This window comes from Lygodium microphyllum, chromosome 16 (assembly GCF_053477565.2).
Source record: "Lygodium microphyllum isolate KBCC chromosome 16, Lygodium_microphyllum_v1.1.10, whole genome shotgun sequence".
Taxonomy (NCBI): Eukaryota; Viridiplantae; Streptophyta; class Polypodiopsida; order Schizaeales; family Lygodiaceae; genus Lygodium; species Lygodium microphyllum.
The window spans coordinates 83,411,507-83,555,685 of NC_141150.1; the positions used below are offsets into that span (position 1 = coordinate 83,411,507).

A 144,179-nucleotide genomic window follows, 5' to 3' on the forward strand; every position below is an offset into this window, starting at 1 on the left:
TTTGCTCGTATGGCTTCTTTGAAGACCCTAGCTAGCAAATCACTTTGAAGGGTTGAGTTGCTCACTAAGGCCTTGTAAAGCTCTTGGCTTTGGATTCCTCTTATGAACATAGTGGAGATTGCTCGTTTGCTAGGTCACTCTATAACTGGGATTCTCTTAAACAATCTTCACACATGGGTGACATAGTCTCAGATATCATCCTAGTCCTTTTGACTGACACTCATCAATCTAACAATGATGTTGTCAAACTATCCTATCTTAGAGAATCTCTTCATGAAGAGACTCTTCAGGTTATTGAACTCATTACGCTCGGCATTGTCTAGGCTAGTGTACCATGTCTGTCGTTTGTCTCCTAGGAAAAGTTTGAAAGCTTGTGTGCATTGAGCAAGATCCAAAAGGCCATTAGCCTCACATACTTGCTCAAAATGATCCACAAAGCTATATGGATCATTGTCAAGCTGATACGTATCGAGTTACTTGGCAACCACATGTATCTTGATTTGGCTCCTAGAATTTGGGGGTGATTCCTAGTCGTGCTAGCAATAAACTTGCCAAAGCTACTCCACTCTACTCTATAGTCGTGTTGTTGAAGAGTCACATCATAAGAAGCTCGCTCAGTGTAAGGCTGTCTTCTAGTGCTCTCTCCCTCTCAGTGTTTGATCCTATGTTATTTTCATTGGCAAGGCTAAGACGTGTTGGACCTTATATATTTCTATGTCTTGGCTCATCTTTTGAGCTCATTACTCTTGATTGTAGGCAGCTATGCCTTGTAATGCTCTACTTGCCAACTTCTACTCTTCCTCGAGATCGTCGACTATGATGTCTTCAACTGGTCTATCGTGATGCTCCATTTTAGTTTTCAGGTCATACTAGGTTATCATTTGCTGGATATCGACTTGGAATTCTCCCAAGTCAAGCTCATCATTTTTAGGGTTGGTGTTGGCCCCTGACATGTTGCTGGTTTCTTGAGCAACTAGAGTGTTGATCAGATTGATCAAGTTGGGTAGAGCTGTATCCCTAATCATTCTTGTTGCTGTTGCTCTTGGAGCGGCTTGACGATTCAAGTCTCTCAATGTTCGACGATTGGTGTCCTTAGTCTTGGGTCTCCTCCTACTAGTGGGTTCATTCAGCTTATCTTATTTTGCATGAATTTCTTGTTATTTAAAACAATCCTCAATGTTACCGACACTTATATACTAGTGATGTGCTCCTCAATGTACTCGTAACTCATTCTTCGGTAAGGAGTCAGGGTGAATCCACAATTTCTAAAATGTTTTGACGATATTGATTGGCCACACTTTAGTTCTACAATGATACTATTTGTGGATGATAGCATAAAGAAAATGCAATGTAACCCACCTAACTTCTTTACATATCCATTTACATTTCAAGAAATCCCATGGATACCATCCTCTTCAAATAGATGCTTTTGTATTTGACTCAGGAAAATTCCTTGAATACCATCCTCTTGAAATACATACTTCCATGTTTGAGTGAGCTAGTAAGTTTTTATGAGGGAGTCTAGGAGTTTGTTAGAGAACACCCATTTCACCCTCCTGCAATGGAGCTGGATTGATATTTAATGTTTGCAATAAATACGTTCATTTTCTTTGTATATAGTAGTTCACTAACTTGCAAATGCATTTATGGATTTAGAATTTTTTTTAGTTTTTATAGTAAGTTCATGCAGTATAATGTGAAATATATCAGTATATTAAAATATTTGATTGTTGAAGTTTGGAGTTTAAATGAAGAATTTTTTAAAGAAATAACAACTACAAGTAACGAAGTAATACATAGCTATATTTTACTGAGATTGTGAAGCAATTGTTTGCAAGGGTCTATTGTAAACGAATGCATAACTTCAATCTATATGTAAGCCTAATCAAATGAGGAAGAGAAAGAGCAATGTGCAAGTATAAGTGGATGTGTCTATAGTTTGCTCGTATGTGCATAACTAAAGTACTCACACATCAAGATGTAATTATAAAATATGTGCAAAGAAGACAGGGGGGATGTGAATGTATATGTAGTGTGATACCTCATATGCATGTGTAATTGAACTATTAACATTGTGATAATATTATCAAAGATAAGCACATAAGATTAATCTAGTGATGTAAATAAGTTGAGATAGAACTACTAATTCATTGTTAGAGAGAGAAAGAGAGAGAGAGAGAGAGAGAGAGAGAGAGAGAGAGAGATGATAAATGAAAGAGTTGGGGGTGAAAAAGACAGAGAGAGAGAGAGAGAGAGAAAGAGGTTGTTATTCAGAAAGGAGAGGGAAATGGATCTCATGGATCCCCAACATATGAGAGAGAGAGAGAGAGAGAGAGAGAGAGAGAGATGTTTTTTAGGGGAGTGACATGTCGAGGGTTGGTCCCTAACATGTGAGAGAGAGAGCGAGTGAGCGAGTGAGAGAAAGAGAGAGAAATGTGTAAGTGTATCTGGTTTTTCTTATGTGTGCACAATAGAAGTACTAATACATCATGATGTAATTATAACATATATACAAATAATTGAGAGAGGGGAGATGTGAATGTATATGGAGTGTGATATCGCTTGTATATGTGTAATTCAACCACTAACATTGTGATAATATTGTAAAAAATAATCACACAAGGTTGACATAGTGATGTAAAGCAATGAAGGAGAGAGAACTACTAATGTGTTGTTAGAGAGAGAGTGTAAACGCCCCGAACAACGTAGTATGCTTAACAATTATGATATTTGCTTGTTTTCGAGATTTAATATAAAAGAGAATGAACACTTAAAGTTGAAAATGAAAATTACTCACAAAATTACAGCCATGAAAATGTAAAAGTAATGGAGACAAGATTGAGGGTTGAAGATGGGCAACCCCCCCCCCCCCCGAAGGAATGTATTTCTGCTCAACCCAAGTCCCTTAGGGAAGAGCTCAGTTACAATCAACCTGAGAGTGAGAAGAAGTAATTCTCACTCTCACAAGATCATGCAAAGATGTACAAACACACATGCATTATCTATTATGCAATGATAAGAATTGATTTCTTTACAGTATGAGAGAAGAAAAAGGGGAATTCAGCCTTTCTCCATCGTTGATCAGCAGTACATGGATAGAGCTTGCTTCTTGTAGCTAAAATGGAAAAAAGAGCTCAAGAAGGAGGTGCTGTAATGAATTTACAGGCTTGCTGTCTTGTAAAACAGCAGTGATAGAAGAGGGAATATGGAGGAATTTGATAATGGAGAAGTGGGGGATGATGATGGGGATGGATGGGGCCAGTTTCTGGCTATCTGTGGGTGCTGTACATGAGTTTACAGCAAAGAAAAATGATGCTCAATGAAGAAAAACGAGCTCTTATTTATAGGAGAGGGGAGAGCTAGTACAAAAGGGGAAAGTGGAGTAGCACAAGACAAGTGTCCAGCCACATGTCATGAGATGTGACAAGTGGTGGAAAACTTGGAAACTTGTGTGACAAGTGTCTTGACACTTGTCTCTTCTCTATGGCCTTCCTTTTTGGGTTGAATACTGTCAAGAATAGAAACAACCAAATTTAGTAAGCACAGTCAGAGTACAGAACTTACTATTTTTAGAATGACATCCCTATTTTTTAGGACTAGCATTTTTAGGCTAATTCGAGGCTCCTAAAATTTAGGGATCTCCTAGAATTTAGGGACCCCCCCAATATGGGTATCATATGAAAGCTTTTTCCGTGTACATCGCAAAAATGGTATCCGAATCTTCATGTGACTCCCCTATGCAAAGAAATGTGCATTTCAAGCTTTCAGCCCACACATGCACATTATACAAGCATTTCATGATCATGCCATCTTGTTGATTGTAACTGTCTGTTCTGGTGGATCTAGCCCACACTTCAAGGCATCAATCCTTTCTGTGTGCGAGTCTAACCCTGATATGCGTGAGTTCTAGTCACAGGCGCCCAATCGGGTCATATAGGTGGAAGTGTGAACTATCTTTTCTCTAACCCACCGTGTGGGTCCACCATAACCTGTGACCACTCATCAGTGGCCAGCTCCAATGCACTTTTCTTTATATCTAATTAGTGCAAAGAAAATAAATTTAATAAATCATTATATAGACAAATTAATGAAAAAGGATACAAATTCTGTTTCTATAGAGTTGTGACAGCCCTCTGGCTTTTATTCAGCTGTCCTCAGCTGAAAATCTTCTTGATATTGTTGTAGAATATTTGGGTAATCCTTCATGAATTTTTCATCTGCCCACTGTGCATCTGTGGTGGGTAGATTCTTGAATTTTAGCAAGAATTTTCGTGTCACAAGGCCACTTCTCGTGGTTCGATCCTTGAGAAACAAAATCTTTTCAGGTTCCAAGAGTTGCTCTGTTTCTTCAACTTCTGGGGGATCTTCAGTAATGGGTTCCTTTGGTTCTGGTCCTATGTAAGGTTTTAGCAAACTTACATGAAAAGCATTGTGTATTTTCCAATGAGTAGGAAGCTCAAGTCGATAAGAAACTTCATTTATTTTCTCAATCACTTTGAAGGGTCCAAAGTATCTACTGGAGAGCTTTGGAAAAGATGAATTTTGACCAAAACCTTGTTTGAGCTTGCTTTTATCAAACTTTAGCAAGACATATTAACCTTTTTCAAAAGCCAAAGGTCTTCTTCGTTTATCTGCTTGCTTCTTTTGTCGCTCTTGCGCAACTTTGATAGTGGCTCGAACTTGATCCATTGTTGTTTTTAAATCTGAAGCAAACTCATCAGCAGCAAAAATCTTATCTTTAGTGCGAATAATTGGAGGAGGAATCACTTTACCCTGTACTATTTCATTTGGAGCTTTCCCTGTGGATGAGTGCACTGTATTGTTGTAAGCAAACTCCAATAATGGAAGATATTTCTCCCATTGTGACTTATGTTCACTAACATAAGCTTTCAACATATCCAAAAGAGTGAGATTCATCACCTCTGTTTGGCCGTCAGTTTGAGGATGAAAAGCTGAGGAGAACTTTAAAGTGGTTCCCAAATTCTCAAATAAAGCATGCCAAAAGTTACTTGTGAATTTGGAGTCTCTATCTGAAATGATCTCAGAAGGCATACCATGTAATCGGAAGATATGTTGAATGAAAAGTCTTGCAGCTTGTGCGGATTTCAATGTTTTATGACATGGAATAAAATGTGATTGTTTGCTGAATCTATCAATTATGACCCAAATCATATCATGACCTTGAGGTGTTCTTGGAATACCTGAGATGAAATCCATTGTGATAGATTCCCATGGATCTTTGGGCACTGGAAGAGGTTGCAACAATCCTGGAATCTTCTGCCTATCATATTTGGATTTTTGGCATACTAGACAAGCCTCGATGAAGTTATGTGTATCTTTTCGTAATGTTGGCCAATAAAAGTAGCGCTCAATTGCACTTAGAGTGGCTGCCCTCCCTCTATGCCCTGCATAAGGGGGTTCATGACTTTCTTTAAGCACCTTTTGTCGAACAGGAAGAGTGACACAAAGGCGATTGTTCATGAGAAGGTAACTGTCTTTGATGGAATAATCTGGATGAGAACCTCCTTGCTGTAAATTTGACCAAACTGCTGCAAAATCAGTATCTTCATCATAAGTATTCTTCATCGTTTGAAAATCTTCATGATGAGCCACTGTAATAGTTGCAATGCGAGGCACTCTAGAAAGTGCATCAGCAACTACATTTTGTTTCCCTGGAGTGTACATAATTTGAAAATGAAACATAGACAAGAAATTTTCCCATCTTGCATGTTTCTCCTGCAAATGCTTTTGAGTCTTGAAATACTTCAAGCTTTGATGATCGGTTTTAATAAGGAATTCATTGCCTAAAAGATAATGTTTCCATATCTTTAAAGCATGAACCACTGCTAAGAGCTCCTTTTCATAAATGTCATACCTTTTCTCCACATCATTTAGACGGCGGCTTTCAAAGGCTACGGCATGGCCTTCTTGATTTAGCACTGCACCAATACAATCACCGCAAGCATCTGCTTCCACCACAAATGGTTTTACCAAATCTGGAATGATAAGAACAGGTCCAGAAGTAAGAGCTGTTTTCAGCCTTGTGAAGGCTGCCTTCTCTTTTTCCTTCCATTGGAAAGAGATCTTCTTCTTTGTAAGGTCATGAAGTGGAGAAGCCATATATGCAAAATGCTTGATGAAGCAGCGGTAATAAGAACATAAGCCAAGAAACGATCGCACCTCATGTACATCACGAAGATGAGGCCATTCTTGCATTATCCTGATCTTTTCAGGATCCATCTGAATCCCTTCAAAAGAGATGACATGCCCAAGGTAATTTATTTTATGCATGAAAAATTCACTCTTTTTACCATTTACCAAGAGTTGATTTTGTTGTAGTAATTGTAGAACAATTTCCAAGTGTTGATGATGATCCTCTTCATTCTTGCTAAAGACAAGAATATCATCAAAGAAAGTACCGACATATTGTCGATGCTCTCTAAAGATGCGCTCCATCATTCGATTAAAGGTGGCTGGTGCATTGGTTAATCCGAAAGGAACCACCAAGAATTCATAAAGACCGTATGAAGTGCGGAAAGCAGTTTTGTGTACATCTTGTGGTATTACCCTAATTTGATGATAACCACTCTTTAAATCAATGCGGCTGAAAACCTTTGAGCCTCCTAGACGATCCAAAATGTCGTCAATTCTGGGAATAGGAAACCGATTCTTCACAGTGATTTTGTTGAGGGCTCGATAATCAATGCACATCCTGAATGTGCCATCTTTCTTTTGAACAAGAAGAACCGGTGAACAAAATGGTGAGCTACTTGGCCTAATTAGCCCACGGTTGAGTAGGTCTTCGACTTGCTTTCTGATTTCTTCTTGTTGAGGACGGCTCACACGGTATGGTGCTATATTAGGAGGAGAACTGCCCGGGATAATATCAATATGATGGTCTTCTGGCCTTTCTGGGGGAAGCTGATAAGGAAGATCTTCCAAAAAACAATCTTTATACTTTTCCAAGAGCTGAAGTTGCTCTTGGTTTTCAGCATTCATATTATCTTTTACATCAGTGACATAAAGCAGACAACATTGAACACAATCCTTAATTGCTCTAGAGACTTGCATATGGCTTACCATAGGTATGGTGTCTCCAGAAACTCCAGCTTGGATCTCGTACTTCTTGCCTTTGTTGGTGAGTTCTACCTTCTTTTTCTGAGAGAAGATGGTTGAATCTACTCTATGATTCCAGGGCATGCCAAGAATCACATCGCAACCATCAAGGTCTCCGATACAGAAGGTATCTTCGTCACTGTAGCCTTGAATTTGAAACTTGAGCTTGCCAATGTAGGGTATCACAGTCTTCATTGTGTCACCTTCATCAACATTTAAAGCTTGGCGAACTTCTACCGGAGTGTCCATCTCTTCATTTTTTAATCCAAGCTCTTTAGCTAATTGCAAGGAAATAATATTTTCATTCTCCCCAAGATCTATCAAGAATAGTGCTTGCTTACCTTGCAACTGTCCCCAAGCTTTTAATAATTTGCGCGTCTCTGGAGTGTGAGTTGTGTTTGCAACTACATCACTGATAGCATTGATTTTCACTGGCGACTTTGGCTTGTTGTCAGAAACCTTGCTTTGTCCCTTGTTTGGACATTGCTTCGCTATGTGGCCTGTTTGTCCACATTTAAAGCACTTCCCTTCTTTCATGAAGCGTTGCTTTTCTTCTTCGGAAAATTGCTTTGCTTGTGGGTATAGATTGGAGCGAAATTGAGGAGCATTAGGAGGTGCATAGAGCTTCATCTTCTTTTGATTTGATGGTTGCTTTTGCCACTGTTTTTGTCCTTCATTTGGCGTTGAATACTCTTCATCATCAGCTACTCTCTTCTTATCATTCTTTTGGAATGATTTGTTGCCATTGTGCTCCGTTTCCCATGTCTCAGCATGGTCAATGAGTTCCCTGAGACTAGAACAACGATAATGATTAAGAGCAGTACGAAGTTTAAAATGCAAACCTCCTTGAAACTTCCTAAGCTTTTCCGAACTGCTGATCTTCTTGAAATGTTGGACCTTCAAAAGTAGCTCCCAAAATCTCTTGGTATAGTCACCAAGTGACTCATTTTTCCTTTGCCAAAGCCGATCCCATTCCATTTTTACATCTCTTTTGAAATGAACGGGAAGAAATTGGCTTTGTATCAGGCAAACAAAGGACCGCCATGATTTTGGGGCAGCATGATCATATTCCAACCCCGTCCACCAAGTATGGGCTAAGTCGGTTAAATGTAAAGCTGCAAACTTAATCTTTTCTTTTTCTTTATACTTGTCACAACCATACAAAATTTGAAATTACGAATAAACTTCAAAAGAAGATCAGGATTTCGGGAACCATCATACATACTGAACTTGATCTTCTTTTCAAGTTGAGATAGTGACTTAGTCTTCTTCTTCTTCTTATGCCTTCGTCCATGCTCGGATATTGAGGTTGAAGATGATGAAGTGCTTGATGGGGATGAAGATGGAGATGAGGGTGAAGAATGTCGATGCCTTTGACGATGATGAGGTCTTCCACGAGAAGGGTGTGACTCTTCATTACTAGAAGAGGATCCATCAGAATAGGCGCCAGATGACTTTGAAGAAGAGGATGAGCTTCGACGTGATCTCTTTCTTTGTCTTGAAGTAGAATGGGACTGCCTCTTAGAAGTAGTTGGACTTCTTGATCGGCTCCTTTCATTGGTATGGCTTTGTCTCCTTGAAGTAGATGGGCTTCTTTCCTTGAATTCTTTGGGATTCTCAACTTTTTCTAGTTTGAGAAGTTGCTCACGAATTTGCTGATTCTCCTCTCTAAGACTTTGAATGGCTTGAAGGATAGCACTCGAATGATCCATTGAGAAAAAGAAAAAAAATATGCTCAAGCACTCAATGCAAGGGCTGAAAACAAACAAACTTATAGTTGTAAGCACTACCAGTGTTGGGGGTGAGGACCGAGCCAAAGCTCTGATACCACTGTAAACACCCCGAACAACGTAGTATGCTTAAGAATTATGATATTTGCTTGTTTTCGAGATTTAATATAAAAGAGAATGAACACTTAAAGTTGAAAATGAAAATTACTCACAAAATTACAGCCATGAAAATGTAAAAGTAATGGAGACAAGATTGAGGGTTGAAGATGGGCAACCCCCCCCGAAGGAATGTATTTCTGCTCAACCCAAGTCCCTTAGGGAAGAGCTCAGTTACAATCAACCTGAGAGTGAGAAGAAGTAATTCTCACTCTCACAAGATCATGCAAAGATGTACAAACACACATGCATTATCTATTATGCAATGATAAGAATTGATTTCTTTACAGTATGAGAGAAGAAAAAGGGGAATTCAGCCTTTCTCCATCGTTGATCAGCAGTACATGGATAGAGCTTGCTTCTTGTAGCTAAAATGGAAAAAAGAGCTCAAGAAGGAGGTGCTGTAATGAATTTACAGGCTTGCTATCTTGTAAAACAGCAGTGATAGAAGAGGGAATATGGAGGAATTTGATAATGGAGAAGTGGGGGATGATGATGGGGATGGATGGGGCCAGTTTCTGGCTATCTGTGGGTGCTGTACATGAGTTTACAGCAAAGAAAAATGATGCTCAATGAAGAAAAACGAGCTCTTATTTATAGGAGAGGGGAGAGCTAGTACAAAAGGGGAAAGTGGAGTAGCACAAGACAAGTGTCCAGCCACATGTCATGAGATGTGACAAGTGGTGGGAAACTTGGAAACTTGTGTGACAAGTGTCTTGACACTTGTCTCTTCTCTATGGCCTTCCTTTTTGGGTTGAATACTGTCAAGAATAGAAACAACCAAATTTAGTAAGCACAGTCAGAGTACAGAACTTACTATTTTTAGAATGACATCCCTATTTTTTAGGACTAGCATTTTTAGGCTAATTCGAGGCTCCTAAAATTTAGGGATCTCCTAGAATTTAGGGACCCCCCCAATATGGGTATCATATGAAAGCTTTTTCCGTGTACATCGCAAAAATGGTATCCGAATCTTCATGTGACTCCCCTATGCAAAGAAATGTGCATTTCAAGCTTTCAGCCCACACATGCACATTATACAAGCATTTCATGATCATGCCATCTTGTTGATTGTAACTGTCTGTTCTGGTGGATCTAGCCCACACTTCAAGGCATCAATCCTTTCTGTGTGCGAGTCTAACCCTGATATGCGTGAGTTCTAGTCACAGGCGCCCAATCGGGTCATATAGGTGGAAGTGTGAACTATCTTTTCTCTAACCCACCGTGTGGGTCCACCATAACCTGTGACCACTCATCAGTGGCCAGCTCCAATGCACTTTTCTTTATATCTAATTAGTGCAAAGAAAATAAATTTAATAAATCATTATATAGACAAATTAATGAAAAAGGATACAAATTCTGTTTCTATAGAGTTGTGACAAAGAGAGAGAGAGAGAGAGAGAGAGAGAGAAGAATGAATTATGGTTATGATGAGAAGGGGAGGCTATATAAACAGCCTATGAATCACTATCATGTGTGGGAGAGCGTACCCAAGTTGTACTTGTAAGCAACTTAGTAAACAAGATATTGTTCTTGTACTTTTGAGCTCTCTTCTCCCTCTTGTGCACACATTCCAATGTTGCAACTCTGCTTTTTCACATGGTATCAGAGCCTTCTCTGATCTCCTCAACTTCCTCAAATCTTAGCTCCACTAAGTGCACAAAAAGAACTCCATCTTCTTCACCTCCATAGCCTGTTTTTTGAACCCCTAACCTTGGTGGACTTGCTACAAGCAAAGAAGGGTATTTCAGCTCCTATCATCTTCTACAAACCTTCTCTCCACCTCAGGGCATAGTTTCATGGCACATCAAAATGTGACATTGGGCATCAACAAGCACGGTATTGCGTTCTGTGTCAAAACGACACAATTCTGGGCAGGCGAGCAGTTCGTACTAAAGCGCGAGCTATGGGAGATGCAATGATGGCGGCCACCATAGGGCTTTTATAGTCCCCCTAGTGGGCCATCTCCCCCTAAGAGGGCTCTGGGAAATTTTTGGCTGTTAGAAGCCAAACCCTAACTGACAGTTTCCTAATAGCCATAGCCAGGAAGCTTCAAGCTTCTTCAACTTTCAAATTTCTCAATATCTGGTCATTAACAGTGATTTTAATCACTGAGTTAACTCCTTCTGAGTCAGTTACTAATCTGGGAACCTAATCTCAGAGGTTAATACACTTGAAAAGTCATCATCAAGCTTATCAAGACTGACATTTACCATCTCTAGCAACATGAGCTACAGATGAGTGCTTGTAAGCACTAAGGCACATTTCTTAATCATCATTGCTGCTAATACTTACATAATTTGAATGTCTTCATCAGGAAATTAAAACAACTAAGTACCTTTCTTCAAGTTGTAAGGCTATGTGTACAACTGTAAACACATAGACCATCATACACTAGAAGTGTATTGCATATCTTTCGTGATTTTTTCTTAAGTACATTGGTCAATGAAATTAGAGGGATGAGTGTCATTGTACTCTCCTAGGAATCATCAGCAACAAGCATTGAAATCATAGACCATCCTTGTCCAACACAAGGGTCATCCACTGAGCCATACCACAAGGAGGAGCCAAATCATTGAAGCCTAAAAATACCATTAAACCTCGGAAGAAGATTGCTCATAAGAAAGGACCACCAAAGTCATATTTTGAAATATTACATATGTATGATTTTCAGTCTTTCTCCTCATTATAATTTTGATTTGCTTCCGCATTTAGTGGCAAACTTGTAAGGGACTAGACACTGCCCTTGTTCTAGCAAGTGTAAGACCTTCCCGATGGCCACAACATATGCTGTTGTCCATCCCCAAATTCAAAAATTTGATGGCAAAGATTTACACCCATGGCAGGTACTTATCAAGTACAAGATGATGGAGAGAGGATATTGGCCTCTCATTCAAGGCACTAGAGCTGTAAACTCTGCAAATCTAGTTGATATAGAGGATGACCAACGTGCCCAGGCAATCATCATGTTACACTTAGATGAGTCATTGATTCATCATGTTGATCAACTAAATATTGCTAAAGAAAGATGGGATGAGCTTGAAAAGCTCTATGGAGCTACTGGTAAAAATACTAAAATCTTTCTTAAAAATGAATTCTTTAGCTTGGAATATCGATCAGGAGAAGACTTGGGAAAATTCATCTCTCACATGAAGGGACTTATAGCACAACTTGCCTCAGTACAAGCTCCAATACATGAAGAAGAAGCAGCACAAAGGATACACTTGACACTACCGGGTGTGAGGATAATCATAACCTTTAGCAAGGGTGACCTCATCGCACCTCAAAGGAAAGACAAGGAACATTTTGATGTACAAGGCAAGCCTAGTAACGAGAGCAAGGACTTGTTGAAAGAGTTGATATACAAGCGCATCTTGAACAAAGAGAACCAGTGAGTGAGGCCATGCTTAAAACAAGAAGGTCAAGAGACAATGCCAAGTATAGGCTTTGGACTTACAAATATCGTAGAAGACCACAAAAGAAGCCCAAGCCTTATAGACGAAGGTATTGATGGAGAGCTAGCACAATGCCGCGATGGATATCCAAAGCATTGCTACGTACTCAAGGGTATTACGTGGGTAACCGATGGATTTGGGTGCCAAAAACCCCTGCTTAACCACCTCTATCAGCTGAAGGCCAGATCGTATCAAAAGCAAAGAAGCGCAAGAGAAAATCTAAATGAAAATCCAAGTCTTCACTCAACAAGGTTGGAGTGACTGAGCCCCTCACGATTGAAATCAAGAAACCAAACATGACTGTTCGAAAAGTAGATCCTCAGCCTAGCATGCTTAACAAGCGGATATCGGATATAACTGTTGAGTGTGCACAAAGACCACTAGTGCCCAAGGAGCCTTTGACTTCCCAAGAGGATTATGAGTACCACATGCGCAATGTTGCTCATGATAGGGCTGATTGCTCAACAAAGCAAATGGCAGAATTGTCAAACAGCAACGAGCAAATCTTCCGGTCAGTGCCAAGTCCACCTAGGTGTCCCAAATCTCCTACACCCTCTTTCCCTAAACAAACATAGGAGGCACAACAGCAGTCGTCAAGTGCATCTACTTAGTGCCAATCTCTATCTCCATCTGAGCTTCCAAATGTCCAAAGTGCTGGACATGACAGCACCCCTAATTATCAATCTAGGGACATGCCTGTGAAATCCATCATGGCTAGTCAATTGATGCTCGATTTGCACAAGTGAATGCTCAAAGGGCAACAAAAGACACGGCCACTTCTGATCTGCCTAAGAACTTGACATTGCAGTCTATCAATAGTAGCCAATCCACTGAACTAGCCACTACTACTTCCAATCAGGAATCACAGCCTTTGGCCGTGACGATGCCCCTTGCGGAATGTATCCTTAGCAATTCACCTGCAGAAGAGATGTCGCAACCAACATCCTTGACACCTCTAGCACTTTCAAAACACCTAAAGCCTAGGCTTGAGGAGAAAGCTCTTGAAGATTTGGCCAAGGAGATGGCGCACTTAACCAATGAACTAGAGATGAAGTGCATGATGAAGCTTGATCACAAGTTGATAGCCATCACATGTGCATACGTCCATGTGGATATCGGAATTCCAACACCAGAGCACACAAATCTCATTGTCGAATCCCTAACTTGGGATAAGCAACAACATGTTTGCTCCTGCTATGTAGCTGTCATCACTGAAGAAGTCATAAAGGACATCCCAAAAGCCACAGCTAGAGAATTGTGCTTAATACCCTCACTTTATACTGCTCAATGTGTGACAAACAAGGAAAAACTCAAAGCAATAAAATAGAAAGAGAAAGGACAAGGTGACTTTGTGCAGAAGTGGTATTTCAATCAAAGTTTGGTAGCCAAATTTGGCCATCGACTAATGACATTTGCTGAGCAAAGGGTAGCCCTTTGGACATCAATACATGATCCCACGTACATTGCCCCAACCTCATTACAAGTGTTGGCAGTGGTCCATACAAACACATCAACGGTTGATCTAGTTCATGATCCCGAGTCTTCAAAGGATACACCTCCATTGCCCAAGAAAAAGAGGAGAAAACAATGAAAACAACGACACTTACAAGTGGTTGTAGATGCTAAGAAGATTGAGACCAGGAGTGCTGAAGAGCTCAGGAATAAAGCATCAAGTCCACCAACGAATGAACCCATTGCCATCTCTCCTAACAACAGTGAAACCTCAGACACATCCTTGTGTTTTGATAAGTCAAAGCAACAATTACCATCAATGGTTGCTTGCAACACTCAATCCACCGACAACAGAACTTGCATTGACTAATCAAGAGTTGATACAACACTGTCACCACAAGTTGACAAAACTATACCATTCACATATGAGGAGAACCATAACACAATAACAACAAAGCCTCAGGAGAAATATGAAATCCCCGAGGATATAAGCAACCCTTGCATTGACCAATCTTGCTCATCTTGGTGCGCAGATCAGTCGCAGTATGCTCATGTAGTGAATCCCGGAAGGTCCCCAAGAACAATGAACTCTACCTTTTTGCACAAAAAACAATGTAAAAAGCATGAACGACAAGAGCAAGAGACCAATTGGGTTCAATCTCCCCCCATGCCTTGTGTGAGCGCTTCACAAAGCATGTATTTTATGTATATTTCCATCTTCATGCTCAATAATAGCCCAATTTATAAAAATATGACAAGCTTTTAGCTTTTGAGTTTGCTTTCTACAAAAATAGGAAATAAAGCTAATGGACGGTGCCCATGGAGTCTGGCACGCCCAACACAATGTCCCAAATAGAAATAACATATCCGTGCGCATAGGCGCATACAAAATAATAATAAATAATCGATGCCTCAATAGACATGACAAAATATAGGCGTGGCGCCTATCAAAATATAATCCATAGGTCGAATACTCGCTAGACTCCAATGCTTTCCTCTGCCACTGCTGCTATCTCTACACATCAAATGAAGCATTCACAATCGTTAGTAAAATAATACAATTAAACCGACAAAAGTGAATACCTAGCAGTCTTCAGCTACATAAATAAATCAACTGGTTAGAAATAAATCCTAACCTTAATTTATTATGAGTGTGCACTCTAAACTCATAAACGTTTATTAATTTAATATGTATTTTGCGGAATCACCCACTATGGAATCACCCATGTACACACTAAATTAATGAAACGCCCGAAAAGGACAGGCGTCCCCATCAACTTCTCGCACAAAGAATCCACTTTGTGTATGAGCCCCGGTCATCTAAGTTTACGGAATCCACCGTAAAACCTCACGGAATCCACCGTGGAATATACCTCCTGGCATCACATCTAGGCCTGAACCCCCAGCTATGCTAAAGCCTAGGAAAACTCCTAAAACCTTGCATGAGATAGCAACCGAGCAAGCCTTCATAGAACATAGAAGTGTTACAGAGCGCTTGACTGAGTTGGATGCTAAACTCTAATTATTCGCACGTGTCTACGTCCTTGCAAACATGGGCACATTCACTAGGGAGTAGCTTGAGGAATACTTGCCATATCAACTATCCTGGGAAGAGCAATAATATCTTAACAAACACTATGACAAGCTCCTACATGAATGCATGCAATTCATCTCCAACGAGGAGGCCAACGAACTACGCTTGACTGTGACATTCAACGATGTGCTTTGCCAACCAAATCTCTTAAAGATAGAGAAACTAAAGCGACAAAGTAGAGAGTCGAAGTCAATTTGAAAAATATTGGTTCAAAAACCGCGCTACAATGGCTGAACTTGGAGCCCATATTATGACAGTATCAGAGGAGCGATTGGCCAAATGGTGGTCTCAAAGAGACCCAACCTATGTGGAACCAACTTCCTTTCGAGTACTAATTGCTATTCAGGGTATGGACTTAGCCAGAACTAGCCAAGAAAACTCTCTTATTGATAAAATTCTCACTGAGGAGGAGCTACATGTTGCGAATAGACTCAGACATGGTACCATGCTACTCGATGTTGTAAAATATCTATTGTTATTGAGTAGACTGCCATGAGTACTAGATCCATGTGCCACACTCCAATACAATCGTGAGTTCTACAATTGGTTTTTATCCTCACAAAGTGACATGGATTCATAAATGTGTACATAAATAAACAATGACTTTTGTGATTGTATATAGATAATACCAAAAAAGCCAACACACACACAAGCAATGATAATCAAGCGCAGGAAGAAAATTTTGGGCTTGATAGGCTGAGCTCCTCAGGTCCTCTCGGCCACGTGTCTAGAACTCGTGTGACCATTTTCTGCCACCTCAGGGCGGGAACTGACCGTTCCCACCTCTAGGTGGAGAGCATGTAGCCCTCATTGCCGCCATTGGGAGCCCTGGCCAACACTCTAAGGGTGTGGATGTGGCACTGTCCCCTCCTACAAGCTTTCCCCCTTTTTGATCTATTCCTCTGGCGTTCAATCACAGTCCACACAACTTGGCATGAGCGAGGATCTACTACTGGCTAGAATCCATCCCACACTTGAGGCAAGACGGGTATCATCACAGGGGTCGTCCCTTCTACAGCAAATGCTGCATGCCTTGCCTCACCCCTCCTCATCATATGCGCATGTTAACTCACTATTTCATCTCTCTCATGCAAGTAGCTTTGTCCTGCCTCAGGGTCTAACCTTCAGTTCACATTTTGCAGGTTCCTCATCAATGGCCAGTCATGGAATACCCCATGCCGCTGGCTTGCAAGAAAGCTCTCCTCAACAGAAGGGAGCACATGGTGCAAGCTCCACCGCTGGAATGCTATGTGCCCACTTTGAAGAAGTATTTGCCAAGACAAGGCCCAAAGCGAAAACACCCAAGACGCATGCCGAATGTGAGAACTCCTCCCACAACCAAGAAGAGGAAGGTTCAAAGGAATGCTCGGAGGGTAGCGACCCATGACATGCGGATCTTCCACATACACTCGGGAACCAAATGCTCAAAAGAGGAAAAAGCAGCAAAAATCAAGAATGAAATTGCTGAATTATCCTAGAGCATATGGCAACAGCCAGGGACTACACCATTTGGATTCCAACCGATGCCTTCTCTACCTTTCCTGATTGGAACTCACCACCAACAACAACTCTAGTCACTAGCAACCCCTCCACAAGGGTTAACACAACGAGTCAACTAGATAGTAATCCTCATGACATAATCTCCAATAGCTCTCGGGATAGCCCGAATCAAGATGCACAACTCTCCCTGACTGCTCAAACTCTGGTCCCTCACATGATGGATCGAGACGATGGTTCGCATGCAATACCTCAGTCATCTGGTCACCCAAACTGACCCCGCCTCATACAAGTGGAATAGCCCCAATTTTGTATAAGATGCTTACCAAGTGGCTATCTTGCCAACTTTTAGTCTTTAGGTGGTTAAAAGGGGCAGGTTCCCCAACTGTACAAACTTTCCTTACCTATTTCTAATACATTTCACGTCTTTAATGAAAAAGATAATCAAGCGTAGGTGATATGCATCGAAGTCAACATCATGGGATTCAGATAAGTGATGTCTCTTTGAGTTACACATGTTCATTATAGTTGAAGCATATGACTTGCATGTACTCTCACAAGTTATCAAGGGGATATAGGATGACACAAGTCTCTGTACGAAAGCGTTCAATGTCCAAGTTACTACACGACCACCAACCCCGCCAAGAGCCATTACAGAAAAAGTAATAGAAATACCAAGAACAAAGAGCCATGACGGAAGTCCCACTGCTGGAAGAGAAAATCACCCCTGCAAAAAGCACACATTGCATTTGAGCATGGCCCAAAGCATAGTCATTGGCTGCTCTCCCTTTCTTAGCTAGACTCTACATTCGACTCACTGCAGTTGCTACCTCGATAGTTTCAATGTCTCACGAGTTACAAAGAAGTTTGCAAAATCTCAACTGTATTTCTTCATCTCAACAACTGTTCCTCTGGCATCGAAGCTAGTAACACAATCATCCTTGTAATATCCATTTTTCATAGCCTTTGGATCTCGACATTTCTTAGTCCAAATGAAAGGCTAATATAACCTCAATGTGTTGCATTGGTTGTATTCATTTTATCCACACACAAAAACAAAAACAAAAACAAGAGAAATCAACAAAATAGAAACCAAAAAGAAAAGAACGTAAAGGAAAGAAAGAAAGAAAGAAAGAAAGAAATCACTCATGATCATAGCACAGCACCTAGGGGTCCTCAAATTAGGTACATCCAGTGACCTTGGTCGGTTGGCTCCATCCCTAGTTCCCTAGCCCTTTACACATCCCCCACAATGGTTCAGGGCACATCAAGGGTAGGACATACCTAGGGAACTTGTCTCACCTATGGTTAGGACTTATCACCCTAAACTATTTGCATAATTCTTTTTCACTTCATCCTAGAAGTACCATTGCAATCAATAGTGGTAAGCAAGGCACGAAAGACCATGGAAAGTACACCATACTCTTCACACAATGCAAGTAGCCGCCAACTACAAAAAGCTAAGGCATCAATGAGCTCCATTATGCTTCATCATGTTGTCAATATCGCAAATGATATCTCAAGAAGCCTTCGTATATACTTCTCCTCAACATCAACAATTTTTTCCACCGCATCGAACCCTTGCTTCATCCACACATTGCTACGAGGAACCATACTAGCAATCTTCTAGCTATGTAATATCTACATATGCACGTGCACTCACATAATATCTGCACCACCATCTATACACAGTTTGGATCCTCATGTATAGGACATTACTCTCGGCTCGTCGCCTAGAGTTTATCAACATGTCTCCCAAACTAATCAAACTATGTCTTGTGCACGACAAGAAGACTAGCACTACCCCCAGGGAGAGACTGCATATGAGAGGCTTTTCAATTGCAGGTATTAAAGACTCCAACGAAAGTACCATCAACTCTTCATCAACACTCAACTCTGAACTCTTGTCCTTTATCATCATGCAAGCCCACCAAAGAATCATCACCCCCGCAGAATCCCCAGAACATCAACACTTGTGCCAACCCATGAGTGCAACTCTGAACAAAAACCAACCCTATCACCAACTTCAACAACCCTATCACCAACCAATCAGACCAACAAAGTGCCACCAACCACCTTCAAGGCAAACCATAGTCGTCCCTTCCATCCACGTCTTTGGTGCATGCCCAAGCCTGCTACCTACGACGGTGAGTGGCATGGGATTGGCACTCATCTAGGAGGGGGGTAATGTTAACCCTCAAACGAACAAGGTGAAAAATCCAAAAAATATAAAGCAGAAGACAAGGCCAATGCAAAAGTGAAACGGAAGACGAAGGTGGGCCAAGAAGAACTTGAAAACAGAAGAAGTGCAAAAAATTCCTAAATCAAGGAAAAAGATGCACAAGAAAAAGCGCATGTCAACACTCTTGTGAAAGAGCACAAGGCACATCATGATTTATTTTAAGAGCGTCAGGCTTTCATCCATGCAATTTGTAAAGGTAAATGGGTGGTAGGAAGGAAGCTAGAAAGATAGGAGGACAATGGGGAAAATGGCCTAGGCCACGGCTGGCCATGTAAAAAAGAGAATAAGGGGATGACCGCCCAAAAGGGATTTAGGGTTTTGTTTATAAATTTGAAAAGAGAATGAGAAGCTCATTCTTGTGTGTGGCCAAAAGTAGCTCTCTTCTTCTTCTTCTTCTTCTTCTTCTTCTTCTTCTTCTTCTTCTTCTTCTTGCTTGCTTGCTTGAGCTTGTGGTTGAGAGAGGGAGTGTGAGAGTGTGAGTGCGTAAGGGTGAGGGACCGTGGTGCAGAAGCTCTCCATCTTCTCCTCTCTTCTTCTCTTCTTTTCCCTTGCTCATGGCAATGGATCTTGGAGTGTGGAGCTTGAGGATTGAGCTTGCTTGAAGCTTGCACTTGGATCGTGGAGCTATGGGAGTGCTCAGGAGAGGAGGCAACTCGATTGGGCATGGAGGTAAGCTCACTACACTCGGAGATAGATAGCACGTCAGCTATGTGAGAGGTAGCCATTGGCACTCGAATTGGAACGCTTGAAACAATAAGAGGTCCGTGGGTCTTGGTGGTGGTTGATCGCCTCTATACACACACACACACTCTCTCTCTCTCTCTCTCTCTCTCTCTCTCTCTCTCTCTCTCTCTCTCTCTCTCTCTCTCTCTCTCATCCAAAAGTTATTTTTATCTCTCTCTCCTCCCTCTCTTCTCCATTGAGTCCTAAAACCCATACAAAGTATCTAGAATATATTTTTTATTTTAAACCCTAGGCAAACCGTTGATGAATTACTTAGTTAAGGTGGATTAGAGTTTATATTAGTAATAATCTTTAAAGCTATGTCTTTAGTTCTCTAGTATACACTAGACAAACCTACCTTGATTGTTCTCTCTATGTGTATGTGTGTGTGCATACATGCATACGTGTATGTGTGTGTGTCTCATTAAGAACTTGTTTCGATCTCTCTCATTAATATATGCACATATATATGTGTGCATGTATTTATGTGTGTATATTAGAAGTCTTAACACGTGCACACACACATATGATTAGTTCAAAGAAGTATAACTATATTTTATAGTCTATGAATATTAATATTTCAACAACATGATGTCAACTTAGCAAAGACATGCACAATGAGTGACCAAGATTATACTCTCTCTCTCTCTCTCTCTCTCTCTCTCTCTCTCTCTCTCTCTCTCTCTCTCTCTCTCTCTCTCTCTCTCTCTCTCTCTCTCTCTCTCATTGAGCATATTGACTGAGCATCGAATTTATACTTGTTTAATCAATATCCCTTCTTGCCACCATAATAAATCATTCAAAAATGTGCAAGCTTTAATAATGTGTTTTTATTTTTTAACCAACGTTTAATAAGGTTGCTAGAGCCATGTATATAGAAAAATGTTTAGTGAGTATTTGGAATGGATGCAAATGAAGATATGTTTATACATCAACCCATGCTTACCGAAGAGAACTTACATCTCATATTTGGAAAGAGAAGAACTTTTCCAACGTCGCCCATAGTGTGACCAACAAAGCAAAGACTTTGCTAATTATTCGAGTAAATGCATTTTATTTTGTTGAGAAAATACAAGCATATCTCGCTTTGATTAGCTATGATTAAATTTATGATAATCTTTTGCTGTCATTATCTATCAATTTGTGAAACAATAGCATGCTTGCCAGAGATCAACGTAATATGAATCTAGATCCGGATTGCTTTCAGAAATTGTTTTGTAGTGTAAATATGTGATATATATATATATATATATATATATATATATATATCGATAAATAGAGAATTGTTCATTGGAACACATGTCACAATCCAATAATGTAATACAAGTTCTATCGATTTGAAGTGTGCTTGCACAAATGTTTCTATATTGCAAACATGAGAGAGAGAGAGAGAGAGAACTATTTGTTGAGCCACCTTTCATAATATAATATAATATAGATTCTATCCCAGAGTACTAGCACAAATTATTTTTGGGTTGCAAAAGAGAGAGAGAGAGAGAGAGGGAGGGAGGGAGGAAGGGAGGGGTGATGGTGAGATAGATTGCATAATTTTAGAGAGAGAGAGAGAATGTGTGTTGTGTGAGAGGAGAGACAAAGAGAATGAACTACTTGGATGTAGAGAGAGAGGGAGAGATAGAGAGAGAGAGAGAGAGAGTGTGTGTGTGTGTGTGTGTGTGTATGAGTGAGTGAGTGAAGGTGGTGGCAAAGGTAGTGATGGTGATGGTGGTGGTGGTAGTTGAGCTAGCAACGATGGTGATAGTGGTGATGGTGGCAATGGCAGCACCAACAGCGGCGGCGATGGCGGCGGTGGTGGTGGTGGTGGAAGTGGAGGTGGAGGTGGATACATCTAAGGTTGGAATAAGTGAACTATATGGAATAAGAATAGAGGGGTTGCAAAAAAAAACTCGCTTCTTGCCCTTCCCTTTGATTGACATTCACATGAGAATGTAATGGGCAGCCGATAGGCTTACCACCCTGCATATGGAACTCATCGAGGACTTTATGAATATATTCCTTTTGTGACAAGTAGATGGGTCATTAGAGTGATTGTGTGTAATGGATATACAAAGTATATAAGAGGCATACCCCATGTCCTTCATCTAGAAGCTCTTCTTAAGTTGATTCTTCAAAGCATTTAGCTCATCACGAGCGCTCCGAGCAATAGCATGTCATCAACATATAGCACCAAAATGATAAGGCTACAATCATGGGCCTTTTTTATGAAAAGACACATATCACTATAGGAGTAACCCTATGAATACATAAAGACATCGATTTTATGGTACCATTCCATAGGTGCCTACTTAAGATTCTTTCTCAACTTACATACTAGGTATTCCCTGCCCTTTTCCCTAAATCCCTTAGGCTACTACATATAAATGTCCCATGCAAGTTGCTATAAAGGAATGTCATTTTCACATCCATTTGGTACAAGTCTAGATCCATGAGCGCAACCAAGGCCAATGCTACTAGGTAGTCATCTTAACCACAAGAGACAATATATCATCAAAATCAACTCCATTCTCTTAGTTAAAACCCTTAGTAACCAATATGGCCTTATGTGTTGGCTTAGGGCAGCCACTTGCTTGCCAATGTATATTTCCAGTTGGGCAAAGGAATCAAATCCCACGTATAAGCTTTTTATAGTTTATCATACTCACACTACATGGCCCTCTCCCAATAGTCACCATGGCACAATGCATAGAGGGCTCAAAATGATTAAGAGGATGTGAGACTCTAGTGAAGTGTCTCAAGAGTGGGTGTGGGGCCAGTATGACTTGTCCTCTTTATCCAACATTATGATCCTACATAATAGGAAAATCCTAAGCCACTACATCATCATCAGCTATTATTGCAGCCTGTCTAACTAGGACATGCCATAGCGCAATAAGAGGCTCCTCCTAAAAGTTCACCTTATGTGAGACTCTAGTGAAGTGTCTTAAGAGTGGGTGTGGGGACTAGTATGACTTGTCCTCTTTATCCAACATTATAATCCTACATAATAGGCAAATCCTAAGCCACTACATCATAGTCAGCTATTATTGCAGGTTGTCTAACTAGGACAGGCCATACTACAACAAGAGGCTCCTCCTAAAAGTTCACCTTACATATATCAACAACCTACTTTAGTCTTATATACATCTTTTTCTCATGGAATATGACATCGTGGTGGTTGCGAATAACCTTTAGAGCCTACAAATCCCAAAGACGATAACCTATCTTAACAAAAATACCATATCCAAGAAACATGCATTTGATAGAATTTGGATCCAATTTATTACATTTGTCTTTGGGAACATGGTAGAGAGCCTCACATCCAAAGACATACAAGTGTGCATACGAGAGAGGTTTATCATACCATACCTCCTCTACAACTCTAACACCAAGGGTAATGCATGGGGATCTATTAATCAAATGAATTGTAGTAATAACTACCTCAACCAAAAGTAATGTGGTAAGCCTGTCAGGTTTAGCATAATGCAAACTCTTCCCTGAATAGTCCTATTCATGTGCTCTATAATATTATTCTAGGATAGGGTGTACAAGGTGATCAATTGATGTTTAATACCCCTTGCATCACAAAACTACTTAAATCCCTTATAGACATATTCACCCCTATTGTCAAATTGTAAGTATTTTAGCTTGTGCCTAGACTAATTCTCAACCATAGCTAGAAAGCACTAAAATATAACAAAGTTATTACATTTTTGCTTTATGGGATAGGCCCAAATCTTATGCGAATAATCATCAATGAATGTGATAAAATATGTAGCACTACCTAATGATTGATAGGGCATGGAACCACAAACATCTGAATGAATGAGTTAAAGGCTCACCCATACACATAGAGCCAAACTTTTTATGAGTTACGTATCTACCTACCATATAAATAATGATCATAAGAGTATGAGCAGTCAAGAGGTGGCAAATACTATAAATGAGTGAGTACTTTCATTCCTTTACAAGACATATCCCCAAGATGGCGATGCCAAAGAGATACATGAGGAAGATTAGTCACGGCTAAACCATGATCAACGGATCCAAATACAAGCAAGGGGTACAAGTTGCCAACCTTGGCATCTCTAGCAAAAACAAGTCTACCATTAGTAATCTTCCATGCAGAATCACCAAAAGCAACATGGTACCTGTCATCATCTAACTATCCAACAGAGATAAGGCTTATAATCAAAGCCAAGACATGACGTATATCATGAAGCACAAATGGAGCTACAATCTCACATTACCTATACCAATAAAATTCAATGTAGTGTCACCTTCCAATCTAACTGAACCTATAAAAATACAATAGGTCATATAGTAAGAAGATAGAGCATTAGTCAATTGAGTAACATCAAGTGATGAAGTAGTAAGTATGTAATCATTTGAGTTATACTCCAAGGTATTTATCTATTCTATCTTAACATTGGACTTTAAAACAATGCTATGATCAGAAGAAGATTTATCATTATCATGTGCTTTTCCTTTGTCCTTTTTGTGCCTATCATTGAGCATCTTATGGCACTTTGGCCTTATATGACCCTCCTATCTACAATAATGATATGTAAGAGAACTTGGGACCATGGGACTTACTTCGTGATTGCCCACAACACTTAGAGTTGCCCTTGTTGGGCTGTGAGTCTCTACCACGATTATTATTTCCATTTTTACCATTTCTTCATTTCACTGTAACTACATGAGAAGTATATGTTGTATCAATATTCTTACAATTTACATCTTCTCTAAGTAAAGCACCCTCTATATCCTTGAAATGAAAGCCACCTTCAAGAGGGTTTTCACTCATAGCAATGTGAAATGTAACCCAAGACTTAGGTAGTGTGACAAGCAAGAAAAGAGACTTGACATTCTCCTCAAACTTAAAAGCATGTGAAGTAAGCTAATTGAAATTGGAATGAAACTCATTTAAATGAGAAGACATAGACATCCTTTCTTCATGTGAAGATCCATGAGTTTTTTACCTGCCAAATATTGGAAGTTATTGCCATCTAACTTCTCTATGTTGAAGATAGCAATGTCATTGGAAGCATTTGAAGCACTTGTCATTATGTTTGCCAAATAAAGAGTGTACGTGCTACTATAATAATAACAAATCATTCCCAAAACTAGCCAAAAAGAGTGTAACAAGAAAAAGGCTGAGCCAATACATTACTATCCCTGCTAGTAGGAAGCAATAGAGTGCTAAATACAAGTGTTTGATGTCAAAAGAAATGCTCAAAACTGATTTTCAAAATAGTTGTATATAGAATTGTAGTAAATGTACACGTAACTACCAGTAAACTTGCAAAAGAGTAAGCTCCCAGGGTTAGGGAAATTTGGGTAGCAATCAGGATATACAATGCAACTAGTAGTGCAAGTTAGAGCATAAACCATTGAGTACCAAAGGCTGTCAAAATATCCAAGATATTCGATACATAAATGCATGCCAAGCATGTATCCACCATTAAAAACCCATTGACAATAAGAGGTACTAGGTATCCAAATCATAGGCAAATGCGTCCACAATCATAAACCTCTACAATTATAATATCTGTATAAACTAAGAGAAGATAAGAGTTTCTCCTACTAACTCAAATGAGCCAAACTCTGTGAAAAAAAAAACAAGTACTCCCACTGGAGAAAATTTAAAGCATCCAAAGATAGTAGAGGAAACTCAATGCATAGAGCTCATAGCATCCGAGTGCCCAAAATACTTCATGTATACATCCAAGAGCATAAACCTTTAATAAGTCTTCAAGCCCACAAGTGGAAATCACTGAAGCAAATAGCCACTACCCAAAGGCAACCAAGCAAGATCAAATCCAAGATGTAGAGCTCAACATAAGCATGTCCAAGCATAAATTCCACTTCAAGTGCCAAAAGGAATTACCAACCTAGAAATTAAAAAGAGGAAAATAGTAAAATCTAAGATTATAAGGATAGGGTACAATCTATCAAATGATCCACCTAGATACTCGTAGATGATCACTTTCTTTCTACTTTGGATGTTCAAAACTATGTAATGCCAATTCTACCTCATTTGTAGACCACCCATTTTCTTTGTTACAGTGCTTCTTATACTTTAGCCAATTCTTGATTTTTATTATTGGCCTTCGTGGGTGTGAGTTCATCTACCATCCATATGTTAGTTCCTTGCAAGGATCTAGTTTGATTCATTATCTCAATCTTTTGTTGAATTGTTGAATATCTTAACACCAAGTTTGAGAGAGAGATTTGGAGAGAAAAGGAAAAATGAGAGAGAGAGAGAGAGAGAGAGAGAGAGAGAGAGAGAGAGAGAGAGAGAGAAGAGAAACTTGTATCAACATCCTTCTAGATGCACCAAAAGTAACTTAGTGCTTAGGATTTTTGAACTCCTCAACGATAATTTTGCCACCTTGATAAATAGCCTATTTACCCTCCTTTTTAGTTGCCTTAATCTTGGTAAATTTTCCTAGTCACAAATTGAGTTATACTATTGTAAACTCATCTATAATCTATAGTTTGGCTCCCTTGAAACATTTTGATTGCTTTAATGCTTCAAGTTTATCTTCTATGTTTCCAATTTGCAAAGTTTTTTTATTCTCCTTTGCTTAATGACTCATCATGGTATCATCCACTTGAACCTTTTTCTCCTAATATTGGCCAGTCTCGAACAGGTATGACTTTGAGAAGTTTTATTGCTCTTTGTCTATTAGTTCCTCTTGTGTTTAATGACTCATCATGGTACCATCCACTTGAACCTTTTTTTCCTAGTATTGGCTGGTCTCTAGTAGGTATGACTTTGAGTAGTCTTGTTGCTCTTTGTTTGTTAGTTCCTCTCGTGTTTCTTCATGCCATCCCTCAAGGAGGACGCCTATACATGCATAAAATGCAATCTTCTTTTGTAATAGAGCTTTATTAGCTATTGCAAAGATGGTGTTTATCACACCTTTTTGATTTGCTTCCTCCCTTGTTTTGATTTCCTTTTTGTAATCAATCTGCCTCCTCTCTTGTTTCGATTTCCTTCTATACTTCCTTTTGTATTCTTTTTTTAATTTCCTTGAGTTCATCTTCAATCTTTTTATTGGCTATAGCCACTTCTATTGCCATTTTTCCCTCTAGTTTCAACAAACATGTAAGGACTTTGGCAAGCGAGTCTCTTAAAACCACAATCTTTGCTTCCAAGTTGCAAAATTGTCGACGTAAATACTCTTCCCATGAGCTTTGGCTATTTTTTGTCTTGGGTGGTGATGCCAAGACTATTGAAAAATTCATTGGGTTTATCTTGCTATGAGGGTAGGAGTTTAGGCTTAACCCTCACCCCTAGTGCTGCTCTTGCTTAAATTTTTTCCATTGGCTATATGGTTGACTGCACATATACTTGTTGGGGGTAAAGGCACCTCTACCTAGCTACCTGTGTATTACTACACTGACAGTACCCACCATTGCACATTGCAAGTGGCGGGTGCCCGTCACCGTCACTTTATTCTTTATTCTTTTAGTGACAGTTTGAATAAAGGAAGGCCCATTCACACATTGTGACTGTTGGAGTTCCCATTTGTGTCTCTCTCTCTTCTTGCTCTTGCTCTTGCTCTTCGCCATAGCTCACTTCCAAGCAAGCTTCGATCCTTCTCACCTTTCAATTGGTATCAAAACGTGGTTTCTTGAGCATTCGAGCTTGGTCCGTGACTCCTTTAGCTTCCTATTGATTACCTACACTCGTTGGGTCTCCTTCCCGGCAGCCATAGCTGACTTTCTCGAGCTCCCATTACTCCCTGGCTTCCCCAGCACCTACCCGGCCCATTTGGGCACCCTCAGGGCATTCCTTCAGAGGTATTGAAGCATTTGAGTGTTTATTTCAATTTGCACGAAGTTGATGTCTATGGATGCTATAATTGGATGCTACAGAGCCTATATGCTCATGATGTCTTATTGATGCTTGGTCTTGGATCTTTCATTCTTGGCTTAATCCATACGGCTTTTGTGCCAGTGGGAGCATCGTTGGATGCTTGACAGACATTGAGGAGGTGGTTTATGCTATTGAGCTTTGAGTCTTCTGAGATTGGGATCTTCTTCACTTGGATGTTGCATGGTTGATATGCCGTGGTCTGCATACATGTACTTGGGGTGATTTGGGCTTTGCACTCCCTGAGCATACACCTCCTTGTGTCAAGTATTGCCAGTGTTGTGTACACTTTTTCCTATTACACAGGGGGTGTGTCGGCTTACTGAGGATTCATTTGACATGCTTGGGTGTTTGGTTGATGTCCGTATGACTGTCACATGCTGATTTATGCCTGCTTGATGCTGGTTATGCTTTGACAGTTAATGGTTGCCTTGGTGCATTTATTTTGCCGATAGTTTGCTCTCATTGTACTTGGTTGTAATTTATTACATCAAGTAGTTATGCATGGATTGACATGGAATTTTCATGCTAAATCATCCTGATTTTATATACTTTTGATGATACTTGATGGGCAGCATCATTAGCTATTAGTTCATGGCAATTTTGCCTTGGTTTTGGTGGTATTTGGTTGTTTACAGCAGAAAACAACAAGTAGTTTTGAATTGTCTGCACCATTTTGGACTGCAGTATGGCATCTTCTTCCACTGAAAGTGCTATCTTCAACATCACTAAGCTTGATGGTACGAGTTATGCCTACTGGAAGAGCCAAGTTTGGTAGGTATTGGTGCAGAAATCGCAGATAAAGCCACTAAGGATGATTGGTGAGCAGCCTGAAACTAAGACTGATGACGAATGGGATGAGCTTGATGAGTTATGCAAGTCCACCCTCATCTTGTCTCTCACTGAACATGTGCATTACAATGTGGTTGAGGAAGCACATAGTGCTTGGCAGCTTTGGGATAAAATTAAGAACCTCTATGACAAGAAAACTCCAGTAAGTCAGATGTATTGACTGAACAGCTTGCGTATGAAGGAGAATATGATAATGTTTGCTCATTTGAGCTAGTTCCATGCTATTCTCAAGAACTTGACTTCACAGGGTATTACCTTTAATGATGAGGTTACTCCATTGCTTTTTGCTTGGGACTCTAAGTGAGTAATGGGATGTATTCTGCACTGCCTTATGTGCTCTTGCTACTATTTTGAACTTGCCTGATGTAGAGAGTGCTCTTCTGCAGGAAGAGATCCACCGTAAGAACTTGGATGCCTCTCATGTGTCGCATCCTTTGACTGTTAGAGGCAGAGATGGTAATGGCAAGAATGACCATGGAAATGGCCATGGCAGAGACTCACAGAAGTCTAAGTCTAAGTTGCATGGTAAGTCGCGCAGTAAGTCTCATGGGAGAAATGCTAATGTGACATGTCATCATTGTGGCAAGAAGAGTCATATGCACCCAAAGTGTCATGAGTTGCGCAATGAGAAACGCAAAGAGAAGGGGAAAGACAAAGTACAGGAAAAGTCCTCTGATTGCACCATTATGCCTGCAAAATCTAGTGTGAAAATCGAGGAGATAAATGTCATGCAGACTGATGACTCCGATGGGGAATACATACTTGCAGCTAGTTCTTGTGACGCTACGTTGTTGACTGATGTTCACTCTATGTATGTGTAGTACTGGCTTTTGGATTCTGATGCTTCATTTCATGTTACACCATGGCATGAGTGTTTCCACTCCTACCGCACTATCTCTGGTTCAGTTTGCTTGGGTGATGATAGGTCACTTGCTATTGTTGGCATTGGAAATGTACGGCTGTAGTTCTCTACTGGCAGTACTTTTCTATTACAAGATGTACGTCATGTACTAGCGCTTACACACGCAGTCTTATGTCTGCAGGGCAGCTTGATGATGCTGAGTTTCATGTTTCATTTGGGGATTTTGCCTAGAAGATCAACCATGGCAGACTTGTGCTTGCTAAAGGTACCAAAGCTGGCAGCCTCTATCCTCTTGTAGTTGATGGGTCCTCTATTGAACATGTTTTGTTAGTGGGTTCCATCCCACATGTATCTCTTTGGCATGCCCATTTGGGCCATATGTCCTTGAAGGGAATGAAAATGCTTTCTGGTTTGCAGTACTTACTGCCCCTTGACTACACATGTTTTGATTCATGTGAGCATTGTCTTTATGGCAGACAGACTGGGAATACGCATAAGAAGTCTAGTAGGACATGCATGAGTGAGCCCCTGGCATTGGTACATTCGGATGTCTGTGGGCCCATGCCCTGTCAATCTATGGGTGGTGCAAAGTATTTTGTGACGTTCATTGACAATTTTTCACGTAAAGTCTGGGCTTACCCCATTAAGCTTAAGTCAAATGTCTTGGCTATACTTCAGAGATGACTTGCATTGGTTGAGAACCAAACTGGGCATAGACTGAAATGCCTTAGGACTAACAATGGGGGAGAATATGTGTCACGTGCTTTTGAGCAGCTATGTGACGAGAGGGGTATTAAGCGTTAGTTGACCGCCCCCTATACCACACCCCAAAATGGTTTGGCAAAGCGGATGAATAGAACCATCCACGAGCATATATGCAGTATGCTTAGCCATGCAGGCTTACCACAAAGCTTTTGGGTTAAGGCAGTTAGTATAGTTGTGCATGCCATAAATAGATCACCTTCTACTAGTTTGGATTTCCAGGTTGTAGAGGAGGTATGGACTGGGAAACCTCCGTCTTATGCGCATCTACGTGTCTTTGGATGTGAGGCATTCTGCCATGTGCCCAAAGACAAGTATACTAAGTTGGATCCTAAGAGTGTCAAATGTATTTTCCTTGGCTATGGAGATACATATGAGATGGGTTACCGCCTCTAGGATCCGCAAGCACGGAAAGTCATCTATAGCCATGATGTAGTCTTCCATGAAGGCAAGATGCATAGGCAGCCTGAGAAGGTGGTAGAGATAAGCAGGTTATATTCCAGGAGGAGCCATGTGCTCCACACAGCCAATTGGACAGGCTACAACAGTAGTTGGTACACATGGCCAGGGTGTTGGACAGGCACCAGAGCCTATAGTGAGACGGTCTACTAGAGATAGACGTCCGCTTGATAGATTTGAGCCCTCGATGCATTATGTCTTGGTTACAGATGCAGGAGAGCCTCTCACTTATGATGAGGCTATGTACAAGGGTGACAATCACTCCTGGGAGAGGGCTATGCAGTCTAAGATGGACTGCCTACATAAGAATATGACTTGGGATTTGATTCCATTGCCTCAGGGCAAGAAGGCTTTGCCATGCAAATGGGTGTACAAGCTAAAAAGTACCCCTGGAAACCCCAAGCCGGCTTATAAGGCAATACTTGTTGCTAAGGGTTTTAAACAGGAGCATGGAGTTGACTTTGATGAAGTCTTTTCTCCTATGGTTAAGATGACCACCCTACACTTGGTTTTGGCCTCAGTTGCGCAGCTTGACTTGGACATGTATCAGATAGATATCAAGATTGCATTCTTGCATGGGGCTTTGCATGATGAGATATACATGGAGCAGCCTAAGGGCTTTGCAAAACCTGGCAGGGAGCACCTAGTGTACAAGTTGAAGAAAAGTCTTTATGGCTTGAAGCAAGCACCTAGGGAGTGGTATAATAAGATTTATGGCTTTGAGATGAAGGATTTGGGACATGCCTCTCACATTCTTGGTATGCACATTAAGTGCAATAGGGATCAGGGACTACTCTACCTCTCATAGAGGGAGTACATTCATAAAGTCCTTAAGCGTTTCTGCATGCAGGACATGAAGTCTATTGGCTATCCATTACCTTTTTATGTGAAGGTTTCACAGGCCGATTGTCCGTAGACAGATGAGCAGAGGGCCGAGATGGCCAAGATCCCTTATGCATCAGCCGTGGGCTGTTTGATGTATGCCATGATAGCCACTCGTCCAGATATTGCCTTTGCAGTTCGTGTTGTGGCATGCTACATGGCTACACTTGGCAAGATGGGTATTATGAGATACTTGAAGGGCACAACAGATATGTGTATTTGCTATGGCAGCTAGGATACAGGAGTTGTGGGCTACATAGACTCCGATTATGCAAGGCATGCAAATAGTAGGAAGGCCACTTCCAGCTATGTCTTCACCTATGTTGGAGGTGTTGTTTCTCGGATGTCCAGGGTTCAGAAGTGTATGGCTCTCTCTACCACTGAGGCCGAGTATGTTGCGGCCATTGAGACTTGCAAGGAGGCCATATGGTTGGGCCGTTTGGTTCATGACCTTGGGATTGATGCTACACCTACATTGCATTTGGATTCTATGAGTGCTATTCAGCTAGCCAAGAATCCGGTCTTCCATGCGAAGACAAAACACATTAAGGTGAGGTATCACTTCATACATGGGGTCGTGGAGGACAAGTCTGTTGACCTTGTCAAGATCTCCACTGACGAAAATCTTGCAGATTTGCTTACGAAAAGCCTCACTACTAAGCACTTTGCCTTCCTCAGGAGATTGATGGGCGTTGGATGAGATTACGTTTTTCCTCGTCATGTCGTACATGTGTACATTGTACTATCTTTTCTTTTTTATTTTCACTCCTCACTAGGGCAGATTCACCTTTAAGTGGGAGGTTGTTGGGGGTAAAGGTGCCTCTACCTAGCCGCCCGTATATTACTACACCAATAGTACCGGCCAGTGCATACTGCAGGTGGCGGGCACTCGTCATCGTCACTTTATTCTTTATTCTTTTAGTGACAGTTTGAATAAAGGAAGGCTCAGTCACACATTGTGATTGTTGGAGTTTCCATTTGTGTCTCTTTCTCTTCTTGCTCTTGCTCTTCGCCATAGCTCACTTCCAAGCAAGCTTCAATCCTTCTCACCTTTCAATACTTAGTTACAAAAAGTAATGTAATAAAATGCCTAAGTATTCAGGTTTCTAGGATTGGGTATATGGTGGTCCACATGTTGATGGACCTCCCAAAATGTTCATTTTACCCTTTTGATTATTATTATTAATCCATACAAAATATTTTGCACGGTCTAGAAACAGCTTGTAGACTCATCTTTGATTTAAAAAAAGTTAAAAAATAAGTATAGACAAAAAATTTGAATACTTGACATATTGAAATTCCTCAAACTATTGCCTACTAGTTTGAAATTCCTAGCCGAAGCTATGTGCTTGGAGTTAAGGCTATGAGGGTTCAATCATGCATGTGAGGAACTAAATGAGTTACAACTTTCATAGAACAATAAGAAATCGATCAAGTATCTTGAGCAAGATATCTTGATCCCGGGTGGACTTTCTAGTATTTTTTGTCTATTTGGATGATATTATGGGTCAATTACTCGCTCTACTAGTGTTAAGGATGGTAGTTGCAAAATCTCTAATAGGATTGTGGTATTATGCAAGTAATTTTCAAGTTCAAGGAACCATTGTCACAGAATTTTCCAATATTATAAAGGTTTGAACTCCATTTAAATTGTTGCACTTTGCCTTTCCCTCTTTCCTATAGTTGAGTGTCATATATATATTGTTCAAATGATTGCTAGAACTTTGCCAGCTATATGTGAAATGCTTTCATTAAGTTTGCATTAAATTAGTGTTCTCCTTACAAATGTTTACCATGTCATATAGAATCTAGGAAATTGTTGATTGGGAGGATAGCTTTAGATACTTATATTGCATGGTCTTTTTCTTTCATTAAAGGGTTTTTTTGAAACTTGAAGATAGTAGTGACACACTAAATCAGACTATTTTTGGGAAGCTCCTATTGATAAATAGGAAACGACATGAAAACCATAGATTCCTATCTATCTTCTTGAATCAAAACAAACATTAAATCAATGGCTGGTCTAGACTTATGTTAAAAAACCCCTATTATGAGCATTGCTTCATGAGCCAATCATGTGGATTAACATAGCCACACACTAGAAAATTTTAGGTGCAAATTATATTTTATAAAACTATTTAGAAAGGGAGGCCGTAAGGTGTATGATTAGGCCTATACTACTTTCACTATGAAGAAATAATGGAATAATTTGAGGGTGAGTAAAAATTGGTTAGCTAATGAGCGGAAACAAGACTTTATTCAAATGGGGAGGAAGGAGAAATAGATGGGTACACGAGAGAGAGAGAGAGAGAGAGAGAGAGAGAGAGAGAGAGAGAGAGAGAGAGAGGTTCTTGCAGGGCAACTATGGTCCGGTTTAGACTGTGCGGAAGGCCACATTTAAAAACATACATACAGGCTCGTGATGCCGACGTCCTAAAAGGGGATTTGTCAAGATGATTTCCGTGTGAAGCTATACATGCCCGACCTTAATGTACCACCAAACAAGGCCCATTAACTTTTTGGAATAAAAACAAGCTACAAGATTTGAACCCCTATCCAGATCGAATAGGCCTTATGTTACCGTGGATCCAAGCAAGAACTTGGGAATTCTATGCCTAGCCGTTGAATATATTCACACACAATGCAAAAAAAGCGTGATTCACACAAGCATCCATTTGTCTGAATCGGGCCTAAGGGTTGAGTGCCTACCTTTGCCTAATGCCTTAAGGGGAAAGCATTGGATATTCAAGTTATTTTACAAGAAATATGGCCTAGGGGGCCCTGCTGCATCATTTAGATGCTGGAATTTGTGAGCTTTTAAACTTCCCCATGGGACCTCAACGAAGAGACAGGCTCTGCTAAAACCCCCATCCATTGGCTACCTCCTGCCAACCTTCATCATGCAGAGCTTACGGGCGCGGCTGTCTGCGAGTCTCCGGCAGGTCCAGCCCACTTTCTACCATGAGACTGTATTATTGAAGGTTTGAATTAGCGATGTTGCTGTAGTTTGCTAAGCTAAAGCATTGAAAATGCTGCATTAAGACACTTGAATCGCGAGTAGGTCTATCCTTTTGATTCTGTTCAGTGGTGCTTAGGTTGAATCTTGATTTGCCTCTCGGGCGCGGGCATCCATACATTGTCAGTCGTGCAATTAGCATTGCAACCTTGGATTTCATAACTGCTTTTTCATCGCAGGCAGCCAAGCATGAGATTAAGCTACAGCTGCAGAGTCCAAACAGACTGTCAGATTATCATCAAGCTCTCAGCCAAACAGGAAGAGGATTTCACACTGCCATCGATTCAATGGAAGCGCTTCCAGAAAATATGCCTCGGTACCTTAAAACAAAGAAATTGACAAAAACAGCTGCTCACATCATGCAAGTGAGAGTTATCCTTTAACATGCACACTAAAAACTGTAAGTGAGATGCCGTTTTTAAATGTTTTTGTTATTGGCTGGTTAGATCCTGGACAAAGAAGATGTTGAAGAAGCAAAGACACAAAGGCCTCTTCCAGTTCTAAGGCCTGGGGATGTTGTGCGACTGAGAGTTGTAAGATGCTATCCTTTTGGTTTCACCTTATTCTTTCATGGGGTACAGCCTGTCAGTCTTCATTCACTGACTCCTATTGGAGGGGTTGCTGGCACTTAGCAATGACGAATGTTGCAGGAAACACCAGAGAACAAGCGCAGAGTTTCTGCTTTTCGAGGCATTGTGATGGCAATACGGAGGCACGGGCTACAGTCTACCTTCCGCATCCGAAGATTTGTTGCAGGTGTCGGCGTAGAGTTGCTCTTTCCATTGTAAGGCACATAAATATCATAGATTGTCTGCACCTTCTGCAACCCTGTTTGCTGAATTTTGTGACTAGCCAAGCATTCAGCTTTTTGGTTTCTTCAGCTTGTTTTCTTCAGCATAAGATAGTAATTATCACTTGATAGCTGCTTGACAAAACTGACTTAGTTGAGAGCCAAAGGTTTTAGTAATATGGTTTGCTAGTTAGCTAGGATGAATTTGTGCATACAATGTTTAACAATTTCGATTCTGTGCAATTAGTGCTTTTTCTGTTGTTATTCAGTTCAGATCTGATTCCTTATGCTGGGTCTCTGTCAAGTGTATCCATGCCAAGTTAATCATTAGACCTGAGGCTTATGTGTAATGCCGTGGCTCACCACAACGTCACAAGTTGGGATAAGGTGTTTTTTTTTTGGAAATATGAATGAGAGTGCTGTTAGCCTGCCTTATTTTGTCAGTTTGTCATCTCCTGGTTGTAAGCCCTACTTAGAGTCTGACATGGACATTTGGAGCTTTGACTGCGTTTTCTTCTTAGTTTTGTGTTTGTCAGCTTGTGCTGCCTTGCCAGATGATATTAAGCTGTGGACTGCCTGCAATTGCCATGTCAGCATTTTTGTGGCTGCATTGAATGCAGTCAGCTGCAACATTCAGCCAGTTTTGTCAGTTTTCTGCTATATATAGCAGTTTGCAGCAATGGGTAGATCACTTCATTCGGTCTCTTGCAGGTGCTCTGTCAGGGGGCTGCAGTCTTCTCCGTCTCCATCATGGATAGCAGGCTGCACACTCTCTGTCTCCATCACCGCCTGCGTCACCATCACACGTGCTGTCATCATTATATAGCCTGATCGTGTGTCCTCATTGATGCCTTGGGCTGGACTGATTAGTCCTCATTGTATTCAGATTTCCTTAATTGTTCAGTGAAGATCATTCTTTGCTTCTTGCTTTCTCTTCTCCTCGCCTTTTCTCTCCGTGTTTGTGATTCTCTTCTATTGTGCACTCCCACATGGTATCATTTCCTATGTGAGGACACAGAGTTTCTTGCCAAAGAGGAGACCACATTGTTGCTGAAAACTCAAAATTCACCTTGCTATTTGCTGTTGTAAATGCAAAATTTTTGTGTTTTATTGGTGACATTTAACACAGCCGGAACCTCCACAACTCTCTTCTTGTAGGTGTTGCTGTTTTCTCCTTTGTTCAGGCACTCCTACAACAAAACACAGCAGCTTTTGTGTGTTTGCAGGTTATATGAAGATGTTTGATCCCCGATTCCAAGGCTTTGATGGCTTGGACAAGGAGGGTTTCACATAAAGCCCATTCTATTGGCTTTAAAATGCCTAGCATGGCACCACCTATCTAGGTGCTTGTTCTCCTTTATTTACCCAAAGAGGACTGGCTCGATGGTTCTAACTATTCACTTTGGTTATGTAAGGTGGAATGCATCCTAGACACCTTTGCCTTTGGGAGCTTGTTACCCTTTCTATATCTCGTCCCGTGAGGATGCTTGTGAGGGAACATCAGTGGATTGTGCAACCCTATGAGATTGGATCAACTCTTGAGTTTGATCCCTCCTTTTCAAAAGCTTATAGGATTTTGTCCTACTTTATGTTTGTAGGTTGAAGATAGTGGCAAAAGTGTGGAAAAAGCCTGCGTCTTTGTACCATTAGAAGATGTTTGCTTACATGATTTCTCTTGATCAGAAAATTTGGATGCTTAATGTTGATGACTCTCCTTCTATGAAGTATCACATCAACAAATTGGAGGGAATGAAGGGACGGGTTTGCATCCCTTAAGAGGACCATATCTTTGGAGGATATAGCAATGATTCTCTCAACTGAGTCGCCATCTCCAAAGTTCGATGTATTCTACACTAGCCTTCTTACAATGAGGACTTGTGAGACTCTTTTTTAGGAGGAGCTAGCTTTGCTAGTCTTGGAGCGTGATGAGCGGCTCAGATAAGTAGGAGCCAGTGGATTCGGCTCCACGAATCCTTTCATGACGAGTTTGGGAGGAGGGAAGAAGAAGGCGAAGCCAAAGGCAAAGAAATAGGTGACACATAAGAGGACACACAGGATATTAAGAAGCTGCCCAAGTGCCCATAGCGTGGGAAGGGTATACATCTGAAGAAGTGTTGGTAGAAGTACTGCCATTTGAAGCCTAAGGAGGGATCTAAGGATGCGAAGGCTACCCTAGCTACCACTAAGTTTGTCTTCGTACATGTGTTCGAGGAGGAGGATATTGCTTTTACTTGTTTCATTGCGAAGAAGCCTTGGCTCATGGGGACAGTGGGGCTTCTTTCCACATGATCTATCGACAGGATTGGCTTGAGGACATGAGTTCTAGAGGGGGCTCCATCACGAGTGGTGATAATTCTTTTGTATATGTTCATGGAGTGGGGATCATTTCCCTATTGTCGGATTGACAATATTCTTTGGCCAAAGTTCTTTATGTATAAAATTTGGTTTTAACCTAGTGTTTGTTCATGGTCTTACATAGCTAGATATCCATGTTGTGTTTACACAGGATGTAGTGACTATGGAGGATGCTTATATAGGAGTGAAACCAGTCTTTCTTTGGTGGATGGGTGGTAATTCCCTGATTACAACTTTGTTACAGCATCAACATTTATTACAAAACTGGGAAATGTTTATGGAAGATGTAATAAAGGTCCCGTTTGTGGAGGATGTTCCATGAATCCGATCTAACAACCATCATAATGTAGTAGTCAACCCTCAAATTTATAGAACATGGGCATATGAGATTGTGAGATCACTTGCTACTTAAAATGAAAATATTCCCCTAGTAGCTTATTAAGGAATAATGTAACCTGATCGTCAGGGGACTTAGGGGCCAAGTGGAGCCTCTAAAGACGTTTTCTAGTCTTGCATGGGCATTTTCGACAAGTGGCAGTCTTTCCAAATGGTTTTTCCAGCATTATCCATAATTAAATATTAATTTTCAGTCTTTAAGTACTGAAAATTAATCTAATAATTATTTGAGTGCGCTGAAAAATAATCTAACCAGCCAATAATTAAATTTGCTAGGCAACTTCCATTCCCAAGTGTTTGTGTGCCATCTTTGACCATCAGATTGGCGTAAGGTACCGTTAAACGCCACTTCTCTAGTGTCACCAATTGTCACTTATGGCCAAATGAATGACCTAGGCCAACAACTAGCACCAAATATCACCAAGTACGTGTGCGATATAACTTACAACAACTTTTGCCTTTGACATCCCATGATTTTCTCGGGTTTCGAGCTCGTAAATTTACTCTAACCCTAGTTACATCTCACATGTGCAACATTTACTTAACCATGTTGTTAAAAATTACTGCACATGTTGAGTGAGGTTTCAAAAATACATGTCCTCATGATAGTGGGAGCCCAAAATGATTTGTGATTGGTGTGGAAATGGAAAATGATGTGGTTTTCTTACGAAAATTGAGACCAATGGATTTATGATGGGTATAGTAGTGGGAAATAAAGTGGGTTCCTTTGTCCATTAAATGCATTAAATTGAAAAGATGATTGTGATGTGGATGTGGATGCACCTACTCCAGTTTGACCATGAGAAACAAAATCATTTGAAGAAAAAGGAAGTGAAGGGATACTTACAACTTCTTGCTTCAAGTTTTTACATTTTTTTTTTAGTTTAGAAAGAAAAATTTGTTTTATTCATTGCTCATAAACCAAAAATCATTACAGATAATCCCGTTATCAAGAGGATCTCCCAACCCTTGAGAAAAAGAGGAATCAACATGAATAGAATAAAAACCATATGTATTCATACCTGACACTGGAGTAAAGATGAATTATGGAAGTGGTGTATAGTCCGTGCTAGTTTTCACTTGGGATGGCTAGTTCTTGATGGAGATTCCGTCTTTCTTGCATGGTCATTAGTTCTATGCATTGTATCTAAAGGAGAAAACTCAGTCTTACCTTCAATTTGTTGTTGAGCCCTATGCATAAGGATGTGAATTCTCATATGGTTGATGGACTCTATGGTAGTTTAAAGTTGCTCTAGCCATTCCAGATCTATTAGTGGCAAGCTAGGAGACCCACTCATGATTGTTTTTGGACATATTTGGTTGTGGAGATTGAAGCGATATGGAAGTGTTCGAAGTCATCTAACCCTTGTATTGTTCCTGCTTCTGCAGATGAGCTTTCAGATCAAAGTTCTAGACTCCTAGGTATCTCAAAAAGAACTTGGCGCTAATACCATGTGAAGAAATGCTCTAAACACAACACAAAACTAATTGTACGATAAAGCACAAACGGATAGAATACACTTAGGGTTAGGGTATCTCAGAGACAATGAACACAGAGAATAGTGAAGTGAATGTCTACATAAAATATAGTACTCATGTAGCAAATATACTATGCAATGAATGAACACTGAACCTCCAACTCTTGTGTCTCAAGGACCAAGGTAGAGGCAATGAGTTGGAGAGAGTGTCGTACTTCAAACAAATCCCGCAGTGCAGCAAGGCAGGTTTCGAGGGTTGAACACCAGCAAATGGAGCTGTGGAAGCTAGATCTCATGTAGACAGGCAGTGAGGAGAGAAAAATACTGAAAAATGCAAGTACCTGAGAAGAGAGAAAAACTGGATGACTGAAGAGGAGTGCAATTGCAAGTAGTAGGATGAAGGGCGATAGTGTAGAAGAGCTCCAAGAGGAGAGAGAAGATCAAATGCAGGCTCTGAGCTGATAGCGACAGCTCTTGGTTGAAGCCTTGGAAGAAGGTGATGGAGGCTGAAAACAAGTGTTGGATGGATGTAATTAGCAAGGGGCAGCTTGAACCTAGATGTCCTCCGCAAATGGGGTGTGGGCAACAAAGCTGGAGTACTTGAAACTTGCAAAAACGAGATTGGGTTGAATAGAGGGTAGCATGCCTATTTATAGAAAGTTTTGGGACCTTGTACTGCACATCATTTTAAAACTCTCTTGAACAATGCACCAATCTTGGGTTTTCATTAACTAAGCATTTTTAGGCTGTTTAAGTGGCTAATTCAGTCGGTAATGCTTATGTTAGCTCAACATGGCCTCGTGTCCATGAAATGCGACCATCTTTTAAGGTTCAAGACATTCAAGATTTGTTCTAACCTCTTTTCTAAGTTTTGCAGGGATAACGGGATTTGGGTGGAGTGTTCCTATCCGAATACACCATCTGAGAATGGTGTGGTGGAGCTTGTCAATTAGATCGTGCTCGAGATGGTTTCAATTGATGTTGGAGCATACGGGTCTTCCTCACTCCTTGTGGAATAAGGCGATGACTACTATGATTCATATCCGCAACCAGTCCCCTAACTCCACACTAACGGATATGACTCCCTATTAGACACTCTTTGGTAAGCTGCCTTTTGTTTGCCACTTTTACATCTTTGGATGTGATGCCTTTATCCATGTGGACAAGAAGAGAGGGGCCAAATTTGACTCCAAGTCGAAGAAGGTTATCTTTGTGGGCTACAGCATGACCATGAAGGGCCATCAGCTCTACGACCCGAAGAAATGAAAGATTGAGGTGAATAGGGACATGATCTTTGATGAGGCTTTGGCCTCCGATGATCCTATTGATGGTTCTTCTACAAGTGGTTCTTCATCTTTGACTGATGCTCCCCCGCCCAAGGGGCAGAAACCAATCAGTCCCTGTAACCGGCCTGTTCACTGGGAAGGGCAGTAGTGTACAACCAAAATATATAAATGCTTTCACCCAATTAACAGTTGCCCACTTTACCTGAACTTAAAGACACAGAATCAAGAAGAAAAACAGGAGGCTAAAATGCTCCTGTTGCCACACAGACACCTTGTTGGCCCCTAAGTTAGGCGCCCCTTGCAGTATTTCTTTATTTTTAAAAAGAGAAAGTACAATGGGCTGTCTTTCACCTATTCTGGGTGAAATTTGACAGCATAAGAGTACAATTACTGACCCAAATCAAGTTGACCAGGAGGGGAAACTTTGCCCAAGTCTGAAACTTCTGGTTGGAGTGCAGAATTGACCATTTCAGTCTGCTGTAATTACTGGTTCAGACCTGTTCTGAGACCTGTTTACAACTCATACTATTCCCTGTACTGTTCAGCCCACTATAATTACTGGTTCAGACCTGTTCTGACACCTGTTCTCAGCTCATATTGTTCCCTGCACTGTCCTGCATCATCTGGGCCAAGTGCCCCTTGATTCTGACATCAATTGGGCTCTGAATTAGCCTCTGAACAGTCCAGAATCAGAACTGATTTAGTGCTGTTTCAGACACTTGCTTGGTGAGGTTACCACCCTCACCTGTTCCTGCTTGTGGGCAGCAAACAACTGCTCCTGTTCCTGGAGAAAAGAGGCTCTTGCCTCATGCAAAAACAGCATATTCCACACAGCTGTACCTGAATTAGAAGAAAGGCCCTTGATTCTGCAGTATAACCATATTGTCAGGGAGAGAGAGAGAGAGTAGGAAGCAAGCCCAGCCCTCTGCGCATCATGGACAGGGTAGACCAGCTCTCAAGAGCTCTCCATCTGCAGCTGTTTCTCACAAATGAGCCCCTTTTTATCAAAAAACTGCACACCAGCCTTCTTTAAAGAGGTAAGTGCACAACTTTGTGCCAAGTGGCAGCACTGGAAGATATTTCCCATTCTAGCCTTCTAGTCTAAAATTCTCCATCCTCGGTGCAGAATTTGACCTCGACACAGACCAGAAGATTGATCCTTGTGCAAAAACGAAGATAATGATGCGAACAGATTCTGAGGTTAAAAAATAGTAACTTCCTAAATTTTAGGAGTTGCTTCCATTGCATCCCACTAGTCTTCTGACCATCTTTGCAGACTAAGGCTACATCCAAATGTGTAATGTAGCTCAACTGAAAGTGAATTTCCACTGATGACCCCACATGGACTACTCTCTTGCAGATTTGTCCATCTTCACTTTGAACCAGTCTCTTCCAGGCTAGTTCTTCAACACACTTGTCCATATACACTTTCACAAGTCTCTTCCAGACTTGTCAATCTACAGTGCCATCAGTCTTTTCTAGACTTATACTGGACCTTAACTGTCCAGTCTCGACTCACTAGACATTCCTGTCTTTTTCACATACTGGCCATGCAACTCAGGTGTTTAGATTTCAAGAGGGATTCTTCCAAAAAGAAAAACCAAATAAAATATGTAATAAAGAAATCAACAAAAAGGTAATAGTTGTCACAGTCTTGTGATAGTCCCTCCCCTTCCTTCCAGGTTACCTACTTGTACTTCTTCTTCATTTGTGACTCCTCTGCCTTCTTTTCCCTCTCCACTAGCTTTCCTTTCTCCTTTGATAGTTGTTTCTTTTTCTTTTACTTCGTCTTTGAGGATTCATATTTTATCTCCATCCCCTCAAGTTTCTTCTAGGATTGATGAGAATGGGAACCTTTTGCTTTAGATGAGGGGGATCCCTATCCTAGATAGGTGCATTGCAGGTACCAGAGGTGTTGAGATATCGAGCTCCACTCGTGATATGCCAGGGTGACCGTTGTGCATTTATGTCTTCGACTTGTCAGTTGCAGATGCGGTTGGTACACCGCCCATGAATAATAGCTAGATGACAACTATCCTTATCTACTCTAGTTCGTGGCTCACTTAGTATGCCACCTTAGTTGAGTTTGGTTTGAGACCCATATATAGGGTTCTTCTATTTCTATGTACTAGAGTTCTTTTGGCTTACACAACTAAGAAGAGGAAAACTGTTTTCAGCCTCCACCTTTGTGTGTATTCCCCCATTGTGCAAGCAGGAAAGCTACAAGTGAGACTTCTTCCTTCTCTCCCACAATCTTGACATGGTATCAGAGCCTTGTTCGTGGTAAGGAGCTCAAGAAAGCAAATCAAGTTCGCGGTGTTCTGGTAAGAGGAACAGTGTTGCTTTCATTTTTTTGTTTTGGGAGCAAGTCTCTGCAGGTAGCACAGCTGGAAAGTGCAAGAGTGCATTGTCTCAGATTGAGACGCCCTTCGTGGTATAGCAAGAGGGCAATATATGTTGCGGGCAAGGGCTTTAGCCCTTGGTTGCTCTATTTTTTTGATTTGAGGCCATTTCGGGGCCTGTTTTGGAGGTGGAAGTTTTCTGCACGCACTCAGGAAAAGGCCCTGTTTTATGCTGTGCGACCACTGTTTTACAGGTCGGTGAAAAGTTACTGTAGAAATTGCATCGTATGCCTATGCGCAGAGACATTGGGAATTACAGAATTATCCTTATTGCCTGTTGATGCAAAATCGTCACTAGGAAGTGATTGTGTGGTCAAATATCACTTTCGTCAGTTTTGCAGATTTGCCCTTGTGAGGTTGAAGCTGTGTTCTTTGCAGTGGCATAATTTTTTGCAGTGCCCTGTAATGGTGTCTGATTCTCTTTTACAGATTGTCACTGAAAAGCTTGACAAGAACAACTTCCAAGCATAGAAGTTCAGAATGACGAATTTCCTTATGGAAAAAGGATATTGGGAATTCGTTGCAGGAAATGAAGAAGAACGAGTTCTTCCTGATGTTCCCAATCAACAGCAAATGCAGGCATTTAAAGCATGGCATGAGAGAGCCAGAAAAGTTATGTATTGGCTGTCTATTAGCATTTCAGACTCTATGATTGTGCATATTCAGGATGCAAGTACGCCAAAGGAGGCATGGGATACTCTGTCAAGAATGTATAGCACAAATACGCAAGCCAGGAAAATGCAGCTCAAGCAAGAGTTGCACAATGTGCAAAGAGAAAGTATAAGCATCAATGACTACCACATGAAGGTGAAGAAGATTGCAGATGCACTTGCTTCCATTGGGTCGCTAGTGGCAGATGATGATATAGTTTCTGTGACCTTGAATGGTCTAGGAAATGATTATGCACAGTTTCGAACATCGATTTCCGTTCGTGAAAGATTTTCTGATTTTGAGGAGTTGATTGCTCTTCTAGTTTCTGAGGAGCAGAGAAATGGTGGTGCATCTTCTTCAGGAGGAACTTCAAAAGAAGCTGTCTTCTACTCAAATGTTGGAAGAGGTAGAGGCAGAGGTAGAGGAGGCCGATTTGGAGGCCGTGGTAGAAATCAGAATATGCAGCAAACTTAAGAAAACCAGTCCTATGGAGAAGGACGTGGTAACTCTAGAGGCAAGGAGAGCCAAAGAGGTCGTGGTGGATGGCAAAGAGGCCAAAATGCAAACAGCAATGTTGAATGCTACTACTGTGGTAAAATGGGTCATATGACTAAAGACTGCTATAAAAAGCAGAATGACATCATGAATGGAAAATTGCAACAAGGGAATTATGCATCTTTTAGTAGACAGGGTGATGACAGAAATGAGCATTTGTTTATGGTGCAGCATATGACCAATTCTGTGACAAGTGCAGAAGAAAGCAACGATGTGTGGTATGTTGACTCAGGTGCATCAAACCACATGACAGGTCATGCAGAATGGATGCAGGATGCAAGGAAAATGGAAAAACCAAGATTTGTGGAGACTGGTGATGATACTGCACATCCTATTGTGCAGATTTGAAAAATTCATTTGTCTATGCAGGATGGGAAAAAGAAATACCTGTCGGATGTATTTCATGTCCCGAATATCACCAAGAACTTGGTTTCTGTTGGTCAAATGGTTGAGCAGGGCTTGCAGGTCAGATTTAATTCTCATGGATGCTTTGTTGAGGATATGAAAAATAAAGGTCGCTTGATAGCAAAAGGAAAGAAGAAGGACAGAATGTTTACGTTGGATATAGACATGCCTGAATTGAGTGCAGCAATGTTTGCACATGAGACCGGTGTAGTTGTAGATATTGATATCTGGCATAAACGCATTGGTCATATTAATGTATAGCGACTTAAATCAATGCAAGCCCAAAATATTGTTGCATGATTGCCTAAATTCAAGGTTGTAGAAATGCATAAGGTATGTGAAGCCTGTCAATTTGGAAAATAGGCATGGAAACCATTTCCTAGACATGTTCAAGAGAGTAAGAAGCCATTGGAATTAATCCACTCTGATGTGTGGACTACTAAAGCTGCATCTCTTGGAGGTTGTCATTATTTTTTCACTTTTATTGATGACTATAGCAGAAAAGTTTGGGTGTATTTTATGAAAAAGAAAAGTGAGGTTTTTGGGCATCTCAAAACTCTTAAAGCTATGGTTGAAAAAGAAACAGACCTGCAAATAAAATGCCTAAGGTCAGATGGAGGGGGAGAGTACCTCTCAAATGAGTTTGCAAGGTTCTTGCAGGAGCATGGCATAAAGCAATAATATTCATGCAGTCATATCCCACAACAAAATGGAATTGCAGAAAGGAAAAACATGCATATTGGAGAGGTATCTCGTGCCATGCTCAACGAAAAAGACTTGCCGGATTTTTATTGGGCTGAAGCAGTTGCTACAGCAGTCTACATAATGAACAGGACTCCCACTGGAGCAATACATGGGATGACTCCAAAGGAGAGGTATACTGGTAGGAAATCAGATATTTCTCATTTGAAGATTTTTGGTTGCATTGCCTATGTTCATGTGCCAGATGAGCTGAGATCTAAGTTGGATCCAAAAGCTGAGAAGTGCATCTTTATTGGTTACTCTCTGCAGCAGAAAGGGTATAGATGCTATAACCCTTCTACTCCTAAGTTTACAGTGAGCAGAGATGTTTTTGATGAGATGAGTAGTTGGTATAAACCAGTAAATGTGATTGATGATGTAGATGCACAAAATGGTAATGCTGCACAGAATTTACAGCAACAGTCACAAAATATTAGTGGACCTGGAGTGTCCTCTAGCAGTGGTTCACATTCTTCGCCATGGACAGGTAGATTGAGATCAGGAGAATCTCCTCAAAACAATGCAGACAGTGGTATGCAGGTTTCACGAAAAGGAAAAGAGAAAGTAGATCAGCCCATGTTTGATGTGAATGCAGGTCACTTTTATGTGGATGGTGAATCTAGTGGCTCAGAACAGAGCATTGATGATGAGTTGGGTATTCCTTCTATTGTTACACCTAGAGTAAGGAAGACCAGGGATGTTTTGAGAGCATCTGGGAGTGAATCTACTTTGCGCAGGTCTACCAGAGCTAGGTATCTTGTGGATAGGCTGAAATATGATGGATTTACAGCCATTCACTATGCCTATATGGTCAAAGTGATATAAGAACCAGAACCCACTTCTTTTGAGCAAGCCATGGGAAAAGAAAAATGGGAGGAAGCCATAGATGAAGAAATGGATGCTTTGGAAGCAAATGCTACATGGGAATTGGTACCTTTGTCTAAAGATAAGAATGCAATTGGTTGTAAGTGGGTTTATAAGGTGAAGCACAATGCAGATGGTTCTGTGAATAGATACAAGGCAAGATTAGTAGTCAAGGGATATGTACAAACATATGGCATTGATTATGAAGAAACATTCAGTCCGGTTGCAAAGATGGCAACCGTAAGAGCAGTCATTGCTATGGCTGCATCAAAGGAATGGTCTTTACATCAGATGGATGTAAAGAATGCCTTCTTGCATGGTGATTTGCAAGAAGAGGTCTATATGGAGCAGCCACTAGGTTATGTGCATGCTGTTCATCCTGAGTTTGTTTGCAGGTTGAAGAAAGCCTTGTATGGCTTGAAGCAAGCACCTAGAGCATGGTCTGACAAGATAGGACAGTATCGTGTCACTATTGGCTCCAAGGCAGATTTCTCACTTTATGTGAGAAAAATAGAGAAAGGTATTATGTTGCTTGTCATTTATGTTGATGATTTGATTATCATAGGTGATAGTGATGAAGATATTCTTCATGTGAAAATGCTATTGAAGCAGAAGTTTGAGATGAAGGATTTGGGAGAGCTACGTTATTTCTTGGGCATTGAGGTGATTAGATCACCAAGTGGGATATGGCTCTTGCAGAGGCAATATGGAGTGGACATGCTGTCCAAATATGGGATGACAGGCTGTAAGCCTATTTCAGTTCCTTTGGAGCAGAATGTGAAGTTGAGCGCAGATGTAGGTGAGCTTCTCAAAGACCCTACTATGTACAGACGCATAGTAGGAAGTTTGATTTATATGACTATTACCAGGCCAGATTTAAGCTATGCTGTTGGATTGGTAAGTCAGTTTATGCAGGCTCCAAGGAAACCACATTTGGATGCGGCTAGACGCATACTCAGGTATGTGAAGTTCACATTGCAGTATGGACTATTTTATGAGACTGGGGTTCAGATACAGTTGCATGGATACACTGATGCTGATTGGGCTGGTAGCATTTCTGATAGACGATCTACTAGTGGATATGTGTTCTCTTTTGGGAGTGCTGCAGTCACTTGGAGCAGCAAGAAACAACCTACAGTTGCCTTGTTGAGCACAGAGGTTGAGTACAGAGGTGCAGCAATGGCTGCATGTGAGGTAGCTTGGTTGCATAAGCTACTTTATGATATACATCAGTCTACAGATGGGCCAGTTGTCATTTATTGTGACAACATGAGTAGTATACACTTGGCAAATAACCCAGTCTATCATGCTAGAACAAAGCACATTGAGGTGCATTATCACTATGTGCGAGAGAGAGTTTTACTAGGTCTTATTGATCTAGTTTATGTCAGCACAGAGGATCAGGTAGCTGACATATTTACAAAGGCATTGGGCGCAGAGAAGTTGCGCAAGTTCAGAGACTTGCTTGGTGTGCAGGAATTGGGATTGAGCTCGAGGGGGAGTGTTGAGATATCGAGCTCCACTCGTGATATGCCAAGGTGACTGTTGTGCATTTATATCACCGACTTGCCAGTTGCAGATGCGGTTGGTACACCGCCCATGAATAATAGCTAGATGACAGCTATCCTTATCTACTCTACTTCGTGGCTCAGTTAGTATGCCACCTTAGTTAGTTGAGTTTGGTTTGAGACCTATATATAGGGTTCTTCTATTTCTATGTACTAGAGTTCTTTTGGCTTACACAACTAAGAAGAGGAAAACTGTTTTCAGCCTCCACCTTGTGTGTATTCCCCCATTGTGTAAGCAGGAAAGCTACAAGTGAGACTCCTTCCTTCTCTCCCACAATCTTAACAAGAGGCTACTCAATCTCCTTCGTAGTAGGATAAGTCTATCACCATTCCATTGTGGTATCGGCAACTTATGCAAGACTTAGGTGTTTCACATTTTCCTGCTACTCCTACTAGCCCACGTAGATCGGCTAGATAATAGGCCCAATGAAATAGTTCACTTTGCATGAACTACGTCCTTATGCCAAAGATTCTTTGGAATAGTGAGCCTACTACAATTGATGAGGCTCTTGTAGAGGATATTCGGTGTTGTACTATCTAAGAGAAGCTCAATTCTATTGAACGTAACTAGACTTAGGAGTTGGTTCCATGCCCCAAGAAGCAAGTGATTGGTGTGAAGTGGGTCTATAAGACCAAGTATTTTATGTATGGATCCTTGGACAAGCATAAGGCTGGGCTAGGCTTGTTGCCAAGGGATTTGCCTAGAGGGCAGGATTGGATTACTCAGAGTCCTTTGCACCTACTGCTCGGATTCTACTATTGGAGCTATCTTGGCTCTTGTAGCTCATCACCACCGGTTGGTTGTCCAGATGGACAAAGTCTACCTTTTTGAATGTCTCTTGCAGCCCATCACCATTGGCCGGTCTTCAAGATTGACGTTAAGTCTGGCTTTTTGAATGGTGTCCTAAGGGAGGAAATTTATGTCTCATAGCCTCCTGCTTTTCTTGTGTAGGGGAAGAAAGACTATGTTTGTAAGTTATTGAAGGCCCTCTATGGCCTTATAGAGGGCCTTCAGCAAGCTTCTTGAGCTTGGTACAAGAGCATTGATAGATTCTTCTTATAGAGTGGCTTCCATCAATCAGATCGTGACCCCAATCTTTATTATAAGGTTTAGGGTGACAAGTATGTACTTGTCATCTTGTATGTGGATGACTTGATTATCACAGGGAGTGACTCACAGGAGGTTGATTGAACTTGGGAGATCTTGAGATAGGAGTTGGACATGGCGAATCTAGGGCTTCTACACTTCTTCCTTGGCTTGGGGATGTATTAGATGGCACAAGGCATCTTCATATCCCAGCATAGGTATATCTTGAAGTTAATAAGAGTTTGGTATGGTGGAGTGTTAGCCTATTTCTTTTGCCCCATGGACCCAAAGTCCAAGCTTTTGACAATCAGTGATCCTCTTCTAGATGCTACCCATTGTAGTGCCTTGTTGGTTTGTTGATCAGGCTTATTCACACTTGGCTAGATGTTTCCTTTGTAATGGTATTGCTGTCTTCTTTTTTGAAGACTCCTACTCAGGCTAACTTTGGAGAGGGGGCCACTCTTTTTGGATGGAGTGACTTAGATTGGGCAAGTGATGTGGATTCGAGATGATCCACTATAGGTTATGCTCTCCCCCGTGGATTGGGAGCTATCTCATGGAGCAGTAAGAAGCAGCCTACGATGGCATTTTCTTTTTTAGAGGCCGAGTACCATACCCTTTGTTCCACAGCTATGGAGGCAATTTGGCTTCATCGGATGTTGGCAGAGGTTGGCTTTGGGCAAACAAGTTCTACTTCCCTATACATGGATAATTAGAGCGCCTTAGCTTTGGCTAAGAACCTTATGCATAGAGATAGGAAACACCCGTTCCGGCACTTAGGAACGGATTAATGCGTTCTGGGAGGTCTAAACCCATGAAATGCTGGCAGAACGTTCCAGCCCGTTCCCTGCCTCATTTTACCTGTTTTGTCCTGTTCCATGGCTATTCCCTATTTGGAACGGCCATTTCTAGTGGGGCGATTTAAAAAAAAAGGTTAAAACGCCCCGTTTCTTGCCCGTTGTACATCTCCCACCTTTGTCCGTGTGTGCCGTGTCCTCTCCTGCCTGTGACCTATCTCATCTCTTGCCTGCGATGTGCTACAAGCTGCCTATCATTCGCCCCTGTTGCTCACGATCTCCTTGTCCACATATGACTCCGTTGTCAATGTTGCCGTCAGCGTGTTGTAGGTTGACCATTGCTTGCAGGCTGCCCATCTCTCTCTCTCTCTCTCTCTCTCTCTCGCATGCGCACTCGCTTCAACCTTGGTCTCATCTCATTGCCAAGCCGTGTGGGCTATCACAAGTTGGTGCGGAGTGGGAGGTTCACACGTGACTTGGCACATCATCAACAATCAATTTCAGCTTTTCTAAATTCCAAGGTGTCTGCTAACCATGCACACCACTTTCGATTTTATTTAAATGTTAAGAAATTCGTGTAAATTGTATCAATGTTGGGGCATTGTGGAAAATTTTGCACATATGGAGCATTTTGGGACCCGAAATGTCCCCTATTGATTGCCCCAAATTGCTCCCAATGTCACAAATTGGACGATTACCCCAAATCACCCCAATTATCCCAAATTTCTTGATTGTTCCAAATTCAAAGTGTTTACAATTGAGGCCTAAATTGCCCCCAAATCTGGGACATTTGGGATTCGAAATTGCCCTAAAATTTGGGGCATTTCAGATAAGTCTTTCCCCCAAATTTAGGGGTGATTCAGCAGGGATTTGCCCCAATTTAAAGCATTTGTGATTCAGGCTGCAATCTCCCCCAAATTTAGGGCATTTTGGATTAGTTGTTGCCCCAAAATTTGGGGCTTTCTCAACAAGGATTGGGGCCCAAATTTGGCTGCAATGTCCCCAAATTTGGGGCATTTGGATCACAGGATCTGAAAGAGCCCCCAAATTTGGGAGCTTAAAATGCCCTCCAAATCTAGGACATTTTGGATCAGCAGTTGCCCCAAAATTTGGGACTTTCTCAACAAGGATTGGAGCCCAAATTTGGCTGCAATGTCCCCAAATTTGGGGCGTTTGGATCCCGGGATCTGAAAGAGCCCCCGAATTTGGGGCATTTTGAATCAGTCATTGCCCCAAATTTGGGAGCTGAAAATTCCCCAAGTTTTGGGGCATTTTCAGCAAGGGAATGCAAGCTAGAATGCCCCAAATTTGGGGCATTTTCAGTAAAAGGAATGCAGGCTGAAGTAGCACCAAAGTTTGGGCATTTTTAGCAAACACGTGTATGTTGAAATTTTGGTTGCAAATTTCTGCAATTTCATTGAACTTTACTGACTATTTTTCACTTTTATATAGATGGCAGCATGGACATCTATGGGATCTTCATCATCCTCAGCAGGTACTTCGTCAACAACTGGACGAAGTCGAAGCACTACTTGGTCATGGTGGGATGAGGTAGATGCAGGGGTGCCATTGAGAGGTGGAGGCGCTCACCCTTGGAAATGCAAACTTTGCTCTTATGCTCTCACTAGTGGGGCTGATAAAGTGAGAGCCCATCTTCTACATGAGGAGGGGAAAGAGGCGCATTTTTGCATCGATGTATCAATTGAGAAAAGATAGGAGTTACTTGACTGCATAGCCACTTCTATGGGGAATTCACATGCCAAGAGGACGCCAAACATAGCAGTGGATCCAACAACGTGGACTCCAAGGCCAGCAGGGCATGGTGCTTCATGCAGAAGACCACTAGGATTAGTGGCTACACAGCCTTCTCATGGGCCATTAATGGCAACAAGTAGTGGTGTTAGACAGAGTTCATTGCACATTTCATGGGAACCAAAGAAAAAAGAGGAAATAGATGTAGCAGTGGCGCACTTTTTCTACCATGACCATATTTCATTCAAATCAGCTAGGTCACCTTATTTTTTTAAATATGGTGACAAAGATTGCAGAGTATGGACCCACATTTAAGCCCCCTTCATAAGAAACTATCATGACTACATTGCTTTAGAAGGAGAAAGTAGCCATAGAGATTGCAACAGCAAATATTCGCAATCAATGGGCAAGAGATGAAGTGACATTGATAGCAGATGGATGGAGCGACACATGCCATAGGTCCATACATGGTGTTGTTGCATATTCTTGTTTGGATGTATACTTCATTGGTAGTCATGATGCTTCAGAGACTAGAAAGAGTGCAGATGTATTGGCATCCGAGTGATATGAGGCTGTGCAGGCTGTTGGGGCAGAAAATCTAGTCTAGTTTGTGGCAGATGGTGAACCTACAAACAGGGCAACAAGAAACATTTTAATGGCAATGCATCCACATATCACCTTTAGTCCATGCATGGCGCATTGCTTGAATAACTTGTTGAAGGATATTGGGGACTTGTCATGGATTGCATCTCTTGTTGTGAAAGGCAACAAGATTGTCACATTTATATTTTATCATCAGTACTTGCATGTTGAGTTTCACAAGAGAAGTGACAAAGAACTTCTCAAATACTTGGAAATACAATTTAAGCATATAACTTTCTTATGTTTGGTTGATTGCACTATTGCAAAGGTGCAATTAGGGAGCTATTTGCTAGTGATGAGTATGAAGATTGGATTGGGGCTGCAATTGCTATTGCTGTGTTATGTAATGCATATGTCTCTAATAGAGATTTTGGGGATGAGGTGAATTGAACCAACCAAATGGTTGATCCTATCATGCACATGTTGAGGCTTGCAGATGGCATGGATCCATGCATTGGGAAGATCTATGAAGGCATGGATTGCATGATTTAGAAGTTGGAGAGTTTGGAACCAAATGTAGATAGGTATGAGTAGATCAAGGAGTTATGCATAAGCAAATGGAATGAGTATGACTCTCCTATGTATGTTGCAACATATGTGCTTGATCTTGAGTTTCAAGGAAAGATGCAAGAAAGAGACCCTGAGGTGGTCAAGGCTTGGAACACATTGCTTGCAAGGCTTTATCGTAGCCGTGAAATGCAACACAAAATTAAAAATCAGCTGCTCTCTTTGTATTGGCAAACATTAGGGATGTTTGGTACAGAGGATGCACTAGAGGACATGATAAATATTGGGGCTGCTTTATGGTGGGAGGACTACGGGGTAGAAGCTCCAGAGTTGCAGAGTTTGGCTATTCGTATTCTTAGCCAAATAATTAGCTCTTCTTGTTTAGAGCAACTATGGCGCTCATTCAATCATATTCACTCAAAGAAGAGAACCGTCTTGGTACAGTGAAGACGAATGACCTAGTTTATGTGGGCTCCAATCTTCGCTTGCTAGCTTGTATATTAGTTGCAAAGGTTGATTCTTTTATACGTTGGGGAAAAAATGACGACGACGACGATGATGGTGATGGTGATGGCCAAGATGTTGTTTAGCATGATGAGCATTCAGGCGCAGTGGAGCCATTTTCCATGAATGAAAGCACTTAGTAGCTAGCCTCTTGGAACTTTAGAGTATTGACTTGGAACTTGGAGCGCTTGTAACTTGGATCTTTAGACTTTAAAGTTTAGGGCATATTTTGTGTCTTTGCAATTCACACTTGTTGATTACAATGCAATAATCCATTGCTGATTACAATGTTTTGAATCTTTATTATTGTTGAAACTTGATTATTATGTCTCTAATTTCACGAATTATGGTTGATATCGAAAAATGATATTAATAGATCAATTTATAATTATGTGTACATGCCATATGGCTGGATAACGATTTTGTGATCAAACTACTAAAGTCATTTTTGTGTTTCAATTCTTCATATCTCTGATTCTCTCTCTCTATATATATATATATGTGTGTGTGTGTGTGTTGTTCCCTCTGTTCCCGTTTCCTTCCTTGTTCTTGGTAACTATGACCCTATGTTATGCTTGTATGAAGCACATAAAGGTTCAGTATCATTATGTATGGGAGCAAATTGTGGATTCCAAGTTAGCAGTGGTCTAATGTTCCACGTCGGACAATGGGGCATATATTTTCACGAAGCCTTTGCTTAAGGCTTCTATGCTTCATTACATGAGATTGTTGGGTCATTAGATACTCCCAAGATTTAAGAGGGGGTTTTAGCCTGCCTTATTTTGTAAGTTTGTCATCTGCTAGTTGTGAGCTATAGCTAGAGTTTGACAAGGACATTTGGAGCTTTGATTGTGTTTTCTTCTCGGTTTCATGTGTTTGTTAGCTTGTACTACCCTGCTGGTTGATATTTAGCCATGGATTGCTTGTGATTGCCACACCAGCATTTTTGCTGTTGCATTAAATGGAGTCGGCTGCAACAATTGGCCAGTTTTGTCAAATTTTGCTATGTATAGTAGTTTGCATCTTTCAAGTGCTTTGTCAAGTGGCTACAGTCGTCTCCATCTCCATGGTGGACAGCATGTTGTACACTCTTGTCTTTGTCACCATCACCGTTGTCGTCCCGCTATGCGCACACCGTGTAAAAAAATCTAGAGTGTGGCTTCCTTTTAGATTTAGAGAGCCAATGCCACTTTAGGCATTAGTATTAGTGTCCATGGTTCAAAATATTAGATTTTTTTTGGACAAGTTTTTAGTCAATTTTTGATATTCTAGATATATTCTCTTGTAAAAAATCCATAAAACTATAGATAACTTCTAGATTAGGAGGACATGTAAAAGAAAGCATGTAGCTTTCAGCCAATTTGAAAGGATTTTATGTAAAAAAGAGATTAGTGAAATCGCACGACGCCCAATCGCTGTTTTCAGGCAATGAACAGCACTCCGAAAGTGGGAGATGAAGAAGGAGTGATTTGGCAGGATTCTGGTCAGGTGTTCTGGTATTTAATCCCCCTTTCGGAGCCATTGGAAGCATCAAATTGGCGATCTGAGTAGCATAGAGGAAGGTATTATTTTGTACACGTTTTTGTCTGTTAGAGTTATATTTTCTCATAATGCTGAAAGAAACTGATAGGCTTCATCTCTATTAGTATTCTTCTATATTTTCTAAATTTTTTTGGGAGTATTCTTCTACATCTTCAATCTCTTCGAACCCCTTCTCTTCCGTCTACTCCTCTCCTCGAATCTACCTATACTTTGCTGTCTCTTATCTTCAAGAACTTGGCTTGAAACCTTCAACCCTTCTCTTATCTCTACCATCTCCGAAGTCTAAGCTCTTGAATCCCCATACATTCTTCTCTTGCCAAACCCCTGTGGTGACCTTCAACCCTACGGGCTGCGACATTGGTGAACCCGACGTGAAGGTCGGTGTAAGAGAACTCCAAGATGGGGGATTCTTTAGGAGATACTCTACAACAATTGGTGCGCATACTGCAGCAAACTCAACGACAACAAATCCAAATGTTACAACAACAACAAAGGCAAGATGAAGAGAAGATTGATTCCATAGCTATCAAGGCCCTAGAGGAAGTTAGGCGTGAATTAAAACAATTTAATGGTCAAAATGTTTTTGTTTTTATTTGCTTATATGTTGAAAAAAATGCTCTTCTTTGGTATACCACAACATGCATGGAGCCGTTATTTTGCCAGACTAGCCAAGCATGGTCTTCAAGAAATAATCCATGGTCTTTTTCAACAAGATGAGGATTGGGCTGCATTCAAAAAGGCCCTACGCGAAGAATTCTTCTTATAAGACTTTGGCCTAATGACGAAGAAAAGTTTCACTGAATGGGTTGAAAAACCCAACAAAGGTTTAGTGGCAACAGCTCTATACCATGAGTTTGAAAGTAAATTTGGACAACTTAATGCTGAAGACCAAAAAGTATGGAAGATCAGAAGATTGAATTATTCCTTAAGGCTGTAGATTCCATTCTGCAAGAGAAGCTTGTTGATCGCCTAGAATATGCTATCTCCGAATCAGGAGTCAAGACTGCATGGACAGATGTTATTGATGCAGTTAACATGATTGTTCGAAGAGAGTGGATGCGACTAAGATTGGGCTCTACTTCAACTTCAACAACTCCATTAATGGAGCTTGTTCCACCTTCAAGATCCCCTATTCCTTTGACTAATCAACCAACTCTTTCTTTTTCTGTTTCTTCTAAAAATGATGTAATGGATAAACTCATTAAAAGCATGCGTGACCTTAATTTGAATCTTATAGAAATTAGTTCCAAAGTAGAGAAGCTGGATGTCAAAGTCGAAGAGCGAGGACGAGCATCAACTCAAAGATCCATGAGAGAAGGCTTTTAAGAGGCGCTGTATTTGGTGCGACAGCCAACAACATGACAAGAGGGAGTGTTTTGCCTTCCATGAGGCTGAAGCACAGAAGCTCGTCTTTTGGAAAGACGGAAAAATTCATGTGGCTGAAATTGGTCTTCCACTGGAGCCAAATTTTGGCAATGGTGGAATGAAGAAATGATTAGAAGATTTAGCTGTAAAGAATGCCTATGCAGCAATTGATGCAGCTACCTATGGGCTGCAAATTGAGCCAATTAAATCAAGTTTGAAAGCATGTAAAGCTAATGTGCAATCTAAAGTATGGATGCAGGCACTAGATCAAATGGAACGTGGTAAAGCAGCCAAAGAAGATTTGGCTAACGCCAGTCAGTATATTCGAGGAATAGCTGGTTGGAAAGAACCGATAGATTCTTTTTCTGCCTTTGCACATTTGGCTGACGTCAATCATAAAGAAGTCTTGATTGAAGAAAACAGAAGAAGAGAAGATGAACCAAGGCCTTCCTCTTCTGGCCCTCCGAAACGGGTAACTAGAAAAATGCCTAAACAACCAAAGCTTGCTGAAAATATAACCCCAGATCAAGAGATGGAAGATATGCCACAAACAAAGAAGACCGAAGGAAAGAAGAAAGGCAAGCAGCCAGGCTACAAATTGCAGTTTGACATAGAATCTGCAAACAACCGATCTCAAACGAGTCCTAGAAAAACAAATTCTAGGAAGCAAAATTGAATTCACCTTAGGCGAAATTCTTGGAATTGCCAAACGTGAATTCCATGATGTAATTATTAATGTAATCAAAAGGAAAAGACAATATGTTGGTGATAAAGCTGAAGAAACAGTGCATGCTTTTTTGCAAGTTCTTCGAGTTTTTGTGCAGGATGAAGAGAAGTTGACTTCACAAGGAATTCAACTTGAAGCAGTTATAGAATTAATTACAGAAATTGAAGTTGAAGATAAAGAAAACATGAATGCAAAAATTGAAAATGTAATGGTCGATTGGTCAAAACCAGTTGGGCAGCCCACCTCTAAAAAAGAAGGCCGTCTACAGCACATGCATGAGGAAGAAGAGGCTCGGTTCATTCCACGCAGTCACTACTCCCGTATGCATTGGGCAAGAGCAACAATGGAGACAGTCGTTAAAATTGGAGAAAAAGAAACACCATGTATTGCACTCTTAGACCATGGCTCGGAGATAAACGTCATGGCAAGGAGTCTCTATGAAAGTGGCGGATACATAGATGTTGATCCAGGTTGGCGAATGAGAGCTGTAAACAACTCTTTTGGAGAGTTATATGCTACATGTTCTAATGTGCAGGTAACTATTGGAGACAAAAGACAATTTTCACTTTTTTGTTTAAGACTCTTGTAGTTACCCTATCATTCTTGGGCAACCTTACATTTCTGAAGCTCGCTTAGAAACAAAAGTTCTTGATGATGGTTCTTCTTATGCTCGAGTCTGAAGCAAGGATAATGAACGAGCTGTCCAATTTCTTACTGTGTGTGTTAACCATCATCGAAACAGAGATCGACTGCGTGATTATCTTGTGCCTCCTAATGCCCGAGAATTCAAGGGTTTTCGGGCTGCACTACTATAAAGGGAGGCTATAGTAGTGCGTCATGTAAAAAGATTGAACCTCCTTATGCTACAGAAACTGTCTCTCCAGCAAATTTGTATGTATGTACAGCCAATAGTATGGGCTGTTATAAGTCTCTTCCGGCCATGACTAAGGTTGAAAGAAAATATTTATGTCATGTAAAAAGGAAGCTGAAAACTTATGATATGATGGCTGAAAATGAAGATATTTCAGGCGTTTTTTTTGGACTGATTACTACTGACACATTGGCTAGAATATATACAGCTGCTCATGCATAAAATTAGAATGAAAATCAGTCCATAGAAGTATGTACGTTGGATTTTTATTAAACAATTCAAGAATTTGTTGAACAAGAAGACAATGGTTTACTCAACAAGGCTGAAGCACAAGTGGAGACAAAATACAAGACAGTGGATAAGAAAGTCAAACCTGTGGTAGTCCCACTGTCTCTTGAAAGTGAAGGGCTCGCTGATAGGGCAGCAAATCAACCAAGTCTTCGTGATCCTTTCAACATTGGTTACAAGTTTACATCTGAAAGTATAAAATAGCTCAAAATAGGTGAAAATTCTTTCCTTTCATTGGCTGAAAAACACTATTTTATGCAAATGCTAATGAAACATGGAAAAGCTTTTGCATTTTAACCAAGTGAAATAGGCTGTGTGGATCCAAATATTGTGGCTTCTATGGTCATTTTTACGGTTCCACATGTGCCTTGGAACCTCAAGCCCATTCCTGTTCCAAGGACGCATTTGCCCAAATTGTTGGAACTTCTAAATGAGAAGATCAGAATGAAGATTTTAGAACCTTCTTCAGGACCTTACTCAAACCGATGGTTTACTGTGCCTAAGAAAAATGGATCTTTACGATTCATTCAAGATCTACAGCCTGTCAATCGTGTCACAATCCGAAATGTTGGTTCGGGTCCAATTGTTGATGAGTTTGCTGAAGCTTTTGCAGGTAGAGTAATTTATTCTATGGGCGACCTATATTGAGGATATGACCAATTTTAGCTTTCATTAGAAAGCCGAGACATTACCATAATGAAGACATCTCTTGGATTGGTCCTTATGTGCACTCTACCACAAGGTGCAACAAACTCCGTAGCCCATATGATGAATGCCATGCACAAAGTCTTAAGGGACTTTATTCCACAACTTACTCTTCCATTTCTTGATGATATACCTATCAAGGGATGTGAAGTCAATGAAAAGAATGAGGAGCTTGACGAAGATGGTTGTAGGACATTTGTAGTTAACCATATTCATGATTGTGACAGGATTTTGACAAGGCTAGAAGAGGTACATCTTACCCTTTCTGGAGCTAAGTCGATTTTTGGAGTAGAAGAAGTCCTAGTGGTCGGTCATCTATGTGGCCCCTATGGACGCAAACCTTCTCTAATCAAGATAGATGTCATCAACAGAATACAAGAAAAATGCACAAATGTTTCAGAGGTGAGAAGATTTCTTGGTGCATGTATATTCTATCTCATATGGATACCACATTTTGCTCATGTAGCCAAAAATCTTTATCAATTATTAAGAAAAGGTCAAAGATTCTCTTGGAATAAAGAGCATACTCTCACCATGCGTAAATTAAAGAAGCTATTAATTTCAGCCCCCACTCTCAAAAGGGCTGACTATTCAAATGGTCAACCCATCCTTACTGTGGATACAAGTCCCATTGGGATAGGATGGGCTGTTGGCCAAGAGGATCTTGAAGGTGACATGTATGCAATTCATTTTGGAGCAAAAGTTCTCAATGAACGTCAAAGAAGGTATACACAAGTAAAAAGGGAATTGTAGGGAGTTGTAACAGCATTAAAGTGTGATCGTGAATACTTTATAGGTGCTTCCATAGTGGTAGAAATTGATTGTCTTCCACTCTTGGGCATGATTGCCAACTGCTCTACACCCGACATTGCTATGCTAAGATGGATTGCATATATTAAGTTTCTCAACCCCGAATTAAAGCATATTGTAGGAAAGGCGAATCCAGTTGCTGACATGCTATCACATGCAAGATATGACAATGAAGAAGAGCCGATGGAAGAAGATGAAGCTGAAGAATCTATACTTGCTGAATTTCATTCCATGGCTGCTGAAAATACATTTTCAATTATTGCATATACTGGTCCAAAGCTGAAAACAACAGGATGGTCAACTAGAAGCCAGCATGCTCATTGCATTGCTCAAGTTCTAGTTCATTTCCTTGAAGAAGATTATGAAGAAGATTGGCTAAAGAACGGCCAATATTTGAGCACAATGAAGAAGAAGGAGACTTGGACTGATGAGGAGTTCAAGCATATCAAGAGGAAAGCTTATGGCTTTTTTCTTAAAGAAGGACATCTATGGAAGCATGTAAAGAAGAAGAAAGGAGCGCCTATCCGAGTTTTAGGTAACAAAAGATTGCAACAACAGGTAATGAAGGAATTTCATGAAAGCCTATGGGCTGGCCATAGAGGCATATGGGTAACCTTTAGTAAAGTCAAATAAAAATATTGGTGGCAAAATATGTATCGAGACATAGCACATTTTGTTGAAACTTGTTATGTGTGTCAAATGTATTCTATGGTCAAGCATCGAGATGGGTTACAACCAACTTATTCTTTGTCTATACATTATAGATGGGTTATTGATCTTGTAACCATGCCTATAGGAATATGGAACATGCGGTATTTAGTGCTTGCAAGAGAGGATCTAGCCAATCAAGGTAAAGGCAAAGCCTTAACAATCAAATCCACTCAAGTTGTTTGTCATTTTTTGCTTGAAGAAGTGTTTTGTAGATATGGTTGTGTGGGTAAAATAAGTGCAGATAGAGGAGAGGTGGATGTTGATAAGGCACACAACTTCTTTGCTCAATTGGGTATTAAGTTGGCTTTAACATCATCCTACAACTTTGAAGGCAATGGAAAGAGTGAGAGAGGTCATCAACCTATTCTCAAAGCTCTAGCAAAGTCTTGTAGAGGAAAGATCAAAGAATGGCCTAAAATGCTACCTTTTGCATTATGGGTTGACTGGACTACTTATAGTTCAGTGACTAGCTATATGCCAGCTGAACTTATGCATGGACAGCAACCAATCATGCCAATTGAAGAATCTATTCTCACATGGAGTCTTCTACCTTGGGAGGAAGGCATCAATAGAGAAGAGTTGCTGACTTTGCGCATATGGCAGCTAGAAAGAAGGTCTGAAGATGTTCAAGCAGCTATTAAGAAGCTAAAGATAGCAAGACTAAAGAACAAAAGAAGATTTGATAAGCGACATCGACTTCAGCCAAGAGCAATTCAAGAAAATGATTGGGTGCTTGTCTATGACAGTAGCCTAGACAATCAATACAGTGCTTCTAGGAAGATGGTAAAGCGTTGGTTTGGCCCATATGTGGTAAAGGTTGTTCATGACAATGCCACATATTCATTGGCTGAATTGGATGGAACAAGCATGAAGATACCCATAGTTGGAAAAAGAATCAAGCTCTTCAAACGAAGAGAAAGTTCAACATATGAGCTAGAAGACTTGAATATAATTCAAGAGCATGAAGACATAGAGGAAGAACAAGAGGCAAAAGATGAAGACATTGACATGGCAGAAGATACTTCTTTTGACACTGCAAATCCGTAAGACTTTGGCACATGCCAGAGGATGTACAGCTTAGGAGGGGGTGGATGTCGTGCCGCTACGCGTACACCGTGTAAAAAAATCTAGAGTGTGGCTTCCTTTTAGATTTAGAGAGCCAATGCCACTTTAGGCATTAGTATTAGTGTCCATGGTTCAAAATATTAGATTTTTTTGGACAAGTTTTTAGTCAAATTTTGATATTCTAGATATATTCTCTTGTAAAAAATCCATAAAACTATAGATAACTTCTAGATTAGGAGGACATGTAAAAGAAAGCATGTAGCTTTCAGCCAATTTGAGAGGATTTTATGTAAAAAAAAGAGATTAGCGAAATCGCTGTTTTCAGGCAGTGAACAACACTCCGAAGTGGGAGATGAAGAAGAAGTGATTTGGCAGGATTTTGGCTAGGTGTCCTGATATTTAACCCCCCTTTTGGAGCCATTGGAAACATCAGATTGGCGATCTGAGTAGTATAGAGGAAGGTATTGTTTTGTACACGTTTTTGTCTATTAGAGTTATATTTTCTCATAATGCTGAAAGAAATTGACAAGCTTAATCTCTGTTAGTATTCTTCTATATTTTCTAATTCTTTTTGGGAGTATTCTTCTACATCTTCAATCTTTTCGAACCCCTTCTCTTCTGTCTACTCCTCTCCTCGAATCTACCTACACCCTGCTGTCTCTTATCTTCAAGAACTTGGCTTGAAACCTTCAACCCTTCTCTTATCTTTACCATCTCCGAAGTCTAAGCTCTTGAACCCCCATACATTCTTCTTTTGCCAAACCTCTGTGATGACCTTCAACCCTACGCTCTGCGACGCTGTCACTGTCACAGGTGTTGTTATCATTATTTAGCTTGATTTGGTGCCCTCATTGATGCCTTGGGCTGTGTGCAGGGACTAATCATTCTTCTCTTCCTTTTTTCTCTTCTCCTCTCCTTTTTTCTCCGTATTCGTGATTCTCTTTTGTTGCACACTCACAAGTCTCCATAGTCTCATGTGAACATGCATGTGTAGTGCATGCCAAAATGGAAGAGTTTTAGTGCACGAGCATGAGCTTGCAAGAATTTTGTTAGTGATATCCTAACTGCTAACATTATCTTTACACAAGATTAGTCTAGTCCTAACTCATTGAGTAAGAAAATTCGTCATGGAGAGTTGTATCTTTTTTTCCATGATTCGGGTTTTTGATTGCCCTATAATTCAAGCCTTAAATATTACTCATCATTTGCTTGATTTAAACCATAGGTGGTTGTTTATTCTAGTGAGATTCATGATAAGATAAACACATTTGCCTTAGTTTCAGCGAATGTTGTAGTTCATAGACATTCTGTTTAGACAATCATACATCTCTCTTTAGACTAATGTCCTAGAAATTAAGCCATACAAAACCTTGTGACACTACTAAAGATGACCCCTTTCATGCCTTGGCCTTTGCCTTGGCTAGAGGATCCGAATTGGAGTCGGAGAGGGAGGATGACTCAGCGGATGAGTCCATTTCTTGGTTCTTCTTCTTCTTCCTCGAAGCTGCTAACTCCTTACAATCCTTGTGTTAGTTTCTCTTATTTCAACAATGATAATATTGGTTCTTCGACTACTTCTTGTCACCCGTCTTTGAAGTTGCAAATGCCTCATTGGAGCCACCATACTGAGATAAGAGCATTCTTGTTGTAACTGCAAAGAAGCCTCATGCTCAAACAACATCGAGGACATATGTGTAAAGCTCACTGGTGTCGAGGATGTTTGGGCCCCTAGAGTATTGGCCTTCCATCAAACTCCAAAGGGAGCTTGTAGAGCATAGTTCCAACTAGATTAGCCTTTGGAAGTGTGGATTGCATGTGACAAAGCTGATCTTGTACATATGTAGCATGAAGTAAAAATGATTGGATAGTATCCTTAGGTTCAAACGTCATCTGTTGGAGTTGTCCATAGAGGGTAATTGCACACATGGTTGAGGGAGGCTCATACAACATATGAAGCTTTTTCCATACTGTTAAAGATGTCTTGCAGGAGGTGAGCCTTTTTAGAGATACATTGGAGAACAACAAAATACAGACGGGCATCATTAGAACCCCATATAAGCATAGCTTCATCGTGGTCGTGGTCCCAATCATTTGGAAGAGGAGTGGGCGGTTGAGGATGCTCAATAGCTCTAGAAACCTCATACCATAATCACTTGTGCACAAACCATGCTTTCATCACAACATTCCATGTTGAGTAATTAGGAATGTGAAGTTTGTTTCTCGTAGAATAGTCGGGAGGAGCCATTTGGAGAGGATAGAAAGAGAAGATAAAGAAGAGAGAGAGAGAGAGAGAGAGAGAGAGAGAGAGAGAGAGTACACAACCAAACACAACATAGAGTGCACGAAGGACAAGCTTACACATAGTGTCAAGGAGAGCTGATCACGAAACGTTTGCCACTCTTCACCCTAGTTGCTTGAGGGGCAAGTAGTATAGGTAGCTCCATCCACAAGTTGCCTCTTGTTGGGCTTATGTACATAACTAGAGTTGATCCATACTGGCCTATACAGTCCTATGGGCATGGCATCCATTGGAAAGGCCAAGTATTTGATGCTGATTGTTGACGACTTCAGCCATTATGTGCGGCCTGATTTTCTGGAGTACAAGAGTGAGGTGTTGTTATGAGGACATAAAAATTTTATTGCTTTGCTTAGCATTTGATTAAAAGTTAATCAAATGTGCTGATGTGGCTTGCATATGTGAGGTGCAAGTCAACTATTTCACAGTGTGGGATCTAGAACCCTGAGGATGCAGTGGGTGTCAAAGGAAAAAGTTGTGATAGGTTGTGCCAATTGGGCTTTGGGAGTCAGTTGGTGTTAGTTTTGACCCTAGGATAGTTATTTGGCCAATAAGTGTCAGTGGTGACACTAGGGATCACTCCAAGTTGCAAATGGTCTAGTTAATTTAATAATGCATAGGCACATTTAATTTTGGGCAGGATCAAAAGGGCTGAAATTGATTTTTAGGTTTATTTAATTCTGAAAATTAATTAAATGGTTCGATAGTGCTAAAAAATGGGTTTAGAAGGCTGCCACTTGGTAAAAATGCCCATACAAACTGAGAACATATAAATTGAGAAAACGTTTTTGTGGGGACTCGGTCTCAGCTATTCAGTTAGTTTACAACTTGGGAGAGAGAGAGAGAGAGAGAGAGAGAGAGAGAGAGAGAGAGAGAGGGAGCTGTTGGTCCATCTTTTGATCAGAGAACAACAATTTGTTGCAGGAAGACAGCCATTTGGGGGCCTTAGTAGGCAGGGGACAGGAGGGAGACACCTTCTAGGGGTTGGCAACAGCATTATTGATTAGGTGACAACATTTTGAAGGTGCCTGTCAATAGGTGATTGCATTAGATGCAGACTGGAGCAAGCAACATGCAGATTTTAGGGTTTTCTCATGAAGAAAATAAGATCTCTCTCTCATCTTGGCTTTCTCTCACCTTCTCTAGTGATTTCTCAAAAGATCTCTGCATTTCTTAGCCATTTGGAACAGATCTCAGCCATATTTGGTGGATAGTAGGAGAATTTTTGTTGTAAACTGTAAATTTCTGCAAAAATTAGGGATTGACAGTCACCTTGGGATCCATGCCAATAGGAGAAGGCATCATATACTGAATTCAGCACCTGAAATTTGTGTAATTGTCAGGGAATTCAGATGCCAGTCCATTTATTGTAAATTGGGGCAACATTTGGCTAGTTTGTGGTTCCAATTGTGCAAGTCTTGGGTGAAAAGTCAAGGGGCAAATAGCTTGAATTGCTTACTGATTGCTATTACAGCAAGGGGCTTTTTGAACAACAAAGGAGATTGTGGAATCTCAGCTTGTACTTATTCCATTAGCAATCAAAGTTAAAGAACTATCGTAAGGGGCACCAATTTTGGGGCCAAGAGGGTGTCCAATGCCCAAGATTATTAAGGTAAATTGTGCATTTTAGTTTATGTTTAGTTACTAATTGTTGTAATTAAGTGCTTGATCAAGTTTTACCACCCTATCCGAAGAGGAAGGCCGGTTTTAGGGGTACCCCAACTTCTTCAATTGGAAGGTGTTTGTGAAAACACAAACATCTTTCAAGGCTCGAGGCATTCGAGGAGACCATGGTGGCCATTTTTGTTCTAATCTCTTTTCTAAGTTTTACAGAGATAACGACATTTGGGTGGAGTGCTCCCATCTGAATATCCTATTCGAGAATGGTGTTGTGAAGTATGCCAATTAGACCATGTTGGAGATGGTTGATGGATAGTGGAGCATAGGGGTCTTCCTCACTCCCTCTGGGGTGAGGTGGTGGCTATTGCTGTTGATATCTACAACCGGTCTACTTGCGTGTCTATTTATATGACTCCCTATGCGGCATTCTTTGGCAAGTCACCTTTTGTTTCCCATTTTCACATCTTTGGATGGATGCCTTTGTCCATGTGGACAAGAAGAAAAGGAGGAGCATACTTGAGTCCAAGTTGAAGAAGCTTATCTTCGTGAGTTACAACACGACCATCGGCTCTACAACTTGAAGAAACAGAAGATTGAGGTGAACAAGGATGTGATCTTTGATGGGGCTTCGGCCTCCGATGATCTTATCGATGGTTCTTCTGCAGGTATATAGGTGGTTCTTTGTCTTTGATTGACCCCCCCTTTGGTTCCCCCCCCCACACCAAGTGTGACGAATCCGCCATGGATCCGTCTGGGGGTAGGGGAGGACCCACCCTATGTAACCCGCCTCATGGGGTATTACCCACCACTTGGCATGCCCACAAGCATATAGAAGCATATCATGACACGGCATGAGGATACAATAAGTGAAAGGGGCTTAAAAACAAAGGGCCCCTCTCGAGGGCCCAAAGTTGTATTGCACAATGGCACGAAGGTACAGAAGCTTTTTACAAGGTGTCAAAGGTGCGAGGGATAGGTTTCATGGGCAAGGGTTGGTGCTAGCAACATGCATTCCAATATGACTTGACATCGTGGGTGAGGGAAAGGCTTGAGCGGTTCACATCCCTCATACATAGAAAAAATAGAAAAAAAAGAGGAAAAACACATATATACACACCATTAGCTCCCCTTTCTTCCAATCTACCTATTTGCACTTTTTCTTCATCCGTGAATCCTCCCTCTCTATCAACTTTCCTTCCTCCTTTGATGACTTCTTCTTCTTCTACTTTGTCTTTAAGTATTCATACTCCATTTGCATTCCCTTTGATTTCTTTTGGGGGGGTGTTGAGCCATCAGAAGAGGAGTCTTTCTCTTCACCTGAGGGGGATTTACCTTCGCCTAGCAAGAGGGAGTACCTATCCCGGATAAGTGCTTTACAGGTATTAGAGGCTACTTGCCCTTCTTTGTAGTAGGATGAGTCTATCATCATTCCATAGTGGTATTGGAAACTTATATTGAGTGTTTCCCATTTTCCCGCTATCCTTATAGATGACATAGATCAACGAGATTGTAGGCCCAATGAGATAGTTCACCCTGTGTAAAGTATGCCCTTATGTCACAGGTTCTTTAAGATCGAGTGTGAAGAAATGCTCTAAAGGCAGAAAACACAAAACCAATCGCACAACAAAGCACAAATTGATAACATAAAACATGGTTAGTGCAATCGAGGACGATTGCAAGGATTTCGTCATGAGGATATATATATTTGAAACCTCACTTAACATGTGGATTAATTTTTAATCATATGATTAAGTAAATGTTGCACATATGAGGTGCAATTGGGTTTAGAGTAAATTTACGAGCTCGGGATCTGAGAAAATCACGAGATATCAAAGGCAAAAGTTGCTATAAGTTATGTTGTACAGGTACTTGGTGGTATTTTGTGTCAATTGTTGGCCTAGGTCATTCATTTGGCCATAAGTGTCAGTTGTTGGTGACACTAGAGATGTGGCGTTTAACGGTACCTAACACCGATCTAATGGTCAAAGATAACACAAAGAGACTTGGGAGTGGAAGATGCCTAGCCAATTTAATTATTGGCCAGTTAGATTATTTTGCTGGGCATTGAAATAATTATTAGATTAATTTTCAGTAATTAAAGGCTGAAAATTAATATTTAATGATGGATAATGTTGGAAAAACCATTTGGGAAGATTGCCACTTGGCAAACTTGCCCATATAGGCTGGTAAAAGGCTGAAGAAGAGGAAAAACGAGAGGATTCGTGCTGTAGCAAATGTGGGAGAGTTATGAGCAGCCATGGCCAGCCTATTTTTAGTCATTGTAGCAAGCCACCAGTGAGTTTTTAGGAGGTGATTGCAGATTCAGATCCTCCACAGCTAGACGATTGCATCTAGGTACAAAGTTATAACTGATTTGGATGTCTCAGCTCTAGATGACAGCATTTAATGCTGTTGTGACAGGGCTATAGTTGCATTTGACTGATTTTCAGTCATTCTTGAAAGGTGAGAAGGATCAAAGCTTGCACGGGAGATCTATGGTGTGAGAGCAAGAGCAAGAGAGAGAGAGACTCACAATGTGGAAACTCCAACAGTCACAATGTGTGACCAACCTTCCCTTTATTCATCTGTCACTAAAAGAATAAAGAATAAAGTGACAGTGACAGGTGCCCGCCGCCTGCAGTGTGCAGGTGCGGGTACTATCAATGTAGTAATATATGGGTGGCTAGGCGGAGGCGTCTATACCCTCAACAACCTGTCACTTAAACGCGAATCTGTCCCAGTGAGGAGTGAAAAAGAAAAGAAAAGACAATACAACATGTACAACAGGATGAGGAAAGATGCCATCTCATCCCATGCCCATCAATCTCTTGAGGAAGGCAAAGCGCTCCGTAGAGAGGCTTTTGGTGAGCAGATGTGCAGGATTCTGGTTAGTCGAGATCTTGACAAGGTCAATAGACTTGTCCTCAACAACCCTATACATGAAGTGATACCTCATCTCAATGTGTTTCGTCTTCGCATGGAAGACCTGATTCTTGGCTAATTGAATAGCACTCATAGAATCCGAATGCAGTGTAGGGATAGCATCAATACCAAGGTCATGAACCAAATGGCCTAACTATATGGCCTCCTTGCAAGGCTCAGTGGCTGCAACATACTCGGCCTTAGTGGTGGAAAGAGCGGTACAGTTTTACACCATGACATCCAAGAGACAGCACCTCCAGCATAGGTAAACAGATAGCCAAAAGTGGACTTCATACTATCTGCATGTCCTGCATAATCAAAGTCAATGTACCCTACGACTCCTGTATCGTAGTTGCCATAGCATATGCATATATCTGCAGTGCCCTTTAGGTATCTCATGATACCCTTCACGGCATCCCAATGCTTCTTGCCAGGTGTAGCCATATAGCGTGCCACAACACCAATTGTAAATGCAATATCTAGATGAGTGGCTATCATGGCATACATAAGATTGCCCACTGCGGATGCATAGGAAATCTTGGCCATCTTGGCTCTCTGCTCATCTATTTGCGGACAATCAGCCTGTGATACCTTCACATAAGAAGGCAATGGACAGCCAATAGGCCTCATGTCCTGCATGTGGAAGCGCTCAAGGACTTTATGAATGCACTCCTTCTGTGATGACTGTATAAAAGATCCATCACGGGCTTTCTTCATGTATAAGCATGGATCCATAGCACTAGGGCTGTAGCCCTGTGACTGCATAAAAGCATCGAACTTATGGTACCATTCCCTAGGTGCTTGCTTCGAGCCATAAAGACTTTTTTTTAACTTGCACACTAGGTGCTCCTTGCCAGGCTCTGCAAAGCCCTTAGGCTGCTCCATGTAAATCTCATCATGCAAATTCCCATGTAAAAATGCCGTCTTGACATCCATTTGATATAAGTTCAAGTCAAGCTGCGCGACTAAGGTCAAAACCAAGCGGAGAGTGGTTATCTTACCCACAATAGAAAAGACTTCATTAAAGTCAATTCCATGCTCCTGTTTAAAACCCTTAGCAACAAGTCTGGCCTTATAAGCTGGCTTGGGGTGTCTACGGGTACTCTTCAACTTGTACACCCATTTGTATATGGCAGAGCCTTCTTGCTACAGGGCAAGGAAACCAAATCCCAAGTCTCATTCTTATGCAAGGAGTTTATCTCGGATTGCATAGCCCTCTCCCAAGAGTGATTGTCACCCTTGCGTATAGTGTCATCGTAAGTGAAAGGCTCTCTTGCATTTGTAACCAAGACATAATGCTTTGAGGGTTGAAATTTGTCAGGGGGATGTCTATCTCTAGTAGAACGCCGCATTGCAAGCTCTGTTGCCTGCCCAACATTCTGTCCAACACCCTAGCCATGGGTACTTGTTGCTGCTGCTGAAATATAAACTGCGTATCTCCACTATCTTCTCAGGCTGCCTATGCATCTTGTCTTCATGGAAGACTACATCATGGCTGCGGATGACTTTCTGCGCCTCCGGATCCCATAGACGGTAACCCATCTCTCTAGCATCTCCATAGCCAAGGAATATGCATTTAACACTCTTAGGATCCAGCTTGTTACTCGTTCTTGGGCACATGGCAAAATGCCTCACATCCAAAGACATATAAATGAGCATAAGAGGGAGGCTTTCCTATCTATACCTCCTCTGCAACCTAGAAATCAATGGCACTATAGGGCGATCTATTAATGATATGCACAGTAGTCGTAATTGCCTCAGCCCAAAAGTGCTAGGGTAGGCTTGCATGGCTAAGCATACTGCGAATCCTCTCCTGGATGGTCTTATTTATCCGCTCAGCCCTACCATTCTGGGGAGGGGTGTAGGGGGCGATCAACTAACGCTTGATATCCCTCTCATCACATAATTTCTCAAAAGCACGTGAGACATACTCACCCCCATTATCTGTCCTTAGGCATTTCAACCTATGCCCTGACTAGTTTTCTGCCAAAGCAAGCCATCTCTGAAAAACTGCCAATACATAGGACCTTATCCCATAGTATACGTGAAAAATCATCTATGAAAGTAACAAAATACTTCGCACCACCCATAGATTGATAGGGCACAGGCCTATAGACATTAGAATGGACCAAAGCCAAGGGCTCACTCATGCGTGACATACCAAACTTCTTATGCGTAGACTTAATCTGCTAGCCATAAAGACAATGTTATCATAAGAATCAAAATGAGAATAGTCAAGGGGCATTAAGTATTGCAAACCAGAAAGCATTTTCATTCCCTTAACGGACATGTGCCCTAAACGGGCATGCCAAAGAAATACATGAGGTAAAGACCCCATAGACAAAGCATGATCAACTGTAGATCCAGAAACACCTAAGGTTGTCAGCCTTGGCACCTCTTGCAAGCACAAGCCTGCCACGAGTAATCTTCCATGTAGAGTCTCCAAAAGATTAATGGATTAATGATATCTTGCATCATCAAGCTGTCCAGTGGATATGAGACTGCATGTCAATGTAGTTATATGACGTACATCGTGCATAACAAAACTGTTGCTAGAAGGAAACTGCAGCCTAACATCACCAATGTTGACAATCTCAAGAGACCTGTCATCACCCAAGCGCACAGAACCCGAAACAGAACGGTATGAATGGAACCACTCTCGGCAAGGTGTCACATGAAAGGACACACCTAAGTCCAAGAGCCAACATTGTGCATACATAGAGTGTATCTCTGTCATTTGCGAAGCACTAGATGAAGCTGCTGCAAGGATATAATCCCCATCACTATCCTTGGGCTGCATAACATTGATCTCTTCAATTTTAACACTCGACTTAGTAGGTACTATGTTGCGATCAGAAGACTTTTACTGCAATTTTTCTTTTCCCTTGTCTTGCGCCTTTCATTGTGCAATTCATGACACTGTGGCCTTATGTGGCCTTGCTTCCTACAATGATGACAAGTCAGATTGGCATTTCTTCCACGAGACTTACTGTGCGACTTGCCACGCGACTTGGACCAAGATTTTTGTGAATCCTGTCCACGGCCATTACCATGGTTATTCTTTGCATTTCCATCATGTCAGTCTCTAACTGTCAAAGCATGAGACACACGAGAGGTATCCAAATTCTTATGGTTTATCTCTTTCTGCAGAAGAGAGCTCTCAACATCAAATAGCTTCAGAGTAGTGGCAAAAGCACATAAGGCAGTTCGGAATACATCCCAAGACTCATTAAGAGTTTCAAGCAAGAACAACAGAGTGAAATCCTCTTTGAAATCAATGCCTTGCGAAACCAAGTTCTTAAGAATAGCATGAAACTGGCTCAGATGAGTTGACATGGCCACATTCTCTTTCATGTGGAGATCCATAAGCTGTTTCAGCCAATACATTTGACTTGCAAGACTTTGCTTGTCATAGAAATTCTTGATCTTATCCCAAAGCTGCTCTCCACTCAACCTTAGTGGCTTTATCTGCGATTTCTGCACTAATACTTGCCGAACTTGGCTCTTCCAATAGGCATAATTCGTACTATCAAGCTTAGTGATGTTGAAGATAGCTTAGTCATAGTTTTAGGTTGCTCTCCACTCAACCTTAGTGGCTTTATCTGTGATTTCTGCACCAATACTTGCCAAACTTGGCTCTTCTAATAGACATAATTCATACCATCAAGCTTAGTGATGTTAAAGATAGCACCGTTAGTGGAAGAAGATGCCATATTGCAAGCTGAAACAGTGCAGACAGTTCAAAGCTACTTGATGTAAACTACAGAAAATGACAAAAAAACAACCAAAACCAAGGCAAAATGGCAAGAAACGAGTATTGAATGATGTTGCCCACCAAGTACCATCAAAAGTACATCAAATCAGGATGATTCAGCATTAAAAATACATGACAGTCCGGAGATATATGCTTGTTGTAATTTATGACAGCAGTGTACAATGAGAGTTGACAGTAGGCAAAACCCAATATTCAAATTCAATCATTGATTGTCAATGCAAAACCAGCATCAAGCGGGCATAAATAAGTATGTAACAATCAAACTGACATGAGCCAACACCCAAGCATGTCAAACAAAGTCTGTTAGTAAAGTTGGTACACCCCCCAATCAACAGGGCAAAATGTACATATCACTGTCAAGACCTGACACAAGTCGGTGTTTGCTAAGTGAATACAAAGCTGAATCAGCCCAAGTACATCTACAGGGACCAAGACATATCAACCATACATCATCCACAAGGAGATCCTAGTCTCAAAGTATCCAAAAGCTCAAGTATATAACTTGCATGCTCAATGTTTGTCAAACGACAATGTACATAAGCTCTCCCACTGGCACAAAAGCCGTAATAGTCAAGCATCCAAGCTTAAACAAGGCATGTAAGAGCACCAGTGACGGAGTATCCTAGGTCATACATCAAGAAGATATCCGAAGCATATGAGTGGTCAAGGATCCAATGATAGCATCCAATGTCATGAAGACAATCCCAATCAATCTCTGATGAGCCAAAGCAAGACCAAAAAATAAGCTCCAGAGTATCCAAAGTCAAGCCCAAACGAAACTCCAATAGCATTCAAATCCAAACAATGTAACTAGCATGTGTAGGTGACATAAGCATCAAGCATGTCAAAGGCGGTCAAGCATAGACCAATATATGCCAAAGTACATCCAAACGGAGATCCAAAATGCTAACCAAAGCAAAGCTCAAGCTCAACAATACATCCGGGAGCAATGCCAAGCTCTATGTCAGCCCCAAAGAATCAATACATCATATAAAGCTTCCAAAACATATCCCGATTGCAATAGGTATAAGAAACCTCTGACAAAACCAATTTAGCCTTGAAGTTTCCAGCATACATTTACTGCATAAAACTGAGTATTTTTCAGCTCAAGATCAGCCCAAAATGATGGCAAATCTGTATGCATACATTCCCCAAACATCCGGCATCAACTATAGGCATTCAGGCATCAAATAGCCAATGCTATCCAAGCATAAACATAAAATGCTGATGTAACATTGTTTGTGGCTGCCTGTGGACTGTGGAAAACAGTCCTGGACTGAGGTTAATCAGTCCACAAATCAATGCCAATGATAAACCACCAATGCCGAGCATCAAGGGGGTGTTCCCAAGTGCCAAATGAAGTGTTTTCAAGTTGCCAATGAGTGCCAAGGGAGGGCTGAAGTAAAAAAGGAATTTTGTAGGTCTTCAAGCTGGCGCAAATAGGGTTGATGTTGCTGGCTATGCTGCTAGTCCACGTGGCATTAATGGGGTGGAAGGGAGGCTCAAGTAGGGCCTAAAGAAGGCCTATACAAAGCCTTATCAAGCCTAATCAAGCAGGAGCCAAGATATGAAATTGGGGAGCTCCAAATGTTAGAGCTATGGTTGCTCCTTCCTATTGTACCTTGCAAACTAAAATAAACACTCAAAAGAATGCTTCAATATCTCTGAAGGAATGCCCTGAGAGTGCCCAAATTGGCCGGATAGGTGCTCGGGAAGCCGGGGAGTGATCGGAGCTCGAAGGAGTCGGACATGGTTGCCAGGAGAATGCTCCAATGGTGTAGGGATTCAATGAATGCCGAAGGAGTTACGGACCAAGCTCGAATGCTCAAGCAACCATGCTTTGATACTAGTTGAAAGGTGAGAAGGATCGAAGCTTGCACAGGAGAGCTATGGCGGGAGAGCAAGAGCAAGAGAGAGAGAGACTCACAATATGAGAACTCCAACAGTCACAATGTGTAACCAACCTTCCCTTTATTCATTTGTCACTAAAAGAATAAAGAATAAAGTGACGGTGACGGGCGCCTGCCGTTTGCAGTGTGCAGGCACGGGTATTGTCAGTGTAGTAATACACGGGTGGCTAGGCGGAGGTGCCTTTACCCCCAACAATTCTTCGTGACAAAACTCTAAATTTTCTCTCTATAGCTTTCTCTCTCATCTTCCAGCCGTTTCACAGTCTTGCTCCAAATATTTCAGCATTTAGACCCTTGGAGGTTGAGAAATTGCAAATTTCTTTACTATAAACCCTAATTTATAGTAGAAACTAGGGTTTAGCAACAACATCGGGAAGCGTGTCAGAAATTGGAAGCTCCAAGACTTGGATTTTTCAGGGCTGAAGGTGAATTTCAGCTGAGTTCAGTTGGAGTACTAGCCAGCCATTGAATTTGGGGCATTTTCATCATCTTTGAAGTGGGTGAAGGCCAATTAAGTGCATAAATCAAGGGGCAAAATAGATTGAAAACTTGCTGTTCACTTTGGACAGCAAGGGGAGTTTGGATTGCGAAGGGGATCGGGAGAATCCCATTGTAAATCAACTTCTTCTTCAATAAAGCTAAAGAAATACCGAAAGGGGTGCCAATTTTGGGACCAATTAGGTGTACATTGTCCAAGATCAGTAGATAAATTTGTATTTTTAGATTTGCATTTATTGTTTGCTGCTGTAATAAAGTTGTAATCAGGGATTTGCCACCCATCCATGGAAGGAAGGCTGGTTTCGGTTAGGGTTAGGGTAACTCAAAGATAGTGAACTCAATGAATAATGAGGTGAATGACTATTGAATATACAATGCTCATTCACTTCATATCCTAGCATAGATACATCTTTGTGTTACTTTCGGAGTTTGGAATGGCCGAGTGTTAGGTTGTTTCTTGCCCCATGAACCTAGAGTCCAAGCTTTTGACGACTGGAGATCCCCTTCCAGATGCTATTTGTTATAGATATCTTGTTGGTTCGTTGATTTGGCTTATACATACTTCATTGGATATTTCCTTTGTGGTGTCATTGCTATCTTCTTTTACAAAGACTCCCTCTTACCCTTCTTAGGCTCACTAGTGACACACTTATGAAGACTCCTCCTCAGTCTCATTGGAGAGCCGTTGTGCGCTTTCTGTGCTATTTATTGGGAACTCGATATTATGGGATCATGTTTAGAGAGGGGGTACTCTTTCTAGATGGAGTGACTCAAACTGGGCAGGTGATGTGGATTCAAGACTATCCACTATAGGTTATACTTTCTTCCTTGGATCGGTAGCTATCTTGTGGGGCAGCAAGAAGCAGCCTATTGTGGCACTTTCTTCTATAGAGGCCAAGTACCATGCCCTTTGTTCCACAGCTATGGAGATAGTTTGGCTCTGCTGGATCTTGGCGGAGATTGGCTTTTCGTAGACATGTCCACTTAGCTACACATGGATAACTAGTGGTGGCCTACTATTCTACCATGGACAGCGTGGTGGATCTCTTCACGAAGACTTTGTCGAAGGCGTTTACGCTTCATCACATGTGCTTGTTGGGCCTTCAGACTCTCCCAAGATTTGAGAGGGGATCTTAGCCTGTCTATTTTAGTTTGTTAGTCAGTCATCTCCTAGTTGTGAGCTTCGTCAGAGTTTGATAGAGACATAGGAACTCTGGCTGAGTTTTGTGTGCATTTCTTAAATTTGTCAGGTATTTTAGACTTTAGTGCCTGAGCTGTCCTGCCAGTCAGTTTCTAGGCCTTGCTAGTTTGTGACTGCTCTAGGATTGTCACATCAGCTTTTGCACAGTTTTCTGTTGTAGTCGGACTGCATATTTTGCAGTCCGCTCAATCAGGGGCAGGTTGGCCAGTTTTGGAGGTTTTCAGTTATTTATAGCTGACACACTTGGTTGGGCAGATCATCCACTTTTCTGTCTCACAAGTGCTCCGTCAGGTGACTGCAGTCTACTCCATCCCCATTGTGGACAGCAACTTGCACACCCTCTGTCTTCGTCGTTGTCACCGTCCAAGGTGCTGCCATCATTATTCAGCCACTGGTGCCCTTATTGATGCCTTGGGTTGCGTGTAGGGACTGATCAGCCCTTACTGTATTCATCCTTCTTCTTTGTTTAGTGCAGATCATTCTTTTCTTTCTGCTTTCTCTTCTTCTCTCCTTTGCTCGTTGTATTCCCGATTCTATGTTGTTGCCCACTCTCAGAGCTCTTGCATAAAGAACCTCTGATGTGTGGGCATCACTATGCCCATCCAGAAACAACTGCATGTCACCCTTGCCTTTGATAGGAACCAACAAACTATCTCCAATTAGAATTTTCCCATGGGAAGGTCACATATGTGCAATGCCATCAAGGGAAGAAGTAATGTGATGGGAAGCGCCATTGTCTACGATCCACTCATGAGGCAGTGGGGCCATCATCACTGCATCAAAATTTGCGAGTGTAGAATCCTCAATCACCTCCAAATGAAGGAAAGTTGTTGATGGAGGAGCTGCCACCACTCTCTCTTGTTGTCCTTCTTGTTCTTATCCGAACAATCCTTCTTCCAATGACATGCTTGACCACCAATGTTGCAAGTAGACTCCTTTTCTTTCTTGGGTTTCTCCTCCTCCTCCTCCTTGTTGGCCTTTGTATGACCGGACTGTAAGAAAGATATGAACATGGAGAGAGAGAGAGAGAGAGAGAGAGAGAGAGAGAGAGAGAGAGAGAGAAGAAATATGAAGATTGCAGAAGATGAATGCTGAATCATGAAGAGAGAGATGTACAAAGGCTATGAGAGTATGATCAAGAGGAGCTCTCTCAATTTGCACACAAAGTCAGAATGATTGTACCATCGGGCAGGCTGAATAAATAGCCTGAGAAAAAGAATAAAATAATGCCAGGTCGGCCAGCTGCAAACTGGCAGACTGGTCAGTAAACTGGTTGACTGCACAAAATAAACAATTAAATAATCTGCAGGCTACAAAAATGCTGCCCAGCCATGTGGCAACTTGCGTGACCTACCCGGCCTACCTGACTCACTTAAAACTGTCCAAAACATGCTGGTGATTGCAAAATACTGTTCGTCCTGCTCTGGTACTGCAACTGCCCTGTCTTGATTATGTCCATCCTAGAGATGACCAAATCTCTAATAGCAACAGGAGGCTGCCATAAGCAAATGGGAGCAAAGAAGCCTCTAATGGATCACTCCAAAAAACTCCAGTTGGGAATGGGTGAGCCAAGCCTTTGAACCAATTGAGAGAATAGCTAGGAGCTATTGGAGGCACTATAACCTACCAAAGAGGAACATCAAAGACTAAGGGCTATGAATGGGTATGCTACCCGTAGAGGATGGTGGCTTGATGGCAAAAGAAAGAGGCCAGCACATGCACGAAAGGGTTGAGGAAGATTGCAATCCTTGAAGAATCCTCTCATGCTCGTGATAATCCTCCTTTGAAGCACAAAGGGCAAGGGAATCAACAACTGCATCTCCAATATCATCTCCCTTTGCAAGAGATGGGGGTATTAGGGAACCATTAGAGGAGATGGTGGGGATACGGGGTTATGATAGGGTTTCCAAAAGAAAACATTGAGTGTATGACCATAATTGAAACATAGAGAACTCAAATACAAATGCAAAATGCCAAAACACAAATGGAGAAGAAAGAGAACTCTAACGAGGTTGGAAACCAAAACACAACAATTTGAGGGGGTTTGAAGTGGTAAATGTAGTAGTATAATTGCTGGAAGATGATGGCACCTGGTCACTTGCAGCAATTTGGAGCTGGGCAACATTTGGAGGAGGAAGACTTGATGCAGAGCCTATGGATCAGCTATAAATGTAGGTTGAAACAGGTGTTTGATGAGGTTAGGAGTCAGGGGCAGGAAACACAAACTGTAGGACACCTCCAAGATGGAGTTGGCAGCTGGTAAATGACCTTGGCAGCAATTGGTATTGAAGATGATCAACAATTGGAGCCAAACATAGGTTGTGAAGACCTTCGGGATGTAGGCAACAATTGTGACAAATGGTACTAGCTATGGCAGAGAGAGAAATGAGAGACAATGACATTGTCATTTCTCACATTTGGTTGTTAGAATTTGTCAATTCTGGGCAATGCCCAATGTATTTTGTGTGGTTTGAACACGTATTAAAGTGTCAATGTAGGGTGTATATACCTAGTGTCTTAGAAACTCAAAGTAGCGACACTAGGCTCTAGAGTAAAAAAGCCTAACTCTAGTTAGTTGGTGGAAGACTGGTTAGGTCAACGAGTCTTCCACCAACTCTAGTTAGTTGGTGGAAGACTGGTTAGGTCAACCCCGGTCAACCCCTGACCTAAACTGAAGTTGTACTTTCACTCTATCTTTCAGTTCAGCAAGTACATTTCTCTCTTTAAAAAAAAATAATTGAGAAGTGGCACTAGCTATGGAGGAGTGAGAAATGAGAGACAATGACAATGTCATTTCTCGTAACAATTGAAGATGGCCTCTACAAGAGTTGGAGGAGATGTTTGATGGAAGGAGGGTGCTAGCTGATAGAGAAACGGGGCTAATCTACAAAACAAGGAATGAATTGAGTGGCTAGGTGACCTTGATCCTCCCAAACTTTGGGTGTTTGCTTATGGGACACAGAAACTTTTGTAAAATTTGAGCTTTGGAGCTATTTTAATGAGCCAATGAAGATCTAATGTATAATGCATTTGTTTTAGCCTAGAATCCCCTCTTAGGCCCAAAATTGGGACCAGAAAGGGATTTGAAGCATAGCTTATCTTGTGTATTTATCTTGAGATGCCCCACCCCAAAATAGCCAGGGCATTGGTCAATGGGTGCACATTGGCTGCCCAAGAACCTATCAAGACTACAAAGGCGATGGTTATCTTACCTTGGGAGTCCAAAGGGTCATTCCAGAGAGGCCAATGCATTGGACAAAGAGTGCTCGTTGGCTGCCCACTAGGACCTGCAAAGGAAACCTATCAAGTCTACAAAGGTGATGGTTACGTTACCTTGGGAGTCTAAAGGGTCATCTTAGAGAGGCGAAGGCAACAGACAAAGGGTGTTCATTGGCTGCCCACTAGGACTTGCAAAGGGAATGGAACCACTCTTGAGAGGTAACTTCCCAAGTTGTTCTTAAAACCTTAATCCAAACCCGCTAGCTAGAAGAGGATGTGAAAATGGTAATAATAACTGAGGCCATGGATGAGGAAGAGCGGCTAGACAAGTGAACACTATGATAAGCCAACTAGAAAAAGAAGAATGCACTTTAGATGAGGAAATCGAACGAGGATCCCTATATGTAGTTGTTAAAAACAAGGGAGCAAATCACCACTGCTCTATTATCCAAACTTCAATGACTTATATGGGTAAGTCCCCTAAAATCCTAATTGATTGCAAAAGTGCTCATTCCTTTCTTGCACTAAAGGTAGTTAAAAGATTAGATCTAGATTCAAGGGAAACAAAGAAAATGCACATGCAACAAGTTGCCACTTGGACAATGTGCCTCATAGGAAAAATTGTTCACTTGCCCAAGCACCCTTTTACAAAGATGATAATGATCATGCAATACAAAGGGTTGGTACAACAATGAAAGGGAGGTTGATATTAAAGACATATGCCGGAACATACAGGTACCAAGTGAAGGGTAGGAATCCCTCTGAACTGCGGATGCCAATGCTAAAAGAGGAAGAATAACCTAATGTGGTCTTCATGTGGTATGAAGAGCCATGATGAAATGTAGTTTGATGATGAAGGTAGCCTTGGCATTCCTTAGCTTGAATAGCCAAAGGAGAATTAGGGATTGGGATTTGGTACATGGAACATGCACATACTCGATCTTGGGAGGGGGCTCCAATGTTGACCAAGCACTGTAGGCAAGTTGGAATCTCAACATCGGAAGAGGGCTTAATGCAAGTAAAAAATCATCAAGATAGCTCGAATCTCAACCTCGAAAGAGGGTGTAGGGTCTAGAGACCAATTAGGCACAGAGATCGAGATAGACTATCCTATGCGCAATGAGAGCCAGAGAGAGTGAGAGACAGCAGAGTGGAGAGTGAACATGTTTTCAGGTACAATGACGAGTGTGTACCTTTAGGTTTTTAGATAGATATATATGTGTAAGTACAAGTGCTAAGGGTGTGTTCACACCCGAGCACATTTAAAAGGCACGAGGCCTTTATTCCCAACAACCTCCCACCTAAAGGCAATGTGCCTTAAGAGGAGAAAAGAACCCCTCTCATGTCAATGCTAAAAGAGGAAGAGGAACCTAATGTGGTCTTCATGTGGTGTCAAGAGCCATGATGAAATGTAGTTTGATGATGAAGGTAGCCCTGGCATTCCTTAGCTTGAATAGCCAAAGGAGAATTAGGCATTTGGTACATGGAACATGCACATACTCGATCTTGGAAGGGGGCTGCAATGTTGACCAAGCATTGTAGGCAAGCTCGAATATCAATGTCGGAAGAGGGCTTCATGCAAGTCAAAAATCATCAAGATAGCTCGAATCTCAACCTCAGAAGAGGGTGTAGAGACCAATTAGGCACGGAGATTGAGACGGATTGTCCTACGCGCAGTGAGAGCCAAAGAGAGTGAGAGACAGCAGAGTAGAGAGTGAACACGTTTTCAGGTACAATGACGAGTGTGTACCTTTAGGTTTTTAGATAGATATATATGTGTAAGTACAAGTGCTAAGGGTGTGTTCACACCCGAGCACATTTAAAAGGCACAAGGCCTTTATTCCCAACAACCTCTCACCTAAAGGCAATGTGCCTTAAGAGGAGAAAAGAATCAGCTAAGTCTAGGTATGTACAAAGCTGAAATACATATATCTATCCAACTCCCATCATCTGTCGGCAATGAGCAAACCGCTCTGCTGGAAGACCCTTTGTTATATTAATAAGGTAAATTACGGGAAACAGGCATGAGGGATGACCGTCCGGGGCCTTGGGCGCCCGAATGGGGTTTAGGGGAGCCTAGAATTAAAGAGAGTCCAAGAATAGTAGGACTCACCAACAAATGACGGCTGGCAATCGGATTATGATGAGAGTAGCTAGCAATAACTAGGCAAGGCTGGGAGGAAAAAAAAGGCTCTCGTGCCCTTTTGAGTGTCGGATTGTATTCTCTTGAGTTCTCTTCATCTTTTCAGTTGCTTAACATTGGTATTAGAGCAGGCGCAGGCGTTGGATTCTCCTTCTTGAGAAGTCGTCGGATCATTCTGTCTTCAAGAGCCGAGGGGTCTCGCTCCATTTACCCGTGAAGTTGTTCTTCCCCGGCGCCCTTATGACACGTCATACGAAATTTGACGTGAGGTTCATTTTCGCCACGTCACTTATCATTCAGCGAAAAGAGGCTCCCCTTCACGTCTAACGCCGTATCCTGGATCATGTGTATTCCGTGAGGCGCAATTAAATAAAATCGATGCTACCCTCTGGTCTCTCTGTGACCAGCCGACTGCACGCTATCCTCTACTGTCTGGTATCTCTGTCGCCAGCCCCGACTGCACTTGTATGACAAGTACAGCTCCATTTCCTATGTGACCGGCTTAGTTCGGAAGATAAAAATTGTTCCTCACTCTTTGGGCTTACTAATAAAACAAGCAACAACTGCCCTGCCATTATAACCAGGGAAGTACTTTACTTTGTATGCAAATTTCTTATCTTTGCTTTCCAATTCCAGTGTATTAATGGCAGAAAAAGGGAAAGAAGGAATAATGGAAGGTTCTAATTCTGGGGACCATTCTATGGTAGATTCCCATGAAACGGAGATGTAAGAAGAACAGTGGAAAAATTCTTTGCCACACGAGAACAATTTGATGATCTAACTGCTCGTGTGCAGGCACAGGGGGTTTAAATGGAATTTTTAACTCAAACACTCACTGAAATAAAATCTCAATTAACTTTATTACTAGAAAGGGATAAGAATAAGATAGAAATCTCGGATATTCCATCTTCATCGAAAGATTTAGATGTGACTATGCGAGATCCGAAGGAACCTCACCATAAGTTGAGGGATAATCCAGTTCTAAAAGATACGAAACCCCCTCAGTTTCACAGGGAGGAAAAAGATAGAAATAAAGATACTATCTTTAATTTTCTCCAAAAATGGGAAGATTTACATAAACTTAAAAATACTCCACCACATCTCCAAGCACTGGAGGCCAGTTTAACTTTGGGGCCAAAAGCGTTTTAAATGGTGGCGAACTTTAAAGGAGGCAAATAAAATACCTGAAACTTGGGCTCAATTTGAATCCGTCTTTTTGAAAGAATTCATTCTTGAAAATGAAATGGAAAGAAATTGGGAAGATTGGGATTATGTCAGACAAAAGGGAAGACCCATATTTGGAGGAATATCGTGAGATAATCCTCAAATTGGAAGGAATAGATGAATTTCAAAAGACAAGAGGATTCATTAGGGGACTAGATAAGGCTTGTAAAAAGGAAGTAAAAAGGAGTTCACCTAAGGCGCTGGAAGAGGCAATTAAGTTTGCATTAATCAATGAAGATAGTATTCGTCCAGGTACACTCACTAGTCTCACTGATACGGAGCCCAAGTCTAAGGAATTGGAAACCTCAAAATTTGTGGGTAAACTTAAAAGGAAAATGCCATTTTTAAGGGGCAAAAAACAACCTTTTGAAAAGAAACAATATGTAAGGCCAAAGTTAAGTCCAGATGGTTTTGATAAGGCCAAAAAAGAAAAGCTGTGTTTCAATTGCCTATCCCCTAACCATGCTGCTTGGAATTGCCCTCAAAGGAAAAAGAGGGAAGACAAAGGAAATGATAAGGACAAGGGCAAGGGAAAAGAAAAACAAATCCATGTAGTGCAGACCTTAGAATTAAACGGGCATGAAAGGTATAAATCTTTAGAGGTCTTGCACATGGATGTACAACACAAGTGTTGTATGTCAACTTCTATGTGGCAGCCTACCTTTGGGCCACATGATTTAGTTAGAGTGCATGGATTGATAGCTGGAAAGAGGGTTAGAGTCATGATTGATGACTCTGCTACCCATAATTTTATAAATTATGCACTCGTCAAAAAATTGAAACTTCCCCAACAAAAGAGTGGGCATCAATATATTGTTCGTATGATGCAAGGTCAAGATAATAAAATATGGGATACAATGGTATCCAATTTGAAAATTGAGATTCAAGGATATAAAGATAAACTTGATTTCCAAATTATGAACATGGAAAGAGTCGATATTGCTCTAGGAAGGGAGTGGCTATGGGGATTGGAACCATCATTAAAATGTAGTTATCATCATAATACACTGGAATTTGAAAGGGATGGTAAGACTTTTATCATTCAAGGTGAACATGAAGTATCTGATAATCCTTTGTTGTGTTCCACTGAGGTTCAGAAGCTGATAAAGAAGGAAGTTTGTGAGGTATACATGTTATGGTCTCTTCCTGTACAAAACACTTTTACTTTCTGTAATATAAAGCAACAATTTTCTTATGTTTGTGAGTTGAATGTTAATAATGAATTAAATACTTTGTTAGATGAATTTAAAGATGTGTTTCCTTCTGATTTACCTAGTGGCCTTCCACCAGATAGAGGTGATATAAATCACCCAATTGACACAAATAAGGATACACACCCTATTTCTAAACCACCGTATAAGTTAAGTGAAACACAGTACCAAGAAGTTGAAAGACAAATTAAGGATTACCTTGATAAAGGGTTTATGCAACCCAGTAATTCACCTTGGGCTTCGCCAATTTTATTAGTAAAGAAAAAAGATGATTCTATACGACTTTGTGTTGATTATAGAGCACTTAATAAAATAACGGTGAAGAATAAATTTCCTATGCCTAGAATGGAAGATCTTTTAAATCAATTACAAGGGGCAAAATTCTTCACAAAGATAGATTTAAGATCAGACTATCACCAAGTAAGAATTAAGGTACAAGATGTTCCTAAGACAGCATTTTGTACTAGCTACGGGCATTATGATTTTTTGGTGATGCCTTTTGGCCTCACTAATGCTCCAGCTATCTTATGAAGCTGATGATTAGTGTGTTATGGCCCTATCTGGGACATTTTGTAGTAGTCTTCTTGGATGATATCTTGATCTTTAGTAAATCAAGAGAAGAACATTTGGAACACTTACAATTGGTATTCCAACTGTTAAGAACACATTCTTTTTATGCGAAGAAAACTAAATGTGAATTCTTCGCACAAGAAGTCAAATATTTGGGGCATATTATTTCGAAGGAGAGAATCAAGATGGATCCAGAAAAAGTAAGGGCAATTATTGAATGGCCATCTCCAAGGAACCTGGAAGAGCTGCAGATCTTCCTAGATTTATCTGGATTTTATCGTAGATTCATTTGAGATTATGCCAAAATAGCTGTTCCAATGACAGACCAACTTAAAGGGAAAGGAAAAAGCTTTTATTGGGGAACAGACCAAAATGAAAGTTTTCAAAAACTTAAAGTAGCTATTGCTACAGCTCCAGTACTATTAATTGTGGATCCCAATAAACCATTTGTGGTTGAAGCCGATGCCAGTGATAAGGCGATAGGTGCGGTCTTATTACAAGAAGGTTGACCAGTTGCTTTTAAAAGCAAGAAATTAGACCGTGCAAAACAGAATTATTCTGTTTATGAGAGGGAGCTGTATGCAATAGTACATGCAATGAAGAAATGGAGGCACTATCTGTATGGTGCCAAACTTTTGATCTTGTCGGATCATGAAAGCATTAAGTGGCTTAATGATCAACCGGATCTACAAGGGCGTAAAGCTAGATGGGCCGAACTTCTCAAAGAGTTTGACTATGAGATAAGATATAGAAAAGGAAAGTATAATATAGTAGCTGATGCACTCAGCGGAATGCCCATCATAAATGAATTGAGTTTTACTCAGTTCACTTCCGACTTGCTTGAATCTTTAAAAGGGAAATGCTAGGTTGATCCGGCATATTTCAACATATGGGAAGCAATAATAAATGGGGATCCAAATGAAAGTGCTTCTATTGAGGAAGGAATATCTGAGGATGTTCAACAAGGAAATGGAGCATCAGGGGTTGCTCAAACCAGATTCAAGTGGAAGAATTTTACCATTGATAATGGTTATTTACTCTACAAGGGTAGGGTATGTGTCCCAAAAGATAAAGAAATAAGGCGCCAGATACTCTTTGAGTGTCATGATACCCCTAGCGCGGGACATCCAGGAGTTAATAAGACTTATAGCCTTATTAAAAGGCAGTTCTATTGGCCTGGAATGAATAAGGACGTCCTTGACTATGTGGTCAAATGTAATAAATGCCAGGTTAATAAAGCTGAAAGATTGAAAATGGGAGGACTTCTCCATCCACTAGAGATTGCTTCAGGAAAATGGGAGAGTATCTCCATGGATTTTATTGTTGCATTACCCAGAACACAGAGGAGGCATGACTCTGTGTGGGTGATTGTGGATAGGTTAACCAAAATGGCTAGGTTCATTCCAACTTCAACTGATGTTAAAACACCAGAATTGGCTAGATTGTTCGTAGAGAACATATACCGATTGTATGGCCTTCCGGCAAATATAGTTTCTGATCGGGATAGAAAATTTGATAGTCAATTTTGGCGTGCAGTATTTAGGAAGTTGGATACTAAACTTAGCATGAGTACGGCGGATCACCCACAAACTGTTAGGCAAACTGAAAGGGTTAACCAAATCCTTGAAGATATGCTTAGGGTATATGTAAGTAAAAGGCAAACTAATTGGGAAGAGTATCTACCGATAACAGAGTTTGTATATAATAGTGCCAAGCACTCTTCCACTGGATATAGTCCATTTATGTTAATGTATGGGTTTCAACCCGGGGCTCCTCACCTCATGCAGTAGGATTGCATAAGGAAAAGGTTCAGGGAGCTAAGGATTTTTTGGAGGATATGAATAGTATGTAAAAATTTGCTCAAGAAAATATTAAAAAAGCTCAAAATCGAGCTAGAGCATATGCAAATCCTCACCGAAGAGACATCTCCTTTGAAGAAGGAGAATTGGTCTATCTTAAGGTGCCTGAACAAACCAAAACCATGAAAACAGAACAATGTCCAAAACTTTCACCCAGGTATTGTGGTCCTTTTACAATACTTAAAAAGGTGGGAGAAAAGGCTTACAAGCTCCAACTACCTACTGGTAGTAAAATACATCCAGTTTTTCATGTGAGTAAGTTAAGGAAAAAGCTGGGTGATTTGGATAATTTAATCTTAAATGATAACATTAAGGAGCTATTAGATGACCAATCTATCCCACATGAACCAGAAAGAAAATATTAAATGTTTGCAAGAGACGAACAAGGAATACAATTTATCAAGAATGCTTGGTCAAGTGGAAAGATTGTTCTGAAGAAAGCTCAACATGGGAGCGAGTAAGTACCCTAAGAAAACGGTTTCCCAATTTACAGTTAGACCTTCCAAGTATCGTTTTCGAGGACGAAACCAATTCTTAAGGGGAAGGAAATGTTATATTAATAAGGTAAATAACGGAAAACAAGCACGAGGGATGACCGTCCGGGGCCTTGGGCGCCCGAACGGGGTTTAGGGGAGCCTAGAATTAAAGAGAGTCCAGGAATAGTAGGACTCACCAACAAATGATGGCTGGCAATCGGATTACGATGAGAGTAGCTAGCAATAACTAGGCAAGGCTGGGAGGAAAAAAAAGGCTCTCGTGCCCTTTGAGTGTTGGATTGTATTCTCTTGAGTTCTCTTCATCTTTTCAATTGCTTAACACCCTTCGTGAGAAGGTCTCTGTAGGGTTATCATCTGTATGCACTTTGACAAGCTCAATGCTCTTACTGTCAAGTACATCTCTAATGAAGTGGTACTTCACCTGTATGTGCTTTGTCTTTGTATGAAAGACAGGATTCTGTGCTAGCATGATAGCACTCTGACTATCATAATGGAGAACAGGTAACTCTGTGATGCCAAGCTCTCCCACAAGATGTGAAAGCCATAAAGCCTCCTTGCATGCCTTAGTGGCAGCCACATACTTTGCCTTTGTAGTAGACAATGCAACACACTTTTGTAGCCTGGAGATCCAAGAGACTGCTCCTCCTGTGAAAGTAAACACATATCCAAAAGTGGACTTCATGCAGTTCGCATGATCAATATAGTTTGCATCCGTAAAGTCAACAACAGATGCCTTTTGCTTTCCAAAGCAGATGCACAACTCCTTTATGCCTTTGAGGTATCTCATAATACCTTTCACTCCATCCCAATGCTTGCCATGTATCTGCTAACCACTCCCACTGCAAAGGCAATGTTAGGACGTGTAGCAACCATAGCATACATCAAATTGTCAACAGTTGAAGCATATGGTATCTTGGCCATTTCAGCCTTCTCACCATCGGATGCAGGGCTGTCCTCTACACTAAGTTTCACATATGGAGGCAATGGAACCCCAATTGTTTTACCCCCCTCCATATTGAAACACTGCAAAACTTTGGAGATATACTCCTGCTAAGATAGATAAAGTAAGCCTTTTGATCTATCTTTGAGTATTCGCATGCCAAGAATGTGATTTGCATCACCAAGATCCTTCATGTCAAAGCTGCCATGAAGACTTTGCTTCAATGAATCCAAGGCATGAGTATCCCTGCTAGCAATCAACATGTCATCAACATACAAAACCAAGATAACCAGGCTGCCATCTGCTGCCTTCTTGGTGTACAAGCAGTGATCCACTTGACTTCTATGAAAGCCTTGGGACTGCATGAATGTATTAAACTTATGATACCATTCTCTTGGTGCTTGTTTCAGCCCATACAAACTCCTTTTGAGTTTACATGCCATTTTTTATTTCCCTTGTTCAACAACTTCAGGCTGTTGCATATATATGTCTTCATGCAGATCACCATGTAAAAACGCAGTCTTTATATTCATTTGTATGAGCCCCATATCCTCAACTGCAACTAAGCCCAAATTGGTTCTCAATGTAGTCATCTTGACTACAGGAGAGAAAATCTCATCAAAGTCAATTCCATGCTCCTACTTGTACCCCTTTGTAACCAATCTTGCTTTGTACTTTGGTGAGGAACCAGAAGTGACCTTCATCTTGTAAGCCCATTTGCATGGAAGAGTTTTCTGCCCTTTAGGCAATTGCACCAATTCCCAAGTGCCATTTTTTTCAAGAGATTCCATCTCTGACAGCATGGCTTTATACCATTTCTTGCTGTCCTGTTTGTCCATTGCTTCCTTGAAGCAAGACAGTTCACCACAGTCTGTCAACATGACATAATCAGCCACATTAATTGCACCTGGAATAAACCTGCCAGGTTGTCTAGTAGCCCTAGATGATCTCCTAACCCAATGGTCATTGTTTGCTAGCTGTTCCTGCAAATTTCCATTTTCAGCATGCTGTCTTAGCAATTCAGCCCGCAAATCAGCATTAACAGCTTGCTGTCCTGGCTGTTCCTGCACATGTAATGGCTCATTTTCATGGGCAATACCTGGTTGATCATTTCCAGCATTTATAGGTTCATTTACAGCAGGTATTTGTCGCTGTACGTGGGTACATTTTGTTGTCCAAAAGGTATTTCTACCCGGAATACAACCCTACGGACCTCCTCAATCTTTTCGGGCTGTTTGTGCATGCGATCTGTAATGTCATTGCTGCGTACTACTTTCCTTTTCTCGGGATCCCGCAATCTATACCCCATTTCATCTTCGTCACCATATCCTAGGAAAATGCATTTGTAGGACTTTGGCTCAAGTTTGCTGCGTTTTTCTTTAGGAATGTGCAAAAAAGTCTCGAAGCCAAACACTTTTAGATGAGCATATGAAGGTGGCTTGCCTGACCACGCTTCTTGGGGAACCCTTCCTCCCCCCCTCCAAAGACATGTTTGGTAACCTATTAATCAAGTGAACGGTTGTCATAACAGCCTCTACCCAAAAACCATGGGGTAATTCAGCATGAGACAGCATCGTACAGAGCTTATCTTGTATGGTCCAATTCATACGCTTTGCAACTCAATTTTGGGGCGGATTATAAGGGACAGTGAGCTCCCTCTTTATCCCTTTGCTGTCACAAAATGCTTGAAAGGCCTTGGACACATATTCCCCACCATTGTTAGAGCGAAGACACTTAAGTGTCTTATCTGTTTGATTTTCAGCCAATGCTAAGAATTTTTTAAACTTGTCAAGCACTTCCTCCTTGCTACAAATAGGGTAAACCCATACTTTCCGTGTAGCATCATCAATAAAGGTGACAAAATATTTCTTTTTCCCTAAAGATAATCCTGGCATTTGACATATATCCGAATGTACTAACTCTAAAGGAGAAAGTTTCAAAGAAAGAGACTTTTTGTGAGATGTCTATGCATGTTTGCCTTAAATACAATGATCACAATATTCAAAATCAGCATAGTGAAGACAAGGCAAGTAACCCAAACGAGAAAGCACTTTCATTCTTGTTTTACTCATGTGTCCCAACCGGCCATGCCACAAAGAAACGCTTGGCTGTTCGGTCACGACAACAACATGGTCACGCACACTAGATACATGAAGTGGATACAAAGTATCACTCTTGTAACCTCTGGGAATACTCTTGTAACCTCTGGGAATAACCCTAGATTCCTTACAGATCTTCCATTTTCCATCACCAAAGGTGGTATGCAAACCATCATCATCTAGCTAGCCTGTGGTAATCAAGCTCTTCTTGAGCTGAGGTACATGATGAAGTGTAAAGACAGAGCCATGCTGAAACTGTAACTACACACTGCCAATACCTGCAATCTCACATGCATAGTTATCCCCAAGATGGACAATACCATGTTGACCCCCTGTATAGGCGGAAAACCACTCACGATGAGGGGTGACATGAAAGGAAATACCTGAATCAAGAATCTAGGTATGCATGTCATCATCTGTATCTGCAAGTAAAGCTTGGGTACCAAAGTGTGAAGAGACAAAGAGTACATCACTCCCACTGTCGATGTCATGAGTGACTACATTCACCTCTTCAATTTTTACACTGCTCTTCTTAGGCTGACTGTCCTTTTTCTCTTCCTTGCTATCATGTGTGTTCTTGCCTTTTCCTTTCTCTTTCTTCTATTTGTAGCAGTCATGTTTAAAGTGACCCTTCTTGCCACAATGATGGCATTTAACATCTTTGCCATGTGATTTACTGCGTCCCTTGCCATCATATTTGCCCTTTTGCTATGATCTCTTCCGTAAATAGAGCACTCTCTACATCAGCATACAAAAGGATAACATTAGAATTGCTCATAGCAGTCGTGAATGTATCCCAACTCTCTGGTAGAGTGCAAAGTAAGAAAGTAGCCTTAAATTCCTCATCAATCATGAACTTCAAGGCAACTAGCTGGCTGAAAATTGAGTTAAACTCACTCAAGTGAGTAGACATTGCTGTATCCTCTTTCATATGCAAATCCATAAGCTTTTTCAGCCAATACACTTTGCTTACAACACTCTTTTGTGCATACAGTTCTTCCAGTCTAGTCCATGTAGCATATGCAAAATCCAAACCTTCAATGTTGAAGAGCAGGGCATAAGAAATCAATAGCCTATGGTTTAGCGTGCAAGCTCATTTAACTCATCCCAATCGTCTTGATCCATGTCGCGGGCTTTGCTCTTTTGGTTTTGATCGGCTTTGCCTGCTTCTTTTGTAACAGGATATTGTAGCATTGCTTTTGCCAAACTGCAAAATTATGTGCACCTTCAAGCTTCTTTATGTGCATCAAATTACTGCTGTCATTGCTGCCAGCCATGATTTTCAGCCCAAATGTGACAAGAAAACCAGCAAATGCAGGCCCAAATTGTCACCCAAGTGACCAAGGTACAAACAAGTACCAATCAGCAATAAATGACCACGCAGAAGCACAGATTTCAGATCTGTAATTAAATTTTCAGGAGCACCAAACCATGTGCTACAGCATTATCCAACTGATTACAGTTGTTCCAAGGGCATATGCATCACATTACATGAGGAATCCCAAAATTTCAGTTGCAATTTCTGTTGTACATGTATCCATGGGCATAAAATTTGACACGAACGGTCAAAAGCCCCAAAATTTTGTGCTCATAGCATCAAACACACATTTGCATTTCCTTTGTTATGCATAGGACAGTCTAGTTTTGCCAAAATAGAGCAATTTCAGCAAAACCCCCAAATTTTACCTTGTGTTGATATCCAAATTGCATGAAATTCAACCTGCATGTACAGAAAATGACCAAATGCTGCACAAATTTTGCCCAAACTGCAATGCGCATTAATGTCGAGAAATTGGGTAAATTTCAACCCAATTTGCGCATGTACGTTAAAAGCCCCAAATGTCGAGGACAAAATGTCACAAATTCTTGCAATTTTTGAGACAGATATCATTGTTGCATCTTGCTCACACCAAATCTGGACAAATCCCCAAATTTTCCAAGTCTTGCGTGCACTAATTTCAATGAAATTGAAAGAATTTCACTAAAATGTAAAAAGCCCCAAAATTCCCAAGCAAATGTGCACCGATTTTGTAATTTTTGAGTCAGATAGTCCAATTCTGTGTTGAGATCCCTAAATTTGGGAAAAGCTCTAAATTTCTGGCTCAATTTTGCACAGATCTACACACTATGCTTGCGCGCGCGGACACCCAGAGGAGAGGAGAAAAAAGTAATCTCAAATGTTTTTGGAAAAAAACAAGAGGAGGAAAATTGTGGGTCAACGGGCTGTTCAGGTCCGTGACTTGTTGTGCTTGCCTTTTTTGTCGACCGCTGGTGGAGCTCATCAGCGTCTGCTGGTCCTGCCCCGCTAGAGACGTCCGGTACGTTGCGCGTCAGCTGGTGTTTGTCAGCTGCTGCCCGTCGCACCCCTGGTCCACGCTTGCTTCAGTCGATTGCCTCTGCACTTGTTGCGTGGTCTACAGCCTGTCGCCTGGTCTCCAGCAATCGTCTGGTCTCGCTGCAATTGATTGCCGTCTGCCGCTGCCCACTGCCTGCACGTCACGTCGGTGACTCTCTTGCTCGCCTTTCCTGTTCGAACTCCGAGAGGCACGAATGCCTCAACCGCAACTTTGATATTAGTTTGTAGGGATTGATTAGGCACAGAGATCGAGATAGACTGTCCTATGCACAGTGAGAGCCACAGAGAGTGAGAGAGAGCAGAGTAGAGAGTGAACACGTTTTCAGGTACAATGATGAGTGTATACCTTTAGGTTTTTAGATAGATATATAAGTAAAAGTGCTAAGGTTGTGTTCACACCCGAGCACATTTAAAAGGCACGAGGCCTTTATTCCCAATAGAGGGCTTCATGCAAGTCAAGAATCATCAAGATAACAATCCACCATACAAATTGATCTAATGGATGGAGGAGACATGAGACTTTTGAATTGGAAGAACATGGGAAGAGTTAGCAGCCAAGGTAGTTGGCATGTGCTCGTACTTGATCTTGAGAGAAGGCTCCAATGTTGACCAAGTATTGTAGACATGCTTGGAACTCAACCTTGAGAGATGGCTCCCATGCTAATCAAGAATGCGAAGACACAACCACCAAGGAAGCAGTGTAGACATGCTTGGAACTCAACCTTGAGAGATGGCTCCCATGCTAATCAAGAATGCAAAGACACAACCACTAAGGAAGCAGTCCATCTGATCTCAAGAAAGAAGATGCTAGCTTTGTCTCCATGTTGATGGAGGCAATATCGTCCAAGCAAGAATAAAAAAACTAAATCTTCAGCGTAGTTAGGACCCACAAAGAACTTATAATGTTTGTCTTGAACAGAAACATAAAACTCAGCATGAAAGGATCAAGAAAGGACCTTCAGTCTAGTCAAGACGTGCAAAATACTTCCAATGTTAGTCTTGAGCTAAAATACAAAACTCAGTATGAAAGGATTAAGAAAGAAACCCACATACTAGATGTTTTATATTAAGGTGCTTTGGATGTTGTATAAATGAAGAATATCTTTGAGTGAGTGTTAGATGTTGGGCTAAAAATGCATTAGCTTGACTTAGATAGTCCTAAATCACGCTTAATTAATGAAAAAAACCTCTTATTTTCAAAAGATACGTGGATAACCCAAAAGGTGAACCGAATGTAGAGAAATAGAGTTTTCTAGGCATCGATAAACCAACACAAAATCTTTAGTGCCTTTCAAATACTACAAAACTCGTTTAGCTGCAATTCAATGTTTGACATGGAGAACTAATATGTTTTTCAAGAAGATTTACAACAAAAAAAATGTCAGGGTGAGAATTTAAGCCAACAAATTGAAGACATTCAACAAGAAAGTGAGAGTTTTTGGTAGAGCTCACAAGACAAGGAGTATTAGTAGGATGTGTAGAACCCAAACCAAACTTCCGAATAATATCTTCAATGAACTTTGTTTGATGCAGTAATAAAATACTTAAACCCTAATTTGGGTGTCCTAAACTTTCTATAAATAGACATGTAGCCTACTACTCTCCTTGAATCTCGTTTTTGCAAGTTTCAGGAGTCGTATCCCTGTTGCCCACACCTCGTTTGTGGAAGACATTGCGGTCAGAGCTTTCCCCAGCCATCTGCTACCATTAGGCGCTTGATTCTAGTTAGCATCTGGTGTTGTTACCACTAGCTTGGAATTGTCACCTTGATCTTCTCTCTCCTCTGAATGTTCCGTTTTCAGTTTTTGGCTGTTGCATTTGCACTAACAGTTGTTCAAATTTTCTCTCTCCTCAAGTACATGCGTTTTTAGTCTTTCCCTCTCTTGCATTGCCGTCTACATCATATCTAAGCCTTCCTTGGTTGCGTTTGTTGGTATTAGATACTTGGAGGCTACCTTTGTTGTGATTCGAGATCCGTTCAAAGAATGACACTCTACAAATCATAATCTCTGCCTTGATCCCAGAGATACGAGAGTTCAAGGTTCAATATTCACTACATAGTGTGTTTGCTGCATGAGCATTGTATATTCATTATTCATTGTGTTCATTGTCTCTGAGCTAACTAATTTGCAACCATCACTTAATGCTAAGTCTTTTATACAAATTGCACCGCAAGCCCTTAAAAAAACAAAATACCATAACAACAACAAAAAGTCCATTGTTGATACTATCCACCTTTGAAAGACTTGGTAGGCCCTTGGGTAGCAGATGCGTATCCTTGGTTTGATGGCATGGCCTTTTTGGGGTGATCACGGCTCCTTTGGTAAGTTACCCATCACCTTTGTAGTCTTGATAGGTCATTGGGCAGCCAATATGCACCCTTTGCCCGATGCCCTGGCTGCTGTGGGGTGGGACAAAGGAAAACAAACCTAAAGGGCTTATTTTGCACAGCTCAGTTTTGGGCTTGAGAGGGGGTTTTTAGTCTTTCTCTCTCTTGCATTGCCACTTGCATTAGATCCAGTCTTTCTTGGCTATATTTGTTGGTGTTCGACAGTCAGAGGTTGCCTTTGTTGTGATTCAGGATGTTTCGAGTACCACACTCTATAGCTCATAATCTTTGCCTTGATTCTAGAGATACGAGAGTTCGAGGTTCAGCATTCACTGCATAGTGTGTTTGCTGCATGAGCACTGTATATTCATTATTCATTCACTTATATTATTCATTGTGTTCATTGTCTCTGAGTTACCCTAACCCTAACCGTAATTGTGTTTTGAGTTTATCAGTCTGTGCTTTGTCGTTCGATTGGTTTTGTGCTTTTTGCATTTAGAGTATTTCTTCACATTAGATGCAATGGAAGTGAATGAAGGTAGGTGACTAAGTTATTACCATATTTTGGTAGTAATGTGTGTGAAAGTACTTAGGATCGTCAGGGCATTTTTTCCCCTCTTTAGGAGGTTTTTTTCCCTCAGCCTTTTATATATGCTTATTCACTTTTAGGGCATACTTAGTCTTGTAAATCTTCTCTATTGATACCCCTCAGTACACTTTGAGTTTTGATCTCTCAAGTTGCTTCTTCTCCAAGCTGCGTACTTACACTTGTGCAACCCTAAATCCAACAATTGGTATCAGAGTGGGCTTCTATCTCTTGGTTAGAGTCGTCAACACCCTTGTACAGGTCATTAAATGAACATGTGGTGTGAAGTCCATTGTGGATGGCGAGCTAGATGAGTCAAGCCATAACCTCAACTGTCCTGAAAGATGTTGACTGAGGGGGACTTTTCATATGCCACATTATCAACATCTCGCCATTGGGGAGGGTGGGAACCAGGAGAAACACGAGCAATAATTTTAGATGTTGGAGTAGGATACCCTCTCTGCTGGACGGGGGACTAGGGTGACCCTTGATTTTGTTAGAACACTTCTCGTCACATGACCAGTTGCTGGCAGTAAGTACATTATCGGTTTTTTTAAAGGCAAGTGCCATCAACTTTGTTTAGGTTCTTTGGTTCTGTTGAAGGTGTGCCACTGTTTTTAGGACTTTCCTCTTGGTTTTGAGAGTCCTTGCTACCTCTGAACTTCCTGTTTAAAGTGAAAACCAGAGCCCCCTTTGAAGTAGACAACAGGGATGTCTCCTGTGGATTTGGTCATGCAGCCAAGCATAATGCAAGAGCTGGCATTCAAACTTGTGGAAGGTTGAAGATTAGGGTAATGCAATGGGTTGCTACATCAAATAGAAAGTGTTCTGAAGGCAATAGAAAGGCCATTAAAGTCTTGTGCGTGTTTTCCTCGAGCTGAATTACAGGAATAGGATGCAGTCTATGATGCAAAAAGAACTGTGGATCTTATAGATTTGAAATGGAAATGTATCAATAGCCTGAAAAGGATAACCTGTTTTCACTTCTGGCACTCATCAAATATAAAAGAATTGAGGCCAAAATAGAGAGGAAAAAGAGTTGTATATTTTTCTTAAGTTGAATTGCAAGGATAGGATGCAGTCTATAGCTACAAAAGAGACTGATGTTTTTAAAAGTTAAATCTCTAATGAAGTCTAATGTCTGTTTTCACTTCAGGTACTCACCAAATATAAAAGAGTTGAAAGTGCTCGAGCATAGGAAAGTGCGGAGGAACAAACTCTATTACTTGCGTGACAAGATGCAAGATAAGCAGAATAAAATAACCTAGGTGTAGAGATAACTCAAAATTGGAACAGGACAACTGCTCCATTGTGGAAATGATAACAGTTTTGTGCAGTCTTATGCGTTGATCAGCACGGAGACAAATCTGGATTTAAAAGATTAGGGTCAATATGGCTATATTGGTAGCTTGTATTTCAGGCTATGTCAAAGACACTGGTCAGTTCGAGGATATGTTGGTGATTGTTTCACTCCAATCTGAAACATGGATGTGGTTTATGAGATCAGTGATTCAATGCAAGGAATGAAGTCTACACATTTGCATTACCCCTGGAGCTCTTTCCATTGACAAAAGGAACTTGCATGTGGCAAATGGTACAGCAACATTGTCCCATGCTTTTATCTAAGATAATATGAATTTCTTAGCCCTAATTTTCGTGATGGTACCCCCATGTCTGGCCTCACACATGTAGGCTTTAAAAAGGTACCTTATATTTTTGCTTCAACAACAGAATGGATTGAAATGGATCAATTGTTTGCATGCGACTTGCATTTCATGCCACTAGGGCTACGCATGGATCACTATGGGTGTGACTGGCACATGATACATATTTATGCAGCTCGCATTTTGTCGAATGGATCTGGACTGTGCAGGCATCAAATCACTCACCACCATGGATTCCATCACTTTGATGTCCCTCATGATGATGCACATTTTGCCTCAAGCACTTTCTCTTTGTCAATAACAGTTTCATAATGCATGAGAAAATGTTTTTGTTGTGAGTACTCTAAAGTAGAGTTTAAATATGCATGGTATTCTTTATTTTTACATGTTCCATTGTCGCTCTTGTATTGTATGCAAGATGTGGTGAGAAAGGAAATTTGCACTCAAATGCAAACTGAAGCTGAAAAATACATTAAAAAGGCTATGATTACATGCATCTAGATGATGTTGAGAATTATCAACTCTCGTTTGCCTAGTACAATATAAGAAGCCATAATGTTGCAAGATCCTCTCATGGACAACTTCAAAATCTATTTTAAAGAAATGCACTAACTTGTGCTCTTCAACATTGAACTTTATGTTTTGCCAAACTTATGATGCACCGGAGATTTATGTCAATGTAGTGAAGTGTGAAAGGAGATGGATTATGGAGTTATCATGTACATATTATGGCAGTAGAGCCCATGTGTTGAAACATTTATCCCGACCAGTCTTTCTAGTGTAGAACTGCATTTAGGAGGTAGATACCTTTTCCTTCTAGCTGAAACAAGGCCTGGATGAGAAGAATTGTAGAGGGCCAATTTTGTTGCCAGCAAACTTGTGCTATTAGAGTTTCATAGTCTAGAGTATTACTACAATTGTTAAACTTGTATGCACAACTAGCAACACTCGTTAATTATTAGGATGGATTCACACATTTTCTTCACATAAATATCACCTAAGCTCACATGTATCCACCTTCAGTTGTTACATGATAGCAATTTAGTTACTATGTAAGAAACAATCTATGTTCTTTATGAAATGCTTGTTAATGTTTTTGGAGACAAACCATGAGTTGGGTTTTATTAACATGTTCCTATAAAGTGGCACCTAACATCACAAAGACCTTGGTGGTTGTATATACACAATTCTAATATTAGATGCATGTCAATATGAGTGGTTTTGTAGGTGATAGCACAAGGAAATTTAGGTGTCATTGGCAACTCAAATATAGGAGGCCAAGCATTTGCAATTTGAAGATAATGGTTATCTAAAACTCAAAAGGTTTTTGAGTGCTTAAACTTGATTATAAATAACGAGGATTTTAGAAAATTTTCATGGCGAACAAGCAAATACAAAAAACATTTTTGGCACATGGATGTTACACAAATGTAAAAAGTATTTATGGACATTTAGCACATACTCTACAAGACATGACTATTTTGAGGTACAATTGTTCTTAAAAAAAATCAATTTTGATACGTCACTTTCCACCAATCAAATTATAGTAAATGATATTTGGTTAGCTCATGTTTTCACTTATGGCGAAATTCAAGTGATTAAAAAGGGCCTTCCCTATATTACTATTATTAGGGGCAATTTATTGTTGGCATGGTCATCATAATGGAGCTTGGGATCTTGAGAATTCTAAATATGGTATGGTTGGTATGATCAGAATGTACTTCATACCACAAATAGGATATTAGACGAGCTTGAACAAATGTAAGAGTGGAAAGGCTAAAAGCAACAATGACCAAATTGGTCCCAAGCCTATATAGAGACACACGTTAGAGGTGGTCATGAGTGCTAATCAACTCACATCTCTTTGGTAGTCCTACCATATATATCTAAGCACAATCTATTTCCTCTCATGGATGGTGGTTAATAGCTGCATTTTTACGACCATTTAGGTACTACATTACATGTAGCAAGTGTAATTGACAAGCTTGATGTAAACTTCTCAAAAGTTGTAGAGGTTGGCTAAATTTATTGACAAGTTTGATGTAAACTTCTCAAAAGTTGTAGAGGTTGGCTAAGTTTACACTTTCAATGTAAAATCATATCATGTTCTAGAGCTAGTTAAATCTTTATCGTACACATTTTGTTGTGCATGCTTTGTCATGCTCACCTTGTGTCTATTGTCTATGCTGATGTTACCATTACCATTGTAGCTTTCTCTCACTATTGAAGCACGTAACACTCCCAATATGGTATTATTACAACACCAATATATGGATCTTTCTTTAGTGATGTTTGGGTGACAAGGTAATTCTATTTGCTTCGTTTGTACTATGCTTATAGACATGTTTTCTATGTGTTCACTAATGTGCCACATTTTGGATTTCAACGTGTTTTGCTTTGAACATGAGAGAGAGAGAGAGAGAGAGAGAGAGAGAGAGAGAGAGAGAGAGAGAGAGAGAGAGAGAGAGAGAGAGAGAGAGAGAGAGAGAGAGAGAGAGAGAGAGAGAGAGAGAGAGAGAGATTTTGAGGCTTAAGTATCCTTGTTCAATATAGATTTGGCAACTACAAACGCAAGCTATAAAGAACCCAGATCTAACAAGGATTTGAAATGGGGATATAGCTAACCATCACCCTCAACTTGTCTTGTCAGCATAGGTATTGATGTCATCATATAGCACATTTTAAGAAATACATGGAAAGGATTTGGACTTTTTGACATCACAAATGTGCCTGCATTCAAATGCTTGGAGAGGCCAAATGATTAAAAGAGGGCCAGAGATGGGCTTGTGCCTTTTGCCAGAGATGGGTGTGTGCCTTCTAACTTCATATGGAGCAATCAAGGCACAAAATTTACTCCGGCTTTGCATGCCAAAAGGCATAAACCTATGTATGGCCCTTTTTTGGCTCTTCTAGGCTCTTCAATGTTTGACTTTGGTGATTGGAAAGTTGCTTCAGGGGTTTTTTGGCCACTATGGATGCATCTTCACTTCAAAAACTCCACGTTCTCCCTAAAAATACCATCAAAACAACTACATGGACTCAGGTATTAAATTTTTTTAGCATTGAAGTGCTTTGTCTATCTCTAACGATGATGCAAGTTGAATAAATAAAGTAGCTCTGTTACACTTCAAAAAGATACCCACTTTGAAGGCCTACTCATTTGTTCCTCAAATAAACACCATCATTGAAGGTGCACTCCACTATTTTTTGAGAATATGGAATAAAGTTAATTTCCAATGGTAGATGGGTTCCTTCCTAATTGGTTGTAGTACATTATTTTCTCTCTCATCTAAAATGTATTAATTCCCTTAAAAATGTCCTAATTAATTGCCAATATGCTTGGTTATTGTTCAATACTCTTTTTTTATCATATCCTTTTCTTTCTTTTGTTGGCTTATAAAAGAAAGAGAATAGGAGAAAATATGTGCATTTGTATGAATGCATTAGTATTGTGTGTGTGCTACTATCCAACGAAGTGGAGCGAGCAATGTGGCATGATTAACTATTTACTCTATGACATTGTACTATGAGTACACATTTAACTTTTCTTTAGATTGACTTTGATATTAATTCACTTGTAGCAAAGTTTAATGGGTCCAATGGAGTCATAGCAAAGTAGACTAAAATTCCACTCATAAAAGCTTAATAAGAGAAAAACCAAGGAATTTCCTACAAGGTTTCCCTATAAGAATATTCTCAAAGGGTCATCGGTTTTCCCAAAATAGATTATCAAACAAGGTTAGTATTGTGTCAAACGTGGCAAACTTTTATCTCCTCTTCTTCCTCTCTCAAGCTCAACTTCTTGTCTCTAGTTTAGTAAATTTAGAGCCTACTATTCTTTTAGGATGCAAAAAACTTAACTCTTGCAAAGTTCAAATTAACAAAAATTTCAAAACTTCTAATTTGAAGAATTTGTAATTACACAAATTTATGTTTCCTAAAATCAGTAGTTTGTTCTCCAAGCGGAGAACATATTGTTGTGTGTGTGCACGCGTGTGCGTGCGTGCGTGTGTGTGTGTTGAAACCTCTCTCTCTCCCCCACCCCCTGTGCCCCTCTCTCTACACATAGAGACTATGATAGACAAAAGGAAGCAAGGTGAAAAAGTAACTTGGAAATTAAATTAATCCAAAATCATTTCACATTAAAAAAAGAAAAACAAATGCCGTTGCCATTGTATACATATGTTGTAGGTGAATTCTCTGTCTCTGTCTCTGTCTCTATGGGGGGGGGGGGGGTTAGCACATATGTAAAAGTGCTTAATGTGCATTAGGTCCTCCTTCTAGATGTTAGTATATGCCTCTTACTTCAATGGAATGGGGGAGGGGGCACTTGGGGCTTTGTTAAGATGTGTACTTGCCTATTTGCAAGTTACACATGTATGTGCATGTAAGCATGCATGTTAAAGGTCCATACATGTGTGAGTAAGGTTAAGGATAGAGTATGTATGAAGATTATGGGTATGCAATTATGTGGTTTTAGGCAAGTATGCAAGTGTGTATGTAACGATATTGGGATCTTGGGGTTTTGACTAGATTTCATGTGAAAAATAGGGTTGGAAGTTAGAAAATATGCATGCCTATGCATCTAAGGGCATTTGGGTTTAGTACAATGTGTCATTTTTGGTATTCCTTTGTACTATGCCTTCCTAGGCATGAGATTTAGGTGTTTGTATAAGTACACTCAACTAGACTTTGCTGTGAGTGAAATAAAATATCAAATAAATAATTTTTTCCAGTATTGTAAGAGATAACTAAGAAGAGAATATAAAATAAAATTATGTTGCACTTCTCAATTTTGAACTCATTAAAGGCATCCAAGGACATAAGTGCCACTTTCCAAGGGAGCGTGCTAAAAAATGTTTCCTTGCTTTGTAGAACCACTTGATAAGCCTATTACAATCATAATCCTAGCTAGCAACTATTATTGTTATCTTAGATACTAAGCTTTCACCTTGTGTATAGATCAACCATTATAAATATTAAAAGCCTTAAGATGTGTAGCCATGTTAACTTTAAAAAATCTTGTGAAAGTAGCTAACATGTATCACAAACTAGCCTAAGCCTAGTCCCCAAGTTCTTACTCACCATCCCCCCCTTGTACCCTACACTCATCTCTTCATCTAGAGAAAATGGGAGATTTTAATGCAATTACCCTATAGTAATCCATAGCATGATGTGTTATGAGGGCAACAAAGATTTGGCAAGTCAAAGATTGTTGCCTCACAACTTACAAGGAATTAACTTGAAGAAGAAGAAGAAGAAGAAGAAGAAATAAGCCTAGTCTCCAAGTTCTTACTCACCATCCCCCCCTTGTACCCTACACTCATCTCTTCATCTAGAGAAAATGGGAAATTTTAATGCAATTACCCTATAGTAATCCATAGCATGATGTGTTATGAGGGAAACAAAGATTTGGCAAGTCAAAGATTGTTGCCTCGCAACTTACAAGGAATTAACTTGAAGAAGAAGAAGAAGAAGAAGAAGAAGAAGAAGAAGAAGAACTTGATTGTTTATTACAAAATAAGAAATTATAGTAATATACTTCTTGACACAAGATTGATAAAATGGTGTTTACAACAAGGCTAGATCCTCAATACAAGACAAGATCTTAATACAAGACTAGATTAGATATAGACAAGACAATATAAGACAAGGGCTAGAGATACATAGCTTGAACCAGAACTAGAGAGGACATACCTCATAGGAGCCTTACACTTGGCCTTGGCAAGACTAAAGGGCTTGTAACCCAAGTCCCCTATTTTTACTAGAAGTGAGGAGTTTAAGGGAAATATTCTAGATGATGATGTCATTGATGAGATAAGCATAATTGACATAAGTGATCACATAAGCAATGTTGATGTAAGCACTCATACAAGTGGTTATAACTTGAATCATTTAGAATCTTCTAGAGCTTTTTGAAATTTTCTAGCAGTGTCTAGAAAATACTAGGTTTTGTGGTGTCTATGACATTATCACCTCCTTTAGTAATGAGTTTCACGAGGAGGAGTCAAGTTTCTTGGTAAGACTCTTGGTATCAGTGGATGTTGTTAATGAAACTCCTTTACTTTAGTAGGTGCTCGATGAAGGTGGGGGTTTGGTTTCCATGTTCACTAACTAATCATAGCCCTTCCAATGAATGAGGTATTCAAGTCTTCCTCGAGAGATTTTGGGATCGAGGATAGTCTCAACTTCATACTTTAGGCAACCTTCGACTTCAATAGGTTGTGGTGGATGTAATGCCACAAATCACATGGTGGGGGACTTGCTTGACATGTTGCGCCAACAAACACATACCATATACACAAGAGGAAGCTCACTCAAGAACACAAGAAGAGAGATATAGGACAAAATGTTTTCTTGCTAATTTCTTCTTCTTCTTTCTTTCATAATATAATATACACAAAGTATAGATAAGATATAACATAAAGAAAAGTGGCCTACTAAGTCAAACAGTGCATAACTAACTATACTAATCGTTTGGCTCTATAATTATGCCGGTTGTAGGTAGGTGCAACAAACCAAATATAAAAAGTGATAAGTTAGTGGCCATGCAAGGATCTCAGTGACAACCAACGTGATAAGTGTAGATGTACAGATTCATCTAACCAGGCAGTCCATTAATGCATGCATGTATTGAGCTTGCCATCTTAACACTCCCCCTCAATCTCAACGATATCTCTGCAACTCCAAGTAAGCTTCAAAAATTATCAAAGCTTCTCTACACCCAATGCCTTTGTGAAAATGTCGGGTATCTAATCATGTGTGCTATACTAAGTCAATCTCTCTTGCAAGTACCTTTTCTCTCACAAAGTGATAATGCACTTGAAGGTGTTTTGTTCTAGCATGGAACACTAGGTTCCTAGCTAGCTTTATGCTACTTATATTGTCATAGTGAATGAAAAGTGGATCATCTCCTTGTACATCCAAATCTCCCAATAATATTTGCAGTCATACCACCTCACATGCTGCCATAGTAGCACCTTTTTACTCAGTTTATGTACTCGATAAAGCAACCGTAGGTTCCTTTTTGTTGCTCCACGTAACTATTGCACTACCAAGGGAAAATATGAATCCAATGGTAGATCTTCTATTGCCAGACATACTACTAGCCTTATTTGCACTTATGTATTCAAACACTTGTATATCCTTACCTACCTCATAAAAATTTCCATAATGCAAAGTTGAATTCACATACCTCAATATGCATCTAACTATATCCAAATGAGGCTTTCTAGGCATCTCCATAAACTGACTAACAAGGCCAACAACATAACTCAAGTCGGGCCTTGTGATAATTATGTATATTAGACTTCCTACTATACTCTTGAACATAGTAGGGTCTTCTATCTTATCCTTAATATCAACACTCAATTTCACATTTTGCTCCAATGGTATTGAAAGAGGCTTACATGTTGTCATACCATACTTGGACAACATATCCAAGCCATACTATCTTTGGGATAGCCATATGCCATCATCACATCTGATCACCTCAATACTAAGAAAGTACCTCAACTCACCCAAATCCTTCATCTTAAACTTCTTCAAAAAGTTCTTAACTTCATCAATCCCACTGTCACCGTCACCTGTAATAATCAAGTTATCCACATAGATGACTATGATGACCACACTTGCATTACCATTTCTCACATAAAGTGAGTGATCAACATAAAAAATATAAAAGCGAATGCTGATAAGATACTCTTCGATCTTGTCAGACCATGCTCTAGGTGCTTGCTTCTAAGCCCATAGAGTGCCTTTTTTAACCTGCACACATGTGGGATACTCTAAATCCTCATAACTTGCTTCGTGCTCCATATACACCTCTTCTTGCAATTTACCATGCAAGAAGGTATTCTTGACATCCATTTGTTACAAACTCCAACCTTTGGATGTGCTGCCAAAGTAATCACATAGCTAACAGTTGCCATCCTAGCAATTGGACTAAATGTCTCTTCATAATCTATGCCATATGTTTGAGCATTGCCTTTTGTAACCAGCCTAGCCTTATATTTGCTAATGGAATCATTTGCATTATGCTTGATTTTGTAAACCCACTTACAACCAATAGCTTTCTTGCCCTTAGGCAATGGTACTAAATCCCAAGTATTATTGGCTTCTAATGCAATCATCTCCTCATCCATTGATGCATCCCAATGAGCATGACTAACAACATCCTCAAAACAAGTGGTTAACATCCTCAATCACCTTTGCTATATAAGCATAATGGTGAGCCTCCTAATGTTCAAAACCAAATGTTTCAATAGGGTATCTAACCCTGCTAGACATGTACACCAATTGATCACTTAGTGGAGCATTTACATTACCATGTGCTCTTTGTATACCTAGTGTCCTGATTGAAGGAATATCAAGCTCATCATCCAAACTCTTTGAACCATTGGAATCTATATCAAATCCCAAATGACTATTAGATGCATCATTACCATTTGACACTTTCTTCTTCCCTTTGTCTTTACCTACTGCACTTGTAGATGCACATGAAGATGTGGGGCTACTCCTTAGTCTCCCACCAAGGGCTGACTATAGATGTAGTATAAGATGATGTTTATGTTCCACTAAGGCTCCATGATTATTACTTTTCTTTCTACACATAACTATCACAATCATCATCATTATCCAATGTATCGCCATTAGATGCATACCAACTGTTCATCTCATAAAAAGTAACATCCATGCTCACTCTAAACTTACTAGTGAGATAGGGTTATAACAATGATACCCTTTTTGCTCTAAAGAATATCCAATAAAAATACAATTTTAGCCTTTAGATCAAGCTTCTTTTGTAGCTCATCTGGCACATGAACATATACAATACAATCAAACATTTTCAAGTGTGACACATTGGCCTTCTTGCCTATAAAGCATTCTTCAAGGGTTGTGCAACTTTTGCAATATTTATTTTTCCTTTCTACAACCCCATTTTGTTGTGGGGTATACCTACAAGTAACCTATCTTTTTATCCCATGAGATCTCAAAAAGTCACTAAACTCATTAGAGAGGTACTGTCCCCCTCCATCTAATCTCAAGCACTTGACTTTCAAGCTTGTTTCTATTTCAACAATAGGTTTGAAAGTTTGAAGTGCTCAAATACATCACTCTTTTCCTTCATGAAATATATCCAAAGCTTTCTTGAATAATCATCAATAAATCTGATAAAATATTTGTTGCCGCCAAGAGATATGTTTTATGCAAAGCCCCAAACATTTGTATGCACAACATCAAGTATATTTTTTCTCACATTTCTATCATGTGAAAAAGGTTGTCTTGCATGCTTACCAAGAAAACGTTTTCTTGTTGGTTTCTTCTTCTTATTTCTCTCACAATACAATGTACACAAAGTATAGATAGGATATAACACAAAGGAAAGTGGCCTACTAAGTCAAACAATGCATAAGTAACTGTACTAATTGACTTGCGCTATAAACCAAATATAATAAGTGATAAGTCAATGGCCATATGAGGATCATAATCACTACTGACGTGCTAAGTGTAGATGTGTGGACCCATCTAACCAAACGGTCCGTCACCAATGCCTACATGTGTTGAGCTTGCCATCTCAACATGTAAGTTCGTCCCCCTTATTGAGTATGCGTGGAAAGTAACTAGAGATTGTTGGGTGCTGTTAGCAAAAGTACTGTTGGATGGACCAAATGCCAAAGAGATAGGAGTTGTGTAGCAAAAAAGGCAAGAGCCATGCATTTAAGCATGTAGAAATCTTTTAACTAAGTAGTTATAATTCATTTGATGTGATGTATTGTAATCAATGTACTCTATTTTGTGTATCAAATATTCTATGTGTATTTTGAATAGTTTGTTTCATGCTTATTTTGTCACACAATGAAGTGATGTTCCTTAAGTATACAATTCTTTGTGTCAAGTTTGGATATGTTGGATTCCCATAATTCTTAAGTATATTTGTTCTCGGTTACACTTGGTGACCAAGATGATCCTTTCCTGTGTTGTAAGTCTATATGTGCAAGCATTCTTAAGATCCATTGATATCTCCCATTACTTTTGTGCTTGGGAAATATTCATGGCATGAGCAATGACGGGTACAGAATTTGGAGATTCTTGGCTTATTGACCTCCTACAAGTGATGAGGAGTTGTGACCATGGACAACTCCTCATCATTGTTCAAATGTACATTACCCAATTTTAGGTGTTGGTGGGTAGAATTACTACTCCGGCTAATAAGCCTATAGGAGAGATGTTACATTCCATGTATGTTTGAGTGCTACACCATGCCATCCATAGAGCATTGGCTATAGAACATTTGGTGGCCAATGATTTGAACCATTTTGTTCAACAAACCCAACTGGCAGAATTTGTTCTTTCCAAGAATAAGAAAGGAAAGGGAGAGAAGTCTAGCAATTCCACTTATAAAAGTCACAGCTCAAATGATAGTGACTTGGATTTGGGTAAGGACTTTGAGGGAGACACTAGAAATTATGAGGACTCTGAGAAGGAGGAAAGAAAGAAGCTCAAAAAGTCTTAGAAGGACAAGGGTCAAAATCCTTAGAGAGGGCTTGCCGATTTGTAACAAAAATTCTTAATTGTATCAATTGTAATTTGGGTGACTTGGTGGTTTATTGTGGCTTAAATCAACAATTCTGTGCGATTTTCAAGACTTCTGCCCATAGTATAGAGATCTTTTGGTATAATTTGTGCAGTTTGATGGCATGCATAGGGAGATGGTAAGGCAGCGGAGGAAATCAACTTGCCAGTGGGAGTGCTTCAGGACAATTAGTGGTGTCGACACAATATCGCATGATCATCCATCTTTAGACATGGGTTGTGGAGGACACAAACTTAGTCAAGGTGGTGTTTCCCACCCCTTTGGAAGACAATGTTTCTTTTGTATGCAAGAAGGGTACTAGTGGGCAAAATTTTCTGATGGCCAAGCTTATGATGCTCAAAAGTAGAAAGGGAAAGATAAAGGATCCATGGCTTCTGTGAAAGTATGATGGAAATTCAAGAAATTTTGGATCTAGTAGTGAATGTGGTAACCCACTTTGGAAAGTAGCTCAAATTTGCACTAGACAAACCTATCGGTTCTTTTTGGATGTAACAAGAGAAAGTATCCCCTCAAGTTGTGGGATGGCTCATGCATCAACGCTATTTGTGATGGAGGATCCACAACTAATCCCTATTCTAAAGCCTAGACAACAGTAAGCACCTCTGGGGAATCTACCAATGTCAGAAAATTTGGTGACCCCATGATCTAGGGCTATTTTGATGCTACCATCATAGTAGAATTTGGACGTCCTTTGTTTTCAATTACAATACATTTGGATCATCTTTTAAATCTAGTTTTAGCATTCAAAGATCAACTTCTAAAGTTGATTCAACTCGATTGCCATGTTTGATCGATGCAAGAGGTAGTAGCCATGACTACAGAAGTCCTCTCTATGAAAGTATGGAAAGTACATTGTGAGCTAGTTCCACCAGGTCCTCTATTTGATTTGACTATTCTCGTAATTTTTTGTCAGATATCGAGTCCGGGTAATCGATGATGTTCTCCTAGATGATGATGATGATGATGAGAAGTAGCATTTTTGGCTACAAATGCTAATTTCAAACCCTTTTGCCTTGTGGATATCTTACACATAAGTCAACAATATCTCAATTTATAGTTGTTAGCACCTCTCCTTTTGGATGTGATTTTGAAGGCACCATCATTTGGTACAAGTACTAGCAGCTTCAACTCTCCTAGAGTACAAGAAGGAAGAAGCGAAATCTGTAGCTATTGCAAATTCAGATGGTACAAGTACTAGCAGCTTCAACTCTCCTAGAGTACAAGAAGGAAGAAGCAAAATCTGCAGCTATTGCAAATTCAGATGTAGCAAAAGTGTTGGGGCAAAAGTGGGAATTTGAGGCCTAGCTTCAAAAGTTGACAAGGGTCATAGAGGATGAATTATCTACAGTTCACCTTGGTGTGGATAAAACCAAGGTAGTAAAAATCAGTACTCTTTTGGATTTAGAGTTCCATGAGTAGTGATTGCATTGCTAAAGGAATTTAAGGATGTGTTTGAATGAGACTATTTTGATATGAAGGGCCTATATCCCCATTTCTATCAGCATCACATTCCCTTGAAATGAGATGCTATATCGATTAGAATGCAAAGGTATAGAATGAATCCATATAGGGCTAAGCTAGTGAAAGAGGAGATGGACAAATTGCTTCATGTGGGGTTCATGGACATGATTCATTTTTTGTACACATAGCTGGAGCATTCTCAAAACCAAACCACATTATTGTACACATGAACACTCTCGAGGCTATAATAAAGGCTATCTTTGACTGGTCTTTTGGAGCAAGTCAACCAAACCTTGTTGTGCTTGATAAAGCCATCAAGGAAGGGATGGCCTATCTCCAACAAGATTGAAGACGATTTTTCTTATTTTGGTGTATCTATTGGATGAATTTTCTCAAATTTTGCAGTTGTCTATATTATTCTAGCATCTTAGTCATTAATTTTTTATTTAAGCATATTACTAGTTGTTGCCTTATTTGGGTAGTATTTTATTTCTAAAAAGTATTATTTTGGGTAAAATTTTCTCTCTCCTCACCAAGAAAACAAGAAGAGAAATTATTATTCTTCGACTCCATTGAGACAGTTAGTATCTCTTTTACCAATGGTTTATTATTGCTCAAGCATCTATTTTCTCTCTCTTCACTTAGAAAATATTATTTTAATTATCGATTTCCACTCATGGCTAGCAATAATAATGATTTGTTGAGTATGCTTGGTGATGATGACAAGCTTGATGACACTGATTATCAAATTTGGGATTACATGATGTGGCATATTCTTGTTGCAAAGAATTTATGGCATATTGTGAATGTCATCGAGCAAAGGCCAACTTCTCCAAAAGCAACACCACCTCCTACTTCCACATTGCAATGTGGCTATCATGATACCAAATCATCTTCCTCTTCCACTTTGCCTTCCACTCAAGACTAGATTCAATGGAATGGCCGTGACACCCAAGCACATGCCCTAATTGCTTAGAGCCATCATTCCACACATTTGATCATGCAAGATGGCCAAGGATGCAAGGCATAAGCTTGCATCGTTATATCAAGTGTGTAATGAAGTGTATGCTTATCTATGTAAGAGACTATAAGATGCTTGCATGGACGAAGGAGGTAATATGGATGCCTATCTCACCGGCATCAAATATCTTATTGAATAGTTATTAAATATTGATGAAGAGGTCCCAAGCAATCAGCTTGTTTCCATTACTCATAATAGCCAATGAGAATCATATCAAGGTTTTGCCACCACCTTGCAGTCGGTAACTATGGGTAACCAAGTTACCTACAATTTCAACCAGCTTGTGTTCCTTTTGTTGTAGGAACAACAAAGCTGTCTCAATCACAATGCTACCATGGCAACAAAACTAGCCTTTTTTATGCACCATTGTGGAAAATGTCAAAATCAAGTGAAGTACATTCTTTTGGTGGTCAAAAACCATCAAATACACTGGTCATTCATCTTCTTCATCAAATAATTCCTTCAAGCTAGAATTTCATGCTAATCCATCCTCTTCCAATCCCTCTAGAGGTACATCGAACAATCCAAAGAGGTGTAATTATTATCAAAAGACATGGCACGACATCATTGAATATTGTAAGCACATTGCATTGAAGAAGAAAAAGAAAGAGTGTAGTCTTGTTGTCACCAATGAGACCGCCAACCTCAAGCATAAGAAATTAACTTTTTTCGTTGAATGTCAATACAATATTTCTATACATGATGCTTGTTTTTCTATCATTAATGTGGCTTCTACTTGGTATTTCGATAGTGGTGCTTCTAAGCACATCATCTATTGTCAATAATTATTCTCATCCATTTCTCATATACTAAGGGGGACATAGTCATGTGTGCAAACAATACTTCATATGCAATTGAAGGTATTGGTGTTGTGCAAGCTAATACTATTTTTGGCACTTCCATGATATCACATAATTTCCTCTATGTGCTAGGCATTGAGAAGAACCTTTGTTCCATCCCAGCCATTGCTACTTCGAGCTTTCATGTCCTCTTTGATGGCTCTTAGTGTGCAGTTTATGATGATTGGGTACTGTCTTCTATTGTATTGACTGGCATTCTCACATCATGACTTTATTATCTTGATACTTATGATCAACAATGTGCTGAAATTTCTTTTGATCATGCTCTTTTAGTGAGTGATTTTTTAATGATGCATGCTCCTTCAATGCTATATATTTTAGATTTGTTGATTTTTTTCCATATATTGATGATTTGCTTATTATTGGGACCAATGGTGTCCAAATTGCAGCATTACAGCATCATTTCCAACAACCATTTGCTATCATTTATGTTGGTATTCTTCATCCACCTATGGCTTCCCAATTTGTTAGCATTGATGGGGTCATACTTCCATCACCAACAAAATATATAGTTGCCCAATCAAGCATCACAATTGATAGCCTTCTTGTGTATCATTGGCAAATAATGAGGAGTATCTTCACTTACCTCAAGGATACTAGGGATTTAAACCTTTTCTTTAAGGTTGTTTCTTTACTTATGCATGGATTCGTGGACTATGATTGGGCTAGTTATTCAGAAGACATTTTGAAATATCTTTTTATGAAGGCTATCCCTCCATTAGAGTTTCCAGCTATCCAACTATTTCTACTCATGATACATTTTAAAACATGATCAGTCATTCATTGTATTGTTGAAATAGGTTGCTATATCCATCAGGATGAACATGTGCAATCATGACCACATATATCTATATCAACCTTTCTTGGATTTTTTATTCTTTCTAGATTATTCTACCCATTTCATGGAGGGGAGTTTGTAGGCCATCTCATGGACTACATGTTGATGCCCTTTGATTCATGATTCGGGCTTCCTAGGCATTTAAACTATCATTAAATGTAGTTGTTGCCCCTAGCACCCTAGGTACTAAGTGGCACTAGGGTTAGGGTTTCACTTAGGGTTTCCTATGATGGTTAAGTCATTAGGGTTTTATTTTATTATAAAAAGACAATTTGTGCCTCATTAGCACACAAGTGTGGCATTATTCATTTTGATCACCTTCGGCATTGTATTCCCTCTCATTCATTAATACATCGCCTCTCATTTTGTGATTGAGTTATTGTGCATCAACTAGTTCATTCTTTATCTTTCATTCTCTATCATTTAATCTCACAATTACTTCATGCCTGGGCCAACAATGTTCCATTAATTGGCATCACTATCGATGACCACCTCCTAGACAATTATCAATCCATCTTCTAGTTCTAGAAGGATGGCATAGGTGGTGTTATCATCAACTCTAGATCATCTCTTTCTACACACATTTTCTTATTGCTTATAATTCTTATTGTTTAATAGTAAAGTAGGCGGAGGCATCTTTGTGACTAGTTTTCTTTTTTCTTAGAGGCCACTATTCACTCGAAGAGAGAGAGAGAGAGAGAGAGAGAGAGAGAGAGAGAGAGAGAGAGATGTGAGTATTTTATTATATATTAGTTCAATTTATAAGTTACAATTCTCATGAGTTGATGTATGTTCGAGATGTGGTATGCAAGTACAAAGTCAATATTATATATATATCCATCCATCCATAGAATTGTTATATATATATATATATATATATATGCAAAAGGCCAAAGTGGCATATGAAACTTGAGCATATAGTACAACTACAATGATATATCATCAAAGAGTATAGTAAAAATATATCTAAGTAAGTGAATCAAATGTAAAGATCTATATCTAAGTAAAATAGAGTATTGAAAGAGATAAAGCTAATAGTAAGAACTAAATCTACAAAACTAAAGATATTATAGTCTTTGCTCATCTTAGGATTCCCCTCCTAGGGTGTTGTGGCAGCATAGCTGCTCTACCAAAAAGGGGACTAAGATATCTCATAGGCATCTCCTATGGTGGGTGATGATGGCTTGTATTTGTCGATGGTGAGGATGACTAGGTCGCCACCTTAGGGTCGGGGAGGTCTTCCTCAACGTAGGGATATGGCTCACTCCAAGATGACTCCATATGAGGGTGAGAGCTTTTGAAGTTTGAGTTGTATATTATATGTTACTTTGAATAGTAGCTTACAATTCTCATGGGTTAATGTTTCTTTGAGACGTGGTATGCTAATAGAGTCTCACGTATCTATGCATATATACACATAAATTCTCCATGATGACTATCCTTGACATTCACTTTCATATATGGTTAGGTAAGTAGTATACCTTCCTAAACCTTCGAACCTAGCGTGCATGTTACTTTGGCATTAAACAAAAAAAAATGAAAAAGAAAAAGCCTCCGACGCACCCAATACGTCCTTCTTTACGTATTTTGAGTTTATATGGTAAGCTTTGTTGGTAAAAGAATCCATTGGGCCCTACCCGCAATGCCAACGGCTAAAGTCATAGGCCATGGCTAGATATACGCCTGAAAGCAAACAGTTGCCCATTACAGCAACATGGTAGCTCTCACATACGTGCACGATACGTTAGTGGTGAACCTAGGCCGTGCCGCTTATACAAATATTTTTTAGAGTTAATATGTGCAGATTTTCAAGCAAGTCGTTGTAGTATAGTGGTGAGTATTCCCGCCTGTCACGCGGGTGACCCGGGTTCGATCCCCGGCAACGGCGTTCTACTTTTCAGGCAGAACTTTTTTTAACGCCTTATCATCGTTATGATCAACTTTTAACGCCATGCTTCTTCGTGATGCCACCATGGATAGAGAGTCCCATATTCAAATCCCGCTCATTGATTTTCGGGTGACCCGGGTTCGATCCCCGGCAACGGCGTTCTACTTTTCAGGCAGAACTTTTTTTAACGCCTTATCATCGTTATGATCAACTTTTAACGCCATGCTTCTTCGTGATGCCACCATGGATAGAGAGTCCCATATTCAAATCCCGCTCATTGATTTTCTGTCTCTTGAAAAGGCTGGAGTCTACCCAGCCCTCGACAATGATTCTCTAGAACTGGGTTGCCTCGCCTCGCAATGGGCCGCCATCATGCCTTAGCAAGAAAGAATATATAAGGAATGAAATCAAGTACCATGTCATAGCCTAATTGGCTACTGACATGACATGCAACTCTTCCTGCGTGAGGATTTTGTCACATAGAGGGTGATGTTGGTTTGATTCGGGCAAGTCAACATTTTGTATAGTTGCAAGCACTCTTTAGGGGATTGGAAAGTACATATGCCAAATCATTACTAGAATTCCAAATAGCTTGTTTTTGCTCAATGATAGTCATTAGCCAACCTCCAAGTCTTGCAACTAAAGCCTACATGGTGTACCATTTCTTATTGAAAAGTCACTTTGTCCTTCTAATTTTAGTTCCAATGCTCCCACTTACTCCATGCTTTTCTTGCAATACTCAATGTGGAAAGTGGAGCTCATCGGATTTAGCTTTAGACATATGCTACATGAGTACATTAACTATATCTAGGTAATGCTCACAAATATGTTCTTGCTCTTTCCATGTCAACATCCATTCTAGGAACTTTTCATATTCTATAGTAAGACATCCAAGGTCAACATGAATGACCATGTAAGCAGGCAATCTTATTCATTATCAAGTTTCTTGTGGCAATCAATTTATTGATTGATTCTTGTTTTTCACCTTTCCTTTGGCTATTTCCATGGTGCTTCATTAGTTTAAGGTTTGAGTTCAATGGAGGTTTTGGTTGAGAAGAACATGTCTTTTGAGTTGATTGTGCTTGTTATTTTAGAGCTTTTATCCCTTTTATTTAAAGCTTGGGAAACTTGCTCTTGGCTAAGGTGATAAATTTGGCCACATAGATTTGGTTGCATTTGGAGGCTCTAATCGATTGCCTTCCACTTTAGATTTGGTAGTAGCTACAAACTCAATGGATATAATAGTGTGAGTAGTCGACAATGACTAGTTATTTGGATTACTTGGATTGATTGGAAGTAGGCATGGTCTTAAACATTTTACATGTGTCTATGACAACAATCTTAGCAGGATATCATTGGTCCTTTGATCCTTCCATGGCTATCCCTAGAATATTCATTTCACATCCATTTTCTTAGATTGGACAATAGAACTAGGTTGATGTTTTTGGGTTTCTAGTTTCTAGTTGGTGGCAAAGGTTCCTTAAACTTAGGAGACTTTGAGCATTTCCATTGTCTCCCTTCTTGGATTTTGTTTGTTGGACTAAGAAACATCATGCGGATGTTGTTGTTCCGCTTCCTCCTTTTCAGTAGACAATTTTCCAAACCTTCCATTTATTTTGTGAATTGGCAACTCATGAGGTCATTGTACTTTGGAAGGCATAGACTCTAGTACCTTCCTTCAATTGATAAGTACTTGCTTCTTGGTGATTCACTCAGTTGGCTTGGGCTCCTCGATCAATTTGGCTCTAGTCTTGGATTTGCATTTAAGTCTTGTTCTCTTTTTCCTTGAGCTAGTGTTGAGCTTAACAAAGCTAGTTGTACAAGTAGTTTTGTCAGCCTAGTATTTTCTTGCATAGAATCCTTGAGCACGCAATATGTTAGGGGTAAAGGCACCTCCGCCTAGCCGCCTGTATATTACTACACTGACAGTCACCGCCAGTGCACACTGCAGGTGGCAGGCACCCGTCATTGTCACTTTATTCTTTATTCTTTTAGTGACAGTTTGAATAAAGGAAGGCCCGGTCACACATTGTGACTATTGGAGTTCCCATTTCTTGTCTCTTTCTTTCTTGCTCTTGCTCTCCCGCCATAGCTCTCGAGTGCAAGATTCGATCCTTCTCTCCTTTCAAGTGTATCAGAGCATGGCTTCCCGACTCTTGAGCTTGGCTCGTGGCATTCTCAGCTTCCCATTGACTCCCCACTTGCATTGGGTCTCCTTCCCGGCAACCATAGCTCATTCTCTTGAGCTCTCGTGACTCCCCGACTTCCTGAGCTTCTTCCCGGCTTATTGAGGCACCATTAGGGCATTGGCATTGAGGTATTGCTTCATTATTTCAGAGTTTTTTACTTCAGTCCACAAGTCTAGGCAAACAGGGCAGCCACCATTGAAGATTCCAACCTTCATATCTCTTTGCTACCGGTTGTGGGCTGCTAGAGGCTTGTTCCCAGGCCCCCTTGGCTCATGTTTGAGCCCTCCAACCACTCCAGAGTTGCCACGTGGACCAGTATTTCTTGTGTGGGGGGAAAGGGAAAATGAGTTACTGCAAACTACAATACAAGGTAATGTGGTGAACATCTCAATTGCTAGTCAAACTCCTCTGATGTCAATTACTTTTTTTATTTTTAGAAAATACACCAAATTGCATGTTGCTCTTAAGTATTATCAAGCAAATGAAGGACCAAATAGGTAACAAGCAATGGAAGCTCAAGCTTGGGAAGATTTCCACAACCAAACAAATCCCTTAGAAGAGCTCAAAAGCATAGAAACAATGAAGAGAGAAGACACTTAAGAGCCTCAACTATCCTCAAAGGCATATAAGAAACTAGAAACATTGAGGCCCTAACTTCTTCATGCAAAATGTACCTTGACTACTATCTCGAGATCAATCAACTTACTTAGAGGGATGTGAAAGTTGCTCCTACATGTAATTGTATTAACAACCTTTGCTTCAATATCAAGGCTTTTACTTTAGCTATCTTAGCTCAATATTCATTCTTTGTGCTTCAATGTACAAACAATACCAAGAGTAGAGACTACAACCATGATCATCCTCTCAATGTCTAATGTTTCATATTCACTCTTTGCAAGGATGAAAGCTTCAGCGTATGGCACTCTAAATATTTTCTTTTAAAAAAAGGAAAAAAAAGAACTCATAGGAGTACATTGCACCACGGGTTATCAAGTTAGGTATCTCGATTGGCCTTGGTTGCCCAACTCCATTCCTAACCCCCTAGGCCTATTTTCATTTCCCCCCCATTCACCCAGGGCCTATCAAGGGCACGTCATACCTAAGGAAATCAACTCACCTATGGTTAGTCGTATTCCCTTGAGTTACTTGCTCTCTTCTTTCTTAGTTTCTCATTTATCTCATGGCCATCAACTCAACCACCAAAGCAAGGTAGAGAAGGCACTTGAGAAAGAAATAATCATTTCAACTATCATTCATAGTTAAGACCAATGGGGACCCTATTATTTAGATATCAGTTTGCTTGAATCCAAAACTTCTATCCACCTTACCAAAGGTGTCTCCTAGGATCTTCTCCACCTTTTCCTCAATAACTCAATTTCTTTCATATTCTAAGTTTCCTTACTTTTTCAACAGGAATCAATGGAGTTATTTCCTACTTAAGTAGGTAAGCACGTGTACTTGTGTAGTACTTGAACAATGACATATGCAACATTTGGGTGCTCAAGTGTGTGACAACACTTTAGGCTTGCTTAGAGTTTGACCCATCTCCAAAACTAGTAGTATATGTCCTTTGTACCAAAATGGAAGACTAGCACTTCCTCTAGGAAGTGAATGTACATAAGGTTTTCATTGCAAGTAGAGAAATTGTGAAGATTCTATGACTACCACTTCTCCATCAACAATGACTTGTCCACCTTTTACACCTTACAATAAATCTATGGTCACCACACCTATCCATGAACAATGATTCTTCAACCTTTTACAACTTACAATTTAATTCCCATTCAATTTCTATCTAATAAAAGGGACTATCAATCAAGCTTATACAAAGAATTTCATGGCCTTCAATAGCTTTGTCATTAACAACATCTCCAATTACCATTAGAAAAATATTCAATAAGCATTCTCCAATATCTTCATCAATGATTACTATTTCTCCTCCCAAGATAATATCATGATATCCTAAGCATTTTGCATCTATGTGGCAAGCTATCATCGCTCTCACAAGTCATGCATGTTAGATTTAATAGAATGCTTATTGTTTCAAGTGCTTTGAGCAATGCAACTATGGCTAACTCTCATAGAACCATTGAAAACTTTCCAAATAAATGCAATGAACTCACCAATTTACCTTCTCATTATAGTCTATATGCAAAAAAGGTGGTCGATGGCTCCACAATCCAAGCAATGCATCTCAAGCGAGCTCCACCTCTATAGCTTCAATAGTTGTGCAAGCTCCATGTAGAAGAAGAAGAAGGAGGAGGAAAGGAAGCAAGAGCTCCTTCTACATTTGTCCTTCACTCTACCTCACACTCTCCCTTTCTCTCTCTTCTATTGGAACTGAGTTAGATTATGATTTGGAGAGGCAAGCAAGGAGATTCGAGAGAATGAGTGATACCAATAAGGATAGCTCAAAGAAGGGGTCAAGTGCAAGTGAGAAGAAAGAAGAGGGCACAAAAGAAGAGGGTCAAAACAATGATGATTCATTGGGTTCTAATAATGATTCCACTAAAACTATAAGATATCTGTAAGAGGAAACCTCCATTGATCCAAAACATTGAGGTCTTAGTAGACTATTTGCTGACCCAAACGAGTGGGTTCTAATCTTTGAACATCTAGAGGAAATAGTAAGAGTGTTATATATGACTATGAGAGCACCTATGCGACTTACATATTTCACACAATATTTTGGTCATTGGGATGAGGATCTAGCTATAGGGAATGAAGTTTGCAAGTTGTATGTGTGGTAACTCAAAATTGTGTAACTAGTAGGTGATGTTTCTCCAAGGGAATATTTAGAAGAGTGAGAGTATCATTGTTGAAATCACCTTCTTCATATAGCAGTTGAGGTGGATGAGGTATACTAGATAGGGAAGAGAGAATAACAAGGTCATGGTTGGCTAAAAGGAAATAACAAAAAGGGGATGGGCTACTTCAAAAGTTCTCTGAGTTATGTTAGAAATGGGGGTCAAGGTTGTAGAAAGAATGGGTTTGAGTTGTGTTAATGAAAATAAGGTTTTAGAGAGGATGAGTTTGAGAAAGGCACAAAGACACTGACAAGGTGGAAGGGATTTTTTAATTCATTGAAGATGTACTTGTGTGTGCAAAGAATGTTAAGTGCCTAATGTGATACATATTGGAGGAGATTGGTGTGTATCTATATAGTTCATCTATTGTATAACTACCATCCTTTTGTTGTGAGAATAGAACATTGTACTAATAGTGCAATATGCTATGATAATTTCTATAAAAATAAGATGATCTCATTTTTTCAGATTTTCATTTGTCTATTTGCTGCATGATATCCTTGGTAGATAAATGGCAAGAAACTAGTGTATTTTGTGTTATGGTGAGCAAATTATTTTATGAAGTTATGTGGAATAATTACATAAAGTAGAGCACATTTTGATGTGCAAGGGTTAATCATATTTGGATACCTTGTTAGTGTGGAATTATTGTATTTTTGGATGCTCTCTAGCATAGGTTTATTGTTAGCACATACATGCAATTTTATTATTTGGTTGTAACTTTTATGCAAAGCCTAAAGAGTCAGACAATTAAATTTTCTAAACCTTCAAATAGGTTTATATGATAGAAGTTAAATATTATTATTAGGCCAAAAGTATATGTTCATGTAAAGAAAGAAATACCACAAAAAGGATGCTTTTTCATTATATTTTGACTACAAAAAGATAATGCAAATCCATATATACATGCACGGGGAAGTTGCTAACCCTCATATGGGGGGAGATTGTACCCAATATTGGTTATGCATTCTTGTCTCTATTTTTACTCTTGTTAAATTTATGTTTTTGGAAATTTGGCTAATATATGTCTATTCTATGATGAAGGGATATAATGCAATAATCCCAAGTTTGGCATCTCAAAAGAGACAAGTATGCATTTCTCATAGCAAGCTCAAGGTGCCTTCTTTTAAGACCTTAAATAACCTTTTTCAACCTACATACTTTTTCCTCATGCCCTTAGCAACAAAAGTAGGATATTGTAAAGCATATATGTGCTATGTAAGTCACCCTTAATAAAAGTAGTTTTAATACCCAGTTGATGAATATGTCATTTAGAATTGCAACCAATGCTTGAATTGTGGCCGTATATAATGTAAGTGCAACGGTCTCATCATAAACAATTCCCTTGATATGCTAGGCCTTGTGGCCTAGCCACGAAAATGTTGCTTGACTCTCAAAATTGCATACAAGAGAGAGAGAGAGAGAGAGAGAGAGAGAGAGAGAGAGAGAGAGAGAGAGAGAGAGAGAGAGAGAGAGAGAGAGAGAGAGAGAGAGAGAGAGAGAGAGAGAGAGAGAGAGAGAGAGAGAGAGAGAGAGAGAGAGAGAGAGAGAGAGAGAGAGAGAGAGAGAGAGAGAGATCAAAAGCATACATAGGTTAATAAAGAGATCTTGCACCCTTTGGTAGCACACAAGGGAAAGTTCACATTGAGAGATGCGGTGTGCTCTTTCAACTCTAACATCTGGTATGGGACAAGGACCTATCGTGAAACAATTGAGAACCCACACATGTGAGCAAGTGTTGTTCAAGATGTCAAATGTGTTATCTTTTTTTGGCTTTACAATCATTTTACATGTTTGAGAGAATGTATACATTTGAAAATAACTTAGTTCACTTGATTGTATTCTTTGGCATTGAAAGATGTGGTGTGCTCTTTCACCCCTAACATGCACGAGGGACCAACTCTGAGCAAGTGTTGTTCAAGATGTCAAATGCATGATTTTTTTTTGGCTTTACAATCATTTTACATGTTTGAGAGAATGTATACGTTTGAAAATAACTTAGTTCACTGCTTGATTGGATTCTTTGGCATTGGTTGATCCACATATCTCCACCTCCTTGAGTTGTTTAGTAGATGCCTCTTGCAAGATTTGTGTCTCTAGGTGATTCATCTTTGCTTAGTATGCCCCCATTGGATCTCTTTGTCTTTTGTACAAGACACCTCCTTGAATAGGCTTCAAAGAGGAAAATTTGGTAACTTTGTACTTTGTTTCTTTTACAAAACTTTTAAATGAATTTTATGATTACCACACTCTAAATACGGCATTTGTATCTTGAAGAGGGTGAGGCAATGGATGGATTGTGAGGATTGGAATGGTGGATTGTGATAATATGAATGGTACAAGGCTAAGATGAAGCTAGATGGGGTAAGGCATATCAAAATATGTTTGTGAGATTGAAAGATAGGCGAAGTATCTAAGGCTAAGTTAAGCATAATATGTATGAAGGGGTATTATAAAATTATAATGAAATCTATTTGTACATCTATTTACATTATAATTTTGGTTATATCTAAGGTGACTCCCAAACCAGGAGAGATCTCTCAAACCTCCCAACCCCTCCCAAACCTATGAAAACTTTGAAATTCAAATTCAAACGTCTTCTGCTTCTCAACTTTTTCAACCATAAAATGTCCTCTCTCATGCACACACACACTCTCCCCCCGAAATGCAAACATACAGGCTACAACACTCTCTCTCTCTCTCTCTCTCTCTCTCTCTCTCTCTCTCTCTCTCTCTCTCTCTCCCCCACCAATGATGGGCAGATGAAGGCCACAACATGCAAGCAAGAAGGACGTGACAAATTCTTCTACAATTTGATGGGGCACCATAGTAGGACATTGGTGAGGGTGAACATGCTGTTGAGGCCACCTCTATTCTTGGACTCAAGGGCGGTGATGCTTTTAGATTAGAGGAGCATCAAGGTGCTATTCATGACATGGGAAGAGTGGAGAAGAGGGATGTGTTTGTAGGGACATGCTAGCCTATTTGGACCCGTTGAAGCCGCAACATAGGGTCCTAAAGGGCTTTTTCTTGGAGATCTCTCACTCACTCACTCACTCACTCACTCACTCTCTCTCTCTCTCTCTCCATGGGGAGTTAGAGGCTCCTCTCTCTCATGTCCATATGTAGTAGGTATGTTCACACACACACACACACACACACACACACACATTTGTATGTAGTAGATGGGGGATGGAGAGCTTCATGGGGAAGCTAAATAGTGATAGTAACAAGGTGGGGGATTAGAGGGGTTTCAATGGAGGATGGAGGCCACAAAGTGTGGGCTCTCTCTCTCTCTCTCTCTCTCTCTCTCTCATTTGTATGTAGTAAGGTAGGGGGATGGATGGCCCCATATGGGAGTTTAGCACAGCAATGATAGCAACAAGGCAAGTGGTCGGAAGGGTATTAGTGGCAAGGTGAATGAGTGGGGTGACTGTGCATATGTGGCAAGGAGGGGATTGGAGGGTCGCATTGGGGAGTTGAAGAACAGGTAACAACGGCATCAACAACAATAGAGAGAGGGGTCAAAAGAGCGTTAGAGTAGGGCAAGGCAAGGTGGTTGGGGCAAGGGAAACAGTGGTGGCGACAGTGCCAAAATAGGACACATGTGAGCTTAGCGATGGTAGTAGAGTATGCCATGGTGACGGGCGTGCACAAAGAGAGAGAGAGAGAGAGAGAGAGAGAGAGAGAGAGAGAGAGAGAGCAGGGGGGAGATGTTGAGATATCGAGCTCTACATGAGTTGGCATCCACTATGTGCCTTGATGATATGGTAGGATATTATTCAATGGCATGTTAGCTGACCAACATAAGGATACACTAGTGATTCTACAACTAGACTACACCCATGTAGTCCATCCTTGGTTATGACACATTCATTGTGCCACCTCTTCTTTTCTTAGCAGGTTCACACTTAGTGAACCGCGTGTATATATGTTGAGGCACTTTCATATTAGTCTTTTATCATGTTATAGACTTAGTTCTTTTATGTAAAAGAAGAAGAAGATTTCAGTTCTATCTCTCTATCTACTCAAGTCTCCATTGCTTTTATGTGTGTGCTCTTGGTCTCTTTACCTTTCTTCCCTCTTGTCTATTTTCATGGTATTAGAGTTGTCCCACAGTTGTGCGGAGCTTGATTAAAGGTTGATGTAAAAGCATTGGAGCATGAAAGTAAGAAATGGGTAATAAGCTCTTTTACCTTGCTCGATTTGCCTTGGGTTATAGTTATAGGAGGTTCCTGAGACAGGTTGGCAAGGCTATAGTCTTTGATTGTATTGAAACTTGGTGAGCAATAAGTACAATGGATATATTACAAATTAAGGATTTTAGGACTTGCCATTGTAATTTTTGGCATCTAAGGTCATTTCTACCTCCATTTTGGACTTGCAAGTAGTCTCAATAGCAATTTTTGGGTATACTGCAATTGTTGCTATGTCGGCCATTTATTGATGCACATGTTACATATTTCAAATATATAAGATTTCAAGTGTTTGTTGGGTTGTAGACATAGAAGGCATCTACATACAGATTGTAGATTGTAGTAATTGTTGTATAGTCAGTGAAAAATAGTACGTGTTTAGTTGTGGTGTACTTGGTATCAGCTTGCTTGTAGATTGTACTGTTTTGCAAGTTTTTGTTTTGTCAAAGTGTGTAGCAACTTCAATCAGATTGTTAGTGAGAATCTTAATAAGGACAATTATCATGCATGGTAGTTCAAGATGACAAATTTCTTGAAGGGCAAAAGTGTTTGGAATTACATTGAAGGAGACATGGTAGTAGCACCAGAAGTTCTTGTGTGAAATACTATTGCAGAACAGGTAAAGGCTAAGAAAGATTGGGAGTAGACATAGAGAAAATTCATGTATTGGCTATCTATGAGTATCACAGATACTATGATGGACTATTTGTAGGAATCGTATTTTGGCTTCTTAATAGTTGGGTTGATTTATGCTTTCTTGTAGGACTATTGGCTGGGTTCATGAATGAACCCAAGATGGTAGATTGGCAAGATACTATGAGGATTTTGTGGTTCTTGAGGGGGATCCCCAATCTTGGTATTCATTATCTAACAAAGAGGTACTCGAGATGTCTATTTGGTTCTTACAAGCTAGACTAGGCCGATGATGTTGACCACTAGATGTCAATGACAAGATATTGTTTTAACTTGGGGATGCAGGTGTTATCTTGTGGAGTAGCAAGAAGCAGTCTATTGTTGCCCTTTCTTCCACCAAGGTGAAGTGTAGAGCGGCCACTTCTAGCACATGTGAGATGATGTGGCTTCGGAGGTTACTAGGAGAGCTTGGCTATACTCAAATAGGTCCTATGACACTTCATTGTGACAATGAGAGTTGCATTGCTTTAGCATGGAACCCAATGTTTCATGCTCGATCGAAGCACATTGAGATTCAGTACCATTTCATTTAGGAGAAGATCTTGGATGGAGACCATTGATGTGGTTTACTACAAGACGGAAGATAGTCTTGCAGATTTGTTTACTCAAGTTGCCATTGGTGTAGTTGATTCTCTTGGACACCTAGTCATGGTTCTATTGATAGACCTTGGAGTGGTAGATTGAGGTCCCATGTTACTTCACCAAGTATATCACAAATGTCAAGAAAAGGTAAAGAGAAATTTGGGGACTCACGTATTATGATAGATGGATCATTAAGTTTCTCTCACGTATTATGATAGATGGATCATGCTATGGATAAAGAAATGGTTGCACTTATATATAATGATACATAGGAGTTTGTGCCTTTACCTAAAGGCAAGAAAGCTATTGGTTGCAAATGGGTTTATAAGGTCAAGTATCAAGTATAAGCCAGATGGATCTATTGAGTGCTATAAGGCATGCCTGGTTGCCAAAGGGTATGCACAAACTCATGGTATTGATTATGAGGAGACTTTTACTCCAGTAGATAAAATGGCCACTATAAGGGCTCCCATAGCAATGGCTGCATCAAAAGATTGGATCATGCATCAAATGGATGGTAAGAATGCCTTCTTGCAAGGGGAGTTGCAAAATGAAGTTTGTGTGGAGTATGCACCTAGTTATGTGGATGATAGTTATCCAAATTATATATGCAAGCATCATAAGGCCATGTACAGAGACTGAAGCAAGCACCCAGGGCATGGCATGACATGATTGCAAAATATCTTGTCGTTGATAGAGCAATCCTTTTGACCTATCTCTGAGTATTCGCATGTCAAGAATGTGATTTGCATCACCAAGATCCTTCATGTCAAAGCTGCCATGAAGTCTTTGCTTCAGTGAATCCAAGGCATGAGTATCCCTGCCAGAAATCAACATGTCATCAACATACAGAACCAAGATAATCAAGCTACCATCTGTTGCCTTCTTGGTGTACAAGCAGTGATCCGCTTGACATCTATGAAAACCTTGAGACTGCATAAATGTATCAAACTTATGATACCATTCTCTTGGTGCTTGTTTCAGCCCATAAAAACTCCTTTTGAGTTTGCATACCATCGTCTCTTTGCCTTTTTCCACAAACCCTTTAGGTTGCTACATATATATGTGTTCATGCAGATCACCATGTAAGAATATAGATTTTACATACATCTATATGAGCTCCATATCTTCAGCTGCAACCAATCCCAAAATGGTTCTTAATGTAGTCATCTTGACTACAGGAGAGAAGATCTCATCAAAGTCAATTCCATGTTCCTCCTTGTACCCCTTCGCAACCAATCTTGCTTTGTACTTTGGTGAGGAACCAGAAATGACCTTCATTTTGTAAACCCATTTGCATGGAAGTGCTTTCTGCCCTTTAGGCAACTGCACCAAGTCCCAAGTGCCATTTTTCTCAAGAGATTCCATTTCTGACAACATGGCTTTATACCATTTCTTGTTGTCCTATATGTTCATTGCTTCCTTGAAGCAAGTCGGTTCACTACAGTCTATCAACATAACATAATCAACCACATTGTTTGCACCATAAATGAATCTATCAAGTTGTCTAATAACCCTAGATGACCTCCTAACCCAATGATCATTGTTGGTTGACTGTTGAGCATTTTCAACTTGCTGTCTTGGCATTTCAGCGTGCAAATTAGTATTAACACCTTACCGTCCTAGCTATTCCTACACATGTAGTGGCTCATTATCACGGGCAATAGCTGGCTGATCATTTCTACCATTACTTTATGCATTTACAAGTTCATTTACAGCAGGTATTTGCTATTATATAGTGGCCACAAATTGTTGTCCAAAATGTATTTCTTTCTGGAATACAATCCTACGGACCTCCTCAATCTTTTCGAGATGTTTATGCATTCGATCTTCCCGAAAGATAACATCATTGTTGCGTACTACTTTCCTTTTCTCGAGATCCCATAATATATACCCCATTTCATCCTCGTCATCATATCCTAGGAAAATGCATTTACACGAATTTGGCTCAAGTTTGTTGCGTTTTTCTTTACAAATGTGCACAAAAGCCTCGCAGCCAAACACTATCAAGTGAGCATATGAGGTGGCTTTTCCGACCATACTTCTTGGGGAACTCTATCACTAAATTGATTGCTTATTACACATTCTCTATTTAATAAATTCGTGTCAATAAATTAATGACTCACTTTTCTTTAAGTGTTGATGATGATCTAGCATGGCCATGAGACCATTTAGAGGCCAGTATTCCTAGTGCATCACTTAATGGGGTGATCAAAGCACTGTGACGGGGATATCTAGTACAGGCAGTACAAGTTATGAAGGGAAAAAGAAGTGTTTGGCAAGTATAAGAGTATACACAAGAACCAAGGAGTTACACATAAATGAAGAAGGATTGATTTCTAAGAAGAGGAAGTGCATTAGCATTGTGTATATGTATTTATGTGTGCATCCAAGGACGCCTCGGAATGTTTACTTGTGTGTAATGAGCATTGCATTCATTTGGGGTCATCCTCTCCCCTATAAGCCAAGGTTTAAGGTCTTTTCTTTCATTAAGAAAGATGAGAGACGTGATCCTCTAAAAGTGAGAAAAGTGATTTTCTCTTTCTAAGGTCTAAAATGACACAATCTTTTTTTGTGGAATTCAATCTTAAGGTTGAGGCCCAAGGCAATCTAATGAACTCTTCTTATCTATGACTCAAGGTGGTTGCATGGACCACAAGTTAAGAGTACAATTTGAAAAGCTGTTTTTAAAAAAATCCATTTTTAAAATATATCGCAATAGAAAAACAATTTCTAAAAATGGGTTGTGAGGGTTATCGGAAACAACAAGATCTACAACTTTCGTGTTAGACGTTTTTTCATCCAAACAATGCACAAAGAGATATCTTGAAATTAGTGCTACAGAGTGGAACAACCACATCTTGCATAAAGATCAACTCAACTCTCTCTCCAAGAGGAGAATCTCTTGAAAGCCTATAAAAGAGGAGGCTCTCCTTGGGTGGAAGGAGAGGTAAAAGGAAGCATCACTTTGCATGTATCCAAGAGAAGAAGAGAAGGTGCAAGTGTTGTGGAAGCTCTGCTGAAATCAAGTGCTGTGGAAGCCTTGCTGAAATCAAGTGCTGCGGAAGCTCTGTTGAAATCAAGTGTTGTGGAAGCCCTGCTGAAATCAAATGCTGCAGAAGCTCTGCTGAAATCAAGTTCCAAGAAGAGAAGAGAAGGTGTAGGCTCTGTTGAAATCAACTGCCAAGAGAAGAGCCCTACACATATTATGTAGGAGAGAAGGAGACTCAAGAAGGATCAAAAGGTGCCAACTTCCAAGTTGTGCAAGTGTTATCTGGCTGTATACCGTGCAAGGAACCGTGATCTTGTTTCCAAGATCTACAAGTAAGAACTTGCTTATGTGTAACGGAGGAGCTTGCTCCTTGTCAATAACACAACTCCACAAGGGGGGGACTGGCCCATCTTCCAGTCCCTAGTGTGTTGTCAATTTCTCTCCCTCTCTCTCTCTCTCTCTCTCTCTCTCTCTCTCTCTCTCTCTCTCTCTCTCTCTCTCTCTACATCTTTCTTTTCTCACATCTATTCTCCCTCTGTGCCAATATAATATTTGCCATATATATTTTAAGTATATAAGAAAGTTGAGCGTGTATCTCAGATTCTATAACAAACTCCCCCCCCCCCCCCACCCAAGACCTTTTTGGTGACTGATTAATCAAGTGTACGGCTGTCATAACAGCCTTTGCCCAAAAACCATGGGGTAATGCAGCATGAGACATCATCATACAGACCTTATCCTATATGGTCCAATTCATATGCTCTGCAACTCCATTTTGGGGTGGATTATGAGGGGCGGTGAGCTCCCTCTTGATTCCTTTACTGTAACAAAATGCTTGAAAGGCTTTGGACACATATTCCCCACCATTGTTAGAGCGAAGGCACTTGAGTGTCTTATCAATCTGATTTTTAACCAATGTCAAGAATTTTTTAAATTTGTCAAGCAGTTCATCCTTGCTACAAATAGGGTAAACCCGTACCTTTCGTGTAGCATCATCGACAAAGGTGACAAAATATTTATTTCCCCCTAAAGATAATCCTAGCATCTGACATACATCGGAATGTACTAACTCTAGAGGAGAAGATTTCAGCGAAAGAGACTTTTTATGAGACGTCTGTGCATGTTTACCATAAACACAATGATCACAATGCTCAAAATCAACATAACGAAGACAAGGCAACTAACCCAAACGAGAGAGCACTTTCATTCCAGTTTGACTCATGTGTCCCAACTGGCCATGCCACAAAGAAACACTTGGCTACTCGGTCATAGCAACAACATGATCACTCACACTAGATACATTGAGAGGATACAAGGTATCACTTTTATAACCTCTGGCAATCACTCTAGATTCCTTATTACAAATCTTCCATTTCCCATCACCAAAGGTAGTATGAAATCCATCATCATCTAGCTGCCCTGTGCTAATCAAGCTCTTCTTGAACTAAGGTATATGTCGTACATGTTGAAGTGTGAAGATAGAACCATGCTGAAATTGCAATTGCACACACTGTCAATACCTGCAATGTCACAAGCATAGTTGTCCCCAAGATGGACAACACCTTGTCGACCCCCTGTATAGGCAGAGAACCACACACGATGAGGGTGACATGAAAGGAAGCACCTGAATCGAGAATCCATGTATGCATGCCATCATCTGTATTTTCAAGTAAAGCATGTGCACCAAAGTGTGAAGAGACAAAGAGTACGTCATCTCCATTGTCACTATCATGAGTGACTACCTTCACCTCTTCAATTTTGACACTGCTCTTCTTAGGTTGACTCTCTTTCTTCTCTTCCTTGCTATCATCTGTCTTCTTTCCCTTTCCATTCTCTTTCTTCCATTTGTAGCATTCACGTTTAAAATGACCCTTCTTGCCATAATGATGGCATTCAACATCTTTGCCACATGATTTACTATGTCCGTTCCTATCAGATTTGCCTTTCTATTGTGATCTCCCCCTAATATGCAAAGCACTAGAAGACTTATTGGATGCATTGTTATGCCAATGCATTTCTTCCATGAGTAGAACACTCTCTACATCAGCATACAAAAGAATCGCATTAGAATTACTCATAGTAGTCATGAATGTATCCCAACTCTCTCTAAGAGTGCAAAGCAAGAACGTAGCCTTAAATTCTTCATCAGTCAAGAACTTTAAGGCAACTAATTGGCTTAAAATGGAGTTAAACTCACTCAAGTAAGTAGACATTGTTGTACCCTCTTTCACACGCAAATCTGTAATCTTTTTCAGCCAATACACTTTGCTTGTGGCACTCTTCTATGCATACAATTCTTCTAATCGAGTCCAAATAGCATATGTAGAATCCAAACCTTCAATGTTAAACAACAAGGCATCATAAATCGATAGCTTGATGGTTGAGTGTGCAAGCTCATTTAACTCATCCCAATCATCATGTTCCATATCTGCAGTTTTTTTCCATTTTTTCTTAATTGGCTTTGCCTGCTTCTTTTGCAACAGGATATTGTAGCACTATTTTTGCCAAACTGCAAAATTATGTGCTCCTTCAAGCTTCTTTATGTGCATGAGATTCTTGCTGTCACTACCAGCCATGATTTTCAGCCCAAATGTGATAAAAAAATTTCAACAAATGCATGCCCAAACTATCACACAAGTGACCAAGGTACAAACAAGTACCAACCAGCAAATAAATGACCATGTAGAAGCACATATTTCAGATCTGTAAGTAAATTTTCAGAAGCACCAAACCATGTTTCGAAAGCATAAAATGAGCAAAATTAGCAAAATTTCACAAAATTTTGGAGAAGCCCCAAATTTCTCGGGTCTAAATGTGTACTAATGTCAGCAGATCTAACTCAGCTGAACAAAATTTTACCAATACAGTAAAAGCCCCAAATTTTATGAGTCCAATATTGAGAAATTTCACTCAGATGAGTAAAATTTCAATAATTTCAAAATCCCCAATTGAAATGCACACAATGTCTAGAATTTTTGACACAGATGTCTCAATTTTGCATGAACAATACTTAGTTTGGAGAAGCCCCAGATTTCAAGGCTTAGATTGCACGAAAATTGGAAGCTGTGCCTCCACGGGTGAACCCTCTGTAGGGGAAGAGGAATTTCAAAAAGGATTTGAAGAAAAAAAAATGGATGACGGGTCCGTTGACCCGTCAGTTGGCGCCCGAGAGCCCCGCTGGTGCCATCCGATCATACGCTTGGCTGCCTGTAGTTGCATGGTCGTCGTCTGGTGGCCTGCAATCGCGTGGTCATCTCCTGGTGGCTTGCAGTTGCATGGTCATCTGCAGCGCGAACCAGCTTGTCCGTGTTGAATGTCCCACCTGGGCTACGACCTGTTGGCAGCTGCCTGAGTGCCGCGTTGGTCAGTTCTATTTGCATGCTAGCAGGCACCCGCTGACTACTCTTTGCACCTATCGACTATCGACCACTACTCGTCGAGTCCACCTGAGACGCTTGCGACACCTACCGTCTACTTCGTCTTGAGAAGCCTGCACTCATTGCTTCTCTCATACCAGTTTGTAGTGACAAGTCGAGTGAGGATCGAGACATGCATGGATTGTTAGCAGCAGCGAGAAATAGAGAGTGAGAGTGAGCACAATTTTTGGGTACAATGACGAGTGTACCACTTTAGGTTATATATATATATATATATAACAAAATGGTATAGCTGAAAGGAAAAACAAATCACTCATAAAGATGGCACAATGTATAATTAAGAGTCAAGCTTTGCCAAATAGTTTCTAGCTTGAAGTGGTTCTATGTGTAACCTATGTACTTAACAGGCATCCCACTAAGACTTTGTAGTCTATCACTCTGTATGAGGCTTGACATGGTAAAAATATATATTTGTCTCACTTACATGTTTTTTGGCTGCTTGGATTATGATTTGGTTCTAGTACAACAATGCAAGAAGTTGGATGACAAGGGTTTAAGGTTTTTTTTTTTTCCGTACAGCAATGAAAGCAAAGGTGATAAGTTATATCATCCACAAAGTAAGCATATCTTGGTGTCTTTATGGAAGATATTGTTTAGCCTTTACTTTCATCTATAAAAGAGACAAATGTACACTCATAGAATATCTACGATACTTTGTTGCCTCTTTTCAATGGTGTGCAGTCATATGCAATACAAAATGATGCAGTTTTTCAACCTATGCAAGTTTCTCATGATAATGCAAATTAGCCTATGACCCCTGCATGTATTGAATTGACAAAGGTATTCGTAATGTGCTCATGAATCCAATTTCCCATGATGTACAAGTGAGGGGCAAAGAAAATTGACATTTTCTCCATGATGCTCAACAACTCTGATAAAAGTCCAACCCAATCTGCCAAAACAATCACAATCTTAGCCAAAAAAACATCAAGTACATAATGCAAATCCAAACCAAAATGATAGCAAAATACCTAACCTAAGCATACAACTAAAAATCCTAAGCTACACAAAACCAAAGCAATCAATTACATATGCAAATAAACTCCAAGATTCTATCTACAATGAGTAACTTTAGGGGTTTTTCTCTTTTGCAACATTTCTATCTCCATATGTGAAACTCAATCAAGAGCCCTAAGGTGGATGAGTAGAGGCTTGAAATGGCAAAGATGCCTTCAATATCTATGGTTGGTAGCTTGACCTATGCTATGGTAGCTATGTCCAAGCATTGTCTATGCAATGGGAGGTTAGCATGTTTATGGAAAAGCCTAGCAAGAAGCATTGGCAAGCAGTGAAATGTATCATGGCATACTTGAATGGTGTAAGGGATATGTGCATTTGCTTTGGAAGGAAGATACATCTATATTGGTTATTCAAATGTAGATTTTGCAAGGAATGTAGACTGCAAGAAGTCTACAATAGGATTTGTTTTCACATTCATAGGAGGTGCAATTTCATAGGTCTCTTAATTGCAAACATGTATGTCCTGTGCAAAATATGCCATTGCTATTAAGGCATGCAAGGTAGCTTTATGGCTTATTCATCTAGTGGGAGATCTAGGCATTGCAAGGGAGGTCCTAATTTTACATAGTGATAGTCGATGTGTGATCCAATTAGCACAAAATCTTGTCTTTCACGCAAAGACAAAGCATATTGATTTGAAGTATAACTTCCTTAGGGAAGTGCTTGAGGACAAGCATGTTTTACTTGTCAAGATTTACATAGATGAAAACCCTATAGATCTTCATACAAAGAGTTTACCCTCCAAGTAGTTTGCCCATTGTAGACCATCTTTGAGCATCAAATAGTATCATCATGTGTGTGTGTGTGTGTGTGTGTGTGCGTGCGTGCGTGCGTGCGTGCGCGCGCGCGCGCGCGTGCATGTGCGTGTGCTTCTCATCCTGCTAATATATAAATAAAGCACTAAAGAGTTCAACTTGTCTCAATCTCAAAACATAGAAAGAATTTTGTATAACATATATAAACACATTTGACTTCAATTCCAAAGGGTAGTCATAAATGTTGAGAAGTACACGTACTCATCAATCAAAGATACCATCATAGGCCCACAAAAATCATATATATAGATATATGAGTTGTGATTTCTTTGTTAGCTAATAAATACATATTTAGGAATATGATATTTGCATTTCTGCCACATACATGTCTTTTTAGAGCATGCAAATATGGCATATCAAACACCATGTCTTGCCTCAAAAATCACACCAAGTAACATAGCTTAGATTTCCAAAACATGCATGCCACAATTTAGCATCATCTATTATCAAACTAACAATAATGCTATATGCATCATGCCCCTCCTATGAACATCTATTCGATAAAGTCCACAACATAAGGTTCTTGATGCAATGGTAATGCCACAATTGTTACAATCATGCAAATAGTATTTATACAACTATTTGTTCATGTAAAATGCACCTTAATAATATAGTTAGAGTATACATATTGTTGGCACTGTTGAGGCTCGAATTGCACTTGCTATTAGTACTTTTATACCTTAGTACTAGTACACATGTAGAACCAGCATATGTAAAGTGACTTAAAATGTCATATGAAGTTTTTATCTGACATTCAGACGCCTTCCTGACGTTCAGGAAATTGTATCTTTTGAGATCCTACGTGATGAGGAATGTGATCTTCTTCACGACATCGCCAAATTTTGGTCACTCATATCTAGTTCTATTACTATGTATTTGTGTCCTGAATATTTACGATGTCTATTTCAAGTTATCTGATCAAGAGTGGTCGTGATGACAGAGAACTGTGTGATAGTTTTCAAGACAGTGGTTCTATGTTGATGAATGTAATATGTAGTTCATGTTTGCATAGTGTTCCTGAAGAATAAATGTATGAAATGGCTATAAATCAAGTCAAGGAGTTTCCTGCAGTAACCTAGTTGCTTCATGCAGTTTGACTCCTACATTTTCTATTATGGTCTTCATATGCCATAACACTTTGGTGATCCTGCTAGTTTCATGGGAATAACTCTCATGATTTAGGCATCAAGATTGGAAAGAATAATTATAAAATTGGGCTGCAGGATTTCAAGATGCTAATGGCATTGGAGATGTACAAGTTCCAATCCTATCCTCACAAGGAGCAAATCTCGAGAATTGAGGTTGGTCTTATCAAGACAGCAACAGCAAACTGCAAGGCCTAATGCTACAGATGAAGCATTGCAATTAGGTAGGCTGGACTAAGAAGAGTTCACATATGTTGGACAAAATCCCTTGGGGATGGGTTTGTTTGAGGGTATCTCAATAGTGTACCATTCTCCTGCCACCTCTATAGAGTCTCCCCCAACATCTCCAACTCCTTCAAGCATACCAAGTTTATCAGATAATGAAGAAGCAATATTGCCTGACTATCAGGGTACTCCTCCAAGGCAGGAACTTGAAAGATTTGCAACATGCGGTGTTAGGAAGGATATTCCTGTTAAGGAATGCAAGGGTTCCAGTAAATAAATCTTTGAGTTTTAACCCTTTACCACCACAGAGGAAGCCCAGGAAGCAAAACAATATGAATCAAAATCAACTATTCAACCCAAAGGTGAGAGCATCTAAATTTTCAAGCAAGAAGAAGGAAGATCCAGACTACCATGTGGCTCAATTTGAAATAAGGTGGACAACAAGTGGATTTAATCAATTGTATGGAGATCAGGTCAAAGAGCAATAGTTTGCAACCACTCTGCAAGGAAAAGCCATGGACTGGTTTTCCAGTTATGGTATGGTAGCATTTAATACATATGATGAATTAAAAAATGCATTTTTGGGTAGGTTTTGAAAAGATAAGACCTCAGGGGATATTCTGAGGAAAATCAAGAGGACTAAGCAAAAGAGTATGCTCATGGAAGATTATGCTCAAAAGTTTAGGAACCTATTGAACAGGTTGAATAATGCTGATGCGCCATCAATGGAGATGCAAATTACTTACTTCATTAAGGGGTTGAGTAAAATTAGGAACCCAATTGCTAATGTAGAATTGGGACAACAGAATGGTACATTGGATACCATGATTAGGGCTACTATGAGAGTTGAGAGAAGATTGGGCACTTCTTGTTCAAAAACACACAAAGTTGATGATTCTTTAGGTTCATAATCTAATACAGATTCAAATTCAAGATCTAAAAGTGATATTGATGATGATGATAGTGAGAATAGTTCAAATTCAGACAATGATTCCATTGACTCTAATGATGAAGAGTCTAGCAGGAAGAAACACAAGAAGAGGAAGAAAAAATCAGGATCAACCAAGTCTAAAAAGAAGAAAACAAAAGACCGAAGTAAAAGAAAAGCAGAGGAGAGTAAACTGGATAAGAAGATTAAGCAGAAGCTGAAAGATTTAGGTCTGTCGAACACTGAGAGGAAGGAAAAGTACTGTGAGATATGCCAAAGAAATGGCCATGAAACCAGGACATGTCGGTACAATCCTAATGTTAGGATGGCACAGTAAATGCCAATGGGGCAGCCTAGGCCAAGACCTATGTAGCCAATTGTAGTAAATCGGGTTACTACTAACACAATGCCTCAAAGATCTTTCAGGGGATCTGGAAGAATCCATGCAAGATAGCCTTGGGGGAATTTAAGAACATAGTGGCAAACTACTCAAACTGAAGCATGCCATATTGTGGAGGTCAAGGACACTTTATTGGAACAAATTGTGAACTTTGGGCAAGGCATAGAACTGAGAGAGGAATGTCAGTATAGCAAGGACCCGCAATGATGGAAGACCTATAGGAACATATCATCTACAGCATCCACTTGCCTGAGTTGCAGCAGTCCTCATAGAGTTACCTAACCAAGATAAGAAAATGCAATTTTCGAGTGGTACAAGAGCTAGTAATTGTAGGAAAAGTCAGCAAGAAGAGGTTCAAGAATGGCGAGAGGGGGTGTTAGGTAACTCAAATTCTGCAAGTATGCATGTTGAATGTGATTATTCTAATTGCATTAAAGTAGAGGATTTTCCTAATGAAGCTATGGTATTAGCGGTTACCAGAAGCCAAGTAGGCTTGAAGCTTGATTGGCAGGAACAAGAGAAAGCCAAGGAAAAGGCAACAAAGCAAGTCAAAAGGTTTCAGAAATTTGCAAGAAAAGTCACATTTGAAGAGCCTGATGATCAGGCAGATTCAGGAATCCTGTATCCTGATGAGCAAGACCAGCATCCTCAAGATAAAGAATTAGGAAAATTTCAGAAGGGAGGTTCAACAGAGCTATTCCAAGCTCTAGCAAAGTGTTCCTTGCAATTAACATTGGAACATATATTGGATTTAATTCTAGGTTTCAAGGAGAAGTTGCTTCTGAAGATCAGGGAGAAGCAACAAGAGGTTCTTGAAAGTACACCAATTTAGGATCAGGCAGTTCCTGACTATCAAGCAATTATACCAACCCAACAAGAAGTTGTGGATTATCAAGTGCCCACTATTCAAGTTGAATATGCAAGAAGAGATTCCAGAGTTAATATACTCCCTGAACATACATACATAGCAACCAAGCAGGATAAGTTGCTACCAGCTCCGTTTCAGGTCAAGATGGCAGACCAGAGGAGGTTGCGACCTCTAGGAATTCTCAGGAATCAAGAAATTAAAGTAGCTCGCCTGAAGTTCATGGTAAGTTTTGTTTTGTTAAGAATGTCAGAGATTGGAGATTCTTATAAGATGCTTTTGGGTAGACCGTGGTTTAAGTTAGCTAAATTGAAGTAGGATTGGGGGAATGATTATGTATGTATACCAAGGGGATTGAAAAATATCATATTATCAATAGTTAATAAGGAAATCCTGAAGATTTCTTCTTGACATGTGGTAGCTCGGACTATTAATTTGGCAAATGAAGTGGAAGATGATGAGGAGGAGATGTTTCTTCAAGAAAATCCTTCTGTAGTTCCAGTGTTTGAAATTGATGTGGACAATATTATTCAGAAGTATCAAGATTTTTCAATAACTACAGGACATGAATTTTTGGACCACCAGGTTGTTCAAATTGCAAGTAGAAACCAGTCAGGACATCAACCTGAAGGTTCTCTTGAAAGTCAGGAGTAGCTTGATGTTTAGGAGAGATTAGAAAATGAGACCCATAAAACAATTCAAGACCGGGATAGAAGTTATCCTAAAGAATTTCAGCAAGAAACACTTGGAAATCAGCTTACTAGTGTGGATAACTGTAGGGATAGTCTTGAAGTACTGGATATGCTGAGGGTCAAAAAGCAATTATTCAAGCTGAGTTGAGATATGAGCATACCATGAGAACATCTGCAAGGGTTGTTGAAGATGAGGTTCAAGAAGTCAACTTGAATCTTAAAGGGGAGGTTAAACCCATTAAGGTCAATATCTTTGTGGGAGAAGAGTTCAAGTAAAACCTCATCTAGTTGTGCAAAGAAATTAAGGATATCTTTGCTTGGGATTACACAGATATGAAGGGATTTGATCCAACTGTTTGTCAACATAGAATAAATCTTAAAAAAATGCCAAGCCAATTATTCAAAAAAGGTATAGGATGAATCCGAATTATGCCAAGTAGGTTAAGGAAGAAATTGACAAGCTCTTGAGGGTTGGATTCATCAAACTCGTAAATGAGGTCACTTGGTTATCCCCTATAGTGGTGATGCCTAAAAAGAATGGAAAGATCAGGGTTTGTGTGGATTATAGGAAATTGAATGCAACCACTTTTACTGATCCTGTCCCTATCCCTTTTGCTGATTCTCTTCTTGATGATATGGTTGGCCATGAAATGTATAGTTTTTTTGATGATTTTTCAGGTTACAATCAAATAAGAATGCATCCAGAAGATATGGATAAGATAGCCTTCATCACTGAGTGGGGAGCATATTTTAGTATGGTCATGAATTTTGGGTTTAAAAATGGGCCTCCTGAGTTTCAGGGAGTTGCCCATAAGACATTTGGGCCGTACCTAACAACCTTTATGAGGGTGTTTATTGATTATTTCTATGTTTTTGGCACCAGGAAAGAGCATCTCCAACACCTTAGGTTATGTTTTGAGAGATGCAAAAAATTTGGTATGTCCTTAAACCCTTTCAAGTCAGTGTTTGCAACAACGAGAGGTGTGATCTTAGGCCATATTCTATCTGAGGAAGGTATGCGCATAGATCCAAGAAAGATTGCAGTTGTTCAGAAAGTCAAACCTCCATCCAATGTGCAAGAAGTTATGAGGTTTGTTGGACAAGTGAAGTGGCATAGCAGGTACTTAAGGTATATGTCACATATTTATGCTCCTCTTACTACTTTAATCAAAAAGGGGATCCAGTTTGTCTGGAGGGGAGATCACGACAAAGCTTTCAATGTCCTCAAGAAAATGCTCATTGTAGCTCCTATATTGCAATCTTCTGCATGGGATTTGCCTTTCCATATTTTTGTTGATACTTCTGATCTTGTTGTGGGAGCTGTGTTAATGCAAGACAAAATATCTCGATGGTATAGACCTATTTACTATGTAAGTCGGAGATAGAGTGCTGCTGAAAAGAATTATTCAGTAACTAAAAGAGAAACACTTGGTATGGTGTATTCAGTTCAGAAATTCAAACATTATTTGCTTGGGAATCAAGTCATATTTCATGTGGACCATCAAGCACTCTTGTTCCTGATCAACAAACCTCAATTAACAGGAAGATTGGCCAAATGGATGTTGTTGTTGCAGGAATTTGATTTCAAAGTTATTCATACTCGTGGGAAAGAGCATGTTATAGCTAATTATCTCAACAGACTCGACAATGATGATATCGAGGCAGGAGTTCCTGAATGTTTTATAGAGGTGTGTTCCTGAATTTGAGCAACCAGCAGTTCTTCATGAAGCTCATTCGGGACTATTAGGAGGTCACTTTTTTGGAGAAATTACAGGCAAGAAAATTCTGCATACAAGTTTATGGTGGTCTACTGTGTTGAAGGATGCTCATCAATATGCTAAGGAGTGTTTGCAATGCCTGAAGGAGGGTCAACATCTTGACAGGGATAGAATGCAGGATCATCTTGTATTACCACTTGAACCATTTCAGAAATGGGGAATAGATTTTGTTGGACCCATTAAGCTAGTTGCAAAAAGGACAGGTAATCGGTACATTTTGGTTTGCACTGATTATGCCACAAAATGGGTGGAAACTCATTGTGAGTACTCCCTTTATTGACTTTACATTAGTCCTTGATCTTGAGGACGAGATCCATAGTGGTTGGCTACAAAGTATTGGCCTATATGCGTTTGCATGTCTACCATGGTCTCGATGGGCAGCGAATGGTCATGTCTCAGCACAGTTGGATGTGTTGAGGCAAACGCAGGGTATGATTACATGCTGCATAGAGTTAACTACAACCGTTGTTGCTCGGGTGTTCACACTCCCCATGAATGACAATCCAACATTATGGAGATGCAGTGAAGAGTAGATGTACCAAGCATTTGGGGACCCTGCTGGTCCTAGAAATGTTTATATCTTGAAAAGAATTGATGTTGTGAGGAAATTGCAGCTGTGTTGGTTCATGGAATGCTTCATGATGTTTATTAAAACTGACAACATATCCAGGGAAACTTATGGAGTTATTTACTATGCAGAGAACATTAGCATACTGAATTGGGCAGGATTGATACTTGATAGACTCATGGCTAAGATTAAGATATCAATGTTGAGATATCGAGCTCCACTCGTGATATGCCAGGGTGACCGTTGTGCATTTATGTCACCGACTTGTTAGTTGCAGATGCGGTTGGTACACCGCCCATGAATAATAGCTAGATGACAGCTATCCTTATCTACTCTAGTTTGTGGCTCAGTTAGTATGCCACCTTAGTTAGTTGAGTTTGGTTTGAGACCCATATATAGGGTTCTTCTATTTCTATGTACTAGTGTTCTTTTGGCTTACACAACTAAGAAGAGGAAAACTGTTTTCAACCTCCACCTGTGTGTGTATTCCCCCATTGTGCAAGCAAGAAAGCTACAAGTGAGACTCCTTTCTCTCCCACAATCTTGACATGGTATCAAAGCCTTGTTCATGGTAAGGAGCTCAAGAAAGCAAACCAAGTTCGCGGTGTTCTGGTAAGAGGACCAGTGTTGCTTTCATTTTTCTGTTTTGGGAGCAAGTCTCTGCAGGTAGCACAGCCGAAAAGTGCAAGAGTGCATTGTCTCAGATTGAGACGCCCTTCGCGGTGTAGCAAGAGGGCAGTATGTGCTGCAGAGAGGGCTTTAGGCCATGGTTGCCCTGTTTTTCAGGTTGCAGAAATGCATAAGGTATGGGAAGCCTGTCAATTTGGAAAACAAGCAAGGAAACCATTTCCTAGACATGTTCAAGAGAGTAAGAAGCCATTGGAATTAATCCGCTCTGATGTATGGACTACTAAAGCTGCATCTATTGGAGGCTATCATTATTTTGTCACTTTTATTAATGACTATAGCAGAAAAGTTTGGGTGTATTTTATGAAAAAGAAAAATGAAGTTTTTGGGCATTTCAAAACTCTTAAAGCTATGGTTGAAAAAGAAACAGGCCTGCAAATAAAATGCCTAAGGTCAGATGGAGGGGGAGAGTACCTCTCAAATGAGTTTGCAAGGTTCTTGCACGAGCATGGCATAAAGCAGCAATATTTATGTAGTCATACCCCACAACAAAATGGAATTGCAGAAAGAAAAAACAGGCATATTGGAGAGGTATCTCGTGCCATGCTCAATGAAAAAGACCTGCCAGATTTTTACTAGGCTGAGGCAGTTGCTACAGCAGTCTACATAATGAACAGGACTCCCACTACAGCAATACATGGCATGACTCCAGAGGAGAGGTATACTAGTAGGAAACCAGATTTTTCTCATTTGAAAATTTTTGGTTGCATTGTCTATGTTCATGTGCCAGATGAGTTGAGATCCAAGTTAGATCCAAAAGCTGAGAAGTGCATCTTTATTGGTTACTTTTTAGCAGAAAGGGTATAGATGTTATAACCCTTCTACTCGTAAGTTTACAGTGAGCAGAGATGTTGTTTTTGATGAGATGAGTAGCTGGTATAAACCAGTAAATGTGATTGATAATGTAGATGCACAAAATGGTAATGCTGCCCAGAATTCACAGCAGCACTCACAAGATATTAGTGGACCTGGAGTATCCTCTAGTAGTGAGTGGTTCACATTCTTCACCATGGACAGGCAGATTGAGATCAGGAGAATCTTCTCAAAGCAATGCAGATAGTGGTATACAGGTATCACAAAAAGAAAAAGAGAAGGTAGATCAACCCATGTTTGATGTGAATGCAGGTCACTCTTATGTGGATGGTGAATCCAGTGGCTCAGAACAGAGCATTGATGATGAGTTGGGTATTCCTTCTGTTGTTACACCTGGAGTAAGGAAGACCAGGGATGTTTTGAGAGCATCTGGAAGTGAGCCTACTTTGCGCAGGTCTACCAGAGCTAGTTATCCTGTGGACAGGCTGAAATATGATGGATTTACAGCCATTCACTATGCCTATATAGTCAAAGTGATACAGGAACCAGAACCCACTTCTTTTGAGCAAGCCATGGGAAAAGAAAAATGGGAGAAAGTCATGGATGAAGAAATGGATGCTTTGGAAGCAAATGCTACATGGGAATTGTTACCTTTGCCTAAAGATAGGAATGCAATTGGTTGTAAGTGGGTTTATAAGGTGAAGCATAATGCAGATGGCTCTGTGAATAGATACAAGGCAAGATTAGTAGTCAAGGGGTATGCACAAACATATGGCATTGATTATGAAGAAACATTTAGTCTGGTTGCAAGGATGGCAACTGTAAGAGCAGTCATTGCTATGGCTGCATCAAAGGGATGGTCTTTACATCAGATGGATGTAAAGAATGCCTTCTTGCATGGTGATTTGCAAAAAGAGGTCTATATGGAGCAGCCACCAGGTTATGTGCATGCTGTTCATTCTGAGTTTGTTTGCAGGTTGAAGAAAGCCTTGTATGGCTTGAAGCAAGCACCTAGAGCATGGTCTGACAAGATAGGACAGTATCTTGTCGCTATTGGCTTTCAGATTTCCAAGGCAAATTTCTCACTTTATGTGAGAAAAACAAAGAAAGGTATTATGCTGCTTGTCATTTATGTTGATGATTTGATTATCACATGTGATAGTGATGAAGATATCCTTCATGTAAAAATGCTATTGAAGCAGAAGTTTGAGATGAAGGATTTGGGAGAGTTGTGTTATTTCTTGGGCATTGAGGTGATTAGATCACCAAGTGGGATATGGCTCTTGCAGAGGCAGTATGGATTGGACATGCTGTCCAAATATGGGATGATAGGCTATAAGCCTATTTCAGTTCCTTTGGAGCAGAATGTGAAGTTGAGCGCAGATGCAATTGAGCTTCTTGAAGACCCTACTATGTACAGATGCATAGTAGGAAGTTTGATTTATATGACTATTACCAGGCCAGATTTGAGCTATGTTGTTGTATTGGTAAGTCACTTTATGCAGGCTCCAAGGAAACCACATTTGGATGCGGCTAGACGCATACTCAGGTATGTGAAGTCCACATTGCAGTATGGACTATTTTATGAGACTAGGGTTCAGATACAATTGCATGGATACACTGATGCTGATTGGGCTGGTAGTATTTCTGATAGACGATCTACCAGTGGATATGTGTTCTCTTTTGGGAGTGCTGCAGTCACTTGGAGCAGCAAGAAATAACCTACAGTTGCCTTGTCGAGCACAGAGGCTGAGTACAGGGGTGCAGCAATGGCTGCATGTGAGGTAGCTTGATTGCATAAGCTACTTTATGATATGCATCAATCTACAGATGGGCCAGTTTTGCGACAACATGAGTAGTATACACTTGGCAAATAACCCAGTCTATCATGCTAGAACAAAGCACATTGAGGTGCATTATCACTATGTGCGAGAGAGAGTTGTACTAGGTCTTATTGATCTAGTTTATGTCGACACAGAGGATCATGTAGCTGACATATTTACGAAGGCATTGGGCGCAGAGAAGCTGCGCAAGTTCAGAGACCTACTTGGTGTGCAGGAACTGGGATTGAGCTCGAGGGGGAGTGTTGAGATATCGAGCTCCACTCGTGATATGCCAGGGTGACCGTTGTGCATTTATGTCACCGACTTGTTAGTTGCAGATGCGGTTGGTACACCGCCCATGAATAATAGCTAGATGACAGCTATCCTTATCTACTGTAGTTTGTGGCTCAGTTAGTATGCTACCTTAGTTAGTTGAGTTTAGTTTGAGACCCATATATAGGGTTCTTCTATTTCTATGTACTAGTGTTCTTTTGGCTTACACAACTAAGAAGAGGAAAACTATTTTCAGCCTCCACCTGTGTGTGTATTCCCCCATTGTGCAAGCAAGAAAGCTAGAAGTGAGACTTCTCCTTCCTCTCCCACAATCTTGACAATCAATGCCTAAAAAGGTTTTTCAAAAATCTCGAATGGGGTATTATTTTGCTGCACTCTATGAATATGCTCAGTCCCAGTATATTGATGTTACATTGGTGACTTTGCATGGGTTGAAACCATTGCGTACAGTCTGTGATGCAGTGCGGGTTGATGGTCAGAATGCAAGTTTTGATTCTAGCAAAAAGGATGATGATAGTGATAGCCTCTTTGCAGGTGATGAACACAAAAAGGTTATTTATAGGGATAGCCTCTTTGCAGGTGATGAACACAAAAAGGTTATTTATAGGGATGATGATAGTGATAGCCTCTTTGCAGGTGATGAACACAAAAAGGATGATGATAGTGATAGCCTCTTTGCAGGTGATGAACACAAAAACGTTATTTATAGTGATAGCCTCTTTGCAGGTGATGAACACAAAAAGGTTATTTATAGGGATTTAGTGCAGGTTGGATATGACAATGAATATGCTCGCAAGGTTGCATTGGAATTTGTAAAAAAAAATCATCAAGATGCGTCTTTGGATGAGGTGGTTACTCATGGGAACCAGGAACATGCAAGTACTGTTAAATCTGAGGGCCATGAGCATTCAAAAAAGAAAAAGAAAATTGGCATAATTTGGCTAAGAAGTATGCATGGATCTTATGTTAAGCAGCATGATATTTCTACAAATATTCCGGTTCTTGTAGAATCTGTGGTTGTTGGTGAGCATGTGGGTGTTGATAAGATAGATGTTCCATTTGTTTCAGCTCACTCTCGGGTTGATGATGCTACATTCAACAATTTGTCAAATGCATTGAATATGATGAAGAAAGTGATGCTATATTTCGAGTAGACTGAAAAGAATAATGTTCAAACAGTAGTTGAACTTAAACAGGTAAAGTTTCAGTTGGATATTCAACAAAAGAGGTGTGATGAGTTGTCCAAACACTTGCAGGTGAAGCAAGTTGAATATGATTCGTTGCAAATAGAGTACCTTGCAAAAATTGCAGATTTGTAGCAGTTATTGGATAAGAGAAAGATGTCAACAGTGTTGTTTGAAAGATGGACCCATGAATTGAAGGATAAATGTATGCAAGAATTGCAGAATTTTGTGGATATGCATGTTGGGTTGTAAGTTGAACATAAGATGTTGATGGGGAGGTCTAAGCCTCTTAAAAATGTTGAAGAGCAGATATTGCAGAATTTGGAAGTGGACGTTGATGCTTTTGTAGTACTGAAGTCTGAATTTCATGAGATTTAGCATGCTTTGATTACTTATGTTAAAAATACTTGGCAGGTTATGGCTGGGAAATTTGAGAATATGGTTTCTAGACCATATCACATGCTTAAGGATGCTTTTGTGTCAACTGAGTATGATGCACTGATTCATGAAAAGAATGCATTGGCTTAGCAAGTATCCGATTTGCATGTTGTGAATATGGATCTTACTGCCAAGTTGGAGAATGCATTGGATGCGAAGAGGAAGAGTGATGATTATGTGGCATCTTTATCACAGCAAAAGAATTTTTAGATGATGGACAAGGATGCTATGTTGCAGGAAGTTATTCATGAGGTGCATGAAGAAATGAATGCTATGGGTCATGAAATTGCGGAGGATCATGTTGTTGATGGTTCGATGTGTAGGATGTCTACTTGTAGAGACATCATTCTTTACACTCCTAGTTCTTTTCACTAGTTGTCTTTGATGTACTTCTTCTTCTTTTGATCATGATATATTGTAGTGCACTTTGTTGACTCTTAGAACCAATTATGCAACTGCATCAAAGGACTGTGAGTATCCTAG

General features: G+C 40.2%; 1 protein-coding gene and 1 non-coding gene across 3 annotated transcripts; both read left to right on the forward strand.

Moving 5' to 3' along the window:
- The first annotated feature begins 34,415 nt into the window (after positions 1-34,415).
- Positions 34,416-96,687, forward strand: LOC148023047 (uncharacterized). Of its 2 annotated transcripts, none has more exons than XM_087695165.1 (5): positions 34,416-34,642; positions 34,857-35,042; positions 35,124-35,210; positions 35,328-35,461; positions 95,953-96,687. In XM_087695165.1, exons 1-5 carry the CDS (start codon positions 34,562-34,564, stop codon positions 96,062-96,064), a joined length of 600 nt encoding a protein of 199 aa, XP_087551291.1. In that variant the 5' UTR covers positions 34,416-34,561; the 3' UTR covers positions 96,065-96,687. The 2 variants fall into 2 exon arrangements, with proteins under 2 accessions (XP_087551291.1, XP_087551292.1); XM_087695166.1 differs by having other exon boundaries at positions 34,420-34,603; positions 95,953-96,681.
- Positions 96,688-113,053: 16,366 nt separating this feature from the next.
- On the forward strand, positions 113,054-113,125 carry TRNAD-GUC (transfer RNA aspartic acid (anticodon GUC)). The gene has a single exon. It is a non-coding gene; the product is annotated as a tRNA-Asp (tRNA).
- Positions 113,126-144,179: the final 31,054 nt, after the last annotated feature.

Bases quoted from the DNA above. Each gene is read 5' to 3' on its own strand.
- LOC148023047 (XM_087695165.1), top strand. From the start codon at position 34,562: ATGCAGAGCTTACGGGCGCGGCTGTCTGCGAGTCTCCGGCAGGTCCAG. The intron at 34,643-34,856 runs GTTTGAATTAGC...TTTTCATCGCAG, and splicing joins ATGAGACTGTATTATTGAAG to GCAGCCAAGCATGAGATTAA. The intron at 35,462-95,952 runs GTAAGGCACATA...TTTTCACTTCAG, and splicing joins GTAGAGTTGCTCTTTCCATT to GTACTCACCAAATATAAAAG.